Raw genomic sequence first — 144,179 nt, 5'->3', positions numbered from 1 at the left:
TATTCCATTTATATGACATTCTGTGAAAGGCAAAAATATAGGGACAGAGGACAGCTCAGTGGATGCCAGAGGTTGAAGGTGGGAGGATTTGTTTGACTACAGTGGCATTAGCACAAAGGACTATTTCAGGGGAATTCCCAGCAGTCCAATGGTTAGGACTCTGCACTTCCACCACAGGGGAAACAGGTTCAATCCCTGTTTGGGGAACTAAGATCTTGCATGCTGTGCAGCGTGGCCAAAAAAAGAAAGGAATATTTCAGGGAGCTAGAACTGTTCTACACCTAGACTGTGGTGATAGATACACAACTCTAAGGATCTGTCAAAACTCATTAAACTGTATAAAAGTGAATTTTACTGTATATAAATTAAAAAACAAAATTAAAAATCTAAACCAATTATATCAATGCATCACTATATTCACTTATTGCTTTTATTCTCTTTTATCCCTTCACTGTCTAAAGGAAATTATCCTCTTTTTGTAACTCAATACTTTGCATAACACAAAAATTCAAAATATAACTTATCTTGACAAGCATAAACAAAACATGGAATTAATATTGGAAGAAACTAAAAAACTTGAAAATGAAAGCCTCCTATTTATTTATGCCTGTTCAAGAAGACTCTCCATTAATCCAGCTCATTCTTAGAACTATTTTTCTCAGGACCAACGTGGAAACAGCAGGAATAACTGAGGAGCTCTCAGGGGAAACAAAAGCTAAATGAGGGCCTTAGTCTTTCCTCTCAGCAACCATGAGGCTGCAGAAATGCTCTCTTAGAGAATACAGAAGTGCAAATGGAATTCAAATTATTTTCATTTGATGAATTAAAATAATGAAAAATTTTTCAACTCTGTTGTAAATCCTACAGTTAATCAAGGCAAACTAAAGGAGAATTCCTGAGAATGGTTACAGAGGGCTCAAAGTAGAAAGAGTGCTAAGAAGATCTCCCCCAATGGTTACAAATTAGAAGGGAAAGACAATAAAATAACAGTGAGTGTGAAATGAGGCATCATGACGACGTTTTAAATCCCCGAGTTGCATAGCTGCAGCTTACTAGCTATGAACTTGAGGATGCAGCTTAGTTTCGCTAAACCCACATTACTCATCAGAAAATGGGAATAATAATATCTCCTTCATAGGACTGTTGGGAAAACTGTGCCTTGCTTAGCATCACACCTGGCCCCTTTGTAAATATTTTATCATTACCATATGAGAGGTTTCTGAGTTTCTACAACAAAGAAAGAAAGAACACTGGTTTGCTTCCATAAATGAAATAACACTAATACCCACAGATCATGGAGAAGGATCAATCATGAAACAAGAAAAAGACACTAAATTCTACTAGCACCAATTATAAAGGATGTGTTATAGCTCCAATTCTCAAAGCAATCAATGCTTTGGAAACTCCCATCATAGCTCATCAGAAAGATGATAAGGCCCAGAAAGATGTTAGCAAAGTATCTTAACTTCAAGATCTCAATAAATACTCATTTAATCAACTGATTTAAATTGTCTGGCAATGGCCATAGAAATCATATGGATCTCTTGATACACATAATATATGTAGACAAACTATTTAAAAACGTAGTGGCAAAACTATCGTTTCTTAATCTTTTATGGTCAGAAAATGTATAAAGAATAAACACGTAATGAAATCCAGGAGATTTGTCTTTATAGTTTGGTAGCTAATTTGATTTAAATGGTTTTAAAAAGTAGTGAAACTTCTGTATCATAGTTATCTTGTATAGAAAATAAAGAAAATATAACCCTTTTCTTAAAAGAGGAAAAAAAATAAATATCTAGTATCTTAGGAGCCTGAGAAGACAGAGCATATTAATAAATTTTTCTCTCCCTTAACATGACAGAATGAAGTTGAAGGTCATTTTCCTTTGATCATCTCATTTTTGGAAACCTAGATTTTAACTCCAATGTGCAAAGGCACTGGATTACTTCAGCTATTTCATGCTATATCAGCAATTTCCAAAAGCTTAAAAAATAAAAATAAAACTTTGTCCAAAAGATCAAGTTGTAAAAATAATATATACAGTTTCTGATATATCATTCTAATAACAGATTAAATAATTAAAACAGAACAGAAATATATCATATATCAAATGGATGCAAACATTAATTCAGTCATACAGTGACTTTTTAGGTATATGCAAACCCAGGAATTATTTAGACTCATTATTAGAGGAATGATCAAAACAAAAAGTTGAGAAATATATTTTTAAATAATGTGGAAAAGCCCCTATAAGCAATTCAAATTTCAGATACTTTAAGGTTTGTCTTCATTAAAAACACCTACACCTCCTAATGGATAACATTTTTATCTTCTTCATTTCTTTATCTTTAGGGCATGAAACATTACTCTGTGCTGAATAAGTGTTTGTTGAATAAATGAATCTTCACATAGAATATTTTCATTGAAATTAGCAGTTAAATATACTAATTTTCAAGATATAAATATATATTCACTGAAAGCCTTTCTAAAATATTTTATTTCTAAATTTCTGTTATATAATTAAAATGATGGCCAATAAATTTATCTGTTGCTAAAGCCCATGCCATGTCTTCAATTAAAATCTTTCAACCTTTGGACTTCTATGTTCTTTCAATTATACTTTTTCTGTCAACTATGGTTTAAAAAGAGGAAAACAATTCAGACTTTAATTCAATTCTGATTCAATCCAGAATTGATTTTAAAAAGCATTACTAAAGAACAAGGAGAAATATGTCAGGGAAACAGTGACACAGTTAAAATATACCGGGACTGGGACCTAAAATATTGCACCACTTTGCAGGAAAACACTGCTATCCCTTCTGTTTTTTTTTTAATTTCTAATTTCCTCAAAATCACTTGCAGGAAAGTGGTGATGCTGTAGTCAGAGGTTGTCAGGACTTCCGTTCCACCTGCCTAGATGAATCAGGTAGACTGGAATGACCAATAATTCCAGCAACCTATTTCTACACCCTATGCAAATTAATACACCAATCACTAAAAGAGTGCTTCTGTAAGGTCATATAAATGAAAAGCTGAGCAGAGGACACCAGTCAAATACTTGAATGTTGCAGCATGATGTCATTTACACAGCTTCTAATTATGAGGTCCTCTAAGTAGAGTGTCTCCTCTGCAAAATAGCAATGACCTTTCATACAAATATTTTCTCCTGACCATTTTCACACATACTGTTTCTTAGATCAGTAAAATTATTCTAAGTATAGAATGAGGCTTCACAGAGATTCTTATGAATACATATAACTATATACACAAACGTACATATATAGTTAGCCAAATAGGTATAAAAAATGATTTTTCACATAGGACATCATTTTTCTTACATTGCAAATAGCGGTGATTTCACCATCATTCTTAGACGCATAAACATCACAAATACAGATGTAATGATGCCTGCTACCACAATGCTTCAGGAAAAAAAATTAACTCCAAGTGCAATTAAAAATGCATTGTCATAAAATTAGAGTCTTGGACTCTACAAGCATTTAAAACCCTAACAACTTCATTGAGACACAGAGGGCCATTTAAAAAAAAGTACACATTGATTTTTAGTCATTGCATTAAAAATGCACAAGGTTATCCCTAAAATAACATTATCTATACACATTAAAATTCAAATGTGGCAAAGACCTTGTGAAGTGTCAACCAAATTTTACTGTCATGTTTTCATAAATTCTAAAGCTTCTGGGTTCTTCAAAATTTCCACACTGCCCTGAAGAAAAACTGTTCTGTTGGGTATTATCCTCCTGCTGCATTCACCAGTTTTACCATATTTCTAAACAGGAGTTCGATTCTCCTTGGTCAAGAGGTTGCCTATCTGTAGTCAGTGGATCATATTCTCACACCCATACACTACACTGAACAGGGCAAACTGACGCTTGCGTTGCTACCGCGATAACCTAAAGTGCTAATGCTGTAGTTCCTGGCAATGGTAGCACAAAAAGAAGAAAGCTCCTTTAGATACCAAATCACAGATCACAACCAGATGCAGTGCTCCCATGTTTTAATATTACCATACAAACAGAAAACAGGGTTTATTCAGACAGCCAAAGAAATGTGCATCACCCACCCCACATCCTCCCTTGCAGTGTTGGGGAAAACTGTCTCTGCAGACAGAGACAGTCGGGAGAGCAGGAACACATGTTTTCCAGTACTAATGTCTAATACAAGGCTGCAATTGTTGGGTGTAGCTCTATCTGAAAGTTGAGAACTAGTAAGAAACCTCTAGACACGGTTCCTTCTCTCCTGTGGGTGGGAAGTGAATGCTTCCAGCAGTCCCTCTCAAGGTCCTCGGGGGTTAGGGGTGTGGGGTCTGGGGTGCATTTCCCCCCTGAGGGCACCAAGGGCTCCTCCTTAATGGTGTAGCTCCGCAGTGGGTCATGTGACAGCTGGGCGTGTGTGTGCGCGGTGGGGGGATGAGTTTGGGTGGTGAGTTTGCGGGGTGTATATGAGCGTGTGTGTATGCATAAGTTACACATCTGGTTTTGGAAAACGTGTTTTTCTAGGAGAGAGTGTGTGTGTGTGTTTGTGTGTGTGTGTGTGTGTGTGTGTTTCTGTGTCCGTGTGTGAAGCGAGACTGGGAACAGGGCATTCAGAGAATGGTCCTGGACCAGGCGATGCGGCCAAGTATGCCTGTGTCAGTCCCACTCCTCGTCAGCCTCTGCACTGGGGCGACGTCCCCGTCCTTGGGGAAGGCGAGAACAATGGGGTGCGGGCGCCCCTCCCCGCACTTTGTGCACCCACCTGACGAATCCGCGGCGGGTTCGGCGGCGTGGAGGCCCCGCCTTCCGGGGCCGGGGAGGTGGGAGAAGCCATCTTCCTGGTGCTCCGGTTTCTTCCTCCTGTCACGCCCGGGTCCCTCGGGTCTCCTGCGGCTCCTCCGCGCGGGGCCTGCGGCCCGCGGCCCCACACGGGCGGGGAGGTTCCGCAGCCGCCGCGCTCGCGGCCCCGCCCGGCTCCTCCGCCGCAGAGCGCGAGGGGCGGCTGCCCGCTTGGCTCGCCCGGCTGCAGTCCTGGCCGGAGCCCCTCGCCCCTTCCTGCGCCCACCTACCTCCCGGCGGGGAGACTCCGGGCCATGGCGGACCAGGGTCGGGGGCGACCTTGGCCTCGGGGTTGGGCCGGCGGCTGCTCCTTCCCGGCGCCGCGCGCCGCGCGTGTGAATGTGCGAGCGGCGGGGCTTATTCTAGCGGCGCCGGGGGGAAATGAGGCTGCTTCCCTCGCTGCCGCCGCTATCGCCGGGAGAGCGATGAGCTCATGGACAGCTCCCAGAAATATGTCTATATGCACCACTGACTGCCGGAGTTTGGGAGGTGGGTGGGGAGAAGGAGGCTCCTCGACTGGCGCTCCCGCATCACAGGCAGACGTTCCCTCGGGAGGCCCCCGGCCGCTGGGGCGCCGCGTGCAGCTCTTCCCTGCCCATCTCCACACTCATTGGCCTCTTTCCATTCATACCGTGCACACATTGCCTGGTCCCACGCATTCTCCCCTTTCGCATTGAAAGGCACCCACCCAGCCACCCCTAGCCTCCGCAGACACACATTCTTTGTTCCGCCAACCACTCCCTCCTGATTAGGAGGAATTAATTTCTGGAGTGAATGCGGTGTGAAATGCGAACTGCGACTTCAACCCCAAGTCAGATGTGGGCTGGTGAGCGAAGCGACTTCAGCCGTGTGTCTTCCACACGGCTTTGGGCGTTTCCGCCTTCCCCAAGATTGAGCTTCTCCCTTCCCACCTTCTTCACTATGAGAAAGCATCTTTCAGCTACCGTACAGGGTAGTGACGGCCCCCCCGTCCTCACTAAGGCGGAGAACACGTCTTCTGCAGCCCTGTGAAGAACTTAAACGGCAGGACCAGGTTCTGCAGACCTCCATCTGTGCCAGGCCTGGTGGCAGGAGGGGTGAATCCCCACAGGGACCAGCCTTGCGTACATCACTGTTTCTCAGGGATGCAGTTGGAGCTGTCTTTTTTTTTTTTTTTTTTTTTTGCGGTACGCGGGCCTCTCACTGTTGTGGCCTCTCCCGCTGCGGAGCACAGGCTCCGGACGCGCAGGCTCAGTGGCCATGGCTCACCTCACGGGCCCAGTCGCTCCGCGGCATGTGGGATCTTCCCGGACGGGGGTACGAACCCGTGTCCCCTGCATCGGCAGGCGGACTCTCAACCACTGCGCCACCAGGGAAGCCCTGGAGCTGTCATTTTGACTGAGGGCAAACCACTTTCCAAGACTTGATCCTTATCTCCCTTCATTAGCTCAGTTGCCCCATGGAGGTGGGAGTTATGGCTTTTTACAGATAAGATGACCCTCAAGAGATTAATTTGTTCCCTCTCTTATGGATCTCCATATAGACATACTCCCACCTTTGAAAAATGTTTTCCTTTACAGCAGACACCCTCCTCTCCCCTGCAGCTAGTGTTCCAGTCTCAACACCGCTTCTCAGCAAGATCTTCCACAAAGTTTTAATACAGCCAGGTCCTCTCTTCACATTCTTCGTTGAACCCACTCCATTCAGGCTTTTTACCCCACCAGACTTCCTCTTGACAAGGTTCCAAGTGACCCCCATGTTACTACATCTAGTGATCAATTTTCAGTCCTCATTTGTCTCAACTTGTGAACTTCTAAACTTTGAAATGTCAAAGAGTTCAGTTCTGGTTCTCCTTTTCCTCTCCATGTACATCTTCTCTATCTCTGTACTCACTCTGTTGTTGATCTCACAGTTCCATGGCTTTATTTATGTATTTTTAAATATTTATTTATTTATTTATTTTGACTGCACCGGGTCTTAGTTGTGGCACGCAGGATCTTCCTTGTGGCATGTGGACTTCTTAGTTGCAGAATGAGGACTCTTAGTTGCAGCATGCGGGATCTAGTTCACTGACCAGGGATCCAACCCAGGCCCCCTGCATTGGGAGTACGGAGTCTTACCCACTGGACCACCAGGGAAGTCCTGCATCACTTTAAATAGAATCTACTTTCTGATATGCATTTCCAAATGTATGTCTCCATCCGCAGTCTTCCGCCTTAAGTTCAAACTCCTATTTCCAACTGCCTTCGCCTCTACCTGATATCTAGGAGTTGCAAACTTATCACGGGCAAAACTGAGCTCCTTTTTATCTTCCCCTGCCAAAGTCACTGCTCCAATATAGCTTTTGCCACCTTTAAGATGCTCAGGACAAAAACCTCAGAGATAGTCTTAATTCCTTACTTGCTCTCACAATCCACATTTGCTCTAAGAGCAATTCATGCAGAATCCAACCACTTCTGTATTTCCAGTACAATCTGTCTAGTCCAAGCCACCATTATCTTTCACCTGCCTGATAGCAAAAGTCTCTAAGCAGTCTGTATTCTTCCACCCTTGCTCCTTACACGTGGCTTACCAGAGAGCAGCTAGCAGTGCTCAAAGCCCTCCTGTGTCTTCCCTTCTCACTCAGAGTAAGAACCAAGGCTTTTCCATCTTTTGATGTAAGATAAGATCTATGTAACCCATCCTCCATTCCTGCCCACCCCTCTCTAACCTTATTTCCAGGCATCCCCTCACTCACTCACCATGGCCACACTGGCCTTGTTTCCACTTCTTGAACATTCTAGGACCTGGTCTCAGGTCCTTTGTATCTGGACCACTCCTCCCTCAGGTATCTGCATGGATCATTTCCTTACTTCCTTCAAGCCCCTGTGCCAATATCACCTTATCAGTGAGGACTTCCTGATTACCCTGTATTATGGGGTAAATTGTGTCCCCCCAAATGCAGATGTTGAAATCCTAATCCCTAGTACCTGAGAATGTGACCTTTTTTGGAAATAGAGTTATTGCAGATGTAATTAGTTAAGGTGAGGTCATATTGGAGTAGGATGTGTCCCCAGTCCAATATGACTGGTGTCATTATAAAAAGGGAAAATTTGTCCATAGACACACACACAGGGAGAACACAATGTGAACATTAAGGCAGAAATCGGGATGATGCACCTACAAATGGAGGAATGCCAAAGTTTGCCAGCAAACTACCAGACTCTAGGAAAGTAGCATGGAGCAGATTCTCCCTTGCAGCCCTCATCAGGAACCAACCCTGTAGCTATTGATCTCAGACTTCTAGCCTCCAGCGCTGTGAGACAATAGATTTCTGTTGTTTAAGCCACCCACTTTGTGGTACTTCTATAGCACCCCTAGAAAACTAATATATCCTATAAGATAATAACACTCCACCCTTTTTATATCTCTTACCTTGCAGTACATCCCTCCTATGCACTTACTGCTGTCTGACAGAGTTTATATATTTAATTGTTGATTTATTGACACTCGCCTGTCACTGGAAGGTAAGTTCCATGAGATCAGGGAAGTGATTTTGTTCACTGTATTAAACACCTAAGGGAGTTCCTTGGTGGCCTAGTGGTTAGGATTCTGGCTTTCACTGCTGTGACCCGGGTTCAATTCCTGGTTGGGGAACTGAGATCCTGCAAGCCGCGTAGCGTGGCCAAAAAAAAAAAAAAAAGACAAAAACAAACAAACAAACAAAAACCAAGCAAACAATTAACATGTAGAACCTCCAGTACCTTGAACAGTGCCTGACACATTGATGTTCAATAAGTATTTGTTGAATTAATTAAATATTTCTGTCAAGTTTATTTAGAAGACTGGAGAGTCATGATTTGAACTCCAGTTCAAATCTTAAAACCCAAACTCTATACTATAACTCAAACACTATACTATAGTTTCTCAAATGTGTGGATAAGAATTACATTCATATTCAAATATGAAAAACTCGTTATGAAGCTACATCATAAAAACTGTTTTCTTTTTTCCTTTACAAGCATTTCCTCAAGTCAATCAATGTGAAAATTTTTATGGTGGCAGTGTAGTAGGCTTTAAGATGGTGAACTTCCTTTTCAGTTTAAATTCTAGTTAATTAACATTTCTATACTTTAGTTTCCTTATCTGTGAAATGGAAATAATAATAGTACTAACTTTACAGGGTTATTGTGACTATTAAATGAGATAATGTTCATAAACATTATAAACACATAATGTAAACACTCAATAATACAGTTTTACTATTTATTTATGTAATGATAGCTACCTAAAAAATAGGAGGCTGAGTCGGGGGAGGGATAAATTGGGAGTATGGGATTAATAGATACACACTAGTATATGTAAAATAGATAAGCAACAAGGATTTACTATATAGCGCAGGGAACTATGTCCAACATCTTGTAATAACCTATAATGGAAAATAATCTGAAAATATATATATATAACTGAATCACTTTTCTGTACCCCTGAAACTAACACAATATTGTAAATCAGCTATACTTCAATTTAAAAAAAAAGAAAAAGAAAAAATAATAGGAGGCTGAGGATAAAGGTGGTTAAAAAGAAACTATTTCAGAGAATCAGGGGAAACTTAGTGAGGCAAGTTGAGTGACAGTAACTTGGCTATGACTTCCAGCTCTTCTGTATTATGACTGGGCACACAGAAATCCAAATCAGGTTCTTCAGTCTCTAGTGGCCTGGGGTACTTAATTCAAAATTAACAAGAAAGGAATATATCAATAAATAATGTTAAGGTTTAAAGTAGACAGATAGGTAAGGAATAGGTAGATATTGAGGTTGATAGATATGGAGAAATAGATTTATAATGTAATCTTGTGAGTGGGAAAAGAGTCCCATTTTTACTTTCATACATCTTGGTATCACTTGTACCTGCCACAGCAGTGAAGAGTACTCCAGGAAGGTGTTTGTTCCAGTGCATTAAGTAATGGCATTATTCAGTCCCTAGAATATGAGACAAAGTAAAACACATCCCTTTTTTCTTATCCATCTCCTCTATCCATCCATATACACGAATACTCAAAAAAAACCTGCTCCATCCTCCATTCCTAATCTGGATGAAGATTCTCAGCATAAACTGAGTGACTCCAACAAGAAACTGTACTGTCACTCTAGGCCTCTCTACATCTCTCACACTCTATAATAATCTCTCACCAAACCCCGGGAATTCTCATATGGTAATGTCCTGCTTCTTTTTTTCCATATCCATGGCTTTATTCTAGGCTTTCAGCTACACCTAGTGTATTGTAGTTTCTTAATAATGACCCTACAGAGCTTCTTCTATCCTGGAACATCTTGTTACCTTCCTTAAAAAAAATATTCTCTCATTTCAAAAGCCCTGATGGCTTTCCATTGCCCTCAGGATAAAATCTACATCCCTGTGCTTTGACGTAAAAGCCCTTCTTAATATTAATATACTTTTTGTGTTGAGGGAGATTTTTCAAGGATGATACCTATGGGGCTTCCGGGGTGGCGCAGTGGTTGAGAATCTGCCTGCCAATGCAGGGGACACGGGTTTGAGCCCTAGTCTGGGAAGATCCCACATGCCGCAGAGCAACTGGGCCCGTGAGCCAAAACTGAGCCTGCGCATCCGGAGCCTGTGCTCCACAACAAGAGAGGCCGCGATAGTGAGAGGTCCATGCAACACCATGAAGAGTGGCCCCCACTTGCCTCAACTAGAGAAAGCCCTCGCACAGAAACGAAGACCCAACACAGCTAAAAATAATAATTAATTAACTTTAAAAAAGAATGATAGCTATAAAATAATAAATAAGAAAAAGATTGCTGGATTTTTTTTCTACATAAAATTATAAAATTTCTTTATGTTAAAACTCATTTTATTATAATTTGGGTATGAAAATGTATAATACACATAAATGTATGTATTTGTGTGTATGAAAAGAAAAAAATTAACAGTTAAATGACCCCAAACAAAAGCATTTATACAGTTTTTATGGACAGATGGAGTTAATATCCTTAATATGTGGAAAAGACAATCACTTTATAAAAAGGGAGGAGGGGTTTTAGGAAAACTCACAAAAGAATAGTGACTTCCAATGACCAGATGAAAAAAAAATGTTTAGACTTATTAAAATTAAAGGAATGCAAATTCAAATGACAAAATACTATTTTCACTTATAAACTGTCAGAGAAGCGATTTCTAGTAAAGAAAATTCCCCCAGAGCTTCAGAAAGAATATTCAGGCATTGTTGATAGAGCTATAAATTGGTACAAACTCTTTGAAGGGTACTTTGTCACTCTGTACAAAAAAAGCCCTAAAAATATACATAACTTTTTTTTTTTTTTTTTTTTTTGCTGTACGCAGGCCTCTCACTGTTGTGGCCTCTCCCGTTGCAGAGCACAGGCTACGGACGCGCAGACTCAGCGGCCATGGCTCATGGGCCCAGCTGCTCCGCGGCATGTGGGATCCTCCCGGATCAAGGCACGAATCCGTGTCCCCTGCATCGGCAGGCGGATTCTCAGCCACCGCACCACCACGGAAGCCCTATACATAACTTTTTTTTTTTTTATACATAACTTTTGACTTCGAAAATAATCATGAACAAGAGTAAAGATTTTTTTCTACTGCAGCAGTCTTTATAATAGTAAAACAAATAAATAACAACCTGGAAATCACCTAAATATTCTAAAGGAAAAATTGAGTGCATAAATTATATAAATTCTGCATATTGGGATGTATAATGGAATGCTATTCAGGCCATTCACATAATACTTTAGGCAACTATTTCAGGTATAGTTGTTGTCATAATAAAATTGTTTCAAGTTATTAGTTGGTTGGGGTTCTTTCCCTTTAGTGCCTGCCCTTCCCAATCTTTCCACAGCTGGCCTTTGAGCCTGTCTCCTTCTGTTTCTCATTCATGTTCTTTTCCTGCCACTCCTCAGTTCTAAAAGCCAGCCTTGCCTGTGACCGGGGCCTCACACATGCTGGGTTCTCTCTGCCCAGAATGCCCTCACCTCTCTTCTTCATCTGACTAACATCTGTGTACCTTGCAGCACCTAGATCAAGAGAAAGCCATCCTGACTCCCTCAGACCGATTAGAGTTTTGTCCTCTGGGTCCCACAAGCAATTTTTCCTAGTTCTATTTTAATACTTGACATCTGTAAATTGTCTGTCTACACAGTTATCTCCCCAACCAGACTATGAGCTCCCAAGGGTTAAGACTGGGTTTTATTTTTTTTCTGAATTCTCAGTGCCTAGCATAGTTCTTCACATTTAATAAATACTCAGTAAAGCTTGTGATTTAAAAAAGTACAACTTGAAACAGTATTGAATCATAACCTATAACTAGAGATAGCTGATTGCACTGCGGTTCCACCAAACTGTGTGTGTGAAAGAAAGTGTGTGTGTGTGTTTGTATAAATAATTTGGAGAGATCATTGTATCAAATATGAAGCAAAGAAACATAACCACATAATTCTTAACTTACAGTTCTCAGAAGTCTTCTCAAAGGTAGATGCTTTGTTTCCTCTAAGAGATTATAACTTCTTACAGAGTAACAGGAATGTACATATAAAATTTTAAAAAATCAAAATAAATTTATTATCTTGTATTTTCTTAGATTCACAAAACTCCCCAAATAGTATTATATATAATGTAATATATATGTTAATAATATATTTTAAATATGTGTTAATAAGCACTTCAATCAAGCTTCAAAACACACAGGGCCCCCAACCTCTCAAATGTTTCCAATTAGCTCCTGATCTCTATTTCATAACAGAGACTCATTACCCTCATTGCCAGAACACATAGATATTTGTGCAGGTCTAAAAAAGTAAAGGTATGTATTTTGGTGTGACAAACTTGGCTTTGAGTTTGGATTCTGTTTCTTATAATCTGTGACATTAGGCAAGTTACCTCTCCAAACCTCATGGGTTGTTTTGTGTGTGTATGTATGTGTCTAGTGGGGTAGAGGCTCTAAATGCAGTATAAAACACTCATTACTGGGTCTGGGAACTAAATGAGTGAGAAACAATATTGGGTATTATTTTTTCCTTAATCTGAAATTCCCATTAGGATTACTTTTTCATTTGCAGGCTTTTATACCTATCACACATTTGATCTTCACAAATACAACGTGGAGCAGCAAGACCACATTACACCTATGTTACAGTTAAGGAAAATAAGACCCAGAGAAGTTTAGTTCTATGACCCTGGTCACGTGGCTAGTAATCAACATTTTCAGAGCCCTTGTCAAGCACTTTCTGCTGAATTATACTACTGTGGAACTTTATTAAAATTCCCAGGTGTTTTCTAATTCTGACTAAAAAGCACTCTTTTCTTTCCTTTTCTTTTCTGACTCTGGAGCTTGATTTCCCTCCACCTGCTTTTACTCGTTTGCTCAGATGAACTGAAGACCATGAATAACATGAAATAAATGCTTCAGTGTGTAACCAGACTAGATCATGTGAAATGCTGAATTAAATTCCTAGGAAGTTATGGGTCTGCCACTAATGTGCCATTACTCTACCCCTTCTGATGTTTATCACGGGCTGCACTCCCGAGGATCAAATATATGTGATAGCACACTGTAAATGATAAGGGCCATGGCATACAAATGTCAAGGATCATTACCTGCAGCACACCACCTGGCCACAGCATTTGTAATTAGCTTACAGGTATTTCCTCCTCCTCAACCTCCATATATAACTGGAAAAGAAGCTAAGGACCCATCTTACTCATAAGAGAATATAGTTTTAATACAGTATAATTGATACTTGAGCTCGGATTTGTAACCTAAAACCCTAGACCTTGGAACTTCCCTGGTGGCCCAGTGGTTAAGAATCCGCCTGCCGATGCAGGAGTCACAGGTTCGAGCCCTCGTCCGGGAAGATCCCACATGCCGTGGAGCAACTAAGCCCATGTGCCACAACTACTGAGTCCACATGCCACAACTACTGAAACCCATGCACCTAGAGTCCATGCTCCACAACACAGACAAGTCACTGCAGTGAGAAGCCCGCATGCCGCAAGAAGAGCAGCCCCCACTCGCCGCAGCTAGAGAAAGACGCGCACAGCAGCAAAGACCCAACACAGACAAAAATAAATTTATAAAAAAATGTATATATATATAAAAAAATAAAACCCTAGACCTTGCTTTCCACACTATACCCTAGCAAAGGTTTAAAAAGTCTCTCTCCAGCTTCCAGACAAAATTGAGAGGGTAGTAAATCTCTAAAGAGAATTGGGCCCTTTTCCAAATAAACATACTAAACCAATATGCAAAGGTCAAAAACAGTCTTAAAGCTGATCAACTAAAAGGACAGGAGTTTTAGTTACACAAAACAAATCAATAGGCTGAAATTCAGATATTCTATCTTATATAGATCTTGATCCAAGTTCTATTTTCAAATTAAATATAGACTGAGGGCTTCCCTGGTGGCGCAGTGGTTGGGAGTCTGCCTGCTGATGCAGGGGACACGGGTTCGTGCCCCGGTCTGGGAAGATCCCACATGCCATGGAGCAGCTGGGCCCGTGAGCCATGGCCGCTGAGCCTGCGCGTCCGGAGCCTGTGCTCCGCAACGGGAGAGGCCACAACAGTGAGAGGCCCGCGTACCGGAAAAAAAAAAAAAAAAAAAAAAAAAAAATATATATATATATATATATATAGACTGAACGTTAGGAAGGTGACATGAAGACTTCATATTAGGACTGATCTGCTTCTTTTCGATTTTATTTCCTATCTTTTCTCTACATAAATCTTTGTAGAGCTGAATCAGTCTACTCTCTCTTAAATAAGTTCCCACATTTATTTTGGCCTGCTAGCAAAAGTATTATTGGATTTTCCTAAACTTCTGTAACTACCTCATCCTCTGATAATTTATCAGCACTTACTGTCTGTAGCAAGTATATAACTCTTACATATATATAATATTTATGTATAACATTTATTATACAGTTATCTATATTTTATTTATATACTCTATTTCTCAGTAGCTATATCATCAACATCTTGAAGTCAGAGGCTATATCATATGCTTGCTTTTATTCTCAGAAACTAGCACATGTACTACAAATAGTGGGCATGAAATAAGAATGATGATTATTGATGATTTGAAGAAGTTGCCAGAAATAGGGAAAAAATGTTAGAAATGGGCTTTTTCTTACACAGGAACTTTTTTTAAAAAGGATTATTTTTCTCATTTTCAAGCCATTTTTGGCTTCATCAAAATAATAGGGAGCATAGAGAAGCAAGTTTTGAAGAACACATTGGTCTTTAGTTGACAACTTATTGATACCATATTACTTAAAGTTATTCCAGATGTTTTTGACTCTCATATTTACAAGTATCTCAGTACTTCACAAACTTTCATTAAGATTTAAGATAGTTATGAAGCTGTAATCTTTTTTGTAAAATGTTGATTATTAAAGGTAATAGGGGGCTTCCCTGGTGGCGCAGTGGTTGAGAGTCCGCCTGCCAATGCAGGGGACACGGGTTCGTGCCCCGGTCTGGGAAGATCCCACATGCCGCGGAGCGGCTGGGCCCGTGAGCCATGGCCGCTGAGCCTGCGCGTCCGGAGCCTGTGCTCCGCAACGGGAGAGGCCACAACAGTGAGAGGCCCGCGTACCGAAAAAAAAAAAAAAAAAAAAAGGTAATAAATGCTCATGATAAACAACACACAAACATTACAAAACTATATAAAGTGAAAAATGAGTCCTCCATTCCCCATTATTCTAGTCCCATGACCCAGCAGTAAACTACCATAAACTGCTTCTTATTTGTCCTTCCAGAATTCTTAGCACACATATCTGCAGATATAAGTATAATTTAGGGATCGTGTTATACAGCCTACTTTTTTTTCACTTTACAGTATAGTGTGTTTCCATATCAGTACACATAAATCTACTTTGTTTCTTTAACTTTAATATAATACTTGATACCTACAAACAACTTATGTAACAAATATATAATAATTAAAACAAAATATGAGCCTATTTGAGATAATTGTAGATTCACTTGTAGTTGTAAGAAATAATACAGCAAGATCCCCTGTACACATTGCCCAGTCACCCTCCATGGTAACATTTTACAGTTATAGCATAATATCACAACCAGGATATTGACTTTGATACAATCTACCAATTCAGATTTCCCCAGTGTTATATAAGGGGAATCATATAGTATGTTACCTTTTGAGATTAACTTTTTGTTAAATTCCCAGTCAAGTTGTTGCATGCATCAATGGTTCATCCCTTTTATTGCAGAGTGGTCTAAGTTAGAATCTTAATACTATAAGCAGCAAGGTATTATCAGATGCCACAGCATCTTCTATCACAACATGTTTCAAGAAATCAAATCGAAGTGACTCTAAAAGTCAAGGATTGTGTTATGAAATTAATACAGGCCCAGCTTGTTTTCAGGAGTGTAATGGGAACTTTATGAATACGGTCCTGGGTGAGGCCCAGGACAGTCTTTCCAGTAGAAAATGTATAAAGTTCAAAAATACCATTCCATTTGTACGTGTTTTATCATTTGGTAACATGATTTAATTTGAACTTAAGAGACAAAAACAGCAACCTTAGGTTGAAGGAAACCCAGAAGACTTCTGACCTTCTTCTCTACTGGGATATCCTCCAGCTCACCCAGGGCAGAATGCCTGGTACATGAAGAGCCAATGTGAAAATCAGCTATCTGAGTAGGTTAAACGGGTAAGCACCCTTTTATGGACTCGCTCTAGTGTTTGAAACAACTTCCTATTTAAGGACAGGGAGTATCTTAGTGTATTAAGATAATATTGCCCCTTCGGAGCAGTTAGCAAACTGTGAAAGAAAAGGAAGACTGAGGAAAACCACAAATTTAGGACACATTTAACCTCACAATTTCTGAAACAGCTATATAATGTGTTTCAGAAAATGTGAAATAATATGCTGTCAAAAAGCACTGTTCTAAAAGAGGAAACTAGAATAGAAAAAAAATTTACAAATATATAAGAATTCTTCCATAACGGGGCTTCCCTGGTGGCGCAGTGGTTAAGAATCTGCCTGCCAATGCAGAAGACACGGGTTCGAGCCCTGGGCCGGGAAGATCCCACATGCCGCGGAGCAACTAAGCCTGTGCGCCACAAGTACTGAGCCTGAGCTCTAGAGCCTGCAAGCCACAACTATTGAGCCCACGTGCCGCAACTACTGAAGCCAGTATGCCTAGAACCCGTGCTCCGCAACAAGAGAAGCCACTGCAATGAGAAGCCCGCGCACTGCGATAAAGAGTAGGCCCCTGCTCACCGCAACTAGAGAAAGCCCGCGCACAGCAACGGAGACCCAACACAGCCAAAAATAAATAAAATAAAATAAATTTATTAAAAAAAAAAAAGAATTCTTCCATATCGGGGCTTTCCTGGTGGCGCAGTGGTTGGGAATCTGCCTGCCAATGCAGGGGACACAGGTTTTAGCCTTGGTCCAGGAAGATCCCACATGCCGTGGAGCAACTAAGTCCATGCGCCACAACTACTGAGCCTGCGCTTTAGAGCCCGTGAGCCACACTACTGAGGCCGTGCACCGCAACTGCGGAAGCCCGCGTGCCTAGAGCCCGTGCTTCGCAACAAGAGAAGCCACCGCAACGAGAAGCCCGCACACGGCAGCAAGGAGTAGCTCCCGCTCGCCGCAATTAGAGAAAAGCCCGCGTGCAGCAACGAAGACCCAACGCAGCCAAAAACAATAAATAAATAAATAAAATTAAATAAAATAAATAAATTTATTTTTTTTTAAAAAAGAATTTTTCCATATAATAGAATTTTTTTCCTTAGCAATGTTAGTTCTTAGGAGGGAATACAAGCACAGGAAATCAAGTTAGACATAGGTTTATAGATGGGACAATGTGCATTTGACCTTTTATTTTCTTTTTATCAATTAAAATGTGATCTAAGGATCTGTAAATACAAGTAGAATGTTCATAGGCAACTAGGAAAATTTGAATAGCAAATATCATTGGTTTGCAGATGGTACATAAATATGACTGTAAAAATAAATCAGAAAGAACGGGAGAGAAATGGAGAGTAGTTTATTTCACTGACAAAGAAAATAATGTGTGGATCTCCAAACTAAACAATTATTGTCCTATTTCTGCAAAAATGCTTATATGTTAGCTTTTAAGATAAATATCTCTATTTTTTCAATTTGACATGCAAGCAAATTTCAGTTTGTGTCCTTGAAATACTTTCTTCACTTATATGCATGTTTTTTTTTTGCTAGGCCTTTTGGCTTGTGGGATCTTAGTTTCCCTACCAGGGATTGTACCTGGGCCCTTGGCAGTGAAAGCAAGGAGTCCTAACCACTGGTCGGCCAGGGAATTCCCTACATCCTTTTTTTTTTAACAGTGCAAAAGGGGATATGGAGAATAATAATGAAAGACTAGAATGAGGATAAAACAGCCTTTATAGGTCAAGTATTCAGGCCCAGGAAGCATCTCTAACTCAGCATGTCCACAACCACCTTGGCTGCTTCTCTGTGTTCTCACAGTGAAATCCCAGAGATTCAGGGATTATCCCAAATCTCCTTCCTCTTTTTGTCTAATCATCCCCACATCAGATATTAAATTCCCCTTATACCAATTTATTTTGTATCAGTTCCCTTCTCTTTCTTCACAGTTGCCATAATCTCAATTCAGGCTCTCACTGCTTTTTTTTTTCCTGTTTTACTGCAGGGATTTCTTTTTTTTTTTTGCGGTACGCGGGCCTCTCACTGTTGTAACCTCTCCCATTGCAGAGCACAGGCACCGGACGCGCAGGCTCAGCGGCCATGGCTCATGGGCCCAGCCGCTCTCCGGCATGTGGGATCTTCCCGGACCGGGGCACGAACCCGTGTCCCCTGCATCGGCAGGCGGACTCTCAACCACTGCGCCACCAGGGAAGCCCTACTGCAGGGATTTCTTGACTGGTCTCTCCCACTTCAATCCTGTGATCTATCCTGGAATGATCTTTTTAAAACGAATGTTTAATCAGGGGGCACATCTGCTTCCACTTCTTCAAAGGTTCTGCATAGTATTCAGGATAAACTCTAAACTCCTTAGCTCAATGCACAAAGCTCTTCACAATCTGGCCCCTGCCTGTGGCTCTTGCATCATCATCTGCCATTCCTACACACTACACACTGCACACTGCACACATTTTTCACCATCTTGCCTTCAGACATCCTGCCCCCAGTAACTCAAATGCTCTTCCCCTCTTTAAAACACAACTTAAGGTCCTTTTTTGGGTTCTGCTACCCCTACCCCACCATCAGTTTAATTTAAATTCCTCTGTCTTGGGGACTTCCCTGGTGGTCCAGCAGTTAGGACTCTGTGCTCCCAATGCAGGGGGCCTGGGTTCAATCCCTGGCTGGGGAACTAGAGCCTGAATGCTGCAACTAAGACCTGGCACAGCCAAATAGATAAATAAATACATAGTTTTTAAAAAGATAAATAAATTCCTCTGTCTTATGCTCTCATTTTACCTGTGTTACTCCTTCATTCATTCAACAAATATTTGAGTGTCTACCATGTGCCAGGCATTATATTATATTGTCACAATGTGGTGATGATTTATGTCTCTCCTCCCGGCTTGAATGTAAACTCCTTGGATACTGGGTTCAATTTGAATACAGTGTCTAGTTGGTGGATGGGTGGATGGATGGATGGATGGATGGAGATATTTAAGGCTGGCTGACAGTATTCCTTATAAGCAACAAAAATATTTTTATATTAATCATTTTATGTAGAAAAATTTCTAAGACATATTATAACCTCCCTGCCTTCTAAAAAATTACTAAGACTGTTTGACTCTTCTAAATGACTCCTTATTACTATTCTTTGAAGTAGTTTTTTTCTATATTTTCTGTTAGCTTCCTTGCTGACATGAAATCACTTGTCGCTTATTACTGTTGTCCATATGCCACCTGAGTCAGCTCTTCTTCCTCTAATACCATTCTGATCTGTTACAAGTTTGGGAGACACATCATGAAAATTGCTGTAACTGTATGCAAAACACAAGTACATTCAGAATGAGGTCCTGGACACTCTCTTATAAGAATCGTCATGAACTCTAGGGCAGTAGTCTTAATGACAATTATATTTGCCTAACAGAATACTTTCCTTACTTAATGATTCTTTGGGCTCTGGATAGGAATGGTATTAATGTATAAGATTTAGTACCGTTTCAGAAACTAAATCTGGGACTTCCCCAGCAGTCCAGTGGTTAAGACTCTGCTTTCCAATGCAGGGGACACTGGTTCGATCCCTGGTTGGCGAACTAAGGTCCCACATGCCGCAGGATGCAGCCAAAAATTAAAAGAGAAGAAAAGAAATGAACATCTACCAAATAGAAATAAATATCTGAACATATACCAAATTAGGAAATAGTGGTAAGATATGGTATTTTAAAAAGACATACCACAAAATCAATTTGATTTAAATATCTGACACAGTCTATGTTCTCTTCAATATATGGTGAAATGAAAAGAGCATGGACTTTGGAAACAGATAAATTCAGGTCCAAATCTTTGTTCATTCTTTGGATGATTAGCTATTCTCCCTTGATTTCATCTATAAGATCCCTAGGCTGGAAAATGGAGATAAAAACACTCTTCTTACTGAGTTGTTAGCAAATAGATTAAGATAATAACTTAAATAGTCAACAGCAATGTACATTTAAAAATTTGTTGAGAGAGTAGCTCTCATGTTAAGTGGACTTAACAGTAAAATAAAAAAGTTTTTAAAAGATAATATTTAAGAGCAGTTGCCTATTTGGCATTTCCTCTTGCAAAAATGAGTACCTGCAAAATAAGATAGTGGTAACATCAGTAATTAGAAAAAGAAAGCTAAAGTCTCAGCAAAGTGATAGATCATTAATGTTTTACTGGGCAAATCTTGTAAATCCTTGCAAATGTATGCTCTCAGTGCCTCTTTCAAGCAACCTTGTGACCTTTGCTAACTCATGATTACAGCCTTACTCAGCCTCCTGTCAGGAGATCTCCCCTCCTCTACTCGGAGTGGCAACAAGCTCCTCTTCCCCTACAGACCACCAGGCCATTCTTGGAGAGGGTTTTGTTTTATAAACTCTGAAACTGTGCTAAGCACTTCATAACTAATAACATTTAATCACACGAGACAGGTCTTTTTTTAAATGTTATCTTTATTTTTTTAGTGGGGTATAATTGACAACATTGTATTAATTTGAGGTATACCACATGATTTCCATATTTGTATTACTGCAAAATTATCACAAGTCTAGTTAACATCCACCACCATACATAGTTACAAAATTTCTTTTTCTTGTGAGAACTTTTAAGATCTACTTTCTTAGCAACTTTCAAATATGCAATACAGTATTATTAACTATAGTCACCATGCTATCCATTACATCCCCAGGACTTATTTATTTTATAACTGGAACTTTGTACCTTTTGACCTCCCTTTACCCATTTCACCCACCTCCCCACCCTCCAGACCTTACCGTTCTTACACACACTTTACAGCTAGGAAAACTGAGGCAGAAGTTTAAGCCTGAGTTGTTCAACACAGTAGCCACTAGCCCATGTAACATTTGAGCACTTGAAATGTAGCTTGTGTCAATTGAGATGTAGGGGTAAAGCACATATAAGATTTCAAAGACTTAGCACAAATTAAAAGATTGTAAACTACCTCATTAATATTAGTTTACATTAGGGAATTCCCTGGCGGTCCAGTGATTAGGAATCTGCGCTTCCACTGCAGAGGGCATGGGTTCGATCCCTGTTCAGGGAACTAAGATCCTGCAAGCCACATGGTGTGGCCAATAAGTAAGTAAATAAATAAATAAATGTAAAAGTTTACATTGATTGCATGTTAAAGTAACATTTTGTGTATATTGGCATAAGTGAAATACGTTATTAAAGTTGATTTCATTTGTTTCTTTTACTTTCTTTAACATGGCTACTAGAAAATTTTAAATTGCTTATGTGTCTCCTATTATGCTTCTATGGGACAACTCTGGTTTAAGCAAGTTGCCCCAGATCATCCTGGTGGTGTCAGAGGCAGGTTAGAACCAGGTGGTCTGGTCCCAGAGCAAGAGCTCTTCATCGCTGGGCTCTAAATATGCATAAAGCACTTAGTGCTTCTTGGCATATACTGGTAGCACAAATTCAGTGAATGCAGGTTTCCTTCTATGTTCACTAATGATATATCCCTTTTCCTGCACCTCTGCTTCCTTCTAAAGTACTTAATAGATAGTATATGATTTAATTTCTATAATAAGCCTATTAATTGCCTGCTATCATTATCCCCATTTTACAGACAAGGATATTGCAGTTGAGAGAGGTTAAGTCCCTTGGCCAAGATCACAAAGCCAATGAGGAGTTAAACTATCTCAGAATATGTACATTAACAAGGATCATAATATTCAGTCCATCTGAATTGCCTGAGACAACTGTATGGAGCATGCTCTGTGGAACCAGTGTTTCTAGGTAATTGTTAAGACAATCTGCTATCAGGAGGTTGAAATCAAGTTTCAAGTCCCCGGTAGTCATATTCACAGAGACACAACCTCAGAAAAGTATCAAGCAATAACTGCTGCCATATTTCTTCTGTCATAAGCTATACACCATTTTCAATATGAATTAATGTTAACCAATATATTAATTTTTTAAATTTATTTATTTATTTCCCGGTATGTGGGCCTCTCACTGTTGTGGCCTCTCCCGTTGCGGAGCACAGGCTCCGGACGCGCAGGCTCAGCGGCCATGGCTCACGGGCCCAGCCGCTCCTCGGCATGTGGGATCTTCCCAGACCGGGGCACGAACCCGTGTCCCCTGCATCGGCAGGCGGACTCTCAACCACTGCGCCACCAGGGAAGCCCCCATCAATAATCTTTTAACAGTTAGTAATTGTGTTTTAATTTTCAAAAAATTAATTTTGTGTCTAGCAGTAAAAAAAAAAAACAAGAAAATCCCTTGCGTCAATGGAGCTTACATTCTAGCCGGGGGATAGGAGGGGAGATAGATGTTACAAATGAATATGTATTATTTCAGGTGGTTAAAGGGGCTATGAAGAAAAACAAAGCAGAGTAAAGGCACAGAGAATGACAGGAGAGTGATGGATGGAAATGGTGCTATTTTTAGTAGGAGAATCTGGAAAGTCCTCTTTGATATGCTGACATTTACACAGGGGCCTAAATGAAGTGATGCACGCTTTGCAGTTATTCTGGGGAAAGAATTCCAGGCAGAGGGAAAGGCAGGGGCAGAGGACCTAAGGAAGGAGCAAAAAGCTAATACGGCTAGAACGGAGTGAACAAGGGTAGATCATGAGGTTAGAGAGGTGTGGAGTGGGGGCAGATGCAGAGTCTGACAGGCCGCTGTAAGGACTTTTGACTTCATTTTGATTGACACTGAAAGTCATTGGAGGTTTTAGAACAGAAGAGTGAGAAATTCTGAGTCACACTCTTACTGCTTTATGGAGAATAGATTGTAGGCAGCAAAAATGAAAGTAGGGGTGTCCGTTAAGAGGCTATTGCAATTGCCTAGTTGTGCAAGTGTGGTAGCTTAGACTAGGATGGTACCAGTGTAGGTGATGAAAAAGGGCAGATGTGGGTTATTTATGGAGTTAAGGCCGACAAAATCTGGTTGGATGTGAGATGTGGGAAAAAGATAGCAGTTAAACTGGCCTGAATGCATAGGACTTTGTTTTCTTTCATTCATTCATTCACTCGTCCTTTCATAGGCTCTGAACTCTGCCACTTGTCCTGTGCCCAAACCCAAACTCGTGCTCATACAGAGTAACCCCTCTTGCTCTTGGGTTTTTGTTTTGTTTTGTTTTTTATTTATTTTTGGCTGCTTTGGGTCTTCGTGGCTGTGCCCGGGCTTTCTCTAGTTGTGGTGAGCGGGGGCTACTCTTCCTCACGGTGCGCGGGCTTCTCATTGCGGTGGCTTCTCTTGTTGCGGAGCACGGGCTCTAGGTGCATGGGATTCAGTAGTTGTGGCTCGCGGGCTCTAGAGCGCAGGTTCAGTACTTGTGGTGCACAGGCTTAGTTACTCCGCGGCATGTGGGATCTTCCCGGACCAGGGCTCGAACCCGTGTCCCCTGCATTGACAGGCGGATTCTTAACCACTATGCCACCAGGGAAGCCCTCTTGGGTTGTTTTTTGAGTGTTCTTTTTTTTTTTTTAGATAATTTTTCCCTTTTAAAAAAATTTTTTTGAAGAAAATAGGGGGAAAATCAACCTAATTTCATCTCCCTAAATCTAATTTTAATATTTTGTATATTCTTTTCCTAGTACTTTGCAAAATGCTCGCATATTTTTACATAATGACATTATTGGGAATAACCTATCATCTGTATTGCATATTCAACTTTGCGTTTTGTCTACATGGTATTCAAAAGTAGCATTTATAATTGTTGTATAATGCAGAGGATATATATTACTATTTCAGTCACTATTTCACTTACAGTTTCTTCTAATTCTTCCTTATTATAAATAGCCCTGAAGGAACGTTCCTATTTTGGGATTATAATATTAGGTCAAGTTTTCAGATTTGGATTGCTGGGTCAAAAATAATGAATATTTTGTGTAATATATTAAAATTCATTTAAAATTTATCTCTCTATTCAGTATCTGTATAAGACCAAAATTAAGCTGAACTTGGTGAACATAAAAATTTTAAAAAGCTTCTAAATTTTCAGTGAAAGATCCTAATCTTTCTCAAATTGTTTGATTAATATATGAAAAGGAGTTACTTTTAAATTTGTATTACTATGGCTTTTCTGTTTATTTCAAATGTAACACACTTACTTTAAAATTTTTAGAAATGCTGAAAGATAGAAGTAGGAAAAACACTTTACTCATGTCCCATCCTCAAAGTCACTGATAGACTATTAGTGGATGTCCTTCCAGTCTTTTTTTAATGCTTAGATTATTTTTATTTTTTAAAAAACTTATTTGTATTCCTACTATAAATACAATTTCACATTCCAATTTATTCAACATTCTTCCACATAATTAAAGTTTTCATAAATATACTTTTTTTTTTTAGATAATTTTATTTTATTTTTTAACATCTTTATTGGGGTATAATTGCTTTACAATGGTGTGTTAGTTTCTGCTTTACAACAAAGTGAATTAGTTATACATATACATATGTTCCCATATCTCTTCCCTCTTGCGTCTCCCTCCCTCCCACCCTCCCTATCGCACCCCTCCAGGCAGTCACAAAGAACGGAGCTGATATCCCTGTGCTATGCGGCTGCTTCCCACTAGGTATCTACCTTATATTTGGTAGTGTATATATGTCCATGCCTCTCTCTCGCTTTGCATAAATATACTTTTTTTTAAATGTTTATTTATTTATTTATTTTGGCCATGCGGCTTGTGGGATCTTAGTTTCCTGACTAGGGATTGAACCTGGGCCCCAGCAGTGAAAGCACCGAGTCCTAACCACTGGACCACCAGGGAATTCCCATCGCAACATACTTTTTTGTTATTTTATTTAATTTATTTATTTATTTATTTTGCGGTAAACGGGCCTCTCACTGTTGTGGCCTCTCCCGTTGCGGAGCACAGGCTCCGGACGCGCAGGCTCAGTGGCCATGGCTCACGGGCCCAGCCACTCCGCGGCATGTGGGATCCTCCCGGACCAGGGAACGAACTCGTGTCCCCTGCATCGGCAGGTGGACTCTCAACCACTGCGCAACCAGGGAAGCCCCAACATACTTTCTTAATGACTGTAATGTTCTGTGAAATTTACTTGGATATTAGTACGATCTATCTTTGACTATTGTTAACCCAACCATCAGAGTTTAATCAGGTTGACCCATCAAGCTAAGTGGTGGTTTTAGCCCTTCCTTAGCACACCATTAGGGTCCACTGAACACATTTTCCCAAAAGTAGGCTTATAGACGTCTCCATGCTAGACCCTCTACAGATTTTCCTTAACTCTTCACCTATTATTTTTAGTTTCTTTAATTCTATCTTGGTGCTACATCTGTCCTTATATAGCCTTTCCAATTTATATATTGTTTTCCACTTTTAAATATATTGGTAAGTCATCATATATGCATATTTTAAAATGAAATGTAATCTTCATCTCCTTTATTAAAGAAGCAATACCTGTTTACTAAAGAGCATCATAAAATATACAAGGAAAAAAAAGGAAAAAGAAATCCAAGACATGTATTCCAAGCAACAACGTTAATTCCTGGCATATACCGTACTACATCTTTTTTTTTTTTAATGTATGTATATATACCCCTTGCACTTCACCTGCACTTGTCTGTGTTATTTATCATCAACAATGGAGAATAACCTAATTTTTCATCTTGGAGGAATAAAAGCTGCCTCCTTGAGCTGAAGTTTCATATTGTTGTAATGTTTTTCTCAGAGGGATTTAGGAAGCCTCACCTATTCATTTCAGGGAACAGAAAACACAAAGTGAGAGAAGGTTGATGCTGGATATAAAAGAAAGTGGAAAAAATAAGTCAAGGTCAAAGAGGAAGGATGGGTTTCAGAGGCCCTGGATCCTCAGCTGCTGTTGCTTCTCATTTTGCACCTGGCCTCCTGCCAGACACCAGTGCCTGCCCTTAACCCTCCTCCTCCATCCTGCCCTTGAGGAGACACACATTAAGACATGGTAAGCCTAAACTCCCACTCTCCTGTTCTAACTGCATAATGCAAATGCCCATGACATTTAGGCTGGTACTGAGTGATCCCTTAGGGTTCCTAATGATCAGCATTGCTTTAGGCAACCTCCTTGGGTTTGGGCAACATTCTCACCTCAATAAAAGATCAAAGAGGGGCTTCCCTGGTGGCGCAGTGGTTGAGAGTATGCCTGCTGCTGCAGGGGACACGGGTTCATGCCCCAGTCCGGGAAGATCCCACATGCCGCAGAGCGGCTGGGCCCGTGAGCCATGGCCGCTGAGCCTGCGCATCTGGAGCCTGTGCTCTGCAATCGGAGAGGCCAAAACAGTGAGAGGCCCGCGCATCGCAAAAAAAAAAAAAAAAAAAAAAAGATCAAAGAGATCTGTCTTGCCATAGGGATACACAATTTAAAGAGTTTACTTATGTTTAATGTTCCACTAAATAATGAAACTATATATGGACTGTATGCTTGATATTTATATGCTATTTTACAAAATGTTATCATTGGTGCTGGTAAAACGTGGGCTTTGATGTCAGATAAACTTGAAATCTTACTCCTGACTTTGCCACTTATTAATTGTGGGAACTTCATTAAGCAATTTTTACTTCTCTAAAGTTCAATTTGTTTAGACGAATTGAAGCTAATAGTACCCAACTGCAAATTTAAGTGCTAAATGAAATAATATATTCAAAAAGACCAATAGAGTGCCAGGCAGATAGTTTTTTTAAACCTTTATTTCTTAGCACAGCTAGAATGGTGTCTCATGTGTATTCGTTGCAACTGAATTAAATAGATGAGCACGTATATACATGAGTTTAATTCTTTGCCAGCATGACATCTGAGAAGTTTTGCAAGGGAGAGAGAAATCTCCTTGGCCCTTCAATGTCACAAAATGGTGCCCAGCACTGCCACTCACATGTACATACCCCAGGTTATGAAGTCTACTTGGCTCCATGTCAAAGAAGAGAAAGGGGGTGAGAATTTAAGAGTGGCCAGTGGGACACAGATCCAGGAATTTTCTGCTGTGTTGCCATAGAGCCTGCACTACTGAATTGACAGCAGAGCCACACAGGACTTTGCATTAGCCATCAACTTCAGGGACTCTCAATATAAATCTGGTTCAGGCAGAGAATTTAGAAAAGGAAGACGAGAGAAATAATGGTCCTGCCTCATCCTAGAAGAACTTAGCATCCAACAGGAGAGAGAATATGAAATGCTAAGAGTTGGTCAGCATACTTTTATGATGAGTTAGCAATGATGGGTCCCCATCTAATGATGGGTTCATTCTAAGAATAATATTTCTGGAACAATGTAATTTGATACTTTTCTCTTTATTTCTTATTTTACCTCTAGTCACTAAAAGAAGACCTTCATTCTCACATCGCTAACAAAGTTCAGGGTACTACCTTGTTGGTCCTGTCTATAGATAGGGGAAGAGAGAAAATGAGGTGATTTCAGAAAGAAGATATCCCTTGCCCAAAAATATCTTCCTACCCCTGAAATTCTACTTCAGAATCTCCTTGTAAAATGCCTAGCACAGTGCCAGCACATATTTATTAATTGTTCAATATATCATGGCTATTTCTATTACCATATAATATATATATAATATTACATATTATCTTTACTTTTTTTTTTTTTTGGCCATGTTGCGTGGCATGTGGGAATCTTACTTCCCTGACCAGGGATCCAACCTGGGCCCTCTCAGTGGAAGCGCAGATTCCTAACCACTGAGCCACCAGGGAATTCCCTATTTTTACTTTATCTCTACAGTTTTGTAGTCTTGGAAGGGACAGTACTCTAACATGTTTTAGATCACATCATTCTCCTCAAAACCCTCCAGTGGCTTCTCATCTCCCTTAGAATCAAAATAAAAAATTTTTACAGTGACCACCCCCCAAGTCCCTACATCATCTGATCTCCAGCTCCATGTTTACCCTCATATTCTACCACTCTTACCTACTCCGCAGCTGCTCTGCTGGCCTTCTTTTTCTACCTCAATATCCAAGGCACACTCCCACCTCAGCGACTTTGCATTTGATATTCCTGGACTTAAAACCTAGACTCCCCCTATCTCACATCCTTCAGGTTCTTTGCTCAGATATCATCTTCACAATGAGACCAACCCTCCCTGGCTTTATTTTTCTCCATAGATGTGTCAAAATCCAAAATAGCACATATGCATTTATATATTGATTGCTATCTCTGTCCACTTACGCTCTCTCCAGAGCATAAGCTCAACAAGGGCAGATATATATTTTATTGCTGATGCTTAGCCATTAATAGCTACACAATAAATATTTGCTGAAAGAATAAGTGAATAAGTCATATACCTTGCCATTTGAAATGGATTACCTAAGAAAATATTTTCTAAAAGTACAATCATGAGAGGAAGCATGAGAATCAGACGGGACACACATGGAGGTAAAGGGCATGGAACAGGACAGTCTTGGAGGTCTGAAAATAAACTCGTCTACCTGATCATTTTGCAGAAAGCCAAGCCTTTTTGGTGGGCCAGAAACAATATTGCATTAATCCAGGCAATTGAAGAAAACCCAAACCTCATCTCAGAAATTCCACTGTATTAAAACTCTTTTGTGGCCATTTCTCATTCATGTTAATAGATCTCTCCTTTTCCTCTAAGAGCAGTAGAGGAAAAAAAAAATTTACTTCAAGGGCCCAGAAGGGAATGACTTAACTAAATATAGCCACCTCGTACTGTAAGAAATAAAGACTAGGCACCGGTCCGCACGGGGAAGCAGTAGGGACGGAGCCCGGCACCACCTCCTGGTTCTCCCTCCAGGGAAACCAGGAAAACAAGAACTAGCAAGAGCTTGACAAACGCCTGGCTTTGAACTGGAGACCATTCACCTGCTTATTGCTTCATTCCTGGAAATTTCATTGCAACTAAGTAAGGAAAAAAATACCAAGAAAGAAAACAAAGAACAAAATACCCGAGAATTCCTAAAGAACGATACACTAGAAATACATCTACACGTGGAACAACTCCTACAGAACACCTACTGAACGCGGGCAGAAGACCTCAGACCTCCCAAAAGGCAAGAAACCCCCCACGTACCTGGCTGTGTGGATGAAAGGCTCTTGGAGCTGCAACTAGGAGTCAGTGCTGTGCCTCTGAGGTGGGAGAGCCAACTTCAGGACACTGGTCCACAAGAGACCTCTCAGCTCCACGTAATATCAAATGGTGAAAATCTCCCAGAGACCTCCATCTCAAAACCAGCACCCAGCTTCACTCAACTACCAGCAAGCTACAGTGCTGGACATCCTATGCCAAACAACTAGCAAGACAGGAACACAACCCCACCCATTAGCAGAGAGGCTGCCTAAAATCATAATAAGTCCACAGACACCCCAAAACACACGACCAGATGTGGACCTGCCCACCAGAAAGACAAGATCCAGCCTCATCCACCAAACACAGGCACTAGTCCCCTCCACCAGGAAGCCTACACAACCCACTGAACCAACCTTAGCCACTGGGGACAAACACCAAAAACAACGGGAACTACGAACCTGCAGCCTGCAAAAAGAAGACCACAAACACAGTAAGATAAGCAAAATGAGAAGACAAAAACACACAGCAGATGAAGGAGCAAGATAAAAACCCACCAGACCTAACAAATGAAGAGGAAATAGGCAGTCTACCTGAAAAAGAATTCAGAATAATGATAGTAAAGATGATCCAAAATCTTGGAAATAGAATAGACAAAATGCAAGAAACATTTAACAAGGACCTAGAAGAACTAAAGATGAAACAAACAACGATGGACACCGCAATAAATGAAATTAAAAATACTCTAGATGGGATCAATAGCAGAATAACTGAGGCAGAAGAACAGATAAGTGACCTGGAAGATAAAATAGTGGAAATAACTACTGCAGAGCAGAATAAAGAAAAAAGAATGAAAAGAACTGAGGACAGTCTCAGAGACCTCTGGGACAACATCAAACACACCAACATTCAAATTATAGGGGTTCCAGAAGAAGAAGAGAAAAAGAAAGGGACTGAGAAAATATTTGAAGAGATTATAGTTGAAAACTTCCCTAATATGGCAAAGGAAATAGTTAATCAAGTCCAGGAAACACAGAGAGTCCCATACAGGATAAATCCAAGGAGAAACACGCCAAGACACATATTAATCAAACTGTCAAAAATTAAATACAAAGAAAACATATTAAAAGCAGCAAGGGAAAAACAACAAATAACACACAAGGGAAACCCCATAAGGTTAACAGCTGGTCTTTCAGCAGAAATTCTGCAAGCCAGAAGGGAGTGGCAGGACATATTTAAAGTGATGAAGGAGAAAAACCTGCAACCAAGATTACTCTACCCAGCAAGGATCTCATTCAGATTTGATGGAGAAATTAAAACCTTTACAGACAAGCAAAAGCTGAGAGAGTTCAGCATCACCAAACCAGCTTTACAACAAATGCTAAAGAAACTTCTCTAGGCAAGAAACACAAGAGAAGGAAAAGACCTACAATAACGAACCCAAAACAATTAAGGAAATGCAAATAGGAACACACATACCGATAATTACCTTAAATGTAAATGGACTAAATGTTCCCACCAAAAGACACAGATTGGCTGAATGGATACAAAAACAAGACCCATATGTTTGCTGTCTACAAGAGACCCACTTAAGACCTAGAGACACATACAGACTGAAAGTAAGGGGATGGAAAAAGATATTTCATGCAAATGGAAAGCAAAAGAAAGCTGGAGTAGCAATTCTCATATCAGACAAAATAGACTTTAAAATAAAGATTATTACAAGAGACAAAGAAGGACACTACATAATGATAAAGGGATCAATCCAAGAAGAAGATATAACAATTGTAAATATTTATGCACCCAACATAGGAGCACCTCAATACATAAGGCAAATACTAACAGCCATAAAAGGGGAAATCGACAGTAACACATTCATAGTAGGGGACTTTAACACCTCACTTTCACCAATGGACAGATCATCCAAAATAAAAATAAATAAGGAAACACAAGCTTTAAATAATACATTAAACGAGATGGAGTTAATTGATATTTATAGGACATTCCATCCAAAAACAACAGAATACACATTTTTCTCAAGTGCGCATGGAACATTCTCCAGGATAGATCATATCTTGGGTCACAAATCAAGCCTTGGAAAATTTAAGAAATTTGAAATTGTATCAAGTATCTTTTCCGACCACAACGCTATGAGACTAGATATCAATTACAGGAAAAGATCTGTAAAAAATATAAACACATGGAGGCTAAACAATACACTACTTAATAACAAAGTGATCACTGAAGAAATCAAAGAGGAAATCAAAAAATACCTAGAAACAAATGACAATGGAGACACGAAGACCCAAAATCTATGGGATGCAGCAAAAGCAATTCTAAGAGGGCAGTTTATAGCAATACAATCCTACCTTAAGAAACAGAAAACATCTGGAATAAACAACCTAACCTTGAACCTAAAGCAATTAGAGAAAGAAGAAAAAAAAAAAAAAAAAACCAAAGTTAGCAGAAGGAAAGAAATCATAAAAATCAGATCAGAAATAAATGAAAAAGAAATGAAGGAAACGATAGCAAAGATCAATAAAATTAAAAGCTGGTTCTTTGAGAAGATAAACAAAATTGATAAACCATTAGCCAGACTCATCAAGAAAACAAGGGAGAAGACTCAGATCAATAGAATTAGAAATGAAAAAGGAGAAGTAACAACTGACACTGCAGAAATACAAAAGATCATGAGAGATTACTACAAGCAACTCTATGCCAATAAAATGGACAACCTGGAAGAAATGGACAAATTCTTAGAAATGCACAACCTGCCAAGACTGAATCAGGAAGAAACAGAAAAGATGAACAGACCAATCACAAGCACTTGAATTGAAACTGTGATTAAAAATCTTCCAAAAAAAAAAAAATCTTCCAACAAAAAAAGCCCAGGACCAGATGGCTTCACAGGCGAATTCTATCAAACATTTAGAGAAAAGCTAACACCTATCCTTCTCAAACTCTTCCAGAATATAGCAGAGAGAGGAACACTACCAAACTCATTCTACGAGGCCACCATCACCCTGATACCAAAACCAGACAAGGATGTCACAAAGAAAGAAAACTACAGGCCAATATCACTGATGAATATAGATGCAAAAATCCTCAACAAAATACTAGCAAAGAGAATCCAACAGCACATTAAATGGATCATACACCATGATCAAATGGGGTTTATTCCAGAAATGCAAGGATTCTTCAATATATGCAAGTCAATCAATGTGATACACCGTATTAACAAATTGAAGGAGAAAAACCATATGATCATCTCAATAGATGCAGAGAAAGCTTTTGACAAAATTCAACACCCATTTATGATAAAAACCCTGCAGAAAGTAGGCATAGAGGGAACTTTCCTCAACATAATAAAGGCCATATATGACAAACCCACAGCCAACATCATTCTCAATGGTGAAAAACTGAAAGCATTTACACTAAGATCAGGAACAAGACAAGGTTGCCCACTCTCATCACTCTTATTCAACATAGTTTTGGAAGTTGTAGCCACAGCAATCAGAGAAGAAAAGGAAATAAAAGGGATCCAAATCGGAAGAGAAGAAGTAAAGCTGTCACTGTTTGCAGATGACATGGTACTATACATAGAGAATCCTAAAGATGCTACCAGAAAACTACTAGAGCTAATCAATGAATTTGGTAAAGTAGCAGGATACAAAATTAATGCACAGAAATCTGTGGCTTTCTTATACACTAATGATGAAAAATCTGAAATTGAAATTAAGAAAACATTCCCATTTACCATTGCAACAAAAAGAATAAAATATCTATGAAAAAATCTACCTAAGGTGACAAAAGACCTGTATGCAGAAAATTATAAAACACTGATGAAATAAATTAAAGGTGATACAAATAGATGGAGAGATATACCATGTTCTTGGATTGGAAGAATCAACATTGTGAAAATGACTCTACTATCCAAAGCAATCTACAGATTCAATGCAATCCCTATCAAACTACCACTGGCATTTTTCACAGAACTAGAACAAAAAATTTCACAATTTGTATGGAAACACAAAAGACCCCGAATAGCCAAAGCAATCTTGAGAACGAAAAACGGACCTGGAGGAATCAGGCTCCCTGACTTCAGACTATACTACAAAGCTACAGTAATCAAGACAGTATTGTACTTGCACAAAAACAGAAAGATAGATCAATGGAATAGGATAGAAAGCCCAGAGATGAACCCACGCACATATGGTCACCTTATCTTTGATAAAGGAGGCAGGAATGTACAGTGGAGAAAGGACGGCCTCTTCAATAAGTGGTGCTGGGAAAACTGGACAGGTACATGTAAAAGTATGAGGTTAGATCACTCCCTAACACCATACACAAAAATAAGCTCAAAATGGATTAAAGAACCTAAATGTAAGGCCAGAAACTATCAAACTCTTAGAGGAAAACATAGGCAGAACACTCTATGACCTAAATCACAGCAAGATCCTTTTTGACCACCTCCTAGAGAAATGGAAATAAAAACAAAAATAAACAAATGGGACCTAATGAAACTTCAAAGCTTTTGCACAGCAAAGGAAACCATAACCAAGACCAAAAGACAACACTCAGAATGGGAGAAAATATTTGCAAATGAAGCAACTGACAAAGGATTAATCTCCAAAATTTTTAAGCAGCTCATGCAGCTCAATAAAAAAAACAAACAACCCAATCCAAAAATGGGCAGAAGACCTAAATAGACATTTCTCCAAAGAAGATATACAGACTGCCAACACACACATGAAAGAATGCTCAACATCATTAATCATTAGAGAAATGCAAATCAAAACTACAATGAGATATCATCTCACACCAGTCAGAATGGCCATCATCAAAAAATCTAGAAACAATAAATGCTGGAGAGGATGTGGAGAAAAGGGAACCCTCCTGCACTGTTAGTGGGAATGTAAATTGATACAGCCATTGTGGAGAACAGTATGGACGTTCCTTAAAAAACTACAAATAGAACTACCATATGACCCAGCAATCCCACTACTGGGTATATACCCTGAGAAAACCATAGTTCAAAAAGTGTCATGTACCAAAATGTTCATTGCTGCTCTATTTACAGTAGCCCGGCAATGGAAACAACCTGAATGTCCATCATTGGATGAATGGATAAAGAAGATGTGGCACATATATACAATGGGATATTACTCAGCCATAAAAGGAAGCAAAATTGAGTTATTTGTAGTGAGGTGGATGGACCTAGAATTGGTCATACAGAGTGAAGTGAGTCAGAAATAGAAAGACAAATACCATATGCTAACACATATATATGGAACTTAAGGAAAGAAAAAGTGTCATGAAGAACCTAGGGGTAAGACAGGAATAAAGACACAGACCTACTAGAGAATGGACTTGAGGATATGGGGGGGGGGGAAGGGTAAGCTGTGACGAAGCGGGAGAGAGGCATGGACATATATACACTACCAAACGTAAGGTAGATAGCTAGTGGGAAGCAGCCGCATAGCACAGGGATATAGGCTCAGTGCTTTGTGACCGCCTGGAGGGGTGGGATGGGGAGGGTGGGAGGGAGGGAGACGCAAGAGGGAAGAGATATGGGAACATATGTATATGTATAACTGATTCACTTTGTTATAAAGGAGAAACTAACACACCATTGTAAAGCAATTATACTCCAATAAAGATGTTAAAAAAAGAAAGACTAAGTTCTGCCAAAATTAGATCCTATCAACAAGGAACACATTATGTTATTCCTGGTTTCAACCTTGAGATAGGAATGTTTAAGAAACTAAGATTTGCAATTCTCTATTTTCATATAATAATTAGAAATTTAAATGATCTGGTATTTGGACCATCTTTTCCAAGCGCAAACTGGATATTTAAAGGCAGGGGCTACGTGACTCCAGACAAAAATACTCTGTATCATATTGGAAGCCATGTATGCCTTCCCAGCAGCTGCAAGAACATTTGTCATGTGGTGACAGCATTCTTCTCACTTCTGATAGCACGCACACTCTCAAACCAGTACCCAGGGCCTCTTCTAGTCTTTGTGAAGTCAATTTTCAATAACTCTTTCAGATTAGAACAATGTAAGAAAGGTCTTAAGTCCCCTACTACTTTTTTAAACCGTTTCAAAATTAAGAATGAGGTCAGTAGAGACTACATTTCAATGATATGCAGTTTGGGGCCAGAGGTGTAGTGAAACCAAACACTTCTTCGGCCCTGTGCAGGGTCCCACAACTCTAGGGTTAAACATCAGCTTTGGATGCCAACTAAATCAGAGTCATCCAAAACTTGCTCTGGAAAACTTTTAATTATAGCTCTTTCTTTCTTGGCATAGGTAAGTTAGGAAGCAGTGATGGAAAGAAAAACTATTTAGAGGATGGTAGTCTTTTTTACTTAGAGGGTTTAGGGGAAAAAAATTAAGTATAAATGAAGAGGGGTTATGTTGGAAGCAGACAATACGTTACCTCACAAGGGAATACGATGTGGGGTTTAAGCAAGTAGAAGAAGCCAAATGATATTCAAAAATGTATTGTATGGGATAGTAATACACTTCCATGTATAATCATGAGATAATCTCGAGAACAGTGGTCCTAAAGTGTGGTCCCTGGACCAGCTGCATCAGCATCACCTGGGAACTTGTTCAAGATGCAGTGTCAGTCCCACCCCAGACTTACTGAATCAGAAACCCTGCGGGTAGAGTGCAGCAAGCTTACCCAGCCCCCCAAGGATTCTGCTGCACAGTAACGTTTGAGAACCATTGAACTAGTGAATCTCAAGCCCTGGTGCAGTAGTTCTGCAACCTTAATGAACATTAGGATCATCACCTGGTGATAGACCACAGCCTCTAATGCCCTGCCCAGAATAGGCTCTTCATCAATTCTTGTGGGCTTGTGGACAAAAGGAAAGTTGGGAAAGGAGGAATATATTCACATATATCAAAGAAGAAGAACTTATCAACTTCCATCACTCATCTCTCATGTTTTGGGTTTTGTTATACTCAAGGAAATTTACAAAGAGATACAAACTTCTATGTATAATAAATAAGTAACAAGGACATATTGTACAGCACAGGGAAATATGGGCATTAGTTTACAGTGACTTTAAATGGAGTATAGTCTATACAAATATTGACTATGTTGTATATCTGAAACTAAAAAAATATTATAAGTCAACTATACCTCAATTAAAAAAAAACAAATTTACAGAAAATATTAATCTCTAACACCATTTACATTGTATGAAGTACACACAATATTTTACCTGAGTTGAAATCAGTGTATAAACTAGTTTTGAAATATGATTTTAATTTTTTTATTTCTGCTTCATGTTTATCTATTAAGGATTTGAGGCTACCGCTTCTTTTTCACTTGTTTTATGTACACACTTCCATGTATCAGTTTAGCCAATATGCTTTTTATTGTTATGCTTTACAGTCTTTCTGTGTGTTTCCTTTTCAGTGCCTTAAAAATAGAAAATAACTAATTTTGATTTTTACGACAAACAGTGGCAATAGCATTTGAATCTCCTGCAGAAAACAGCATTGAGTGCTAAATTCAACTCCAGTAACAGAGAAACAAAGAATCAGTCCCTGTTCTGTAGAGACAACAGTCAGTGAAGTAATTTAAGGAAATAAGTGAGAAGCACCACAGTACTTAAGTGATTAGAGAACACGCAGTAAAGAAGTGATCAGAATGGGAAGGCTTCCAGAAGAAAGTTAAGTTTTGAATCAGCACTGAGAGGAAGTGATGGATATGATTGGCAGAGAGTGGGAAAGCCATTCCAGATTTAAAGAATGGCCTTTCCAAGGTCCAAAAGAGAGGAACTAGCAAGTCATATGCTGGGTGCTATCTGCCAATTAACTTGGCACAAGAAGAAGGTCATGTTAGGGAATAACAAAAGTTGAGGTTGGAGAGTTGACAGTGAGTCCAGAATGCTAAACTCAGAGATACGGTAACCAGTAAACAGAGAATTCTGATAGATTTACAATGAGGTAGTGATGTGATAAAAACAATTTAAAAAGGTTCACATCCAAAATGAATACTGATATAGAAGTAAAATCCATGGGTTTATATTGTTGGCAATATAAGCCATTTAAAGCAAGAATTGTTGTGAATAAGACACATAATAATTATTTGCACTATTATGTCTTTCTCCTGTTTGTATACTTAATCTGCTTTAACAATTCCCTGCCCTATTCCCCCCAACCCAAGCATCAAACAATGTACAATAATTCTAATGTACATTTGTGCTGGAAAAAAATAACTTCTAATACACCAAATTTCTAGCATGCAAAAGGAGTTCAGGTTTTTTGAACCAATCCTATCACTGTATTTCTTTTTTTTTTCTAACACTGTATTTCTGAACTACATTTCTGAACCTCCACTTGCCTTGAGCTGTAAAGGCTGTACCACTTAACCTTGGTCAAACCAGTGAAGTCTCTGCTTGCTATATCGTTTGCATACAATGTCAGCTTCATTTAAGGCAACTGCATCTAGACTTGAATTTCACCATCTTTAACTGGAGCAGTAACAAGGCTGAAAATAGCTCTTAAAAAATCTTGATATTTTTAAATATGTCAAAGATATTAAATAAAAGGGAAAATGTGATGCTATACTGTCTAGTACTAATCCTGAGTTTTACTGTTCTTTTTAATTTTGATATTCTACATGCATAAGAAGTCATCTATAATTGAGCTCTAATTGTTCACTCTGGGGTCCACATAACTCAAGGATACTGTGGAGAATTTAAATCAAGAGCAGATTTGATGAATAACAAATCAGTGTAGGAATTTTGCCAAGATTTGATAGCCTGGAAGTGATGATGTCAAAGAGAAACTTTTCCAAACCTGTCTAGGACTCTAAGAGCTAGGGAGAGCAAAGTATTGAAAAGCAGAACCTGTAGATTTCATTCAACATGTGTTAAGGGTCAACACTAACTTTTGGCCAAAAGTATAGAGAAATGAGTTTTGCATTTTGGGAGAGTAAGTCATTGGGATGGCGAGAAAAAAAGTGTAAGGATTTCCTACTTGATATAAACCAAAGAAAATCACTGGGTAGTTTCCTCACCAGCAGATGCACATCATTCTTGTATTTTCTTCTATGTTCCCACTATTTCAGTTCCTCTTGTGGTTCTATGGGCCCATCAACTATGGTAGAGTGAGAAAATATGAACATTGACCTTAAATAGCAAACCATACATACTCAGAAAGAAGATAGGGAGAAAATGAGGGAGAGAGTGAAGAAAAGGAAGAAGAGGGAGAGGATTGAGAGTATAACAATGATGTAATTAGTACGGAAAAGTATCCTTAATTGGGAAATGGGAATATGCTCTTCCCTGAGTTTTTTAAAATAAATTTATTTATTTTATTTCTGGCTCAGTTAGTTCCTCACTGCTGTGTGTGGGCTTTCGCTAGTTGTGGGGAGTGGGGGCTACTCTACTGCGGTGTGCGGGCTTCTCATTGCGGTGGTTTCTCTTGTTACGAAGCACAGACTCTAGGTGCATGGGCTTCAGTAGTTGTGGTGCATGGGATCAGTAGTTGTGGCTCATGGAGTCTAGAGTGCAGGCTCAGTAGTTGTGGCACATGGGCTTAGTTGCTCTGCAGCATGTGGGATCTTCCTGGACCAGGGCTCGAACCCGTGTCCCCTGCATTGGCAGGTGGATTCTTAACCACTGTGCCACCAGGGGATCCTGTTCCTTGACATTTTTTTTCCTCTCTTTTTTCCTCACATTCCTCTCTGAGTGTGGGCATGAAGCTACACTTAGCATTTAAAGATTCATTTGTTGAGAGGGCAGACAGCAGAAGCAAGAACTACAATCCCGCAGCCTGTGGAACAAAAACCACATTCACAGAAAGACAGACAAGAATGAAAAGGCAGAGGTCTATGTATCAGATGAAGGAACAAGATAAAACCCCCAAAAAACAACTAAATGAAATGGAGATAGGCAACCTTCCAGAAAAAGATTTCAGAATAATGATAGTGAAGATGATCCAGGACCTTGGATAAAGAATGGAGGCAAAGATCGAGAAGATGCAAGAAATGTTTAACAAAGACCTAGAAGAATTAAAGAACAAACAAACAGAGACAAACAATACAATAACTGAAATGAAAACTATACTAGAAGGAATCAATAGCAGAATAACTGAGGCAGAAGAACGGATAAGTGATCTGGAAGACAGAATGGTGGAATTCACTGCTGCAGAACAGAAGAAAGAAGAAAGAATGAAAAGAAATGAAGACAGCCTAAGAGACCTCTGGGACAATATTAAATGCAACAACATTCGCATTATAGGGGTCCCAGAAGGAGAAGAGAGAGAGAAAGGACCCAAGAAAATATTTGAAGAGATTATAGTCGAAAACTTTCCTAACATGGGAAAGGAAATAGCCACCCAAGTGCAGGAAGTGCAGAGAGTCCCAGGCAGAATAAACCCAAGGAGAAACACGCTGAGACACATAGTAATCAAACTGGCAAAAATTAAAGACAGAGAAATATTATTGAAGGCAGCAAGGGAAAAATGACAAATAACATACAAGAGAACTCCCATAAGGTTAACAGCTGATTTCTCAGCAGAAACTCTACAAGCCAGAAGGGAGTGGCATGATATATTTAAAATGATGAAAGAGAAGAACCTACAACCAAGATTACTCTACCGGGCAAGGATCTGATTCAGATTCCATGGAGAAATCAAAAGCTTTACAGACAAGCAAAAGCTAAGGGAATTCAGCATCACCAAACCAGCTCTACAACAAATGTTAAAGGAACTTCTCTAAGTGGGAAACAAAAGAGAAAAAAAGGACCTACAAAAACAAACCCAAAACAATTAAGAAAATGGTCATAGGAACATACATATCGATAATTACCTTAAACGTGAATGGATTAAATGCTCCAACCAAAAGACACAGGCTCGCTGAATGGATACAAAAACAAGACCATATATATGCTGTCTACAACAGACCCACTTCAAATCTAGGGACACATACAGACTGAAAGAGAGGGGATGGAAAAAGATATTCCAAGCAAATGGAAATCAAAAGAAAGCTGGAATAGCAATACTCATATCAGATAAAATAGACTTTAAAATAAAGAATGTTACAAGAGACAAGGAAGGACACTACATAATGATCAAGGGATCAATCCAAGAAGAAGATATAACAATTATAAATATATATGCTCCCAACATAGGAGCAACTCAATACATAAGGCAATTGCTAACAGCTATAAAAGAGGAAATTGACAGTAACACAATAATAGTGGGGTACTTTAACACCTCAGTTACACCAATGGACAGATCATCCAAATAGAAAATTAATAAGCAAACAGAAGCTTTACATGACACAATAGACCAGATAGATTGAATTGATATTTATAGGACATTCCATCCAAAACCAGCAGATTATACTTTCTTCTCAAGTGCGCACAGAGCATTCTCCAGGATAGATCACATCTTGGGTCACAAATCAAGCCTCGGTAAATTTAAGAAAATTGAATAAATAAATAAATATTCATTTGTCATATGACATGATCCTCATGCTCACTGGTGTCCACCTGAAGGAACAAGGACTGCTTCTAATAGTGGTAGAAAATTGGCTCTGTTGAGTTTCTTTTGTTTTGTGTTGTTTCATTTTGGTTTGTTTGCTTTTGGTCGCACCACGTTGCACGTGGGATCTTAGTTCCCCAACCAGGGATCAAACCCGTGCCCCCTTCAGTGGAAAGTGCTGAGTCCTAACCACTGGCCAGCCAAGGAATTCCCTGTTGAGCTTAAAGAACAAGTTTTTCCACGGAGGCATATTCGTGGGGGATATTTTTCCCTAGGATAAATTTGATTATTAGTGGTGTTTCTCCTTTATTATGTTGATATACATTCTTCTGTACCTAATTTGTTGAGAGTTTTACAGTGAAAGGATGTTGAATCTTGGTAAGTTCTTCTCCTGCATATATTGAGATGACCAGCATATCTTTCTTGATGCTTCCTATGCAGCAGGCACAGATCTAGGCACTGAAGAGATCTGGTTTGAAACCCCAGCTCTGCCATTTACTAGCTGTGCAGCCTTGGACAAGTTTCTTAATTTCTCTGAGCCTCAGTTTCCTCAAAGGTAAAATGTATCTATCTCATAGGATTGTTATGAGTGAATAAATGCATGTGCTTGTAACAGTGCCTGGCACAGTAAGCAGCTGTGAGTATTCTTTTATTGTTAATTAATACAGAAATGTATAATGTAAAAGGTGAAAATCCATACCCATCCCATACTGCATACATAACCAGTGTTAATAGTTTGGTTTATATGTGTCCTATTTTTATACGCATATACAAATTTCACATCTGAATGTATGTGCATAACTGTCTTACACGAGTGGGCTTATTCTGGTCTTGAACTTGTTTTTTCACTTAAATATATTTATTTTATCATCAGAAAGAAATATGTATATATATGTATGTATATATATAGAATTAAATTTACTATACATAAATTAAGCCCCTCCCATACATACTCATAATCAAATTTACACAGGGTACTGACTTCCAGGCTGCCTTGAACCAAGCTGTATAGTTTCTGGTTAGAGAGGATAAATGTGTAATAGAGAATATGGTCCTTTGGTAAGCTGGTAAATCTATTTATTCACTGACAATGATTGACGTCAGCTTTTCTTCTTTAAAAATAATCTAAGAAATCTTGATATATGATATATTAAACCTGAGACTAATGCTAGATCCAACCAAACCAAAATATGTCCATAGAAGCAGAAAACAGTCCTGAGGGCTGATCTTAGGATCAGTGGGGAATGTACGTGAATAGCATAATGTGATCAGAAACGTGCAGACAACTTATTCTTAGAAAAGCAGTGTTTTTAATCAGATTACTAAAACACTGAACACACAATTGGGAAGAAAGAGCATGTCTGAGTATCCATGCTGGCATCGATAGTGAGCAACAGTTCAGCTGGTGCTCAGAAACAGGACAGGCATACTCAGAGCTAAGAAAAATCTATAGTGTCTTAGAAATTTCTGATTAGGTGTTCCTTTCTTCCGGTTTCTCTTATTTCATTTTTTTTTTTTTTTTTTTGCGGTCCGCGGGCCTCTTACTGTTGTGGCCTCTCCCGTTGCGGAGCACAGGCTCTGGACGCGCAGGCTCAGCGGCCATGGCTCACGGGGCCAGCCGCTCCGCGGCATGTGGGATCTTCCCGGACCGGGGCACAAACCCGCGTCCCCTGCATCGGCAGGCGGACTCTCAACCACTGCGCCACCAGGGAAGCCCTCTTATTTCATTTTGAAGATGGAAAGTTAGATTCTTTAAAGTGGTAGGAGAGAGACATGCCCAGATTACTTCAGAATATGACACATATGTCAATTCATCAGGCATTCCAGTCAAGCCTGTGATGAAAGCAGTCCTGTTGGAGAACCACCCAGGAGCTCAGCTTGCTCTGCAGCGACCTATCACCCAAGAGAGAGGATGATGCTGCGTCCAGTGGTACACCGACTGGAGGGACTGGATTCCATCAGGTCAGCACACACGTGTGCCTTTGGCTCCGGTCTAGTCAGTCATGGTCAGAGTAGCGAAGTAGATTCTTGACATGCATGGCACAAACCATATTAACTTTGCAGGAGGGGCAAAAAAGGCTTTCAGAAATATTTAGCAGGCCCTTACTTAGGACTGCATGGCCCAACCTCCTCTGTACTCTACCAGCTACCTGCCATCAACACTTCCAGGAATTTATCCTAAGCATACACAAAAACTTATAATAATCAAAAAATAGAAAACTAAATGTCAAGTAATGATGGATTGATTAATAAATTATGGCAGATGACATAATGGCACACCAGATAGCTATTAAAAATAAGGATGCTATTTGTAAGAGATTTGATGAATGCTTACCATATGCCATGTATGTGCTAGATGGTAGATAATATTACTATCTCTATTTTTCAGATTAAAAAACCTGACCTGAAAGTAATATTTATTGACAGAAAAATCTTTACAGTATACTACTCAGTAAACATAGGAAGTTATGAAACAGTGTAATAATATGTATAGAATTCTGATGACTTCCTTTTCTTCTTTCCATATATATTTTCTAATATTTTTCCTCAGAATTTGTGTTATTTATGTATTTGAATTATAATAACAGGGGAAGAACTTTTTAATAAAAAATTTAAAGTTATTTTCAGTACTTGAGATAATTTAAAAATAAATATATTTTCATTCCTATATTTAGCCTTCCTTCCTTACCCTTTATGAAACATTTTTGCTTTTTTTTTTTAAATCTAGAGAAAGGGCAAATAAAGTTGGTTTCCTTAGTAATAGCAGCTAAAGCTTCCAAACATTCTTTCTTTTTGTTTTTCCCCATTACTTTCTTTTAAAACTGTTTGGATTTCCTGGGTAATAGATATGCATACTAATTATCAGTCTGATTTTATTCTAGGCATTTGAAAATGATGACTGTGAAAATGGCCTGATTCAAAGTTGAAACCAACAATTTTAACAGCTTAAATAAACAATTTTAAGTGGGTCACCATTTCCTCCTAGAATTTTCAGACACTTTCCAATACTACAATTTAAGTTCAAGGGCCAATGTCTTAGTGCACAGATGGCAAGAAGGGTTCTCATATTAAATGTAAGGACTGTATTCAGAGGATTCTTCAACTTTCTATTCATATTTTTTAAATTAAATACAAGTAATGCATGTTTATTAGAATATGGAAACAGGACAGAGAGACATAAAAATTAAAAAGTCTTTGTCATTACTTCAGTTCTTCTTCACCAAAGGTATCACTATTATCAAATTTCCTGTGTATTACTCTAAAATGTGTTTAATGCATATAATAGTACATATATGATACATGCTTTTCTAAAGGAGATATATTCTCTTTAATATGTTTACCCAGATGGGATCATATAATATTATTGGTTTGTAAACATCTTTTCTCCACTTCAATCTTACCTGCTACAGAGCATTCAATTGTATAAATTGTACCATAATGAAAACAACCAGTCTCTTTTTGATGACTTAGGATTTTTCTTTTAGAAACAATCCTGGAATGAGCAAACCAGTGACCTAAAAAGAACATCTAAATGTCTGATTCTGTTTGGATCAAGCACAAAATCAGCTGAAACTAATCTATGCTGAGTCCTCCCTTGGTGAAGGGAGTCGGAGTGACTGGAAGCAGGGGTTTTTCTAGGGTGCTTATCTGTTTCTCGATTTGGGTGCTCTGCTTACCCAAGTGTAGTCCTTTTGTAAAATTTCATTGATCTTTACTAAGCTTTAACATACAGTTTTCAGTATACATGTTACACTTCAATAAGAAGTTGAAAAGAGAGTTATTACTGTAATTGCTATTTATAAGACTTAAACACTGGTGCTTTTTGCAGCACAGCAATTACTTAGGTTACTTTTAAGTTTTAGCTCTGTGCTTTTGCATATTTAAATGACTAAATATATAATAATTACAAATAAATGATTGACATGTGACCTTATACCCTCTTTTCCAAAATACTGCTCTAGCATCACAGCCTCAGTAGCATAGCTATGTGGGAGAAACCCAAGTCCCTGTATTTGGCCTCTTGCTATTATCTAATCGTGGTTCCTATTTGTCCAACAAACTGTAGTATATTTCCACTTAGAATTCTACCCCCAAATTAGCACATACTAAAAAGCTAACAATCACACCTCCACCTCACTGGTCTGCCTCTTGAAAAATCAACTCTCATCTTAACCTTTTTTTTTTTTTTTAAATCAACTGCTGTGTTCCGCCATCCAGCCTAAAATCTCAGGCTTTGGCTCTTCAACTTCCATCAACATTTATATCTGATCAGTCACCAATGATTGTCAGCTCTTCCTCAATAATACCCTTTCCATTTTCACTGAACTCCACTTCTTCATGACAGAGATATTCTAGTGGCTTTCTAATTTAGTTTCACTGATATCTGTTTTTTCCTTCATCACTTCAAAGAGTTACATATTGATGTTGGTTTTATTAGACTGATATTTCATGATATCTTTCCCGTGTTTAGAATCTTCAGTTGCCTACAGGTCATATCCCTGAGTCTGCCATTCAAAAAATTTCTATAGACTGATCCTTATCAACTTATCCCATTCTTTATCTTTTCCTACTTTCTTTTTATCAATGTTTTCAGCTGCTTAGATTCTTTGCTGTGTCCCAAACATGCCAGACAAGTTCCAAATTTATTATTTTTACATATGCTGTTCTCTCAACTTTACTACTATAATAGAATTAGGTAAATATTCAACTAACAACCTTTGCCCTCTCTAAGAAATACTTCCAAACCTGTAATCAATCCTAGTGTGACTATTCAGAAAATCTACTCCTCTGGCCACAACTGATTGATCTAAGAATGCACCTGACCCAGGCTTGGTCTGTCAGAGTCTGTCTTCTGGGAATTGGAAATTTGGAATTGAGAGTTACAAGCCTGGAGAGCACTGCTACTGAGTCAAGTGAACAGTTGAAGTAGGCTCTCTAAAAACTCCTATTGTCAAGAGGTCCAGAGCTGCCCGGGGTCCTCCACTTCTTGAGGCTTTATTATTCATCTATCTCTTCCACAGAGTTCATGTGCCTCCCTTGTATTCTGACAATAATTTTTTTCCTTTGCTTAATTTAATGGAATTATTTTCTGTTTCTTGCAACCAAAAAAAACTGTAAATAATACAATTTCTTTCTCATTCTTGCACACTTATTCTGTAAATATGTTGCTGGGCCCCGTATTGACCTAGTCTTACTCTGATTGACAGGTGAAGAAAATCAACAATCATTGAGTATTTATTTCATGAGCCGGGCAATTTCCAGCACAGCACAAAAGCTCTGGAGTTATTCTTGTGTCCTATGCATGGCCCAGAAGTACCATGAGAACTATTGAGCCAAGTATACAAGAATACCTTTGCAGCTGGAGTGAATTCAAGATTTGTAACTTCATAAATGGAACAGTGGCCTTCTCAGATATATTTCTGGAGATAAATGGTCCCCTCAAACTTCATATTGCATAGCCTTGAGAATTTTGACTCAACACTAAGTGAAAGGGAGAGAACCCTAAATTGACTGAGATTAAGAACATTTGTGGGTGTATCAATTTACATTCCCACCAACAGTGCAGGAGTGTTCCCTTTTCACTACGCTCTTTCCAGCATTTATTGTTTCTAGATTTTTTGATAATAGCCATTCTGACTGGTGTGAGATGATACTTCATTGTAGTCTTGATTTGCATTTCTCTAATAATTAGTGATGTTGAGCATCTTTTCATGTGCCTCTTGACCATCCGTATGTCTTCCTCGGTGAAATGTCTATTTAGATTTTCTACCCATTTTTTAATTGGATTGGTTGTTTTTCTGATATTGAACTCCATGAGCTGTTTATATATTTTGGAGATTAATACTTTGTTGTTTCATTTGCAAATAAGTCAGAAAGAGAAAAACAAATACCATATTGTAACACACATACATGGAATCCAAAAAAAAAAAAAAGGTACTGATGAACCTAGTTGCAGGGCAGGAATAAAGATGTAGACATAGAGAATGGACTTGAGGACACAGGGTGGGAGGGGGAAGCTGGGGCGAAGTGAGAGTAGCATCGACCATATACACTACCGAATGTAAAACAGTTAGCTAGTGGGAAGCAGCAGCATGGCACAGGGAGATCAGCTCTGTGCTTTGCGATGACCTAGAGGGGTGGGACAGGGAGGGTGGGAGGGAGGCTCAAGAAGGAGGGGATATGGGGACATATGTATGCATATGGTTGATTCACTTTGGTGTACAACAGAAACTAACACAGTATTTTGAAGCAATTGTACTCCAATAAAGATCTATTAAAAAAAAAAGAAGAATAGGGCTTCCCTGGTGGCGCAGTGGTTAAGAGTCCGCCTGATGATGCAGGGGACACGGGTTCGTGTCCCGGTCCGGGAGGATCCCACGTGCCGCGGAGTGGCTAGGCCCGTGAGCCATGGCCGCTGAGCCTGCATGTCCCGAGCCTGTGCTCCGCAACGGGAGAGGCCACAACAGTGAGAGGCCCGCGTACCGCAAAAAAAAAAAAAAAAAGAATATTTGTGGGATGTGGCGCTTGAAATAAAGTTATATTTCTTGCACACCTTCGTTTGTGGGCTGATTTCTATTGCAACAGAAATAATGGTTTTGTAATATTTTAGGTAAAGATGTACATTATTATTTTCCATACTCATTGGTTCAGAATGTAATTTATCAATTGAATAATGAATTCACTAGTTAACCCACGAGATATGAAGATTAATTTTTAAATAGCCACCCTATTTTTGTACACTTCACTTTATATTAAAATAAGGATTTGGCAGGGGTTTGTTTGAAAGGTTACTTTATAAGTAATTCCATGAAATAAATGTTCTTTAAGTACAGGAAAATAAACTCCTTAAATCGCAACAATTTTTATTTACTCATGCCACTAAAGACTCTTGGAAATACAAATTCAGATCTATTCTAGTTAAAAGATAACAGAGCAAGAGGCTTATCAAATGGACTCAAGGCACAAAAAAGCCTTTTTTTTTTTCCTGGCATCAGCTAAGCCTATTGTAGGGATATAAGGATGCTGATATTGTCAGTTGATTCTTTCAAATAACTGTTCATTGGTATGAGCTATTATTCTAAATACTACCGTGGATTCCAGTTGCATGGTGGTAAAGTTCTATCAATTCACAATACAGTATATAATATTACCCCTTTACCCCTATCCCTGACCATACAGGATAATACTAATACTAATCTTTCTTTTTGTAAAAATTTTATTTATTTATTTATTTTTGGTTGCATTGGGTCTTCGTTGCTACCCACAGGCTTTCTCTAGTTGCAGTGCACGGGTTTCTTAATGCGGTGGTTTCTCTTGTTGCAGAGCACGGGCTCTAGGAGCGTGAGCTTTGTTAGTTGCGGCACACAGCTCAGTAGTTGTGGCTCCCCGGCTTAGTTGCTCCGCAGCATGTGGGATCTTCCTGGACTACGGCTCGAACCCATGTCCCCTGCATTGACAGGCGGGTTCTTAACCACTGCGCCACCAGGGAAGCCCTAATCTTTTTTATTTTGTCAATCTAATCGACCCATAAAAGGCAGGGTGCCTCATTTTATTTTCCTTTTCATTTTCTTGATTACTAGTGAGTTCATGGGTCTGTTCATTATGTTTATTGGCCATTTATACTTCCTTATCCTCATCCATTTTTCTATTAAGTTTAATCTTTCCTCATTGGTTTGTAGGATTAAAAACACAACACTTTTCTTAAGACCAAGCCTTGTTTACTCAAGACAAAACAAATCTAAAACCTTCCAGAAACATAAATTATATTCCATACCCTTGGAATATAGTTATGATTATAGCTCTAAGTATTTGCTACAGAAAGAATAATAATGAAAAACTAATATTGTCCTATAGTAGTTCAAAATCTCAGGGCGATGAACTACCTTTAGAGATCCCTATTTTAAATCTTGTCCCTGAAGTCTCTACTTAGATGATGATTTGGTCTATATTACAAATCATGCCTCTAGGTTTGGATCACCCCAGACCTGGACTACTTGTGATGATTTATAAGAATGTTAGTTTTTTGTTGTTTCCTTCAGTAGTGGAAGAATATTCTCAAATACAAAATACAAAAAGCTGAACATCCTTGTGCACTGGGCTGCCACGTATGGTGGGCAGATTGTGCACTGCACAAGAACATCAAATCCAAGAACATAGGTTCACATTGTAACCTATGCAAATGCTGCCATCAGTGCATGACTTGTGCCTCAATATGAAAAAGGCAGCCTTGTTTGTGTGGTATCATTAAGAAGGTCAACAGACAAGTGGGGACTAAGTACAAGAGATAGTGTCGACTCTTTCCTAGTGTGACTCCTTTCTAGTCTTTCATTCCAATTGCTTTCCTGTATTATAAACTTCCTAAGGCATTTTCAAAAACGTGTGATTTAAAACCAACAGGGACCTACTGTATAGCACAGGGAACTATATTCAATATCTTGTAATAACCTATAATGGAAAAGAATGTGAAAAAGCATATATATGTATGTACATATAAATCACTTTGCTGTACACCTGAAACTAACACAACATTGTAGATTATACTTCAATTTAAAAAATGGTTAAAAAAAAAGGTGGAAATTTTGGGAAAAAAATTTTAGATGAATAGTATAACTTGGTCACAGCAGCTCTTTTAAATCCAGAGAGAGGTAAGGAAGCAAGATAGCACAGAAATATGTCTTTAAAAAGACCAAGGATGTGGTTATTAGCATGTGGAATTCTCTGGAATCAAGGAAGTCTACTGAGTTCTTGAGAAATTACTACTGCCTAAAAACTCATGAACCTAGACTAAAAAAAAGTGTGATTTATTTTTTAAAGAATGATATTCCTTTTAATTAAGGTTGTACTGGCTGCAGAGAATGGACTCACTCATGCTAACTCAAGAAAGATCTCTGCTTATGTCTCTATCTTCTGGATATCAAAAATCTAAAAATGAGGTAAAGACAGGATTCACAGGCTTCAGCCTGGGAAATCATGTTCTATTAACAGCAGATTAAATGATATGGCGCTGGGAATTCCCTGTCGGTCCAGTGGTTAAGACTCGGTGCTTTCACTGCCACGGGCCTCGGTTCCCTGGTAGGGGAACTAACATCCCACAAATCATGTGGTGTAGACAAAAAAAAAAAAAAAAAAAGATATCACTCTGTAAAAATATAAAATATCTGTAAAATAAATGTTCCATAAACCAAGTTGAAAGGCAAGAGATTGAATGGGAGAAAATATTTACAAGAACGTAGTTGACTGTTTCTGGCAGTGAAAATTTGTACAGTGTTTTTGGACTATTTCAGTCATGCAATGTAAAATATATTTCTGCCCTGGCAATTCCTATTCCAGAAATCTATACTGCAGACACACACACACGTCAACAAATGTGGAGGACACACAGCATTGCTTTTAGTAGTAAAATAAAGCAGATAACTACAAGAAATTGCAGTACATCTCTACTACGAGAGGCAAAGCATTGATTGAAAAGAAGGAAATAAGAAAGGAAGTGGGAAGAGGTCGGGAGAAAAGGAGGTGTTCTAATCATTTAAATATGTGGTCTTTACAGTAGGAGAAACTGAGTTTAAATCCTAGACTGGCTAGCTATTTTGACCTTGGGCAAGTGCTTCAATTTCAGTTTTGAAGTGGTGATAATAGTGGCACCTACTTCACTGAAGTAACACAGTAAACAGGTTAACAAAAGACAATGACCATGGAGGTTTTCTTTGTGACAGTGGTACTGAGCTACTGCAAGGTGCTTAAATAAAATTAGCATCGCAGTTAAGGAAGGAAACCCCACTGACATGCACAAAGACAGGTATGTAGTAGGCACTTAAAAAAAAAAAAGGAACATGAGTACTGAGAATCAGCAACTTGAAAGAGAAAATATCCTTTATGCAACTAAATCAGCATCTGATCTCGGGGAACATCCTGAAGCACACATTCAATTAAACAAATACTTACTAAGCAATTACTAGGTACTAAGTGTTGGATAATGAAGGGAATACACTTACCCAAAGGATCGAAGGTTAGAGACATTGAAAGGTCATGCAGAATTATGACTTTGCTTTCAGGAACCCATCCCATATCTGGAGTAACTTGTCCTGTCACTTATATTGTATCCCAACTTTATGTTGACTTGCCTGTCTTCCCCAAGGCTGTAAATTCCTCAAGGGCAGGGGACCTTCCTTACCTCTTCTTTGTATCTCTAATGTCTATAGTGTCAGTGTCTGATATATAGCAGGGGCTAAATAAGTATTCCTTTAATTAAGTGAATTATAGAATAAATGAGGGCTTCCCTGGTGGCACAGTGGTTGGGAGTCCGCCTGCCGATGCAGGGGACGCGGGTTCGTGCCCGGTCCGGGAGGATCCCACGTGCCGCGGAGTGGCTGGGCCCGTGAGCCATGGCCGCTGAGCCTGCGCGTCCGGAGCCTGTGCTCCGCGACGGGAGAGGCCACAGCAGTGAGAAGCCCGCGTACTGCAAAAAAAAAAAAAAAAAAAAAGAATAAATGGAAGAATGAATGAATAGGGTTTTCTCCTTCTCCACCTTTTTCCCTTTGTCCCTAGGACTTATCTAACCAACTGTGTGATTTTTACTTATTTTTGTTTATTTTCTCTATCTACTGCTGAAACATAAGCACCACGAGGGCAAGAGTGTCTAAACACAGATATTTGTTGAATGATTGCTTCTCTTGTTTTAAAGACTGCCAAGAGGAGAAGTTTTGAAATTTTATCTGATAACCTCTTCGAAGTCACCTTATGACAGTCTCCTTAACTCTACTTATGTCATAAGTCACCTTATGACAGTCTCCTTATGACAGTCTCCTTAACTCAATTCTTGAGACATACACTTTTTTTTTTTTTCATACACCTACTTTTGATTATTCTAGATCAACTGGAGCATTATTTACTCACAATCCTCACAAAAGGGTTTAGCAACTATTAATTGATCATTCTTTTCCTTCACGAGTGTGTATGTTAGCTTTCCTTCATGGGGAGAGAAAAACTAGTGAGTCAGTGGCAACCTGTCAGTATACCTTTTTTTTTTTTTAATAAATTTATTTGTTTGTCTTTACTTCTGGCTGCGTTGGGTCTTTGTTGCTGCGTGCGGGGTTTCTCTAGTTGCGGCGAACAGGGGCTACTCTTCGTTGCAATGCGTGGGCTTCTCATTGTCGTGGCTTCTCTTGTTGCAGAGCACAGGCTCCAGGCACGCAGGCTTCAGCAGTTGTGGTGCGTGGGCTCAGTAGTTGTGGTTTGCGGGCTCTAGAGCACAGACTCAGTAGTTGTGGCGCATGGGCTTAGTTGCTCCACGGCATGTGGGATCTTCCCGGACCAGGGCTTGAACCCGTGTCCCCTGCATTGGCAGGCAGATTCTTAACCACTGCGCCACCAGGGAAGCCCCAGCATACCTATTTTTGGTACTGATAAGCTGTTGCCATCCCAACCAGTGATGCAGCCAATTTCCTCAAATTTCTGGCCCATAGGAGTGAATAGATTCTTGATCCTTTGCTTCCCACAATGCATAGAAGGGACAGCAAAATTAGTCCTTCACTGCTGGACAACGCTGATGGAACTAAAAATGGGTTTATAACCCAAGAAAATGAACCCCAGGGCTGTCCAGAGTACTTTCCTGATACCTGGTGAGAGATTAACATGCCAGTCACATACATGCCCTTCAGGTTCAGTTCTGGGAAGGCCTTCAACATACCATTCTGTGATTTTCCCGAATAAAATGACAGACTTCGGTTATGCCTAAGGCTGATTCCTAGATTTTTTTTTTTCTGTGTTCACAGCATCTGGTACATTTTATTTTGTCTAACCAAAATAAAATGTTTATTAGCTTCATTTATGAAAACAAACTCACTTAACATTTTAATTGGAAACAGTTCATATGGTCTGTTCAGTGGAAGCTCAGATAGGCAAAGTGCAATAAGCAGAATGAAATATCAACATATACGTCTCTGCATAAATCAACATGAAAAAGTATTTAAGATGTTTCAAATGGAAAAAGCAAGCTACAAAATAATAACTACAGTGAGAGTTCTCTGTTAAACATTGTTTCCTAAACTATTTATGTAGTACTATTATTTTTGCAAAAATGTTATTGTTTTTGTAATACAAAACAGCAAAATTAATGATAATGTTTGGAAAAAAATATAATGTTCAAAACACATTTATTTTCTAAATCACTTTGAGGTTAATTTATATCAGATAATTTCAACAAATACAATGTTTAATGAAAAAACTGTGGTATACAGTGTAATTGTCTCTGGACAAACATCTTGTTTACAAATTAAGGAACAAAACTATTTCTTTTAATTAAATGTAGGTTTTAGAAAAACATTCATTACACATTACTACTGTAAAAAAAAAAAAAAAAAAAGAATTCCCTAAGAATAGCTCTAGCATCCAGTGAAATCTTAAGAGGTGAACCAAAATGTTTTTTTTCAATCATATTCAGAAAATCTAATGTGTTTACTTGCTTGTTGAGTCTTTTCGAGTCTGATCTTTTCGGCTTTGGTGATTAACTACAGAGAAAGAAATCAGAAATTAGAATGTACTGGATACGTAAAAAGAGAAAGATAATTATGACTAGAAAAATCTCATAACTATTAGCTTGAATAAAACTTCTTAAAAAGGGGAAGAAGAAAACAAATGAGATAATTAAGCTTACATCAAATCAGTTACAGAGAGAAGTGTCTAGATTATGGCTTATTAAATAGATACTAAACCTTTGAATTACCTAAGATCCTCTCATTTTAGTTCCAGATTACTAAAAAAATTTTCAATTAAAAATAACCATTCCACCAACAAGGACCTACTATACAGCACAGGGAACACTCCTCAATATTCTGTAATAAACGAAATGGGAAAAGAATTTGAAAAAAGAATAGATACATGTATAACTGAATCACTTTGCTCTACACCTGAAAGTAACACAACATTGTTAATCAATTATGCTACAATATAAAATTACAAAAAAAAAAAACATTCCATGCTCGTAATTTTTTTGACATTTTAGGAGGCTTAAGGACCAACATTTGTTGTTTTATAGCCCTTTGGGCTTGAGTATTAATTATCAAGACACTTCTTAAATGATGTGTGGTCTTTAATAATTATATTGTGCTTGAAAATTCATATATTATTTGAATGAGACAGCATATTTTGGGCTGAGTGCTACACAAAGGTTTGCTTACAAATTTAAAAAATATTCCAAATAAGAAACTGCTATTAAGAGTACTTATTAATTACACTCTTACATAAATACTTGAAAATTTTAAAGAAGGCAAATGAAATTATGTGGAATGCAGAAGAACATTTAAAATATCTTTATATTCCAGAAGTTTTCTTGATAAAAAAACTTAAGGTATCTTACTTAGCTTTGGAGGAAATGAAAATTTTATTCTCTTGAAAACACAGATTCTAATGAGTATTCATTAAAAGTTTATTTAAACTGGTGATAAGTGGCCACTGCCAGGAAATCACTTTCAGATTAAACTAAAAGCCTTTTAATCAGTGAAGTGAGTCAAAATGTAAGTGTTTAAAACTGTCACACCGATATGCTCTTCACAGATTTTATGAATTCCACCTATACCTGCTTAATATCTAACCTATCAGTACTTTGTAAAGGAAAGAACATTTTGATAGAAACATTAAAAAATTCAAAAAAAAAACATTAAAACATTCAAATATGTTTTAAAAACTAAAGAGAAATGAGAAAAGCCTTACTGTGTCTCCAGTACCTGTTATCTAATTTTACCAACGTGCTCAAAGCGATAGGGTACAAAGATTTGGTCTGGGTAGAATGAATCAGACCCCTTTTGGCAGATCTTTCCTTCATCTTACTGATCTTTTGTCAGAGGTCTTAATTTAACTTATCTGTACTTGATTTTTATGGGTAAAAATATCATACATAGAAAATAAAATATTTCTACCAATTCTTTTGTCTTTTAATTCTGTGTAAACTGACCAGAGCTCAGGAAAGTTTCCCCAGTAGCCTTCTCCTCCACAATGTGAAAATAAGAACCAGGATTTTTTTTAGTGCTTTTTTTCACTCAATTATGAACCAAGTATAATGTTACTGTGGAAACGGTAGGCTGGCATGTCAGTGAGGTATTTATGCTATACTTTTGGCTGCTAATTTTTTCTAAAATACTTAATTTCCATTACTAACATGCTTGCTTCCAGTACTCCAGCTAGTCTCACAATCTCCTTTCAAGACCTCTGCACTTTCTTCTTTTTTAAAATATTTTTATTTATTTATATTTTTGGCTGTGTCAGTTCTTAGTTGCGGCACGCGGGCTTCTCTCTAGTTGTGGCTTGCGGGTTTTTTTCTCTCTAGTTGTGGCATGCAGGCTCCACAGCGCATGGGCTCTGTAGTCTGTGGTACTCGGGCCCTCTAGTTGAGGCGGCGGGCTCAGTAGTTGTGGCACACCGGCTTAGTTGCCCCATGGCATGTGCGATCTTAGTTCTCCGACCAGGGATCAAACCCTTGTACCCTGCATTGGAAGGCAGATTCTTTACCACTGGACCACCAAGGAAGTCCCAAGGCCTCTGCACTTTCTGTTGCCTCCGACTGGAAAGCTGTGCATCTACATTTTTTTTTTTTTTTTTTTTGCCGTACATGGGCCTCTCACTGTTGTGGCCTCTCCCGTTGCGGAGCACAGGCTCCGGACGCGCAGGCTCAGCGGCCATGGCTCATGGGCCTAGCTGCTCCGCGGCATGTGGGATCTTCCTGGACCAGGGTACGAACCCGTGTCCCCTGCATCGGCAGGCGGACTCTCAACCACTGCGCCACCAGGGAAGCCGTGTGCATCTAAATTTTCCTGACTTGCTTGCTCACTTCCCTAAGGTCTCCTCTACTGTCACCTTTGCAGATAGAACTTCCCAGACAATCTCATCTCATGTATCCCATTATACTTTTGAGTTTTCTGTACAGCACATGTCATCATCTGACTTATTAATATATTACCTCTAAGCCTCAACAAAGAAGGGGACTTTGTTACTCACAACTATATACTCAGTTCCTAGAACAGTGGCTAACACAAACTGGCACCAAAAATATTAATTAAATGAATTAAGAAAGAAGTAAACTAAATTACGGTCTAATCCCCTCTCCTCTGAGAAGCTTCTCTGTGTGGTACCTTTTTTCCATTTCATGTAATGAGCAAACTAGTTATATCCATAGCTTTAGCTAGGAGTCTATACTTTCAGAGGTTTATCACACAAATCATGTGTATGATAAACCTGATGGTGTAAAAGGTAAATGAGAACTCTCCCAATGATAGAACTACTCACTGCTTTCCAACCCAATTTATAAAATTCCCTAAGTCAGTGTTTATTTCCTTGTCTCAAATTTAATTTGTGGAGATGGAATCTTTCTGAAAAATAAACTTTCTGATTTCTAGTTTTAAAAATATATACAATTTAAATGAAATTTCACACCAATTAGAAGGATAAGCATTATTTAACAAAATGATTTCATTTCAGTTGTCAGTTCTGGATTAATGATTTTATTAACATTTAAATACTCTCAAGCAGGCTTTGAAATTAACACCTTATGGACCTGAAAGAGTCCTTAAGAAGGGAGGCCTCCCCATCTCAGCAAATTTAGTCCACATTCACAGAATTAACAAAGACCAGTAGAAAACCTCCTCCTAAATCATCTTAAATTCCAATGAATCCTAGGCTATCTAACGCCGATGAAAAAACTTAATTTTCCAATTAAAAAATAAACAACAAAGAATTTTATAAATAGGACCCTAAAGCAACAAACCTAGAACATAGGAAGTATGACCTTTCAAGTGCTAATCAATCATAAAAGGATGTACGTACATCGTTCCGTATTTTACCGATTTTTACAATATACATTAAAAAATTTATACTAGTAATATTACTATTATTATGTGCACATAATAGGGCACAGTTATTATGTGCCCTATTTTATTCTAAGCACTTTAAGATGTTCTAACCTTTACATGTATAATAATGTTTTAAAAGAATAAACTAGACAGCTTACTAGCAACAATAAATATCTGATAAATTTAGTGTCATTTAAAATAAATTATTGAAAGAGAGGCTTGTTTTAAATTATTTAATGTACTTATTTAAGTTTGTTTCTTTCACTTGTCAGCTAGCCTAGAGAAAAAGGAATAAAGCTTACCGTTGCTACAGGGAATGTTATGCATAGTCTCTCAATCTTATCTGTGGAGGCTCATATTTTTAAAAAGTACAATCTAAATACACTGTGTTTTTTACCATTAAGACAATCTTTAAATAATCATTCACCACAAAGCCATAAATGAAAGCAGCCAGAAATTTAAATTACATCACTATTTTCTTTTTTAAAAAAGATAAACTTATATACCCTTGTGTGGAAAATAATTCTAATTTCGTATATTTCAAAATCTAGAGAAATAAAAAAAAAATGAATTGATTACCTTCTCAGTGCCTCTTTTCTTTTCACGAGGCTGATTAAGTTTGGCCTGCCTATCTACCAAAATCTTCTGCCAATACCTCTGTTCATGGTCACCTTAAAAAAAACAGAACAAAAAACCCCACGAAAATGCTGATCATAAGGATACAGATGAAGAAACATATTCAAGGCTTTATATTGTCAACAACCGAACCGGAATAGTCTCATTTTATTAATGCTACTTTATGCATATTATAGTACCAAAAAAACCCAACAACGTAGTTTCATTAGCCAAACTCAGAAATTATAGAACAATCACCCCACAATAAGAATTGTTGAAAAAGAATGTTCTATAAAGTTTTACCAGAAAGAATCTCTAGTTTCCAGCAGTGTTTCTTTTTAATTTCCGTATATGCATTTATTACCGCTTGAGCATCGTCAGGAGTTTTAAATCTAGCATGGCATTCTGTATCTCCTTCCAGCAAATCAACATAAACAACTTCTGAGATTACTGCCAAAGTATCCTGCGTTAGAGTTTAGAAAGGCTTAAAGTAAATAATAAAAATGTTTCAATATAATTTTAAAATTATTCCAATGGCTGTACTAGAATCTATTATAAAATTGAGCCATATGTCATTTAAAATGAGGAGAAACTATCCTATATCAAACATTTCTTCTAAATATATACAAATGGGGAATTTCCTGGAGGTCCGGTGGTTAGGACTCTGTGCTCTCTCTGCTGAGGGCCCAGGTTCAATCCCTGGTCGGAGAGCTAAGATCCCATAAGCCACACAGTGCGGCCAAAAACCAAAAAAAAAAAACACAAAAAAACAGAAAACGAGAAAGAAAAAAAGCCCCCAAAACGAATGCTCTTAAAAAGTGACTTGGACAAAGCTGAGAACCAATTTAACATCAACTCTAATAATAACTTTCCTTCCTTCAACAGCATCCTTAAAATCTTAACTGGCATGGGAATATTGCATAAGGAAAAGAGATTTGTAGAGCGGAATGTACAAATACAACTCCAAATTCAGAAGAAGGTTTCCAAGTCTGGGTGTAGTTAAAGAGTAAAATTAAAAACAAACAAAATCAAAAAGGGATGAAGGAAGGTGTGTTTGCACTTACCTGTACCAAAACACTTATGACTTAAAATATATGTAACCTTTTTATAACCACTTGTGAAAAACATTTCAAGGAACATACAAAGTAGTTCCCAAGTAGTCTATGGGAATACAGATAGCTCAAGAGCTTTTATTCTCTGATAAAAACACCTAAGCAACCTCTTCTAAACAAGTTGAGTCACACAGCAAGGAAGTTTTACCTATACGGCCTGCTGTGAGGGCAAATTAACAAGATTCCTGCATTCCTAGTCTTTTTTTTTTTTCACAGCAGGTTCTAGAGTGTACGCAATGCAATTATGCAGGAATGTTACACTAATTCTTAATTCATCAACTTCCATTCATAAAGCTAAAGAAATAACTGAAGGTTCCCAACTGGGGGAAAAAAGCCTTACCCACCTCACCTCCTTTAGTTTTAACCCAAAATTTCAAGGCACAACTAATTTAGATTACTTTTATTTATTTATTTTAAAACATTTATTATTTTCTTTGGCCCCGCCATGCAGCTTGTGGGATCTTAGTTCCCCGACTAGGGATTGAACCTGGGCCCTCAGCAGTGAGAGCGCGGAGTCCTAACTAGTGAACTGCCAGAGAATTCCCTAGATTACTTTTAGACATTGGATTTTTAAAGTATGAATTACAAAAAGAACTGAGCAATACCTGGAAATATTTTTTCATAAGAAAAGTTTATAAAGTAGTAAAAACCTGTGCTTATGTACAAGCCAGGGACTATATCTTAATTCATACCAACACTTAAAACACTGCCTATCACAAAATAGGCTCTTAATAAATGTATGCTAATTCAATGAAAAAAAAATTAAGAGAACTGGAGAGAAATATACCTGCTAATTCTTCCCATTTCTCTATCTATTCAGTATTAAATTTAGACACAAAGCAAGAAACTATGGTATGAAGTGATGAAATTTTAATGTGTTCATTGGTAGTAGTTAGAGTTTTATAATTGATTTATCAGACAGATTAGATTCCTACAATTCAAAAGATATTTACTAAATATCCATTATAATGTCAGGCTAATCTCCGGATTTAAAACCCTTCTTAGAATGACAAATTAACCTGGTAATCACATGGGCAAGTCACAGACAGCAGTAACAATCGTAGCTCAGTTTTTGTTCCAGCAAAATGTAAGTAATTACTAACTTGGTTAATGCAGTTATTTTACGATTTTGGTGATCATAAATGAAGAATCTATAATTGACATAATTACCATTTAGATAATAAAAGCTATTTGATAAATATAATTAAACCTATGTCAGTCATTCCAAATAACAAACTTTGTGTAATTTTTCTCTTAAATCTTTTTCAATCTGACTAACCACAGCAGCGTTTACATCCTCAATTTTTTATCCTTCTTATTTGAAAGTCTATACTGTGACCAAACTTGAAATGCAAGCTGGTAATACCAATTTGGGATTGACCAGGTTTAATACTGTAATGAGAATCTAAATTTTGTGTTAGTGACAGCTACAGGATTTTAGGGGATAGGGTTTCAGATGAAGAGTGCTTACAGATGGTTACAATGAGCAACCTTAATGGTTATGCGAGTCAAAAAATGTGACTGCTAAGAGTCTATGCAAAAGCAAAACAATATACTACATGGTGCTGATGTCAGTATAAGAATTTTAAATATATTTGCTACGTTACAGAACATGTTATATAGTTTAAAAAGAAAGCGTCTTACCTAAATGGGTGACAAGGTTTAAAAGTAAATAAAATATGGTACTCCCACTCAAAGGAATATGTGAATAAGAAAGGAATATTGCTGTGCTGGTACAAAATGCTGTAAAAGATAACTTTATAAAGTGAAAAAAGAAGACTAGTACCATATGAATAGCAATTTAAAGTGTAAATTGTGTAGAAATAAAGATTTATTTGCATATGCATGTAAAAGTTTTGGAGCTTTGGAAAATAGTTCACACTTTTCTGTAATTGTTTCAAATTTTTAAAATAATCAGCATGGATTAAAAATACCAAAAATTTTTAAAAATAAAAAACTTAAAGGCTCTTTTCTCCAAAAAAACCCGTGCCTTTCAGGAAAAAAAATTTCTATTCCCAAGAGGATTCATTAACAGACAAAAATAAACTAAGCCCATGGTAAGTGAAAAATATGCATATTATCCCTTTTATTCCGAAATCGTTCTGACTTGTTTTAAGTCACAAAATCTTTTAGGAATCTATTGAAAGCTAAGAGCTCTAATGAAAACAAATTACAAATTCTCTAGTTTGCTCCAAACCAGACAACAGCAGATAATTACAAGTTTATTTTAAAAATTATTTCAAACCAACTCTAATGTTGATTAAATATTTAAAAAAGTTTTAGCACTAAGTATTTTCCTAAAATCTAGTTTCTCTAGGTTTTTCTGAAAACAGAGGAAGTCCCCTAAAAAATGAATACTGGAAAACATTTTACTTTATCTACCCTATTAGTTATAATAACTATAGTATGGTTTCCTTATCCAACTATACAACCACCATTAAGGGTACCAATAAAAATAAGTACAAATTGCTCTTTTCCTATAAATGGATTAAACTATATTCACTGTAAATTTGATCCAGTGAGGAATTTCAGTCTTTAGAATTTGCTTCAAGTCAAACTTAAGGGTTATTATGGAATCAAAACCAGTAATCAGTTTATCACAAGAGAACAAATTCTAATTTGATTTGCTTCATTTTCCACATTCAAAACACCTTCACATGGGGGAGTTTTTTAGAGGAAAGAGAAACAACTATCCTGGGGATACAAAAGCATTACCCTGACTTGTTTCCTGCCAGGTAAAGGCTCAGCGCTAATGATCTTCACAATCACACCACTCACAAACTGTGGTCCTGCTGCATTAACCTTCTCCTGGGGACCACCCTCTTCACTGTCTGCTGTTTGAAAAGAAGAAGACCAGAAATAAATCTCTTACACTTAATAATTTAACCCTTAGGAGGCCCACTTCAGAATAACAATAATGATTTCTCAGCCTGATTTAAATAATTAAATTTACTCATAAAGTCATCATGTTGTAAGTTATACTATTTATTGCAGATCAGCATGAAGTAAAATACAAAAACCTTTATTATTGTAAATGCAAACTTTTACCATTAGAAGAGCACTTGTAAAACCTTAATAAAAAAAAAAGCTCCTTTACAATGAACCAAGTAACAAAGTGCTTTACTAAGTGAAGAAATAAACAGGCATAGGATAATATATAAGAATATTGTATATAAATTACAATTCAAATGTGAAATTTATATTTTCAACTTACAGGAATTTAAAATATATCCTAATATTGAAGATTTCACAAAAATCTTGTTTTAATTTGTTCCTGCTTGTGGTTAATACCAAGGAGTAACATGTCAGGTGAGAAATTATCATCTTTGTTTCTATAAACCTGCTCAACTCAAACTAGGCACTCATTACTAAATTTGATTAATAATGAAAACTGTAGAGAAAACTTATATGATTAAAAAAGATTGTTTAAAATGAACCCTTCAAATATTCTTATGTTAAGAATAAATCACGTCAGGACAACTTGACAAATCAGTAATTTTTCTAATAACAAGCATTGTATAATCAAGTTTTTAAAACTAAAGTTTATCATATAATAACTCAGAAAGTACATTTAGTGTAAGTACAATATAATGATACAAAAACTATCACAGTGATGCTTACTTTTTTCATTTTTCATTTCGGACTTAGTAGGTACTCCATGGTTTGTTTCCATTTCTGACTCTAATTTTATTTGGGATATTGTTTTTTTTAAAGAAGCCATGCTAGCTTTTTGCAGTGCTAAATACTCTTTTTTCAAATCCAGCCATTGGGTCCTATAATGAAAAAACACTGTAGTTTTAAAATAGTGACAATAGATCATTAAATAAAAAGTAAGTATCTAATACAGACATTCAGTGACTTACAATCACTCCTCCTCCCAACCTTTCTTTCTTTAAACACTTACACTCAAATTATTTCCTGAGTTCTAAGTCCATCTGGCAAACAAACAAAGGGGAGTTCCCTTTGCCCCAACATTCAGATTAAATGTTTTATATTTGATGATTCAATTCTTGAGTATGTTTCAAATATCTGAATTGATGAAACTAAAAGTATTGAATTAATTAACTAGTAACATTTACTAGAAAAGTCAGTCAACTTTGGGGAAAAAATGAGAAATTAAAATTTAAAGATTGTTAAACTGCTTCCAATTTGAGAGACAACATTCCTTAGTATTTACTTGAGTCAAAAGGAATTTCTAAGAAGAAAAAAACACCCCATGGAAGCAATTTATTTATTTACATACATTTAACGTGTAAGATGTTTCTTCAAACAGCTAGAGCTCCTCCAGATAGAAACACAATGCCTCGCCTGGCTCTGCAGGAGTACTCATTGTTACCCTAATCTATGCCATCAAACAAGCAGATAGGGGATTTTTTTTTTTTTTTAGAGAGGAGAATATCTGTGGTAATGGTTTTAGCTGTTAACATTGACATCTGTATACTTCAAAAAAAAAAAAAAGTATCCAGACCCACCCAGGACCATACATTCCCTGAGAGCTGATACATTAGAATAACAAAGGGCTCTTGTAATGATTCTCTGAGATAAAAAGGCAAAAGGAATTCAGGAGTTAAGAATAGTATAAATAGAAGTACCCAAAGTCCTTGCCTTTTAACCCTCCAAGAGGAAAACTGGATTCTTTGGAAAGTAATCCAGGAAGGTTAAGAAAAACTCTCTTCTAAAAGGTATGCCATTTGCTTTCTTCTACTTATCTCTTACCCCTTGAGTAGATGGACTCCCTTTAACTTTAACATGGAAGTACTTTCTGTGACTTTTAAAATAGTAAGTGCTTCCATGTTTTAGTAGAAGTGAATCCAAATTATGCCTCCGGATTCGAGATGGCAACCTTTCTAATTTACAGAAGCCAAGGGGATCCCCTTTGCTTTAACATGGGGGTACCTGCTGTGTAAAACAAAAGTAAGTGCTTCCATGTTTCAGTGGAGGTGTCCCCAAACCGACACTTTCAAGGATTCAGATCTATTTTTATAGGATTAAACTGTTGAAACTGGCTACTAGTGAAGCTCTGAAAATAAAATAATGAAAATACAGCATTGCTTGTTAAATTTTGAATAAAGGATAAAAATATATAATCCTTACAATGAAATTTTACTTAATTTAACTTCATATATCTTTGTCGGACAGGTCCAAACTGACGCGTTTGTTCTGATCCCAGATTATTTTCTAAATTTCCTTTACAGGTCAAAGGACATTCATGATTTTTATTTTTCTTCCCAAGACTGGGCTCCCCACCACTTAAACGTGGATGTACTTGCTTTGAAACTAAAAAAGTAAGTGCTTCCATGTTTTAGTGATGGTAAGTCTTCCTTTTTCATTTTAACTTCAAGAAAACTTCAGGAGTACTTAACTGAATGGCCGGTCTATGATACATTAAAGCTGTGCTTCTAAATCTATTAAGGAACACCCTCTACTTTAACATGGAGGCACTTGCTGTGACTTGATAAAAAATAAGTGCTTCCATGTTTTAGTGTGGTGGTTCCTTTTTAAACCCCAATCGTGTTAAAGCAACTTGTCTGCAGATCATGGCTTCAGGCCATTACTGTTGCTAATATGCAACTCTGTTCAATACAAATTGGAATTGCACTTTAGCAATGGTGATGGAGTGTGTCAAATGCCAACAATACAATTTGTACCACTGACTTACTTTGATAGTACTCGTAATGGTATAACCTCTTCTCCCATTTTATGCCTCTCTTTATGTTTTTTCTTATGCTTTCTTTTTGCTTTCAAGAGGGATCCATCTTTTATATCTCCAGTGTCTTTTTCCTCTTCAGTAGAGACTTCTAATTCTAAATTAAAAAATAAAGTCGTGAGTTAAGAAAAAAAGAACCTTATTTATCTAATCGTAAGCTTAAAGTTAGAAATACCTTTGTTTTCTTTACAAACTTCTGAAGCTTTTTTAATGTCTTTCTGAGCCACTTTTTTAAGTTTTGATTTGGGAGTTAGGTAATCTGCATCTTCAGAGCTACTTCTCTTTCTCTTCCCTGTTTTGCCTAAAGGTAAGCTGGATACTTCAGTTCTTTCTCGTTTTTTCTTCTTCTTTGTGGGTGGCTTTTGGGCTTCAGTAACCTCTACTTCAGAGCCCTCAGATGTGGTCCTCGATCTTTTTTTACAGACGCTTTCCTTGCTTGGGTCCATATTTGACTCTTTGGTCTGGATACTGTCTTCTTTCTTCATTCGGCCTTTCTTCTTCTTTTTCTTTTTCTTTTCTTCTGTAACAATTTTATCTTTTTATTATTTATTATTTTACTTCAACTACATCTACTTTAAAAATATTTAATAACTCACCAGCTACTCTAAGGGCAGGAATGGGCTTGTTTTTCACTGTCTTGGGAAATACACCAGGCTTTCTTGGTGCTTCCTCTGGTGGGTTATTAAGAAACTGAAATGAAATAAAATTTTGTTACTATTTAAAACAGTTGGTTATTTTCTTTTCCTTTGTTTTAGGTTCTGGACCTACCTCAATAGCTTTTGCTGCTTGTTCTTTTGTCTCAAATTCCACAAAGGCAAATCCCTTTGGATCTCCAGTAGACTTATAATGTGGTATACTTATATAAACAACATTGCCACATTTCCCAAATACTCTTTCAATCCAGCTGTGATTAACATTTTTGGGAAGTAATTCCTATGATAAATTAGAAGCAATATTAAATAAAATGTTAAATCTTAAAATAAAGTTTTACTTAACTGAATATTAAAATGTTTCTGTTGTTTTTTTGGGGACAACACTTCTGAGCTTTTCCAGAAAAATGGCTCACCACATACACAGTCCGCTCATCCTCATCCTTTGGTCTTTCACCCAGAGGCTTTTTTCTCCTGATTCTGGTGCCTTCTAAATCCAGCTTTAAAACAGTAAATAAGGTTAATACACTAATACAATATAATGTGACATAATAAGTTGTAACAATTCTTACCTCTACAACAGCTGAATTTTTCAGTGCTCTGGCTATTAACTTTCCATCAGTGGTCAATTTTTTCATTTTGTTGAATGACACGAGAAGTGATATATCAACATCTAATGAAAACAAGTTAAAGTGAATAAATATAATTAAAAAGAAAAGATTAAAAATATAAACATTAAAAAGAAAAAGAAAAAGAAAACATTAAAAATATAAACCAGCAGGATAGGGGCTTCCCTGGTGGCGCAGTGGTTGAGTCCGCCTGCCGATGCAGGGGACGCGGGTTCGTGCCCCGGTCCGGGAGGATCCCACATGCCGTGGAGCGGCTGCGCCTGTGAGCCATGGCCGCTGAGCCTGCGCGTCCGGAGCCTGTGCTCCGCAGTGGGAGAGGCCGCAGCGGTGAGAGGCCCGCGTACCGCAAAAAAAAAAAAAATAATAAAAAAATAAACCAGCAGGATAAAATGGTACTTGGGATGAATTAAATCTGCCCCTTAAGTTAGACACAGCCTTACTGGTCACAGTTATACACTCATAACAGAAAATTGATACAACTTCCCTTCAAAACTAGTCAAAGGTGTTCTGAAATGCAGACTAGGTAAAATGCCTTTCTGTCTGAATCCTGCACATACCTCTATGCATTCTCAAATAAACATGCGTGGCAAATGTTCATCTGCTTTGAAGTTGCTAGAGGCCTAGTGAGTCTTTAACTGTAAAAATATAAAGGCTATATAAAAAGTGGCCTACAATAGTTCTCGTAAAATTATACACATTACACAAGCGTAGTGGAGTTGATGCTATATATACACTACATTATAGAATTACATACACTATCTTAGAAGTAGATACACCTCTTAAAACTAGTTCAATTATACACTGAAGCAAACTTACATCCATCTCTAGATTTTTCTATCTGCTCTCGAAGAAATCTATCCTTGTGAAGATTTGCATCTCCAAACCAGAAGTCCACCTGCTTTGCAATATCTGCAAGCACCTGTTTTACCCGAGACCTTTTCTTTTTTTCTACTTCTTTTTTCTTTTCAGTGCTTTCCTCTTCCAGTGCTTTTTCTTGATTTCCACTTCCAGTTTCCATTCCTGTCAACTGGGAAAAGGTAAATATCAACTCAGTACAAGTAATTAGTAATACGGAAAAAATGTTTAGTTTAGCCTTTGACTGAAGGGAAATGGACTTAAATTTGACTGCCAGAGAACAAACTTCAGGGGAACACTTCATTTTTCACCATCAGCTGAGGAAACTTTCATTGGCCTTCTTGAGTGGTTTTTTTTTTTTTTAGTTCTTTCTCGTTCACTTCTCATTTGGCCTTGTTTTTACTTTAAAAATAATTTACCTCCTATGTTATGGAGCACAGCTTCAGGATTTTATGTCTTAAACTGCAGAACCAGATTATCCTAGTATAATTTATGTCTACATTTATATCTCAAAGTATATCATTAGGAACTGAAACATTTTGAAAAACCTCAAAAAAGTTATTTGCATTTTAAAATACAACTTCTAATGAAATAAAAATTGATTCTTGATTTTTAAAAATGTTAATTTGTTTACTAGAAGCAGAATTCAACTGATAAGTCACAGAATCCACCATCTCTTTTTCAGGTGACCTTCCTGTCCCAGTGTTTATTTCTTGGTCAGCAACTTTCAACCCCCTCATTCCTCAAGTCACTGTGCATGCTTCTTTGCTCCCTCCGCTCCAGCCATGCTGCTTTTCTAGCTGCAGCTACAACTCAGCTGGCAAACTGAACTGAGGGAGTTTTGAATCTTGCTATTCTTTCTAAAATTATCCCCTAGATAACATGGCTTGCTTCCTCACTTGCTTAAGTCTTGTTCAAATGTCACCTCAGTGAGATCTCCCATAACCCTATTACTATACATTTGTTTATTCTTTATCCTTCCTAGAATGTAAGATTGATGAAATCAGATTTTTGTCTCTTTTGCTTACTGGTGAATCCCCAGTCCCTGGTACACAGTACTCATTCAAAAATTTGTTGAATGAATTGTGTCATCTTAGTTGAATCACTAAAGGTATGCACACAAAAATGAGTAGATGAGCAAAGGCTTAACATGAGGCCTGGGGTGATGCAGCCTTGCCTAAGAATAATCTCGGTCTCCCATAACATGGTTTTTTGGAAACAGGAGCATTAAGACAAATGGGGAGAGTCATCTGTCTCCTCTGTCGCACTGGGTTGGGCGCTGCTATTAGCTGGTATGCAGTCCTGAAGGCTGTGACCAGAATGACACAGTAGATTGGTGGGCAAAAGGGCTAAAGCTTTTACATATCAAGGTGACCCAAAACACCGTTTGCCTTTATCTGTGGAAGCCATACTTGTCTACTGTAGATGGCAGGCCTGGGGGCAGGGGAAGCAGTGGATTTGAGTAAATGCTGGGGCTAGGACTCCAGATGAGATGAAGATTCTGTCCCCACTGTATCTTCTGCCTTGTATCCTTTAAAGCTCAGTAAACACAGTATTAGATTAAAGCCTATTTGTGTCTCCTGAGTCTGACTGTCAGCTAGAATCTGTCACTGCAGCAGTGATGTTGCAGACAGTGCCAGAAATAGTGTTTCAAAGTGACATCCGGTAAGAGGGTACAAAGCCATTAATGCATTTCACTTCAATCTCCAAGTAAATATGCCAAAGTCAATAGAAGAGTATTCTGGTATTTTTAAAATAGGCTTTTTGACTTTGGTTCTATTGACCAAAGTCAATAGAAGAGTATTCTGGTATTTTTAAAATAGGCTTCCGCTGATTGGCTAAGCACCAAGTTTTTAAATATACAAGTAATGAAGTATTTATTTAGATGATGCTAGCATAACTCATAAAATGGAGGAATATGGGGCTTCCCTGGTGGCGCAGTGGTTGAGAGTCCGCCTGCCGATGCAGGGGACACAGGTTAGTGCCCTGGTCCGGGAGGATCCCACATGCTGTGGAGCGGCTGGGCCTGTGAGCCAGGGCCGCTGAGCCTGAGCGTCCGGAGCCTGTGCTCCGCAACGGGAGAGGCCACAACAGTGAGAGGCCCTCGTAACGCAAAAAAAAAAAAAAAAGGAGGAATATGTCAGAATTAATCATTAGAAAGACAATCAGGTGTCATTCAGTGCTGCATAACCACAGTCCTCACCTCGCACTCCCACTCCAACCCATCCTGTCAGGCTTTCCTTTCCACCTTTCTAATGAAACTGAAAACAATTATCTCCGCTGTCTACCGGACCTCTCAGCAGCATCCGCAGTCGGTAACTCCCTCACTGAAAACGTTTTCTTCCTTTAGCTTCCAGGAGCATTCTTCTCAATTTCCTTTTCCGGACCCTCCTACTCCGCTCTACCTTTACATGCTGCCTAGGATTGCATTCAGTCCTGAGCCCCCTTCTTATCTACACAGACCTCCTTTCAGAGGGTGTCTGGCTTGAAGCTCCTTGGCTCTATGCTGATGTTTCACAAATCTATCTTTTCCCTGACTTTTCCCATTAGCTCCCCATTCCAACATGGAACTGTCCATTTGACCTCTTCACTTGTTTATTTCTTGCGTATCTCAAGCTTAAATTGGCAGAAATTGAACTCTCTAATTTTAACAAACCTATTTTTTGCCTAGTTTTCCCCACCTCAGAAAACACCAGTGACAAAATTGCTGAGAGGGCAAAAACACTGAAATTCTTAATTCTTCTTTCCTCACACCCCATAGCCAATTCATTAGCATTTCTGTTAGCTCTACCTTTTCGAAATACATACTGAATATGAATCTTTCTCATTTCTTCCATCACAACCACCTGTTCCAAGCTATCACGGTGTCTTGCCTGAACTTCTGCAAACACATCCTAACATTTGCTTGCTTCTACTCTTCTTCCATTATCATCAATTTTCCAGATAGCAGCTGGAATAATCATTTAAATATGTACATAAAATGTCAATCTCTTGAACAAAATCCTCCACACGTTTCTTATCACACTCCGAATAGAATCCAAAATCCTTACTGTGGCCTACAGGCCCTATTCCATCTGGCCTGGGGATCTCGCTCTAACTTCATCACTCGCAACTTCTTCTAGGGTGCTCATTCCAACCACAACATACCATCTTTTTGTTCCTTTTTAAACAAGCTAAGGCCATTCCCATCTCAAGGCTCCTGTTGCTCTCTAGCTTCCCTGCCACACCTGCAGGGATTACTTCCTTGTTCATTCAGGTCTCTGCAAATGTCACTTTCTCAAAGAGGCTTTCTCTTTCACCCAATCTAAAATATCCCCTCCCAGACAACCTTAACCCTACTCGCCCCCTTAGTCACCACTTTCTACACTTGTATCCTCTTATCCCTAACTGGAATTATAATTCTATTGCCTGTCTGCCTCACTAGAATAAAACACTATGAAGGTAGAGACTTCAGTTTGATCACAACCTCAGCATTTGTTGAATAGCTAAATAATATATCTAAAAGGATCTAATAAACTGTAAAGTGTTAAGCATTTCAAGTTATTTTGTTAGGGGGTCAAATGTAGGGTATGACTGTCACTACAGCAGGGTCCACGCTAACTTTCCTTCTGAAAAAACTACAAATTATAGAGGGCAGACTACCAGCTCTCCACTTCTTTGCATCGTCAAAGCCACCATCTAAGGAAATAGCGGACAGAACTGCATAAACACAGAAAGTCACAATTCTCCCAGAAATCAGACTTTTCCCATCATTCTCATATCTCAGCCCAGATACTCTCCTTCTTTCCTTCTCCTAAAGAATTTTTTGTGGCTTGGAGAATTAAGTTCAGAAAATCTTGCCTAGTGTGAATAACACTCATCTGCAAACTTTAATCTTAAAAATATATTCTATAGATAATCAAATATACCTTCACTTTAGGGGAAGACATGAATTAAACAGGAAATAACAAGCTATGGTACAAGTTAGCTTCCCTACACAATGGTTGCAGAAGATCAGGAAGTTACATGGCAGTATTTTTGTTACAATTTTGATCTTCATAGTTTACTTTCTCAATGTCCTATGATAACAAATATGTGTGTTGTCATTCCATATATTCCAAATCAAACTTATTATCTTTCTTACCCATGACTGTTCTTCTCACCATCCTCATTTTATTTAAGGATGACATATTCCACTTAGTTAACCAAGCAAGCTATTTACTAGCTGTATGGATTTTGAGCAAGTTACCTCATCTTTCTATGGTCTATAAAATGTGAATAAAAATTATACCTGCATAATAGAGTTGTAAGAATTAATCAAAATAAATAAACCATTTCCCATTGCTGCTATATAGCACACACTCAATAATATGTAAGCATTATTATTTATTATCATTTTATCATTTACCAATCTGTTATTAAGTACTATCAATTCAACCTTTGGAATGGCTCTTATCTCCATCCACTGTTTTCCACAACTACTGTCACAACAGTATGGAACTAGTTTATAAATTGTTCTAGAAGTCATCCATCCTTCACAGAAGCTGTGTAACTTGTCTAAAACACAGATCTAATTTTCTGACTCTGACATTAAAACTTCCAACATTAGAAACTCCTCAGCACCTTCTAGTAACATAATCTGTGGTTTTAAAAAATTGTTAAATGAATGAACTGGTTTCATGGGCTTTAAACAAATAAAAGTTACCGTGTAACAATGTCAGTTACTTTACATACGTTGTTCTAAATCCTCATAATCCCTCTAGGTTCTTTTAACTTCTTTTTACAAAGGCTCAAAGATTAAGTGACTTGGCTAAAGCTAGCTGGGTAAGTAAGCTCAGGTATGCTTGACTCCCACACTGCCTACCTCTTAGTAGACCTTCTTGCAACCTGTTACCATGTGCTCTATGTTCTGACTCAGAAATCCTTAATCTGAAGCCCATGGAATTTGCGAGGGATTTCAAGAATTCTTGTGAATCCCATGAAATTTTCAAAAGATAAATTTTAAAGAAAAGGTGAAATCATGACTCTTCTACATATATAAAATGATCACATGTCAAAGATTTTATTTAAGCAATTAACCAGGGAACTAGCCAAGTGTTAAAAACCAGGAGTTTTTAACTCCTGGTTAAAAGGAATTACTCAAAAACTCCTTTTCAAAGGAGAACTCAAAAATTAGACATGCACAAGTACAAGCAATCAGGAATGTTGAAATGAATTTGTTAAAATAGATTGCAATACTAATCAAGGCAATAATTGCAAGACTGATTTCCATTATTGTTTTCTACAACTTACACAATTGTAAAATAGCTCAATGACGATGAAAGCCAGAGATAACCTTGAACAGTGAGCTAGACAAGACACCACATATATGTGTGTGTGAATATATATATATATATATATATATATATATATACAATGGGCCATTTCAACGTCTTCCACAATTTTTCTTAGAAAAAGTTGTAGCAAAATGTTTTCACATGTACATGCATTTTCCTGGGAGGCTCATCCACAGCTTTAAAATCATGTTTTAAAAGGAAATGGTGTGCCCAAAAGGTTAAGAACCATTGTTCTAGTCACAGCTGACTATTCAGCAGTACCCAAAAACTTTCTTGTCTCTTGGGCCTTCGCTTTAAATGAGTCTTCTCGTCTTCCTTGCCTTATAAACTTCTATACAATTTTCAAGGTCCAGGTTAAATGGTATCTTACTCTTTCTAGCCTTCCACTACCACGTCTCCCGTAATCAACTGCCTCCTCATCTGTTTTCTCTTAAGTAAGTCTATTAACGTACTCGGTACACTATTTAACGCTTATTATTTGTTCTTTCCATAACTGGATTTTCAGCTCTCTGAATGACAAGGACTAAAGTTCTGAGAAAGAAAATGACTTAATTTTAAAATACAAGTCCTCACATTCGGTATCTTTTAGCCAGCAAAACTCGAACCTGTGAAGTAAAGCAATTTCACTTTTGACTACTGCCTCTCTCGGTACCCGTGCTTCCGCACGGACGCCGCCAAACGCTGGACGGCCCCGAACCTTCCAACACCGGACAACACGCGCCCCCAATCACTGAAAATTGGGAACTACAAGGGCTGCCGGAGGACTTTTGCGCGTGCGCACAGAGCACTACGACGAGCAAACTGACGGTTGATGGGAGGGGGCGGGGTGAGGACAGATGATAGAATGGGCTGCATAAAAAAGGACTGAGAGAAATTCAGACCTCACCTAACCTGGGCGACCCTATAGTCCACTTAGAACTTACTCCGTCCAATTCCCAAAATACAGGGCCAGAGACTGCGTCCTTCAGTCCTTCGCGTCTCCCGATCCTTAAAGTCGTAGTTGTTTTCGCGTCATAGGAGGAGCGACACCGTTCTTCCGTACGCCTCGGAAAAGACAGGCCCAGCGACTGTGCGTCTGTCGTTTACGTCACAGGCGTGGGCTGCCTCAGCGTGCGGGGCGGGGCATCGGAGAAGGCGGCCGCTGCGGAGGCTCGCAGACGATGAAGAATTTGATTGGCGGTTTGAAAACGGCGGTTCTCGCCGGGGCGGTGGTGGGCGGGCTAAATATTGGAGCTTGATCTGGTGTGGTCGCGAGCGGATGACGTCACGGGTTTTCGCGGGAGACGTTCGAAAATGGGTTTTGTGCAATAGATGGGTGAAGTGAGCTGTTTCACGGGGTTTCCGGGGAGTAAGGAGGGTTAGGCTGGAGTTTTGAGCGAGAGGTGGTGTCACTGATTTTGGCGCGACTGGACGAAGGAATTTGCTCCGCCAGAAGCGGACCGGTAAGGAAGCCCTGTGGAACCAGGATTGGATCACAGGGTTCTCGGACAACTTGTAAGAACTGGTGTCTCCTCTTCACCGCCTTTCCCAGCCCTTGCTTTGCATTTCCCACATACGTGTGAGAACCAGAGATGGTTTTGCTCTTTGTTTTTGGGACTGACAAAGGGTCAATTCTCCACTGTCATTTGGTTACACAGGATCATGGTAATTAAACTTTGGCAAATGAAATGGGAGCTTCTTTTGGTTATCTGGACTGGATGCTTTCTTAATAAGCTATCGGGTTCGTGACTCTTAAATCTGTGAATCATTTAGGGATTCGAAAGATCCTGCTTGTTCCAAAACAAAAGGACCAAAAACATCTCGTCGTACTTAACAGAAAACATCTCATTTTAGTGATAACACAGAATTTTATACATAAATCTATAACGCAGCACAATAATGTATGTGTGAAGATATGTATATATTTCTGTACTTAAGTATCACAGAACATCTAGGGTCTCCATGCCAAAAACTTATTTGCACATTAAGCTTTCACCCACTAGAGGTGGGTCAACACTTGAATTGTTTTAGAGATATGGATAGATGAATACTTTCAGAAAGCTTTTTATCTTTGCACCTCACTGAAATATATGATGCTTTTCGCTAAAAACGTTTTTCCTGTTTAATGGTAAGAAAGGGGTGTTGACTCACCTTTGAATGTGGGAATTAGGGCTTCTTCTAAATATTTTAAGAGCCAGTTAGTCTTTTTTTTTTCGATGGCTAGTCCTATAAACTAACTTACCACATATATGAGTTTGGACCTCCTCAGTTCCTTTTAAATTTTAAACAAGTAATATTTCTAATTTAGGAAAACAATGGGAAATTTTATTTTGCAATTTGTAAATAGCATATAAGCAATCCTAAATTAGTAAATACTGGATTTCTAATATGTAAATTGTGATGGTAATAATTACTTTTCAGGATTATGAGATGATAAATATTATATGTAAAGTATCTAGTCCCATTCCTGCCTGATGCAGTAGGTGTTCAACAAATAGTCACATAATGTAGTTTTTGTGAATATGAGCACCAGAATTTAGACTACTTAATTTTGAATTCTGAATCTGCCATTTATTTACTTCATTATCTTAGGCAGATTACATACCTATTATGCACTTCAGTTTCCTTTTTTGTAAAATGAATATAAAAAATACTATCTATACCATAAGGTGTGAACATTTAAAGCATTTTAACAGTGTCTAGCATATAATTGCACTGAGTAAATAATAGCTGTTATTAAAGGGGCTTAATGTTAACAACTGCCACATGCCAGGCATTGTTTTGACACCATGTAGTCTTACCTACATATATAGGATGTCTAACCCATTCAGTGGCTAGAAGCAAGTTGCTATAAAAGCAGCAGTGAATGATGTATTTCTCTGGACCTCTCTGTTATCTTCTTGGCATTCATTGGACATCTAGCAATCCCGTGGGCTGCAGGGGAGGGATATCGGATATGGGAGTTATGATTCTGAAACGCAGTGCCTCTGTAGGTCTGGGTCCTGTCCTGTGCACTGTGTTGTGGGGCAAGTATTCACATCTCATTTGCGTACCCCTTGCCACACCCTTTCTCCATTTGGCAGCCAGAGCAATCTTTGTAAAACCCAAGTCACGTTATGTAATCTTATTCTTAAAATCCTGCCTTGGCCTCCTACTGTCTTTATAGAAAGTCCAGACAACTTAGCATAAAACAGAAGGCCCCTTGAATCCTGTTATTGCTCACTTTTTCAGTGTTATCTCTCACAACTCACTGTCTTACACTTGATTGTACTAGAGTTCCTTGATTATGCCTTGCTGTGTCTTCCACAGGCTTTTGGACATGTTGATTCCTATTTGGAAATACCTTCCCTGGCATTTTTCCTTGGTTAATGATTATTTCAGTTTACAGCTTAGATATGTCTTTCAGAGAACCTTGTTTCATGCCCTAGACCGCGTTGGGTGCCCCTCCTGTGCTTATTCCTGCCACATTTTATTGTAATTACCGTTTATTACCCTGCTATACTGAAAATTCCTTGAGACTAGGAATAGTATTTTGTTCAATTTAGTATCTCGGCCTGGCACAATGTCTGGCACGCAGTAAGTACAAATATATGTGATTTATAAATAATATGTAGGTGGCCTGTTTTTATATATATGTATATAGGATGAATTTAATCCAGAATTGCAAATTATAGCTTTATTGAATCCGTCTGGGTTTCAAATTTGAGCATGTATCACTATCACCTGCAGGGCTTGTTAAATTACAGGCCATCCAGCCCCAACCCCAGACTTTATAATTTAATAGGTCAAGACCCAAGAATTTGAATTTCTAACTGGTTCCCATGTGATGCTAATGCTGTTGGCCCAGGGACCTAAGGCAGTGGTTAAAAATAACTTTCCTGGGGTTTCCCTGGTGGCGCAGTGGTTGAGAGTCCGCCTGCCGATGCAGGGGACACAGGTTTGTGCCGCGGTCCGGGAAGATCCCACATAACGCGGAGCGGCTAGGCCCATGAGCCATGGCCGCTGAGCCTGCGCGTCCGGAGCCTGTGCTCCGCAACGGGAGAGGCCACAACAGTGAGAGGCCCGCGTACCGCAAAAAAAAAATAATAATGATAATTTTCTTTGGCATCTCTACTTCTTCAATTCACCCTCTGATTTTAGATTTCCAAATTTGTCCGCAGTAATAATTTTATCCAATAGCGTAGGATAACTACAGTACTCACTGCAATGATATTGGAAAGGTTTTTCCTTGGAGAGGTATTATAATGTATATTTGGTCTTAAATACTGTGTTATATTGACTTTAAAATGTAAAATGAAAAATTTGAAATGCAAGAGGGCCATCTTGTGGTGATCGTAGCAACTCAGAAAGTTTTAAAAATTGAAACTTTTTCTGTAAAGAATCAAGCTTGGGGGGAAGGGAAGAATCATATTTTCTGATACATATTATGGCAGCTGGAAAAATGTTTGCAGCCTACTAATTATTTTATATATTTTACTTGGTTTTGTCTTTACTTGGCAAATTCTTTTTCCACAGTGTAGTGTCACTATTCTATCGTGTCCTCAGTGGCAGATAATTTGATTACACCTGTGGGTTTTTTTTTTTTTTTTTTTTCTTGGCCATGCTTCATGGCTTGTGGGATCTTAGTTCCCTGACCAGGGATTGAACCCGGGCCCTTGTCAGTGAAAGCGTGGAGTCCTAACCAGTGGAGCGTCAGGGAATTCCCTATACCTGTGTTTGCCTTGATAGTTACATAGTCTCAGGACGCTTAGATGCCTCTCTCTGGTCAAGAGTTTGTGGGGGAAAAATTGTATTTGATACTCTGTTCATCAGGGTTGAATATTCTTTGTCATTTTTCATTTTAGGTGATATAAATTTTTGAATGACCACTGATTATTTTCTGGACCTGACTATATAATTTCAGAAGAAACAATGGAAAGCCAAGAATTTATTGTAAGTCTTACCAGTTTTCACTATTTCCTTTTTTCTTCCTTCTTTCCATGTTTCACAAATGTCTTGCCAGATTTAGCAAAAAAACCTAAAATAAATTAAAAAAAACCAAAAACCCAAACCTAAAAGAAGGGCACTCAGTTGAAATTGAATTTCAGATAAACAGTGAATAATTTTTTAGTATTAAGTATGTATGTCCCAAATATTGCCCTATATTGTGTCTGGCAACCCTACACATTGGTTATACAAAGTCCTTTGGAACAAATTCTTTGGAAGTTTGGGACCAGGAAATAATTTCTTTCTCTTGAAGGACTGGCATGACTCTTCTAGATTAGTGGTTCTTAACCTGTTTGGTCTCAGGACCCTTTTATACTCTTAAAAATTATTGAGGACCCCAAAGAATTTTTGATTATGGGCCTTATATCTAGTGCTGTCTTTCATATTAGAAATTATAATGGAAATTTTTAAAATGTTTATTAATTCATTAAAAATAATAAGCCCATTACATTTAACATAGATTACATTTTTAATGAAAAGTTTATGGTCCAATAACAACAGAAACGTATTGTAAAGAGTAGCAATGCTGTGCATTTTTTGCAAATCCCTTTAATATTTGACTTAATAGAAGCTGCTAGATTCTCAGATCTGCTTCTGCGTTCATTCGGAAATTGAATCTTGCAATATTGCATATATATAACCTTGGGAGCTTCTACTAAGTACATGATCAAAGGAGTGAGATTGAGATACATACAACATCATGAAAATAGTTCTGACTTCACAGACCCCTGAAAAAGTCTTGAGGGGGACACCTCCAGGAGTCTCTGTACTCCTGGACTTTGAGAACTGTACAATTTTTTCCATCCCACAAATGACTAGGAAGCTCAAAATAGTTTTTGTTGCTCAGTTAACTTTTCAGTTTCTTCCTTAGGTTTTACCTCTCCTTTCTCCCCTCCCTTGCCTTTTGCTACCAGGTATTTTTTGTTGTTGGTGTTTGTTGTTATTATTATGATATCTGTGCTTTTATTTTGATAAAAGATGTCTTCAATATTTTTTGTAGGTAGGAAGGGTATAAAAATATACACATTTAATACTTGTAAATAGAAACCATTTCTTTCCTTTGTACTTTTGGAAATAAGGTACTATATACTCATCAAAAGATGAAGAAGTCAAAAGTGTGGCAAGATGGAATTCTGAAGATCACTCACTTAGGAAACAAAGTAAGTGCATAGCAGTTGACTATGGAGTCTAAGAGTTGGGTTCTTGCCTTTTGATTGAATATTAAGAAAACTCTGTAGATGATAAAATCTTAGATATGTCCATAAGCTGATGTGATATGAAAATAGAAGTTGTCAAATGATTCCCATACCACAGTGATTCATTTGTGCATTATAAAAGTTCAGTTAATACTATTTAATTGGGCTTCCCTGGTGGCGCAGTGGTTGAGGGTCTGCCTGCCGATGCAGGGGATGCGGGTTCGTGCCCCGGTCCGGGAGGATCCTACATGCCATGGAGTGGCTGGGCCCGTGGGCCATGTCCACTGAGCCTGCGCGCCCGGAGCCTGTGCTCCGCAGCGGGAGAGGCCACAACAGTGAGAGGCCTGCGTACCGCAAAAAAAAAAAAAAAAAACTATTTAATTTCTTCAGATTTTTTTAAAATTAGATTTTCTATGAAACTTTTCAGGAATTTTAGCACACTTTTTTCTTTTGTTTTTTTAAATTTATTTATTTATTTATGGCTGCGTTGGGTCTTTGTTGCTGTGTGTGGGCTTTCTCTAATTGCATTGAGCGGGGGGCTACTCTTCACTGCAGTGTGTGGGCTTCTTACTGCAGTGGCTTCTCTTGTTGTGGAGCATGGGCTCTAGGCGCACGGGCTTCAGTAGTTGTGGTACGTGGGCTCAGTAGTTGTGGCTCACGGGCTCTAGAATGTGCAGACTCAGTAGTTGTGGCACACAGTCTTAGTTGCTCTGTGCCATGTGGGATCTTCCTGGATCAGGGCTTGAACCCATGTCCCCTGCATTGGCGGGCAGATTCTTAACCACTGTGCCACCAGGGAAGTCCTGGCACACTCTTTTTCTTTGCAGGTAATAAGAGTTTAACTATACAGAAAAAACTACTATTAAAATATATTTCTAGGGCTTCCCTGGTGGCGCAGTGGTTGAGAGTCCGCCTGCCGATGCAGGGGACACGGGTTCGTGCCCCGGTCCGGGAAGATCCCACATCCCGCGGAGTGGCTGGGCCCGTGAGCCATGGCCGCTGAGCCTACGCGTCCGGAGCCTGTGCTCCGCAACGGGAGAGGCCACAACAGTGAGAGGCCCGCGTACCGCAAAAAAGAAAAAAACAAAAAACAAACAAACAAAAATATATATATTTCTAACATAATAATGCTCACAGTGTAATGGTACATATAGAGTTGACATACCATTTTAGAAAAGCTGCCAATTTCTGAAATTATGTATAGAATTCTTCTATTTTTGGATTTTCTTTGAATCTGTTATTTTATTATATGATCCTATCAGTCTTGAGAAAATTATTTACTAGGATAATCGTCAACCCTGCTAGATATGGTGATCCTTCCTTGGGTTTCCCACCCTGATTATCTCCATCTGTCAAATTTTCATCTTCTCCTCTTATCAGTTCTTGTGACGTTATTTAACACCCTTGTCTCTTCCATTCTTCACAACACTTCTTCATTTGACTTCTGTGACACCATGCTCTCCTGATGTTGCTTACTGCCCACTTCTGAGTATTTTCTGTGGGCTCATTCTCTTCCCATACTTAAAATTTTTAGTCAGGACTCAGGATTACATGCTCTTATATATAAAGATATATAAATTATCTGTGTCTCTCTCTCTTTGTTACTCCCTCTATGGAGAAGACAGAGATTTATTGTAAGGAATTGGCTTATGTGATCATGGAGGCTGACGAGTCCCACCATCTGTAGTTGGCAAGCTGGAGACCCAGGAGAACTAATAATGTGGTTTTAGTGTTTATGCCAACAGGCTTGAGACGCAGGAAGAGCCAGTATTTCAGTATGAGTCAGAAGGTAGGAAAAAACTGATGTCTCAGCTCAAAGACAGTCAGGCAGGAGGAGTTTTCTCTTACTTGGCTGTTGTGTTCTATATAGGCCCTCCACGGATGGGATGAGGCCCAGCCACAGAGCAATCTGCTGTAGTCATTTATTTTATTGAGGTATAGTTTTGACATTTAAGTTTCAGGTGTACAACTTAATGATTTGATATTTATATACATTGCAGAATGATCATAATAAGTCTACTTACCATCCATCACCATCCATAGTTAGAAAAATTCTTTTTCTTTTCTTTTCCTTGTGATGAGGGCTTTTAAGATTTACTCTCAGCAACTTTCAAATATACAATACAGTGTTACTAACTATAGTCACCATATTGTACATTATATCCCCATGACTTATTTATTTTGTAGTGGATATTTGTATCTTTTGACCCCCTTCACCCATTTGGCCCATCACCCTGTTTTGATTTCTTTAAAAAAAACTTATCAAGTGCTTACTGTGTACCAGGCATAATGCTTTAAATGTATCAACTTACTTAGTCTTTATAAGTCCCGTATTAGTTACGTACTATTTTTATCTTTATTTTATTGATGATGAAGCTAAGGCTCAGAGAGATGAAGCCCATAGATCTCACAGCTAGAAAGTGGAGGAGTCGTTTATTAATTTAGATTTTTTGGCTCCAGAGCCCATGCCCTAACCATTCTATTGTTTCTTTTAATATTACTAATTTAAAAGAAGAACTTTATTATAGATGAGTTGATAACATATAGGACACATTGACAAGATTGTGGCCTCCTGAATGAAGCCAGCAGTTAAAGATCTCCGTATTCTGTCCTTATTCTACATATCTATCACTCTGAAATTATCACTAAGAGAACATTTTTAATGTAGAAAGACTACTTATCATTTTTTAAATTAACATTTGATTTATTAAAACAGAAAAGTAGGAATTCCCTGGTGGTCTAGTGGTTAGGACTCTGCGCTTTCACTCAGGTTCAATCCCTGGTTGGGGAATTAAGATCCCGCAAGCTGTGCGGCGTGGCCAAAGAAAATAAAATAAAAGAGATGGTAGGGAAGGAAATGAGTACTGTTCTTTAAAAACAAAACAAAAAAACAACAAAAAACCAGAAAAGTAAAAGAAAAATTAGTTTTGGCTTAAGCCTTCAATTTCAGCTTACAGATCCTATTCAGTTCATAAACCTAGTTTAGTTTAACTTTTAGTTGAGTCCTAGCTTAATATTTAGTCAACTTAAGTCAAACAGGCTAGATACTTTTAAACTAATCCATTCACTGTCCAATGCTGTTCTGTAAAACTCTGGGGTTTTTTTTTGGGTGGTCTTCCTATTCAGTTAAGGCCAAGTCTTTAAAATCTTATAGTTTGTGTTATGTTAAAAAGACATATGATTGGATTCTGCCTGTCTTTCATGTCTTCTTTTGGCACAAAATCGTAAGTATTAAGGTTATGCTAGTGGTATTATCCAACTTTATCTTCAACTATAGCTTATATTTATTGAGTGTCCATTATATACCTCACACTGATAGGTTACAGGAAAGCAAGATAAATACAAGTTAGTCCCAGAGAGTTTTTCTATGATCCAGGAAAATTAATAATCTCATATCCTAACCCTTGTTCCCAAATCCAAACTGTAAACTGTAAACTATTGTTTACAGTATTTTTCTTGATAGTAATGCCTTTTCTCTATGTATTCAGATCCTTACTGTCAGGGTTATTCATCTTCCATTAACTGAGTCATCATTCAGTAAACATATATTGCTGCTGGGCAGTGGGAAAATTCAAATAAGATGTATGGAAGCAGTGTAGAAGAGCAGTTAATGTCAAATAGACATTAGCCTGAATCCTGCTCTTCACTTACTAGATGTGTAATCTTGGCAAGTTATTTAGTCCCTCAAGGCGTATAGTCTCTTCTTTGTAAAATGGGGAAAATGATACTTCATAAAGTTTTCTTGAGGATTAAATAAGATAACAAACCTCTTAACGAAGTACCTGGCACATTTTAAGCATGCAATAAATAGTAACTGTTATAGTTTTTGTCTTCAAGGGAATTTTATCTAAGTGCCTAAGGATTAGAGTATATACAGAGATATGCTTAAGGGTCTATGAGATTACAAATGAGAGACATCAAAATTGGACTCTGGTTCAGAGAAGTCTTTCCAGATGAAGAGTATTTTTTTGAGTATTTGTTTTGTTTTGTAAACAAAATTGATAGGTCGGAAGGAGGGGAGCTGAAGATTGAAGATTGTGTCATTGCTGTAACGGTGTTGAGGTGTGGAACAGTGTGAAATATTTCTGGGGAATTATAAACAATTGACTCTGGCTGGAATGAAGGTCCCATGTGGGCAAACTGTAGAATACACAGCTAAAGAGGTAGGCAGGAGCCATATCATGAAGGACTTTGTGTGCTCAGCTTGAGGAGCCAGTGAAGAATTAGGAGTAGAAGAATGACATAATCATGTCTCTATTTTAGAAAGATCACTCTGGCAGCAATGTCTAACATACCTTTTAAGTTATGTAGGATGAAAGATTGGATTTCGGAAGACAGTTATAATAAAGAGGCTATAAAATAATGTAGATGAAAAGTGCTGGGGGTCTGACTAAGGAGGCCTTAGCACTGACAATGGAGAGAAAGGATGATTAGAGAGAAATTGTGAAAATATTATAGAATCTTAAGGTCTTGGATATGGAAGGTGAAGAGAATCCAGAATGACTTCAGGTTTCTGTATTATGATTATGGTATTGAGTGAGATAGGATATCTGAAAAAGAAAAGCAAGTTTAGGGGGAACAATGAAGATTTACAGTTTCATTTTGAACATACCAAATTTTCAGTGTCATCAAAACACTCAAGTAATTGGCGATAGGGACCTGGAACTCAGGAAACAGTTTTGGGCTACTGATGCAGATTGGGAGTACTTGGCATTTAGATGATATTTGAAGCTCCTGGAGTGGATTCGTTCATTCATTTATTTAACAAATACTTTTTGAGCACCTGTTAGGAGTTACACACTGTTCTAGCAGGTGCAGCAGGTAACAAAACAGTTAAATCCCTGGCTTTGTGGAAATAACATGGAGGAGACAGACCAGTAAACTAAATGAAGATGTATGTCTAGTGAGTTAGGCAAACAACAAGTAGAGTGAGCAAGGGTAAGAATGAAGATAAAGGGGACTATGTAGGCCTTATTGGCTAATGTAGGGACTTTTGTCTTATTCTTTGGGAGCTGTGGAGACATTTGAGCAGAAGTGTGACATGAATTTTGTGCATAATATGCTCAGGGATGGAGAATAGAATGTAAAGAGTAGAGAAGAAAAGGTAGGAGACCTTAGAAATACCAAAATTTTTAACTGCTTTATTGAGATATAATTCACACATTTTTCATTACACCCATTTAAAGTATACAACTCAATATATTCACAGAGTTTTGCAACTATTACTGCAGTCTAATTTTAGAATATTTTTGTCACCCCCAGGAAGAAATACCATAAAGGCACTACTCAGTCCTAATCTACTTACTGTCTCGACACATTTGTGTATCCTGGACTATTCACATGAATGGAATGATACAATAAGTGGTCTTTTGCGAATGACTTCTTTCATTTAGCATGTTTTCAAGGTTCATCCATGTTGAAGCATGTACCAATACTTTATTCCTTTTTATTGCTGAATAATATTCTACTTTATGGATATATCCCACTTTGTTTATCCATTCATCAATTGATGAACTTTTTTGAGTTGTTCCTACTTTTTGGTATTATGAACAATGCTGCTCTGAACATTTGTATGCAACTTTTTCTGAAAACATGTTTTCATTTCTCTGTACGTATATCGTACTTAGGACTGGAATTGCTGGATCATGTGGTAACTCTGTGTTCAATCTTTTAAGGAACTGCTAACTATTATCCAAAGTGATGGAAACAGCAATGTTTAAGGGGCTAGTAGAGAAGCCGCTATGAAAAATGACTAGAGAGTTAGAGAGACACGAGGAGAAAGCCAGAAAATGACAATCACCTTGGTTTCCTTTTTCTCCCATATCCTGCATGTTCGATAAGTTTTACTCTTTATGCCTCTTATACAATTGTCTTATCCCAGTGCTAATGACTTATTTCAAACTCTAATTATCTCCTTGATCCTTCATATCACACCATTACAATAATCTCTTTACTGATCGTGTTTCCTGTTTTGCCTCCTGTAACTCATTCCAATTCTGTCTTCTCCCTGATTCCATTCCAAGATTCTCCTGGTAGGGAATAAGTTGTTGAATTTATGTGTATGCCTTTGCTCTTTTGCACACACTGAATGGATGCTTAGAAAACATTTGAGATAGATGCACTTTCTAATCCAAGTTTACAAAGTGGGTAATCCTTTCATTACATGATTTACTTATATAACAATTTTTGATTTGCTTTGAAGATGTTTAAGAAAAGTGGAATTGTGTTGTGTCCCTTTTTAACATTTTTAACACTTTTTTTGTCTTAATATAGGCAATTCTATACGATGACAAAGGAGAATGTTTGGAGAGTTTATTTCTTAAGTGCCTTGAGGTATTTTAATTTATCTTATTTTTAAGTTATTGTTAAATCTTAATTCCTTTGTGAATATTGTTAAATAGTATAGTAATGGTACTAATACTAGTAATTATAGCTAGTATTTATTGAACATTTATTATTAGCCAGACTCTGCTAAAAGCTTTTAGGTATTTTTTCATTTAACCTTTATACAACCCTGTGATTTTTTTTTTTTTTTTTTTTTGCGGTACGCAGGCCTCTCACTGTTGTGGCCTCTCCCGTTGCAGAGCACAGGCTTCAGACGCGCAGGCTCAGTGGCCATGGCTCACGGGCCCAGCTGCTCCGCGGCATGTGGGATCTTCCCGGACCGGGGCATGAACCCGTGTCCCCTGCATCAGCGGGCTGACTCTCAACCACTGCACCACCAGGGAAGCCCGGACCCTGTGATTTTTATAGATTAGGAGTATAGTGCTGAAAGTTTAAATAACTTGCCCATGCTTATAGAGTTAAAGTGGTAAGGCTGAGATTTGAACCCAGAAAGTGACTCTAAATCTATTATGTGGTTTTGATAAGCAGAGACCTACAGTGGGATATATTTTGTGAAATTATTCCTATTTAAAATATTTTCTCAAATATTTATTCCATGTTTTCCTCTGTTGGAAAATGGAAGGGAATATTTTAGTGTAAAGATTAAGGATATTAGAATTTGTTTGTTCTTGGTTTATTTCCCACTTTCACATACTTCCTAGCTAACCTAACCTCTCTGTGTTCAGCTTCTCGGCTGTCAAATGTAGACCGGAGACAGCCTACTCAGTTGGTGGGAAAGTTAGAAATAGCTTAGGCAAAGTGCTTAGCAGTTTAGTACAGTGATTTTCAAAGTGCTAAAATGCATACATATTCTTATTATCACTGTGTTGATTTTGGCCATGGTACTTAACCTGTTTTTAAATTTTATGACAGTAGTGGTTGTGGAATTTTTATACTTACCAAAAGAGGGTCTTGGAGAAGCACTGTTTTAGTAGATACTTAGTGATGGTAATGACTGTTGTTATTATTTCATTTAAAATTATTTCATGAGTAAAGATTGAGCACATTATCTGTGATAATACACAGATTTTGTATATTATCAACTAGGTTGATAATCTTGTGTTTATGCTGCAGTCAGAAGTGGTCGCAAGTGCTGTATTTGTTAATTAAAGTGATTAAAAATTCTTTCTTGGGAATATGATTAAGAACTAACAATTAATAATTTGTGATAATTATGAGTATGTATGTAATTCACATTAATTTATAAAGATATATATATAACTGATTAATAACTTTAATTGTTTTTTAATTAATTTTTTTTAGCTGCATTGGGTCTTTGTTGCTGCGCACAGGCTTTTTCTAATTGTGGCGAGCGGGGGCTACTCTTCATTGCGGTGCGCGGGCTTCTCATTGCAGTGGCTTCTCTTGTTGCGAAGCACAGGCTCTAGGTGCGCAGGGTCAGTAGTTGTGGCTCACGGGCTCTAGAGCGCAGGCTCAGTAGTTGTGGCACATGGGCTTACTTGCTCTGCGGCATGTGGGATCTTCCCGGACCAGGGCTCAAATCCGTGTCCCCTGCATTGGCAGGCAGATTCTTAACCACTGCACCACCAGGGAAGTCCCTAATAGCTCTAATTTAAAAATTACATTTAGATTTATGAATTCTAGATGAATTGAGAGGAGGCATCTTTTCCTTGCTTGTCTTTGTATCCTCGGCATGTAACAAAAGTTCTCACATAGGTCCCTAATATGTATTTTTTTTAGTATAAATTTATTTATTTATTTTTCGCTGTGTTGGGTCTTCGTTGCTGCGCACGGGCTTTCTCTAGTTGCGGTGAACGGGGGCTACTCTTTGTTGCGGTGCACGAGCTTCTCGTTGAGGTGGCTTCTCTTGTTGCAGAGCATGGGCTCTAGGAATGAGGGTTTCAGTAGTTGTGGCTCATGGGCTCTAGAGTGCCGGCTCAGTAGTTGTGGCACACGGGCTTAGTTGCTCTGCGGCATATGGGATCTTCCCGGACCAGGGCTTGAACCCGTGTCCGCAGCATGGCCAGGCAGATTCTTAACCACCGCACCACCAGGGAAGTCCCCCTAATATATATTGTTGAATAAACAAATCAGTGAATTTTTTTTGTTGTATTACTTTTTTTTGTTCTTGTTGATAGTTAACTAGTGCATAGTAATCAATAATTTAGTTATTGATTCATTCATTCAACAACTATTTATTGAATATCCATTGTGTCTTTGCTTGTGCTAGAAGCTTATTGGAACACATAGGTAATCAAATAATTAGATGTATATGATCTTGATGTTAATTCTTTAAAATTTAGGTGAAACCTGGAGATGATTTAGAAAGTGATCGATACTTAATCACAGTTGAGGAGGTTAAAGTTACTGGAAGCACAGCTGTCAAACAGGATGTTGTTAAAGAAGCACCAGCATTGAATTCAAAGAGGTTTATATCTTCTGGCCGGTCCCTTGGGTGTCAGCCTGCTGGTTTAAAAAGGAAGTTTGCTGTAAGTTTCTCTGTTGAAAATAATAAATCAATATATATTTATAAAATTGTTTTAAGAAGTAGTGAATTGTGAAACTATTGTACTGTATGATTAAAACAGTGCTTCATAGTATATGCTTAGGTAGGAAGGAAGTAAACCTTAATCTTAATACAAATGAGTTTGTATTTTAGCTTAGCAAACTTTATATCTTAATTATTACCTTGTAAAACATCCACATTCCTTTTTCTTTTTTTTTTTTTAGTCAGTTCATTTTACATTTTCTTTATAGGATATAGAACAGCTAATAATTGTTTAATATTTTTAGGGTTTTCAAGGACCGCGTCAAGTGCCGAAGAAAATGGTTATTACAGAAAATAATGAATCGGCTGTTTCATTTGAAGCTAAGAAGCCTGGTCCTATTTTTCTTCCTCCATTCTACAGCACACCTCCTTTGTTTTCTACATTTGGCAAGAAAGATATAAATAATATACCAACAGACCCTGAGAATATTGTCACTTACAAGAACAGAGAGAGAAATGGCATACCTTTTTCTTCACTTGTCTCTACTTCATCCTTCAAGGTTAACCCAGAAATGCTATGTGAAGAAAATTATTTTTGCTCTCCTGTCAGTTTTGTAAATAAGCATTCAGATTCTTTACTGACCAATGAGCCCATGAAAAGAGATAGTTTGGTATCTCACTGTTCAGGAGTTTCACAAAATATTAGAAGCAAAGCCCAAATATTAGCTCTTCTGAAGTCCAAATCAACTAGTATGTCTAAGGAACTAAATTCTGAGATTACAGGACATTTCCCTCAGATGCAACCACAAGGAAGTTTAAAAATTCCTACTAAACCAAAGTGCTTAATTGAACAAGAAGAGTATGCTGAGGTGAAGAGCACAGAAAGTTTACACTACCAGCATCAATCAGAAAATACCATGAGAAATAAAAGCCGGTGGGCCATGTATTTATCCTCACAGAGTTCGCCTATACATTCCTCTACGGTAGATGGAAATGATATAGAAAAAAAACCCAAGGCCCAAGTTGGTAATTTAAACTTGAAAGACCTTTTGGTGCAAAAAAGGATACAGTTCTTTGAAACAGGTGCTGAAAATGGAAAAAACTATAACGAAGACAAGCCAGTAGATGATAATGATCAGACCTGGGATCAAGAAGGAAAATTAGAAATTCCTTCATTCTGTGATAGCAGCAGCTTACCAGTTACCTGTAGTAACGCAGAAAATGATGGCTTTTTATCAGAATCTGACATTCAAAAAAATAATAAAAGACCTCTTAATCAAAATGACCAGATGGGCATAAAAGGGTCAATTCTCATTAGAAAAAAAGCTCAGGAGATAGATATACGTGGAACACCAGAAAAGGAGTATAAACATCTACAAATTGAATCTTCACTAAGTAACAATTCTGGGATCTCTGATGATAATACGGACATATTTTCTAAAAGTAGTACTAATAATGAACTCCTTAATAATATTCATGAACCTATGAGTAATGTAACACAGCCACTTGTGGAGGTCACATTTAATCTAAAGAATTTTGAAACCAGTGACACTGAGGAGGAATCAGAGGAAAGCAACAGAATTTCCCAGGATTCAGAGGGTTGGGTGAAAGAAACTTTGGTTAATGATGGCAATTCAAGATGTGAGAATATAAGCTGTAAAGAAGTTGGCAGTGAACACTTGCCTCTCTTAACGTCTACTGGGGACAAACTATCAGAGGCATTTCCCATGAAAGAGATTCTGCCATCACAGTTTTGTGATAAAACGTGTGTAGGTTTTGACAGAGGACCTTGGAAAGCTGGAAACACTAGAAAAGAAATAGAGGAGGAGTGGAGTGACACATTAAGCAATTTTGACTCATCCTTAGAGTGGACTGATGATGTATATGCAGAAAATAATGAAGGCAGTAATAAATCTATTAGTGCTTCATTCCCAAATAAATCTGAAAGTATAAACACGAATTTACATATTCCTCATTTTTTAAACATAGCCACTCATCAGAATCCTGAAAAAAACCTATTTTCAGAACAGGCTCAGCCTCGGCCTTTTATTATGGGAAGTGACTTGGACAAAAATTCCAAACAGGTTTTACCATTAACCTCTAGCAGTGACGACAGTATCCAGCTATTAAATGCCAGTCAGATTCACTCTGAAGAATGTATTGCACTTGATAAATCACATACCCAAGTTTCCAATTCTTTGTTTTACCCTTTGGGAAAAAAACATCCTATTTCCAAAGACACAGAATCACATGTTCCTGAATCTGAAGACTTGGGAAGGACTAGAAGTTTACCCCAGGACCATATTGATGTAGAAACTGCTGGAGAAAGCAAACAATACTGGAATAATCCTAGACATTCTTCAGAACTTTCCAGATTAGTAAATAGCATTTCCCTATTAAAATCATTGTCTGAACACAGTACGGCTTTGGAAGGCTTGGAAGTATTGAAAAAGAGGAATACCGCTTTTAAACAACAAGGAACTCGGCAGACCGATGAGCCAGATAGCAATCCTGAAGGTTAGAATGTCATGTCTGTTTTGGATTGTTCTCTTTATAGTTCAAAGGATGAGGAGATATTTGCTCTGGAGGCTACATTAAGAATTACATGGTATTTAAATAGGTAATACATGTACTTGATAAAATCAACTGTAATAGAGGATAATATAGTGAAAAGTAAGTCTCCTTCCTACCACAGCCCTTCAGTCCACTCAGAATTAGCAGTCTTCTTCCAGAGTATTCTTTCAAAAATATGTTATGTGTATATAAGCATATATAGGCACATATAAGCAAATATGTGTGTGTGTTATAATCCATTCCTGTCGTTATACATTTTTGGTCATGTTCTAGGAGATACTTTTTTAAGAAAAACGTCATGAGCTCATATTGATATCTCTAACTCCAGTTCTAAACCACAGGGTTCTTCCTTTCTTCCCTTCATTCCATAATTGTGTTTCTTTATTCTCAGAGTGGAAAGGGTCCTGGTGCCCAGCAGCATCACTATATTTACTTCCTCAATTCTATGGTGTGCACCAAATGGTTTCCAAATTGTTAAACCAATATCACTACTGGCAAAAAAATTTGTAAAGCTTACAAATTCCTTGGAATTCTTCTTTGTTTCCATTTTTTTTTAAACTGGTTGTGTTTTGTTTCTTTGTTTGTGTTTAGAGTATATCCTGAGAGTATAGAGTTGGAGTATTATGTTCCAAAGTTATTGGGTACTTTTTTTTCTTTACCGTGATTATGTTATCATTTGATATATAGTTAAGTTCATCGTCTATATTTCGTATGAGGATATAGTTGATTTATTCTTTAAAAAATTTTTTTTTCTGACTATGTAGAATATTAACTGAGTACAAAAATCAAAACTGTATAAAGACATATACTCAGATTCCTTCCTTATGCCTTCCATCCTATTCCTACCTGCTGTAGGTAACCAATATATCATACTTGTGGTCTGGTTTTTATTTTTTACTTTTTTGCAAAAATAGACACCTCCCGGTATAAATTCTTGTTTCCCTTTATTCAACATAAGATACTGTGCTCTGTATTCTTTAGCACCTTGATTCTTTTCACTTAATAATATATCCTGGAAATCACTACCTATCACTTCATAGGACTCATCCTCATTTTATTTGTTTATAGCTATATAATATTTTACTGTGTGGATGAACCATCATTTTTGCAACCAGTCTCCAGTATTTTGCTATTGCAAATAATGTGACAATAAGTAACTTTATATATCTGTATCTATATAACTGTATGGACTTTTTGCATGTTACTGCAGGTATGTCTTCAGGGCAAATTCCTAGCAGTAAGGTTGTTGGGTAAAGTTGTGTCTTTGTTAGATACTTCAAAATTCTCTTGAAGGAATCATACCATTTCTCATTCCCACCAATAATGTATGAGAGTGCCTGTTTCTCCATAGCATTGCCAGTAGAGTATTTTGCCAAGCTTTTGAATTTTTACCAATCTAATAGATGAGAAATGAGAGTGTATTTTAAATTTGTATTTCTTTCACTACAAGTGAAATTGAGCTTTTCATATGTTTAAGCATCATTTGTATGTCTTTTTTCATGAATAGTCTGCTCTACTCTTTTGTCCAGTCTTTTGATGGTTGTTGGTCTTTTATTCTCTTTTACTTGGAAGAGCTCTTTATGTATTAGAAATAGCAGCCCTTTATCTATGTTGCAGATATTTTCTTTCAGTATGTCATTGATTGGTCTTTTGACTTGGCTTGTGGAACGTTGCCAATAGCATTTTTTTTTAAGAAAAATAATATTATAGGACATAAATATTATGTACACATGAATGTGAATGAACAGTGTACTCAAAAGTTAAAATTGAACTCTTCTTTGAATATCTCAAGGAATCCCTGAGAAAAATAGGAATAAATTATTGTACCTAGTAAAATGTTTCTTTCAAATGTAGTTAAATATGATGACTATTATTACAGTTTATTTTCTTTTTTTAAAAAATAAGTTTATTTATTTATTTTTGGCTGCATCAGGTCTTCGTTGCTGCTTGTGGGCTTTCTCTAACTGTGGCAAGTGGGGGGCTACTCTTCGTTGTGGTGCGCGGGTTTCTCATTGTGGTTTCTTCTGTTGCGGAGTACGGGTTCTAGGCATGCAGGCTTCAGTAGTTGTGGCATGCAGGCTCGGTAGTTGTGGATCACGGGCTCTAGAGCGCAGGCTCAGTAGTTGTGACGCATGGGCTTAGTTGCTCCGTGGCATGTGGGATCTTCCCGGACTGGGGCTGGAACCTGTGTCCCCTGCATTGGCAGGCGGATTCTTAACCATTGTGCCACCAGGGAAGACCCTATTTTTAATTTTAAAAAATTAAAAATAAGAAGAAACCTATTGAAAAATAAATATGGGTAGATGTAGTTATGCAATGTCATATAAGGATATAAATTCCTAATATGAAGGTTTAGAAATTACAGAATTTAGTTTTGGGAAATTTATTCTTTTTTCTCATCAAGTTGGAAAAGAGGCTTACAGTTGATTCTCATTATTTGTGGTGGTTGTGTTCTATAAAGTTACCAAACAGTGGATTAGTGAAAAATAGGCCATTGCTTTTTGGAGAAATGCAGGGTTAGGTTCCTTCAAACCTCTGGTCAGAACATTTTCATCAACTGATCAGTACAAAACCTTGTTTTATGTGTGTTTTCATTTAAAGATTCCTTATTTAATATATATTGGTGATCGATTAACACTGAACTTATGACCAATAGCACTGTAACTAACTCATGCCTGAATGAAACTTACCACATGTTTCCTACATAAGGGACGTCAGAGCCTTCTTGCACTTAGGAACACTAGGCAGCACTATGCTTAGGGAACATTTTAAATAGCAAAGTCACCAATAAAAAGCCCCCAAATATGAAAAATGTACTAAATAGATCACAAGAAGGACACTTGTTTGTAGCATGAGGGCTGGAATTAGAAGGCAGAATGTCGCCTTGTTCTACCTCAGCTGGGAATGTGCATGTCAAGCAACTCACTTTTTGTAGCTCTGCATGTCTGCAGATGACCTCAGAAACACAGTATTGATTTGGGGGTTACAAATAAATTTTAGCAAGTAGGCGGAATCTGTGAATAATGAGGATTGACTGTATTTTCTGACATAAATATATTTCTCTAAAAATGATTAAGTTGGTTTTCTTGAGACAATTTGAGAATTGGAATTTTTTTTTATTGGAATATAGCAAATGACTTCATGGATTTTAATACAGAATTAGAAAAGAATCTGTTTTACCACCATTTTAGAATGTGTGAAAGTGTTAAAAAACATTTTCTCCATTATCTTCAAATTTTTGTGAGATGGCTGGATATATTTTAGAAATGTTAATTTAGAATTTTATTCTTGAGTGAAGGCAGTAAAGGGAAAAATAATTTTCATCCAGTGCCTTTTTAAAATTCCTTTTATAAATAACCTCAAGTTCCAAAATCCACTTATTTTTGTTTCATTTGGTATAGTCTGAATGTTTACAGGAAAATAATGAAACCAAAAGTAACAATTGGCAAAAAGTGAAGTTTGCACTGGATATGGCTATTTTTTTTTAAGTTATTGAATTTTTTTTAAATTAATTATTTTTTGGCTGCGTTGGGTCTTCGTTGCTGTGCGCGGCCTTTTCTCTAGTTGTGGCGAGCGGGGGCTACTCTTTGTTGCAGTGCATGGGCTTCTCATTGCGGTGGCTTCTCCTGTTGCAGAGCACGGGCTCTAGGCGCGCGGGCTTTAGTAGTTGCAGCACGCGGGCTCAGTAGTTGTGGCTCACAGGTTCTAGAGTGCAGGCTCAGTAGTTGTGGCACACGGGCTTAGTTGCTCCATGGCATGTGGGATCTTCCTGGACCAGGGCTTGAACCCGTGTCCCCTGCACTGGCAGGCAGATTCTTATCAACTGCACCACCAGGGAAGCCCCATGGCTATTTTTTTAAACGGTAGTTATCACTAAAATTATAGTCTTATTGGTGACTTTGCAAGAAACTGAGATTATTGAATTTCTTTTAAGGGAAAAATCCCAATTTAAACAGATACCTGATAAGGTGGTTTGGCCTAGCCACCCTGTCCTCCTTTTTCTTTTCCTTTATGCACTTTCCTTTCTTTCTTTTTTTTTCCTTTTTTCCTTTAACATCTTTATTGGAGTATAATTGCTTTACAGTGTTGTGTTAACTTCTGCTGTATAACAGAGTGAATCAGCTATATGCATATGTATATCCCCATATCCCTTCCCTCTTGCGTCTCCCTCCCACCCTCCTTATCCCACCCCTCTAGGTGGTCACAAAGCACCGAGCTGATCTCCCTGTGCTATGCAGCTGCTTCCCACTAGCTATCTACTTTACATTTGGTAGTGTATATATGTCACTGTTACTCTCTCAGTTTGTCCCAGCTTACCCTGCGCCCTCCCCATGTCCTCAAGTCCATTCTCTACATCTGCATCTTTATTTCTGTCCTGCCCCTAGGTTCATCAGAACCATTTTTTTTTCTAGATTCTATATATATGTGTTAGCATACTGTATTTGTTTTTCCCTTTCTGACTTCACTCTGTATGACCAATTCTAGGTCCATCCACCTTACTACAAATAACTCAATTTTGCTTCCTTTTATGGCTGAGTAATATTGCATTGTATATATGTGCCACATCTTCTTTATCCATTCATCTGTTGATGGACACTTAGGTTGCTTCCATGTCCAGGCTGTTGTAAATAGTGCTGCAATGTATATTGTGGTACATGACTCTTTTTGAATTACGGTTTTCTTAGGATATATGCCCAGTAGTGGGATTGCTGGGTCGTATGGTAGTTCTATTTTTAGTTTTTTAAGGAAACTCCATACTGTTCTCCTTAGTGGCTATATGAATTTACATTCCCACCAACAGTACAAGAGGGTTCCTTTTTCTCCGCAACCTCTCCAGCATTTATCGTTTGTAGATTTTTTGATGATGGCCATTCTGACTGGTGTGAGGTGTAACCTCACTGTAGTATTTTTGTTTGTTTGTTTGTTTGTTTTTTTGTGGTACGCGGGCCTCTCACTGTTGTGGCCTCTCCCGTTGCGGAGCACAGGCTCCGGATGCGCAGACTTAGCGGCCATGGCTCACAGGCCCAGCCGCTCCGCGGCATGTGGGATCTTCCTGGACCATGGCGCGAACCCGTATCCCCTGCATCAGTGGCGGACTCTCAACCACTGTGCCACCAGGGAAGCCCTGGATTGGATTGTTTGTGTTTCTGATATTGAACTGTATGAGCTGCTTGTAAATTTTGGAGATTAATCCGTTGTCAGTTGCTTCATTTGCAAATATTTTCTCCCATTCTGAGGGTTGTCTTCATCTTCTTTATTTTTTCCTTTGCTGAGCAAAAGCTTTTAAGTTTCATTAGGTCCCATTTGTTTATTTTTGTATTTATTTCCATTTCTGTAGGAGGTGGGTCAAAAAGGATCCTGTTATGTTTTTTTGTTTTTTGTTTTCTTTGTGGTACGCAGGCCTCTCACCGTTGTGGCCCCTCCCGTTGCAGAGCACAGGCTCCGAACACACGGACTCAGTGGCCATGGCTCACGAGCCCAGTTGCTCCACAGCATGTGGGATCCTCCTGGACTGGGGCACGAACCCGTGTCCCCTGCATCGGCAGGCGGACTCTCAACCACTGCGCCACGAGGGAAGCCCCCCTGTTATGTTTTATGTCATAGAGTGTCCTGCCTACATTTTCCTCTAAGAGTTTTATAGGGTCTGGCCTTACATTTAGGTCTTTAATCCATTTTGAGTTTATTTTTGTGTATGGTGTTAGGGAGTGTTCTAATTTCATTCTTTTACATGTAGCTGTCCAGTTTTCCCAGCACCACTTATTGAAGAGGCAGTCTTTCCTCTACCGTATACTCTTGCCTCCTTTATCAAAGATAAGGTGACCATATGTGTGTGGGTTTATCTGTGGGCTTTCTATCCTGTTCCATTGATCTCTGTTTCTGTTTTGTGTCAGTACCATATTGCCTTGATGACTGTAGCTTTGTAGTATAGTCTGAAGTCTGGGAGCCTGGTTCCTCCAGCTCTGCTTTTCTTAAGATTGCTTTGGCTATTCGGGGTCTTTTGTGTTTCCCTACAAATTGTGAAAATTTTTGTTCTAGTTCTGTAAAAAATGCCATTGGTAGTTTGATAGGGATTGCATTGAATCTGTAGATTGCTTTGGGTAGTATAATCATTTTCACAATGTTGATTCTTCCAATCCAAGAACATGGTATATCTCTCCATCTGTTGGTTTCATCTTTAATTTCTTACATCATTGTCATAGTTTTCTGGATACAGGTCTTTTGTCTCCTTGAGTAGGTTTATCCTAGGTATTTTATTCTTTTTGTTGCAGTGGTAAATGGGAGTGTTTCCTTAAATTCTCTTTCAGATTTTTCATAATTAGTGTATAGGAATGAGAAAGATTTCTGTGCCCTAATTTTGTATCCTGCTACTTTACCAAATTCATTGATTAGCTCTAGTACTTTTCTGGAAGTATCTTTAGGATTCTCTATGTATAGTATCATGTCATCTGCAACAGTGGCAGTTTTACTTCTTCTTTTCCGAACTGGATTCCTTTTATTTTTCTTATCTGATTGCTTTGGCTAAAACTTCCGAAACTATGTTGAATAATAATGGTGAGAGTGGGCAACCTTTTCTTGTTACTGATCTTAGAGGAAATGGTTTCAGTTATTCACCATTGAGAATGATGTTGGCTGTGGGTTTGTCATATATGGCCTTTATTATGTTGAGGTAGGTTCCCTCTGTGCCTAGTTTCTGGAGAGTTTTTATCATAAATGGGTGTTGAATTTTGTCAAAAGCTTTTTCTGCATCTATTGAGATGATCATATGGTTTTTTCCTTCATTTGTTAATATGGTGTATCACGTTGATTGATTTGCATATATTGAAGAATCCTTGCATTTCTGGGATAAACCCCATTTGATCATGGTGTATGATCCTTTTAATGTGCTGTTGGATTCTGTTTGCTAATTTTTTGTTGAGGATTTTTGCATCTGTGTTCATCAGAGATATTGGCGTGTAGTTTTCTATTTTTGTGACATTTTTGTCTGGTTTTGGTATCAGGGTGATGGTGGTGTAGTAGAATGAGTTTGAGAGTGTTCCTCCCTCTGCTATATTTTGGAAGAGTTTGAGAAGGATGGGTGTTAGCTCTTCTCTAAATGTTTGATAGAATTTGCCTGTGAAGCCATCTGGTCCTGGGCTGTTGTTTGTTGGAAGATTTTTATTTATTTATTTATTTATTTTTTGCGGTACGCGGGCATCTCACTGTTGTGGCCTCTCCCGTTGTGGAGCACAGGCTCCAGACGCGCAGGCTCAGCGGCCATGGCTCATGGGCCCAGCTGCTCCGCGGCATGTGGGATCCTTCTGGACCGGGGCACGAACTCGTGTCCTCTGTATCGGCAGGCGGACTCTCAACCACTGCGCCACCACAGAAGCCCCCTGTTGGAAGATTTTTAATCACAGTTTCAATTTCAGTGCTTGTGATTGGTCTATTTATATTTTCAGTTTCTTCCTGGTTCAATCTCAGAAGGTTGTGCTCTTCTAAGAATTTGTCCATTTCTTCCAGGTTTTCCAATTTTTTGGCACATAGTTGCTTGTAGTAATCTCTCACCATCCTTTGTATTTCTGCAGTGTCAGTTACTTCTCCTTTTTCATTTCCAATTCTGTTGATTTGAGTCTTCTCACATTTTTTCGTGATGAGTCTGGCTAATGGTTTATCAATTTTGTTTATCTTCTCAAAGAACAAGCTTTTAGTTTCATTGATCTTTGATGTTTCCTTCATTTCTTTTTCATCTGTTTCTAATCTGATCTTTATGATTTCTTTCCTTCTGCTAACTTTGGGTTTTTTTTGTTCTTTCTCTAATTGCGTTAAGTATAAGGTTAGGTTGTTTATTTGAGTATTTTCTTGTTTCTTGAGGTAGGATTGTATTGCTATAAACTTCCCCCTTAGAACTGCTTTTGCTGCATACCATAGCTTTTGGGTTTTTGTGTTTTCATTGTCATTTGTTTCTAGATATTTTCTGATTTCCTCTTTGATTTCTTCAGTGATCTCTTGGTTATTTAGTAGTGTATTGTTTAGCCTCCACGTGTTTGTATTTTTTACAGTTTTTTTCCTGTAATTGATATCTAGTCTCATAGCGATGTGGTTGGGAAAGATACGTAATATGATTTCAGTTTTCTTAAATTTAGTAAGGCTTGATTTGTGACCCAGAATATGGTCTGTCCTGGAGAATGTTCCGTGAGCACTTGATAAGAAAGTGTATTCTGTTGTTTTTGGATGGAATGTCCTATAAATATCAATTACGTCCATCTTGTTTAATGTGTCATTTAAAGCTTGTGTTTCCTTATTTATTTTCATTTTGGATGATTTGTCCATTCGTGAAAGTGAGGTGTGAAAGTCCCCTACTATTATTGTGTCACAGTCGATTTCCCCTTTTATGGCTGTTAGCATTTGCCTTGTGTATCGAGGTGCTCCTATGTTGGGTGCATATATATTTACAATTGTTATATCTTCTTGGATTGATCTCTTGATCATTGTGTAATGTCCTTCCTTGTGTCTTATAACATTCTTTATTTTAAAGTCTATTTTATCTGATATGAGTATTGCTACTCCAGCTTTCTTTTGATTCCCATTTGCATGGAATATCTTTTTCCATCCCCTCACTTTCAGTCTGTATGTGTCCCTAGGTCTGAAGTAGGTCTCTTGTAGACAGCATATATACAGGTCTTGTTTTTGTATCCATTCAGCCAATCTGTGTCTTTTGGTTGGAGCATTTAATTCATTTACATTTAAGGTAATTATTGATATATATGTTCCTATTACCATTTTCTTAATTGTTTTGGGTTTGTTTTTGTAGATCTTTTCCCTCTCTTGTATTTCCTGCCTAGAGAAGTTCCTTTAGCATTTGTTGTAAAGCTGGTTTGGTGGTGCTGAATTCTAATAACTTTTGCTTATTTGTAAAGGTTTTAATTTCTCCATTGAATCTGAAAGAGATCCTTGCTGGGTAGAGTAATCTTGGTTGTAGGTTTTTCCCTTTCATCACTTTAAATATGTCCTGCTACTCCCTTCTGGCTTGCAGAGTTTCTGCTGAAAGATCAGCTGTTAATCTTATGGGGATTCCCTGTATGTTATTTGTTGCTTTTCCCTTGCTGCTTTTAGTATTTTTTTTTTTTTTTTGTGGTATGTGGGCCTCTCACTGTTGTGGCCTCTCCCGTTGCGGAGCACAGGCTCCGGACGCACAGGCTCAGCAGCCATGGCCCACGGGCACAGCCGCTTCGCGGCATGTGGGATCTTCCCGGACTGGGACATGAACCCGCGTCCCCTGCATCGGCAGGCGGACTCTCAACCACTGCGCCACCAGGGAAGCCCAGTATTTTTTCTTTGTATTTAATTTTTGATAGTTTCATTAATATGTGTCTCGGTGTGTTTCTCTTTGGGTGTATCCTGTGGGTGGTACTCTCTGCTTCCTGGACTTGATTGACTATTTCCTTTCCCATGTTAGGGAAGTTTTCGACTAATCTCCAAATATTTTCTCAGACCTTTCTCAGAACGCTGAGTTTCCCCCATCCTCCTTTCCATTCTGTAGGCTTGCCAGCTTTTTCTGTCTCAGAGTCTTTACACTTGTTCTGCCTTTCACCTGAACACCTTTACCCCTGCATAGCTAGTTTTTTCTTGTCTTCAGGTTTCAGCATAAATGTTACTTCCTGTGAGAGATCTCTTCAGGTCATCCTGCTAACGTTACTCTCTCTCATTTCACCCTGTGTTATGAAACCCTTTTGTATCACAATCTGAATTTATTTATCTTCTGTGTCCCTTTCTTTTCAAGGGATCTTGTTTGTTTTGTTCACTGCTGTTTCCCCAGTGCCTGGCATACTGTATTTTGGAAATAATTGTTATATTCCTTGTTTCACTCAGTTTTAGAAATAAGTTTTTAAAAATTTTAGAGCACTACTATATTTATGATGACTAAGATAATTGGATTTTGTCCATTCTAGCTAGGAAACCATTGACTGCAGTAGTTTCACAAGCTATACCAAAGTCTCCTCATCTGAACCAGGATCCTCAACAGGTACATATTTTTCTGTCAGTGTATTTATTATTTTGATATAGAATGTTCTATAATTTGTAATGATACTATAGAAATACAGGAGTCTGAAGCTATGTTGGTTCATGACCTCTACTGTATCTTAGTGATTTTTTTTATTGCATTGCTTGGCCAAAAGAAACCTAGCAGTTCCTTTTATTTAGTTAGTAGTATTAAAAACTTAGTAATTTGGTAAGCATTTTGTCCTTTTTTTCCAGTGTTATTGAGATATAATTGACCATATAACATTGTATTAGTTTAAGATGTACAACATAATGATTTGATATATGCATATATTGTGAAATGGTTATGATAAGCGTTTTATTTTTAAATAAACACAGTTACTAATGGAATGCGTGCACTTGTTGGGCACTGTGCAACTTCTCAAAGCTTGGAATAGATTCAGTTTCTGGGTCCACATTGATTTTTGTATGGCAATTGATTTTTATCATAGCCATTTCCTAAAACCCAGCTTCACAAAGATATGATGTCACTGACAGAAATGACGTGAAATCTGATGTTGAAACTGAGCTACCTTGAGTTTGCAGTTTGTTCCGTTTCTGACAGATGTCTAATGACACTGTGTTTCCCTCAAATTTAAAATATCTTGTGGAGCCTCTGTTGAGTTCACTGTGGCACCCCAAAGTACCTTGTTACACCAGTTTGGGAACCATGGAAATAATATAAAAAATAATAGTACTAATTAGGATGAAATGAAATTCTACAATAAGTTATCTAGATTAGTGTTTCTCAGTGAAGATGCTTTTAGCACTTTTGAAGAGACAGTTCTTTCCTTGTTTCATTTACCCCCAGTTTGTATCATATTCTATTTTCCATGTTACTGTTTTTTTAATAATATCAATTTTTTTCCTCCTTTTTTTTTAAATACAGAAAAAGGTAAAGAAAAAATAAAACTTACCATACCACCTGGAGATAATTACTATTAACATTTCCAGCATTTTTGGCCTAATTTAAAAAATATGGTTAGATTGATGGGTACAAATAGTTTTATATCCTTTCTCCTTAATATCATATTGTATTCTCTTACATTATTAAGAACACTTACACATACCTTTTAAAGGTAACTTATCATTCCATCTCGTGGATATCCTATGCTTTGGACAAACAGTTCCCTATTTTGGACATTTAGATCATTTCCAGCATTTTGCTTTTGTAAATAAAACTTTAGTAGATGTTTTTGCACATAAATTATTGTTTACGTTTAGTTATTTCCTTAGATTTGATTCTTAGAAATGGAACTGATAATTTGAGAGGCCAAGAACAACTTTCTTAGATTGTTGATATAAGTCAAATCAAAATATCTTAATGTTTTACAATATGAATATTTGTTTCATTTCATATTTACCAGTACTGAGATCTTTTAAAATTCTTCCTAAGTGAAATAGTATTTAATCAACACTTAGTTTTTATTTCTTTGATTATTAGTAATGGTGACCTTATATTTCTTATATCTAAAAAAATCTATATTTTATTTTCTAAGTTACTATTACCTTTTGGCTTATCTTATATTAATGTTCTATTCCTAAGATGATAAAAGAAAATGAAGTTGAACCAAGTAAATCACTTCAGTCTTTGCAGGTGAGTTAACTTTTAAAATGTAACATAGCCAGAAATTGTATTCGTATATATAGGTATGGCATGTAATTATACGTTTGTATTCTATATTGCCAGTTTTCAAATTTATTTGTAATTAGTTACCCTTTTATACTCATTTAGATGCGCCTACTGTCTTGTATAAGTGTCCTGTGTAGTCAGTAGAATTTGGGTAAATAACAAATATTTTATCATAAAGCTAATTTTTCAAACTTGCAAGCATTACCTAATCCAAGAATTGTCATTGACAATTACAACTGCATCTGCAGGCTCTGTTGCCTAGAACAGTACAAAATAAAACAAAATCCATTGTGGTGACTCAATCATTTTTCACCCTTATATTAAAAGATCAAGTATAAAATAATGAACAGTCAGCAGCTGCTTACAAATGATCACATTCTTACTGGGTTTTTTTCACTTAAAAAAAATACGGTTTAGGGCTTCCCTGGTGGTGCAGTGGTTGAGAGTCCGCCTGCTGATGCAGGGGACACGGGTTCGTGCCCCGGTCTGGGAGGATCCCACATGCCGTGGAGCGGCTGGGCCTGTGAGCCATGGCCGCTGAGCCTGCGCGTCCGGAGCCTCTGCTCCGCAGCAGGAGAGGCCACAACGGTGAGAGGCCCGCGTACCGCAAAAAAAAAAAAAAAACGTTTTAAACTTTTTCAAGTATAATTATCACAAAGTATAAATTGCAAATTAACACTATCACTGTTTTTCCCTCCAGGATGAGTTGCCATTTAAATAAATGTCATATATTTTTAAAGCAAAATATTTTATAATCTCACAATAATGAAAAAGGTCTTAGAATCTTTTGCAAAAAAAAAAATTAAATCTTTTTAGCATTAATATCAAAGTACATTTGTGTTTTTATAATAGCTTTCTTGCTACAACTCTCTGAATCAAACTCTTCATACACACCTAGTGATAGAAGGAACTTTCAAAACTTAAAATTAGGGTGCTCTTAATATTTAATGCCATCTTCACCTTATTTCTGTAAGTGTGATTAGTCACACAAAGCAAAGGAGCTAGAAGATACAATATGCTAACTAATTTTTTAAACTCACTATATTCAAAAATGCTAGTTCTAAAATATGAGTTGAATGTTTTTAAGAGCTACCTGATTGGCAGTTGTGCTTATGTATATTGTTATAAAAGGAAAGTGACTATTATTTGAATAAATACACTATTTTACCTCTTTTAGTGGCAAATTTTTTCTCCATATTTGTTAAACATAAAGAAATTACTTCTACAGTTGAGTTCATTTTCTGAGTCTGTAGTTCATATTAGAAATTATGGCTATTTTATATAGTTACTTGATGAACTAAAAATGACTAGTTGCTGTTGTCTGTATCTTGTGTTTTATGGTGGCTAGAAGATGATTCTCTCTTTAAATAAACTACTACACTTCTTTAATTTTACACTAATTTTTGAATTAAATAATCTGCATTAACATAAATATTAGTATGGGATTTATAACATACCCAGCAGTGTTAAAAAAGAATTCAATTAAAAGTTTAGAATTCCAATTTTCTAATATGCTGAGTTTTTAAATTAACTAGTATAGTACTTTCTCTGCTAGAGCACTCCTTTGCCGGGGGTTGCTTATTGTATGTATGTATATAGAGAAGCAAGATGGAGATGACAAGTATCATCATTTTGAAAGGGCAGACTTAACTTTAAGTTTGAGGAATATTTTCCCATCAAACTCATAAACACCTAAAAAACTATTTTAGCTAACATACTTATTGATATTTTATCCTAGTTCTTTTCCTTGGGCAGTGAAGAAGAGACTGCTTTTCTAGCTGTTATTCCTAAACAAATGGAGAGAGAAACCTGTGACCCCAAGGTAAAATTTGTGAAGAATTGATTTTCTAAGCCACAGTGTTTTCCTGCTGTTTTTTTACACAACTATCAGAGTTTTCATAAGCAGAAGATTAGTGAGCAAAATGAATTAACCTGGTTTTAAGAACAAGAGACACTAATGACTCGTACCCCTTTTTTTGGTCTTGAGCCCTCTATCTGTTACTAAGGAGCTAATAATGCATTATGTATGCATAGGATATCCTAGGGATTGGGCACAAAGATATGTAAAGTACAGTTAATGAATGTTCTGTGTAGAACAAAGTGAAGATGTTTATAACTTTTAATTCATTATAGTTTACTCCACCACTTTTACTTCAGGCTGAAGGGATAGAAGTATATATAGCCCAAGCTCTGAGTAATGCTACCCACTCCACAGCAAAAATTGATAGAGACAACAGCATATAAATGGTTGGGTTTTGTAAATAGTGATTCTATTCTTAAAACTCAACAGATCTCTGGAAAGGATCTACATAGCATCAAAGAAAGCAAGGCCCCTGTTTGCTTGTAGAGAATTTGTATTCCACATGAAACAAAGCAGAAATATACAGTCTTTAAAGGTTTAGACTTTTTTTTATTGATATATGTTATGTTTTAAAATTCAGAATAATGTTTTCAAGAAAACTCTTGTTTCAGAGGCAATTTAGTTCCTTTCAAATGTGTGATTTAGAATCCTCATTTTTAAATAAGAGAATATTCAGATTATGTATTTTTGTCATTCTGTTAATTTATCAGTTAGAAATAAATTCATTCTTTATGTACATTCCTTTGACTCTACGTACTCTTATTTTTCCACATTCTGAGTAGGCTTTGTCACCCTGCACAGAGTAAAAATCCTAGAACCCTCAATGGGGCAGCAGAGAAAGCCATCTGAAGTCTGAAAGCAGACCAAGTCTCTGAGGGGGTGAAAGCACCCCTCTGAGGTACATGTCTGTCTTGGTACTCTTAGGCCTTTGTTCTCAGAGCTATAGGATCAGATCATCTGGGAAGCTGGGAACCCAGCATCCCTCTTGCTAATAGCCTGATAGTTTACAAAACCCTTAAGGAAAATGCTTCCTCTGTTCCTTCTCTCTTCCCTTCCTATTATCATGTGTTTATTGATTGCCTCCTGTATTCCAAGCATGGTATTAAATGCAGGTGATATCCTGATGAAGCAGAAGTGTCTTTGCCCTCAAGGAGCTTGCAGTACAGTTAGTATACAGATAAGAAGAAACTTCATTGTAGTGTAATGTGATGTCTATAATGGAAAGTTGTGGGGAATTCCCTGGCAGTCCAGTGGTTAGGACCTCACGCTTTCACTGCAAAGGGCCCGGGTTTGATCCCTGGTCAGGGAACTAAGGCTCCACAAGCCATGCAGTGTGGCCAAAACAAAAATAAAAAACCAAAAATGTTGTGTAATGTATAGTGGAAGCATAGAGGAAGGAGCACCTGTGTCTTTCTGGCTTAATCAACCCATTATCATTACACTCCTTGTGTTTGTAAAAAAAAAAAAAAATCATACTTATTAATGTTGACCTTGAATGCAGTTAAATCACTGCACTTTATTTATTTTTTAATGTTTTATTTATTTTTATTTATTTATCTTTGACTGTGTTGCTGTGCGCGGGCTTTCCTCTAGTTGCCACTAGCAGAGGCTGCTCTTCGCTGTGGTGCTCTGGCTTCTCATTGCAGTGGCTTCTCTTATTGCAGAGCATGGGCTCTAGGTGCGTGGGCTTCTGTAGTTGTGGCACGCAGGCTCAGTAGTTGTGGCTCGTGGGCTTTAGTGCACAGGCTCAGTAGTTGTGGCACATGGGCTTAGTTGCTCCGCGGCATGTGGGATTTTCCCGGACCAGGACTGAAACCCATGTCCTCTGCATTGGCAGGCAGATTCTTAATCACTGTGCCACCAGAGAAGCCCCAGTCACTGCACTTTAAATTAGTCTACCCTTAACATATTTTAGGATAATAGGAATATTTCCTGGTTTTCAGTATTAGTCTCTTAGTAATTATTTACATTAACTAATATTCAATAGAAAGCCGAATTATGCATTATTTTCTTTGTATGTGTGTATTGTAAATATGTATACATATGTAATACTCATTTTTAATAATTTACTATAGCCTGTTGAATTTCAAGGGCATCAAGTGAAAGGATCAGCTGCTAGTGCTGTGATAGTGAGAGGACACAGCTCACAGCTTGAATGCAGTCAGTTTCCAGATAGCATTGTGTATGAAAACTGCACGACAAACAGTTGTTTTTTGACACCAGAGTTGCCTAGCACTTGTATGCAGATTGACTTCTTTCAGGTAAAAAAAAAAATATATATATATATATTTAATTTATTTAATTTATTTATTTTTGGCTGCATTGGGTCTTCAGTTGCTACGCATGGGCTTTCTCTAGTTGCAGCGAGTGGGGGCTACTGTTCGTTGCAGTGCGTGGGCTTCTCATTGTGGTGGCTTCCCTTGTTGCAGAGCATGAGCTCTAGGCACGCGGGTTTCAGTAGTTGTGGCACGTGGGCTCAGTAGCTGTGACTCACGGGCTGTAGAGCGCAGGCTCAGTAGTTGTGGCACATGGGCTCAGTTGTTCCGTGGCATGTGGGATCTTCCCGGACCAGGGCTCGAACCTGTGTCCCCTGCACTGGCAGGTGGATTCTTAACCACTGCACCACCAGGGAAGCCCTTAAAAATATTTTTATAGCTGCATCTTGCCAAATCATTTTCTTTATGTCAATACTAAATTTTGTAAAGAGAGTATATTTAAATCTTTGTACAGTTGTAAGTTAAAAAAAAGTTTAGTAAATTGACAAGAAATATCATATCTTAAATCAAACTAAATAAGACAAAAATATTTGAAAGATTTACTGCCTTTTTAGGATCAGGAATTTAAAGGATTACTTTTCACTTCAGACAATAGTAGAAATTTATGACAAGAACAGATAGGCAGATTACATATAGAAAATATATTTAACAGCTAGCAGATTTTTTTTCCTTCTAATATCCACCCCTCTCCCCACTAAGTAGGACACCAAGTACCTCTCATTGCTACCCAAATAGAAAAGGTTATGGAGAAAGGATGTATGCATATATTTGAAACAGTAACTGTTAAAGAGACTTTTTTAAACTTTTCCCTTTTTTATTAAAGCATAATGCACATACAAAATAAGTGCACAGACTGCAAGTGCTCAGCCCAGTAATTACCACAAAGTGAACACACCCATGTAACCTCCACCCTTAAGAAATAGAGCATTACCAGCATCTCAGAAGTACCCCTTCTGCCCCCTTTCAATCACTACCCCTTCCATTCTCCCCAAAGATAACCACCATTTTGACTTATAATACCATATATTAGTTTTGCTTTTAAAACTTTAAATAGAGTAATACACAGTGTTTTTTTGGTGTGTCTGCCTTCTTTTGTTCAACATTGCAGTTTTGAAATTCATCCATGTTGTTGCTTGTCGCTGTAGTTTATTCATTTTCGTTGCTGGTGTAGGATTCCATTGTGTAAATACACCCCAATACATTCTTCAGTTGTTTAGGTCGTTTGCCTTTGGAGGTTATCACAGATAATACTGCTGTGAATAATCATGTACTGTCATGAATGTGTATACACATGACAGCTTCTGTTATTTACACTACCTAGAAGTGTGATTATTGAGTCACTAGATATGCATGTCTTTACTTTTGGTAGATAATGCCAAACTGCTTTCCAAAATGGTTATTAGAGTTTATATTTTCTATCAGGAATGTATGAGAGTCCCCATCACTCTACATCTTCATTAACACTTGGTGCTGACAGTTTTTTGTTTTGAATTTTAGCTATTCTGGTGGGTATGTAGTGTTATTTCATTGTGGTTTTAATTTGCATTTTCCTGCCTAATAATGAGGTTAGGACCTTTTTGTATATTATTAGCCTTCTCTGTATCCTCTCTCATGAAGTGTTTGTTAAGCTTTCTTCCTCAGTTTTCAATTGGCGTGCTTATCTTCCCTGACTCTGACTTATCTTACATTCTTAATGATGCCTTTGATGAATGGAAGTTTATAATTTTCAATACAATACAATTTATCTGTTGTTTCCTTTCTGATTATTGCTTTTTTGTCTTATTTTAGAAGTCTTTCTCTACCCTAAGGTCATAAAGATACTCTCATGTTATCTTGTAGAAGCTTTATTATTTTGCCTTTCACATTTTGATCTGTAATTCACCTATAATTGATTTTTTTTTTTTTTTTTTTTTTTGCGGTTTGCGGGCCTCTCCCTGTTGTGGCCTCTTCCGTTGCGGAGCACAGGCTGTGGACGTGCAGGCTCAGCGGCCATGGCTCACGGGCCCAGCCACTCCGCAGCATGTGGGATCTTTCTGGACCAGGGCACGAACCCGTGTCCCCTGCATCGGCAGGCGGACTCCTAACCACTGCACCACCAGGGAAGCCCTTCACTTGGATTTTTAATGTTATATTTAGTGGAATATTCTTTTATATTTATTTGAGCATAATATTTTATTGTATATCGTACTGTTTTGTTTTCTTGTCTTTCTGTGAACACAATACTTTTTATTAACGTTTTTAAATTTTTTAATTTAATTTTTTTATACAGCAGGTTCTTATTAGTCATCAATTTTATATACATCAGTGTGTACATGTCAATCCCAATCGCCCAGTTCATCCCACCCCAGCCCCCCCATGGCATTCCCCTCTTGGTGTCCATACGTTTGTTCTCTACAACTGTGTCTCAACTTCTGCCCTGCAAACTGGTTCATCTGTACCATTTTTCTAGGTTCCACGTATATGTGTTAATATACAATATTTGTTTTTCTCTTTCTGGCTTACTTCACTCTGTATGACAGTCTGTAGATCCATCCACGTCTCAACAAATGATCCAATTTCGTTCCTTTTTATGGCTCAGTAATATTCCATTGCATATATATACCACATCTTCTTTATCCATTCATCTGTCGATGGGCATTTAGGTTGCTTCCATGTCCTGGCTATTGTAAATAGTGCTGCAACGAACATTGGGGTGCATGTGTCTTTTTAAACTATGATTTTCTCTGGATATAAGCCCAGTAGTGGGATTGCTGGATCATATGGTAATTCTATTTTTAGTTTTTTAAGGAACTTCCATACTGTTCTCCATAGTGGCTGTATCAATTTTCATTCCCACCAACAGTGCAAGAGGGTTCCCTCTACTCCACACCCTCTCCAGCATTTGTTCTTTGTAGATTTTCTGATGATGCCCATTCTAACTGGTGTGAGGTGATAACCTCATTGTAGTTTTGATTTGCATTTCTCTAATAATTAGTGATGTTGAGCAGCTTTTCATGTGCTTCGTGCCCATCTGTATGTCTTCTTTGGAGAAATGTCTATTTAGGTCTTCTGCCCATTTTTAGATTGGGTTGTTTGTTTTTTTAATATTGAGCTGCCTGAGCTGTTTATATATTTTGGATATTAATCCTTTGTTGATTCGTTTTCAAATATTTTCTCCCATTCTGAGGGTTGTCTTTTCATCTTGTTTATGGTTTCCTTTGCTGTGCAAAAGCTTTGAAGTTTCATTAGGTCCCATTTGTTTATTTTTGTTTTTATTTCCATTACTCTAGGAGGTGGATCAAAAAAGATCCTGCTGTAATTTATGTCAAAGAGTGTTCTTCCTATGTTTTCTTCTAAGAGTTTTATAGGGCCCGGTCTTACATTTAGGTCTCGAATCCATTTTGAGTTTATTTTTGTGTATGGTGTTAGGGAGTGTTCTAATTTCATTCTTTTACATGTTGCTGTCCAGTTTTCCCAGCACCACTTACTGAAGAGACTGTCTTTTCTCCATTGTATATCCTTGCTTACTTTGTCATACATTAGTTGACCACAGGTGCATGGGTTTATCTCTGGTCTTTCTATCTTGTTCCATTGATCTATGTTTCTGTTTTTGTGCCAGTACCATATTGTCTTGATTACTGTAGCTTTGTAGTATAGTCTGATGTCAGGGAGTCTGATTCCTCCAGCTCTGTTTTTTTCCTTCAAGACTGCTTTGGCTCTTTGGAGTCTTTTGTGTCTCCATACAAATTTTAAGATTTTTTGTTCTAGCTCTGTAAAAATGCCATTGGTAATTTGATAGGGATTGCATTGAATCTGTAGATTGCTTTGGGTAGTATAGTCATTTTCACAATATTGATTCTTCCAATCCAAGAACATGGTATATCTCTCCATCTGTTGGTATCATCTTTAATTTCTTACATCAGTGTCTTACAGTTTTCTGCATACAGGTCTTTTGTCTCCCTAGGTAGGTTTATTCATAGGTATTTTATTCTTTTTGTTGCAATGGTAAATGGGAGTGTTTCCTTAATTTCTCTTTCAGATTTTTCATCATTAGTGTATAGGAATGCAAGAGATTTCTGTGCATTCATTTTGTATCCTGCAACTTTACCAGATTCATTGATTAGCTCTAGTAGTTTTCTGGTGGCATCTTTAGGATTCTCTATGTATAGTATCATGTCATCTGGAAACAGTGACAGTTTTACTTCTTCTTTTCCAATTTGTATTCCTTTTATTTCTTTTTCTTCTGTGATTGCCGTGGCTAGGACTTCCAAAACTATGTTGAATACTGGTGGTGAGAGTGGACATCCTTGTCTTTTTCCTGATCGTAGAGGAAATGCTTTCAGTTTTTCACCATTGAGAATGATGTTTGCTATGGGTTTGTCATATATGACCTTTATTATGTTGAGGTAGGTTCCCTCTATGCCCACTTTCTGGAGAGTTTTTATCATAAATGGTGTTGAATTTTGTCAAAAGCTTTTTCTGCATCTATTGAGATGGTCATAATGGTTTTTATTCTTCAGTTTGTTAATATGGTATATCACATTGATTGATTTCCGTCTATTGAACAATCCTCATATCCCTGGGATAAATCCCACTTAATCATGGTGTATGATGCTTTTAATGTGCTGTTGGCTTCTGTTTGCTAGTACTTTGTTGAGGATTTTTGCATCTATATTCATCAGTGATATTGGTCTGTAATTTTCTTTATTTGTAGTATCTTTGTCTGGTTTTGGTATCAGGGTGATGGTGGCCTCATAGAATGAGTTTGGGAGTGTTCCTTCCTCTGCAATTTTTGGAAGAGTTTGAGAAGGATGGGTGTTAGCTCTTCTCTAAATGTTTTATAGAATTTACCTGTGAAGTCATCTGGTCTTGGACTTTGGTTTGTTGGAAGATTTTTAATCACAGTTTCAATTTCATTCCTTGTGATTGGTCTGTTCATATTTTCTATTTCTTCCTGGTTCAGTCTTTGAAGCTTATACCTTTCTAAGAATTTGTCCATTTCTTCCAGATTTTCCATTTTATTGGCATAGAGTTGCTTGTAGTAGTCTCTTCGGATGCTTTGCATTTCTGTGGTGTCTGTTGTAACTTCTCCTTTTTCCTTTCTAATTTTATTGATTTGAGTCCTCTCCCTCTTTTTCTTGATGAGTCTGGCTAATGGTTTATCAATTTTGTTTATCTTCTCAAAGAACCAGCTTTTAGTTTTATTGATCTTTACTATTGTTTTTTTTTTGTTTCTATTTCATTTATTTCTGCTCTCATCTTTATGATTTCTTTCCTTCTGCTAACTTTCGGTTTTGTTTGTTCTTCTTTCTCTAGTTCCTTTAGGTGTAAGGTTAGATTGTTTACTTGCGATTTTTCTTGTTTCTTGAGGTAGGCTTGTATAGCTATAAACTTCCCTCTTAGAACTGCTTTTGCTTCCTCCAATAGGTTTTGGATCATTGTGTTTTCATTGTCATTTGTCTCTAGGTATTTTTTGATTTCCTCTTTTATTTCTTCAGTGACCTCTTGATTATTTAGTAACGTATTGTTTAGCCTCCATGTGTTTGTGTCTTTTACGTTTTTTTCCCTGTTATTCATTTCCAATGTCAAAGTGTTGGGGTCAAAAAAGAAGCTTGATATGATTTCAATTTTCTTAATTTTACTGAGGCTTGATTTATGACCCAAGATGTGATCTATCCTGGAGAATGTTCCGTGCAAACCTGAGAAGAAAGTGTAATCTGCTGATTCTGGTTGGAATGTCCTATAAATATCAATTCAATCTATCTGGTCTATTGTGTCATTTAAAGCTTGCGTTTCCTTATTAATTTTCTGTTTAGATGATCTGTCCATGTAAGTGAGGTGTTAAAGTACCCCACTATTATTGTGTTACTGTCAATTTCCTCTTTTAGAGCTGTTAACAGTTGCCTTATATATTGAGGTGCTCCTCTGTTGGGTGCATATATATTTATAATTGTTATATCTTCTTCTTGGATTGATCCCATGATCATTGTGTAGTGTCCTTCCTTGTCTCATAACATTCTTTATTTTAATGTCTATTTTATCCGATATGAGTATTGCTACTCCAGATTTCTTTTGGTTCCCATTTGCATGGAATATCTTTTTCCATTCCCTCACTTTCAGTCTGAATGTGTCCCTAGGTCTGAAGTGGGTCTGTTGTAGACAGCATATATATGGGTCTTGTTTTTGTATCCATTCAGCAAGCCTGTGTCTTTTGGTTGGAGCACTTAATCCATTCACGTGTAAGGTAATTATTGATATGTATGTTCCTATTACCATTTTCTTAATTGTTTTGGATTTGTTTTTGTAGGCCCTTTTCTTCTCTTGTGTTTCCCACTTAGAGAACTTCCTTTAGCATTTGTTGTAAAGCTGGTTTGGTGGTGCTGAATTCTCTTAGCTTTGGTTGTCTGTAAAGCTGTTGATTTCTCCATCAAATCTGAATGAGATCCTTGCCAGGTAGAGTAATCTTGGTTGTAGGTTCTTACCTTTCATCACTTTAAGTATATTATGCCACTCCCTTCTGGCTTGTAGAGTTTCTGCTGAGAAATCAGCTGTTAACCTTATGGGAGTTCCCTTGTATGTTATTTGTTGTTTTTCCCTTGCTGCTTTCAAGAATTTTTCTTTGTCTTTAATTTTTGCCAGTTTGATTACTATGTGTCTCGGCTTGTTTCTCCTTGGGTTTATCCTGTATTGGACTCGCTGCGCTTCCTGGGCTTGGGTGGCTATTTCCTTTCGCATGTGAGGGAAGTTTTCGACTATAATCTCTTCAAATATTTTCTCGGGTCCTTTCTCTCTCTTTTCTCCTTCTAGGACCTATATAATGCGAATGTTGTTGTGTTTAATGTTGTCCCAGAGGTCTCTTAGGCTGTCATCATTTCTTTTCATTCTTTTTTATTCTGTTCCGCAGAAGTGAATTCCACCATTCTGTCTTCCAGTTCACTTATCCATTCTTCTGCCTGAGTTATTCTGCTATTGATTCCTTCTAGTGTAGTTTTCATTTCAGTTATTGTATTGTGCATCTCTGTTTGTTTGTTCTTTAATTCTTCTAGGTCTTTGTTAAACATTTCTTGCATCTTCTTGATCTTTGCCTCCATTCTTTGTCCGAGGTCCTGGATCATCTTCCCTATCATTTTTCTGAATTCTTTTTCTGGAAGGTTGCCTATCTCCACTTCATTTAGTTGTTTTTCTGGGGTTTTATCTTATTCATTTATCTGGTACATAGCCCTCTGCCTTTTCATCTTGTTCATCTTTCTGTGAATGTGGGTTTTGTTCCACAGGCTGCAGGATTGTAGTTCTTCTTGCTTCTGCTGTCTGCCCTCTGGTGGATGAGGGTAACTAAGAGATTTGTGCAAGTTTCCTGATGGGAGGGTCTGGTGGTGGGTAGAGCTGACTGTTGCTCTGGTGGGCAGAGCTCAATAAAACTTTAATCTGCTTGACTGCTGATGGGTGGGGCTGGGTTCCATCCCTGTTGGTTGTTTGGCCTGAGGCAACCCAACCCTGGAGCCTACCCGGGCTCTTTGGTGGGGCTAATGGCGGACTCTGGGAGGGCTCACACCAAGGAGTACTTCCCAGAACTTCTGCTGCCAGTGTCCTTGTCCCCACGGTGAGCCACAGCCACCACCCGCCTCTGCAGGAGACCCTCCAACACTAGCAGGTAGGTCTGGTTCAGTCTCCCCTGGGGTCACTGCTCCTTCCCCTGGGTCCCGATGTGCACACTACTTTGTATGTGCCCTCCAAGAGTGGAGTCTCTGTTTCCCCCAGTCCTGTCGAAGTCCTGCAATCAAATCCCACTACCCTCAAAGTCTGATTCTCTAGGAATTCCTCCTCCTGTTGCCGGACCCCCAGGTTGGGAAGCCTGACGTGGGCCTCAGAACCTTCACTCCAGTGGGTGGACTTCTGTGGTATAAGTGTTCTCCAGTCTGTGAGTCACCCACCCAGCAGTTATGGAATTTGATTTTACTGTGATTGTGCCCCTCCTACCATCTCATTGTGGCGTCTCCTTTGTCTTTGGATGTGGGGTATCGTTTTCGGTGAGTTCCCGTGTCTTCCTGTCTATGATTGTCCAGCAGCTAGTTGTGATTCTGGTGTTCTCACAAGAGGGAGTGAGAACACGTCCTTCTACTCCGCCATCTTGGTTCAGGGCCACAAATTTCGCTTCGTCCTTAATTTTCTCCCACCAAAAGTATCAGCTTTTGTGAAGGCACCATCAGTGGCTGCTTGTTTGTTGTATTTCCAGTGCCTCACTCTGTGCCTGACAAATAGAAGCTATCCATGAATACCTTTTTTTGTTTTTAATTGGAGTATAGTTGCTTTACAATGTTGTGTTAGTTTCTGCTCTTTATTAATCTTTATTTTTGGCTTTATTGGGTCTCCCTTGCTGCACGTGGGCTTTCTCTAGTTGCGGTCAGTGGGGCCTACTCTTCGTTGCGATGCCCAGGCTTCTCGTTGTGGCTTCTCTTTGCAGAGCATGGGCTCTAGGCGCCGGGCTTCAGTAGTTGTGGCACACGGGCTCTGTAGTTGTGGCTCGTGGGCTTCAACAGTTGTGGCTCGTGAGCTCTAGAGTGCAGGCTCAGTAGTTGTGACTCACAGGCTTAGTTGCTCCACGGCATGTGTGATCTTCCCAGACCAGGGCTCAAACCCATGTCCCCTGCGTTAGCAGGTGGATTCCTAACCACTGTGTCACCAGGGAAGTCCCCACAGTACATTTTTTTCAATGCTAAATCCTAGTGTGATCTTTCTGAAGGCATTTAAACCGTAGAATTGCTTAATATATCTAATGTTAACAATGCACAAAGTCATATTTAAGTCATCATTATTTGAATAGTATTACTACTTTGCTTATAGTTGCACTTGCACAGGCAAGGACAACTATGTCACAGATGTTGCCTGTGCTATTAGAGATGTAAAAATGTCATTTTTGAGGTGCATCCCTATTTCAAAGTTGTTAAGATGTAAGAAACTTGAGTCATAAGAATTGATGAAATATAATGTACCCTGCTTTTCCGGAATGGAACTGGCTTTATAACATATTTCTTTCTGTTTGTCTGTGTCTCAAGTTATAACTATAAACTATATGTGTAGAGAGAGATAGGTAAAGATATGGATATGCACACACACTTTTTTCTGAACTGATAAGTAGATCTCTATTTTCTAGTTCCCAGATGAAGAAAACTTTCCAAAAGGAGGTACTAGCTTTAATATTGAAGAGAATTTTCAAGTGACAGCTGAGTCTAATATGGACTCAGTTGAAAATGATTGTAAGTAAATTATAAATAAAATGTAACATTAAGAAGTTATTTGACATTGAACAAACTATGTAAAGATCCATGCTTTTTTTTCCCCCCACAGCAATTTTAGATTTCCCTCTTAAAGATTCAGAACATTTATATAATTATTTGGATTATAATTTTAAATCAACAGAGAGGACTTCGTGGGAAGCAAATAAGGTATAATGTAAACAAAGGTTTTTTTGTTGGTTTTGTTGCCTGCACCCTGCGGCCCATGGGATCTTCGTTCCCTGACCAAGGATTGAACCCAGACCCCAGCAGTGAAAGTGCTGAGTCCTAACCATTGGCCCACCAGGGAATTCCCTAAACAAAGTTTTAACAGTTGTGAGTAAAAAATTTTTGTGGTCTTATAAGAAATGACTCTACTAAAAACTAAAATGATAAAATTCTTAAGACTAGATGATTTTTTTAACATGATCAAGAAAGTTTATGAACAGCCAACCATGATTATTTTAGTAATGAAACAGCACAGAATAATTTTTGTTAGAATAAATAACAAAATGTGGATTACTGCTATCTTCTTTGTTATTCAGATGTTTTATTTTTTGCAATGTGACATGAAATGCGAGGCATACATAATTAGAAAGGAAAAAATAGAATTAGATGAATCAATTAAAAATGAGGGCTTCCCTGGTGGCGCAGTGGTTGAGAGTCTGCCTGCTGATTCAGGGGACATGGGTTCGTGCCCTGGTCCGGGAGGATTCCACATGCCGCGAAGCGGCTGGGCCCATGAGCCATGGCCGCTGAGCCTGCGCGTCCGGAGCTCCACAGCGGGAGAGGTCACAACAGTGAGAGGCCCGCGTGCCACAAAAAAAAGAAAAAAAAAAAAGAGAGAGGTTTAAAAATAATTTTGTAAAGGAGCTGAAGATAAGATAAACTTGAAAAGTTAATAGCTATCTTAAACCAAGTAGAAAGTATACCAGAAAAAGAGTCCCAAGAGTAGTAACAAATGATATGCAATGAAGTGCCTAGGCATGATCTTAATTGGAAATGTGTGGAACATGTGTGAAATGAGCAATGAAATTTTACTGTGAAATATAAAATTTATGAATAAATAGGAATTCAGCAGTGTTTACTGAATGTCTTCTATAGGTCAGGAACTTGTAAGACTTGGATATAGAGTGTTGGACAAAACAGGAATGATCTCTGATTTTAAAGGCCAGCAGGGGAGAGAGATGTTACTCAAGAGAACAAACAAACTGAGATAAGTGCTGTACAGAAAAGTTGTGAAGATACTCTGAAATTATAGGGGAATCTACTTTATAGATGATTAGGAAGGCTTCTCCAGCTGTGGCAGCAGTAGGGGGAAGAACATACCACGTACAGAAACAGCAAGTGTAAATACCCTGCGATTGAAAAGCGTTGGGTGGGTTCAAGAATGTGAAAGGAGATCAAAGTAGCTGGATTGTGGAAAGTGACAGGGAAAGTGGTAATTAAATGAAATTGGGAAAGGGAGCAGGACCAGACATACAAAGCCTTGCAGGTCAGGTTAAGAACTTTGATATTGCTCTGTGTTCCCCGGGGAAATCACTGAAGGGTTTTCAGCAGAACACCCATTACATTTACATTTTTAAGAGATCTTGCTGGCTGCTGGGTGGAAGATGCATGTGATGGGCACTGTGGTGGAAGCCAGGGAACCAGTCAAGAGGAGCCGTAGACGATAGTGACTTGAAATAGAGATTGTGGCAGTGAAAGTGTAGAGCAGTTGATAAATAGATTTAAGATAAATTTTTGAGTTAGAAGCATGGATGTTGCTGGATTGGATGTAGAGAGTAGGATGAAGGAAGGGCAGGAGAAAGACTCCTGGCTATTTTGACTTAACAGCGTGGACTGAGGTGGGCTTTACTGAGTGGAGTAAGATGCAGGACTCAATTAGTTGGCTAGGGTTGCTGTAAGAAAATACCACAGGATAAGTGGCTTAAACAACAGAAATTTATTTTGTAACAGTTCTGGAAGGTAGAAGTTCAAGATCAAGTTTCTGGTGAGAACTCTATTCCTGGCTTACAGATGGCTACTTTTCACTATGCCCTCTCACTATGTCCTCACATGTCCTTCCTTGGTATGTGCACATGGAGAGAGAGAGAGCAAGAGAGAGCACAGCGAGTGAGAACTCTCTTGTTATAAGGATGCTAATTCTGTCAGATTAGGGCACCACTCTCATGACCTCATTTAGCCTTTATTACCTCTTAAAGGCCCTGTCTCCAAATACAGTCACACTGGGGGACAGGGAAAGGAAGAAAGCAATAATAAAAGGTGTTGAGTCCAGCTGGGAACCCTCTAAGAGACCTATAAAACAAAACTCAGAATTGTCCTCCCAAAGAATGAGGAAAGTAAGGTATTTATGCACCAATTCCCACCCCTCTTTGGCTGAAGATTACTCCTGGGCATATTAACCACCTGGCACTTCTGGTCTGCCCTACCTGCTGTCCCAGCGCGCTCCCCCAGCCGCTGTCCTCAGGCAGAATGATGCAGATGCTAGAGGTAGGAAGCCTGGGACAGGGAGGGGAGCAATTCCCCAACTGTAGATGACCTCATAGATGGGCCAAGGAGACATGGCCAGGACAGCAGCAGCGTCTGCTACAGTGGTTAATGGTGGAAAGTTTAGGAAGTTTTCAGTGGGCTGTGCTTCCTGCCATGTGGAGGAATCTGGTCTACAGGGAAAGAGAGAGAAGCAGACTTTCAGAGAAAGATACGGAGTTAGTGACAGCAGTGGAAGCCCTAATTCCAGCTGCCTGTGAGGCCCAAGCCCCAGTTTTGTCTGTTCAATTAGTATTAGATTTTTAGGGTGATTAATTTCTGGAAGCAGCAACAAAATTAAATACTGTTCTAAGGAGAATAACATAGAGAATAATATGACTGTTCAGATGTGGAATATATCAAAAAAGTCCTCCTAGACCTGAGGACCTAAGAGAAAGCTGTCCTTGGGTTTTCAGGAAGTTTTACCTTCACAGCTCCAAACATAAGATCTGATTAAGCCCGAGACCCTTAGACTGGAAACTGATCTTCACAACCAAATCCCCATAACCCAGATCAATCCAAATCAGAATCTGACCCATTTCAAGTAAATCCAACAGGTTTTATGTTCTGTATTTCACTTTCTATTATTCTTGTTTATTTTAGTGAGTTTATTCTGTCCTGCCCCTTTTGGAGGAAGCTTTGCCCCACTATAGCTCTACACAATGTGCTTGAAAGCGTTATTTTTACAATAGTTATTAGAATTCATTCAAACTATAGGGGAAAAGATTTTGATCTGTAGTTTTGTCTCTTCTTTCTGGATAGGTGACATCACCAGAACAAAAGATCTCCACATTAAGCCCTGTTTCTACTTTACCTTTGAACTCAAGAGATGAAGACTTCATGCTGGAATTCTCTGAGGAGTCCCAGAAAGCAAGAACTTTACCTGGTGATTTTCACTTTCTCAACTTAGACAGTTGCTACCATATGGCTCTAATCTGTCTGTCCATGTAAAGTGAAGTTTTTTATTTGAGAGATTGTTACTAAACTAAAAATAATCTTGAAACCAGATTCAATGTCTTATGCCCTCAAACCTTCCCACACCCTCTCTCCCTTTTGACTTTTTCTATTGGAGACGGCTCTTATTTTCAAATACAATACTCCCAGCTTTCTAGTTCCTTCTTATTTCTTCTCTCATCTTCTCATCGCAGACCTCTAAAAGTGTCTTCTACCATTGCCAACACTTCTCACAGTTGTAACTCCAGAGCCCGGCCCCTCTACAGCCCCTTCCCCTCTCAGGGAAAGGATTCATTGTGAATGTCTGGTCATGGTTGACCTTAGCATAACCTCTTAGTTCCCCTCTTTTGCTTTGGGATCCTGGCATATCAGGGAACTCTTCAGTTGCTGCTACCTCAATTGCATTCTCAGGCCTCTGTGTTTTCATACATTCTGACTCTTCCCTGTGAGTAATTTCCTGCTTCTTGATAAGTATAATACATTCTGTAGGATCCCTTTCGCTAACTTTTCTTTTTCTCTCTCTTTTCTTGTAATCTCATCCATGTATCTTCCCTTGATTCTGAAGTTATGTTGGGTGAGGGGTGAAGTTGTAGATAATTTTTTGGTCCTGGGTGGATGATATAAAAATAAAAACTAATGTGTCCGGGTAGCTGGGTTGAAGAAGGTTTAGTAGGTGTGGTTGATAGAGGAAACAAGGTAGGAAAGAGTCAGTATGGGAGCTGTGGGTATCTAAAACAGGTGAGGTGACAATGGCCTATAGATGATTTACACAGTTATACCATGACTCTTTTACTATTTAATGAGGTTTTAACTTTTCTGTCAGTGTTGCTTGATCAGCTTGTTAGAATTACAAGGTAACAGTTTATAAAAAAATATCATTGACTCACCTGCTGTTCTACTACCTTCCCAAGTGACCTCCAGAGTTTATTCCCAACAAAATAGAAACTCTATCAAGAAGGTACATTATTATAAAATAGGAAACCGTAGCATTTCAGAGAAAAACTTTAAGCTTATATAGTTCCCATGCAGTATTATTCATTATTTATTCAACAAATATTACTGCTTTTTACATTTTCAGGAATATATCAATTACTAACAATGCTGACAGAAGGAATTATAAAACTCAGCCAAAATCTGCCATAACATGAGTTTACCAGAGTTGAACTCTTATCACATAACAATATATCAAAATAAAGCTAAAAGTCTTCTTTACCCTGAAGGTCAACATATTAGTCTGTGAATGTAATAAATACATAAAGGAAGTTGCAACACATCGATAAGTAAACCTTGAACTTCAGTCTCTGGAGAATATAAAGTTGAGAACAAAAAACTAGTTCTGGGTTCTTGTCTTAACTCTGCCAATTGGTAGTCATGTTACCTCTAGGCCTTGTTGGCAATCTTATCTATAAAATGAGAATGATGAATCCCTTCTCGGCTATAAAATACTTTGAAAACTTCAGTGTTATGTAAATATAATGTAGTAATTGGTGGGGCGGTGGTGAGTGGAAATCCTTAGCTAAGAGGGAAAAGAAAAAGAGAAGGATTTCAAGTTTATTAACCTTGGAAAAGTTTCTTTATTTTTTGGAGACTAAAACCATTAAAGTTTTTTAAAGGAAATGTGATATTTTTGTTTGTTTTGGTACAAGGCATGTTGGTACTTTTTGCTTTTTTGTATGGATACCCACCGTTTTCTAGAGATTGGGTGATGTCCGTAATACATTTTTATTTAACTAGCTTTTTTTTTCTTTAGTAATGAAAAAATCGAGTTCTCTGGAGGATAAGAACCTTCAAAGGCTTTCATTAGTAAGTGGAACCCGAGTTCCACTTATTACTTTGCCACCTGCCAGTGGTCCACCTGATGTAGATTCTTGTTCATATGTGATCGACTGTGACAGGCAAGAGTCTTCTGGTTCTCCCATATTCAACTTTTGTGAAGAGTCAGAAGTTCCTTCTTTTAGCTTTGGGTCAGAGGACCAGAGCGAAACTTCTATCTCTAAAGAATCTAAGGAAGTGACTCCGAGGGACGTTTCACTTTTTGATAATATATCTCCTCAAAGCAAGTGGCTGAAATATCAAAACATACTCCAGTGCAACTTGACTACTCCAAACACAGTTGATCAGAAAGTAACAGATGGCTTCTTTGCTGAGGCTATTTCTGGGATGCATTTTAGTGACACGGGTGAAGGACAGAGTGGTGCTGTGAATGAAAGTTCTGTAGACTCTGTGCGTTTGCAAATCATGAAACACATGCTTCAGCAACAGCAGCAGGATTTTAGCAGTCAAGATTTGGTTTCCAGAAAGAAAGCGTTTTCTTTGAATTTAAAGCAGACTTCTAAGACTGAGGAAATTCAAAATGTGTTAAGAGAGTATGCCTGCTACAACTGCAGTGTAACAGATTTTCAGGTGAGGAAATGTACCAGTGTTTTGCATCTTTTTTCCAGTAGTTGTTATCTGAATTTCAACAAAAGAATTACCAAAATCATGTAGGTGCAATGATTTTCGTTTCGGAGCCAATGGCTTTGTTATTTTGGTTTTTTTTTAGAGTTTTCCAAAACTCTTGCTACACTCACATTTTCTTTGATTTAAGATCTTTCCTAGAGTTTGTGAACGTTAAATGAAATTATATATTTGAAAGTGTCTGGTGCAGTATCTGGCACATAATAGATACTTAATAAATTATAGCTCTGTTTCTACCATCACTTCCACTACTACTGTTACCATGATTGTTTTCATTTTTCACTCTCAGCTCAGTTTTGCTGATCAGATCATTATTAGGGTAAAGATACATCTTATTATACATTGGTTACAAACAATTCTTACTATAGTTGTAACCAGAAATAGAGATACATAATGATTCACTCACATCAGTTAAGTTTTTCCTAGCAAAAATATTTAAAAACTTATTAAGGGGCAGACAAGAAAAGTTAGTCTTATTTATCATTAAAAGTGCCATGGCGTAGCCTTTCTTGCTATACTTAGTTTCTCATTAAAAATTAGAAAATGGTTTTCATGGATTCTGGAAATCAAAAGAAAAATTTGTTTATTTCCTTTAACATATCTATGGAATTTGCTTATTAGTAACAGTATTTTTCTGGAGTTGTTATAATAACTTGAATTATTCCATTTCAGGAGATAAATGACTCCGAGCTATGCTTCCCAAGTGGGCAGAAAATAAAATCTGCATATCTTCCCCAAAGGCAAATTCACATACCAGCTGTTTTTCAGTCTCCTGCTCATTATAAGCAGATTTTTACATCTTGTCTCATAGGTATGACTTATCTTTTTATTTTATTATGATTGATTGCTACTTAATGTAAATAGTTTACCTGTAAGAAAGTGTATCTTTTATGAATTTTTACATTAAATTGTCTACTTGAGATTTGTTATTTTCTATATATTTAATCCAGTTTTTGACAGCAAGTTGTATTTTAATTTCAGATCAAAATTGAGTTTTGAGTGGGAAATGACAGCATTATCTTTTTCAAGGTGTAGTTTAAAAAAATTTTTTAACTGGAAGTGTTACAGTTAAATTGGTTTTGTTAAATTAAGTAGGAAATTTTAAGTATGGTGCATAGTTTGCTTTGTTCAAGAGTAAAACTGGACTTTTAAAAAATGGATGTTAGTATTAGGTTATAGTTTACTCTGTCAAAAGGCTATTTTCAAATTTAGCTAATACATATCTGATACAAATGTGAAATTGTTTTGTATTTAATTTTCATCTGTACCTATGTATTTTTTAAAATTATCTTGAAAAATTTTTTTGTAGAACATTTAAATATATTGCTGTTTGGGTTGGCACAAAGGTTGCACAGAGCTCTTTCAAAAGTTGACATATCATTTTACACATCATCAAACAGAGACAAACTGAGAAATGTAGAAAATAATGTGCCAACCTGCCATCATCGTCAGCCTGCAAAACTTGTCATGGTTAAAAAGGAAGGTCCAAATAAGGTATTGTTCCCTCTTCCCCTCCTTTCATGAGACAAGTAAGTCTCATAAAAGGCTTAGGTACCTATTGCTTTACAACAAGCTTAAAGAGTAAGTCTTGACTGGGAGCCTTCTGCTTGAGACATTAGTAACTAACATATAGTAAACTCTCAATACATTCTTCCTGAAAGATGATTTGCATTCGACGATACAAAAATATGAGTTAAAATCAACCTTCAAGTTGCTTAGGAACTTGTTGCACAGTAGTGGATGGAGAGAGATATATAAAAGGAAATTTTATATAATACTGTAATTGATAAAGTAGGAGGGATATGCCCAAATTACAGTGAGCACTGAGAAGGGAATATGTCCCAACTTGAGGGCTTAAAGAATGCAGAGATGAGCCTGAAGGAAGTAAAGGTTAAAGCTGGTCTACTATGTGATCCCTAGTATGAGTAACGTAACTGATAAGGCCAGGGGAATAGAAAAGCATATTGATTTAATTTATACTGCTGATAACATTATTATGGAAGAAGTTAAGTTAGTAAAATGTTTGTAATATTGACCGATGGTTTGTACTCGTAAGACTGTGCTTTCACTCATAATAATACAACTTTCCTCCATTGCTTGCATATTCCACTTCATCATTAGTTGAGTATGTAAATTTGGTTTTAAATTTAGTTTTCAAAAGCAAGAATTCATAAAAGTATTATAACCATAGAATAAAATATTATAGAGCCACTAAAAGTGTTTTTTTTTTTCTTTTTAAGATTATTTGATGACATGGTTGTCATGCTCATAGTATGTTGTTGGGTATAAGAGTTAGGTTATAGACTAGAAAATGTGTTGTTATCTGAGTTTTATTAAAACAATATACATGTGTGTATCCTTGTGTGTGTGTGTGCATGCTTGCACTTACGTGAGTGAGAAGAAAGTCTGGAAAGAAATGCACGAGGGGCTTCCCTGGTGGCGCAGTGGTTGGGAGTCTGCCTGCCAATGCAGGGGACGCGGGTTCGAGCCCTGGTCCGGGAGGATTCCCACATGCTGCGGAGCAGCTAGGCCTGTGCACCACAACTGCTGAGCCTGCGCTCCAGAGCCCGCGAGCCACAACTCCTGAAGCCCGGGCGCCTAGAGCCGGTGCTCCGCAACAAGAGAGGCCACCGCAATGAGGGGCCCGCACACTGCAGCGAAGAGTAGCCCCCACTCACTGCAGATGGAGAGAGTCTGCGCACAGTGACAGAGACCCAATGCAGCCAAAAATAAATAAATTTTAAAAAAAAAGAGTAAATGTTAAAAAAAAAAAAGAAATGCACGAGATGTTCCCTATAGTTGTTTTGGGGCAGCTTTTAGGTTTTCTATAGTGAACATGTTAAGTCAGATATCAATAAATATTATTTTTCAAATAAGGTTGAGATTTCAGAATAGTGTAATTTTTGATAAAAAGTAAAAAATGAAAAGTAGGTGGTTTTAAGTTTTAATTTATTGTTTAAATTAATAAAAAGATTAAGTTGTATAGCGGCTAATTTATTGGAGTACATTAATGCCAAGCAGTCTTTATAAAAGTCTTGACAAACATAGTACAAAAACAGTAAAAAATAAATAAATAAATAAAAACATTATTTTTCTCACTAAAGTTTCAATATCTTTTTCCCCTTAGGGTCGTCTCTTTTATACCTGCGATGGACCCAGAGCTGACCGATGTAAATTTTTCAAGTGGCTTGAAGAAGTGACCCCAGGATATTTAACACAGGAAAAATCTCTACCTAGCATGGTTTTAAATGATATAAAAAGTATTGGCTTGTACTTAAGAAGTCAAAAGATACCCCTCTATGAGGAATGCCAGCTTTTGGTGAGGTATGTTTTATGGTGCCAAGTAATTGCCTCTAATTATATCAGAAAATAGTAACCTCACAGAATTATGATCAGTTTTCAAAGAGACTGAGATAGGAAGAATGTCTAAAAGATAGAGTACCTCATTTTTTATGACTATAAAATGGCAATAATTCCCTAAAGCTATTTTTGGCCCCCTCTAAACATTGAGCAGTGTCAGCAATATCAGGATTACTGGCGGGAATGCCATTTTTCTAAGCATTTTTACATATAATCATAATTCTAAGGGAAACCCTATCAAACAAATCACAAGAATAATTTTTATCAGCACAGGATAATACATATTGGTCATTCACAAGCCTGAACTACATAGTTTATAGGATGATAGAATGCTACTTTTTGGAAACATGTCTTACAAAAGTTGGATTACCCAAAAAGTAAATATAATGAACATTTGCATGGTAATTTAATAATAACAGCATTTATTGGGAGTTTGTACATGCCAGGCACTCTTCTAAGCACTTTGCATGTATTATTTCATTTAATCATCATAATTTATAAGAAATGGTAATATGATAATTTATTATTCCATTTTTACAGTTATAGAAACTGAAGTACCCTGTCTTTTAGATACTATTCCTATCTCAATCTCTTTTAAAACTAATGATGTTTCTGTGAGGCTTGCTATTTTCTTCCTTTGACACAATGTATTTTTATTGTGTATATATGTATGAAAGTATATAAACATACACATCCCTGGTTCTTGCCTCTTCATACTGTATTTTAAAGATTTAAAAAAAAAATTTGTATCTTCAAACTTCCAGTTATAAAATAAATAAGTCCTGCAGATGTAATGTATAGCATGATGACTATAGTTAATATTACTTTACTGTATATTTGAAAATTGGTGAGAGAGTAAGAGCTCATTACAAGAAAAAATTTTTATTTGAAAAAAATTTTATACACGCAATGAGTTCTTCAGTGCTTTTTTAAAAAATTCAATTTATTTAAAAATAAAAACTTCATCCATTTTCTTCACAAGAAAAAAACTTTGTGTGGCAATGGATGTTAACCAGACTTATGCTGATAATTTCACAGTATATACATTTATCAAATCATTATGTTGTACACCTGAAACTAATATAATGTTGTATGTCAGTTATATCTCAAAAAAAAATCATACCTTAATATTCAAATTCACTTTTGTCTTTTACTCATTTTGCAGAAAAGGGTTTGATTTTCAAAGAAAACAGTATGGTAAACTAAAGAAGTTTACTACTGTAGATCCTGAATTTTATAATGAACCTAAGAGCAAACTTTATCTTAAGCTGAGTCGGAAGGAAAGTTCTTCGACTTACAGCAAAGGTAAGTTGATCTGATTATGTTGTGGCTGCGTCAAGCCTTGTATCTCAGTTACATACAGCCCTGTAAATTCTTTATATTAAAGAGATTTTTAAGAGTACAGTTTCATAGTACATATTGTGAATTATTGTATAATAAATTAGACCATTTCTAAAAAGCATATTTTATTTTATTCCCCCCACCCCTAAAAAGCATATTTTAAATTTTAGTTTTTTTAAAAGCTTTATTATAGGCTACCAAAAACTGTTTAATTTTGGTTAAAGAGTCACACCAAGCTCTTGGCATCATAAGTGTACTGAATGAACTGTATCCTGAACCTAATATAAAAAATAAGCTGAAAATGTAATGAGTTTAGTGATACTTCTGTCATTGCTGCACAATATGACAACCTTGGACCCCAAATTTTGTATATTTGGAAATAAAATCCTTAAAAATTTTTTTCTTTTTTTGGCTGCGTTTGGTCTTTGTTGCTGCGCACGGGCTTTCTCTAGTTGAGAGTGAGCAGGGGCTAGTCTTCATTGCAGTGCACGGGCTTCTCATTGTGGTGGCTTCTCTTGTTGCGGAGCACGGGCTTTAGGTGCGCAGGCTCCAGTAGTTGTGGTGCTCGGGCTTAGTTGCTCTGCAGCATGTGGGATCTTCCTGAACCGGGGCTCAAACCCTTGTCCCCTGCCTTGGCAGGCAGATTCTTAACCACCACGCCACCAGGGAAGTCCCTAAGTTGGGTTAATTTTTATCTTTGTTTTCATGACCTACACTTGTCATTGATCCTAACCTAGCTTGCTTTTGTTATTTGATTAGTTATTTTAAATGATATAAGAAACTTTGAATCAACAAAGCAAAGCTAAATCTAGTACCTTATAGCTACCTACATTTAAAAAAAAATACATTTATTTATTTATGGCTGCATTGGGTCTTAGTTGCAGTGCATGGGCTTCTCACTGCGGTGGCTTCTCTTGTTGCGGAGCACAGGCTCTAGGCGCATGGACTCAGTAGTTGTGGCAGACAGGCTTAAGTTGCTCCGCAGCATATGGGATCTTCCTGGACCAGGGCTTGAACCTGTGTCCCCTGCATTGGCAGGTGGATTCTTAACCACTGTGCCACCAGGGAAGGCCGGAATGTAGTTTTCTTTAAACAACAAGTTTTTTCCTTCATACTCATAATGGGTCAAATAATATGTGATTAAGTTATATAATTATAATAGCAAATACAACTAGTATAAATAAGTTTTAGAACAAATGCAGTTGACTCTTTGTAAACTCCACTGATGGTAGAAATAGTGCATAGATATTCTGGAAAGCAGTCTACTAGCTATGAGTGCTCAGTGTACTATGGAGAAGAAAGGAGAACGTTAATTAATCTGGAACATATGTTAAGTGGAAGTCTGTTAAGAGAACTTGTATTCTATCCATGGATTGCCAACTTTATTTGAGCATAGAAACCTTTACATGGTGGAGCATCTTTTTAGACTAATATTCTACCTTGGGAAAATCAAATGTAGCTATAAGAGAAAAATGAGTTAGATGTTATCTTTGCTTTATTTACAGCTTTTTTTTTAAATTATAAAGTAACTTTAAAAACATTAAACTAATTGAGTTAAAAACATGGGAATGAAATGTTATGTGTTTGGGTCTCTGGGTGGAATCTTGTTGGTGATAATAACCAAGTTTGTTTTTTTGAGAAATAATGTAGGACTAAGCATCAAAGAAATCCAAGGTAGCTTTGGGTGGAGCATAGTTCTGAATCCTTTAAAAGTGTTTGTCTTTTCAGATGATCTTTGGGTGGTTTCAAAAACCCTGGACTTTGAATTGGATACTTTTATTGCATGTAGTACTTTCTTTGGTCCATCATCTATCAATGAGGTAGAGCTACTACCTTTGAAAGGTTATTTCCCTTCGAATTGGCCCACTAACAGTAAGTATTATTATGCCCATATTAATTTGTATTAAAAAAGAATGAAAGACATGTGATGCACTGTGAGCAAGAATGCTAACTTTGTGTGGGATTGATTAAAGCCAACAAAAAGCATCCACCTCTACTTCCTATTATTGTGTACAGTATTCTTGAAATGTGTATGAAAGTTGAATATCTAAATATTTCTGCAGCTCAAGTCCTAGAGGGCTAACAATATAATAAAATCTTGACCCCTCACTTAAGTATTTTGTTAAAGTTGAATTTTACATGGTATATACCCGATTTCTAAAAATATAAATATTAAACATATAAATAAGAATTTCCTTAAATAATTTCTTATATCAAGTTCCAGTTCTTCATTTATTTAATCCTCTTGGTTTATTATTCTAGTAGTATACATTTAGTAAACAAATCATTTATTTTTACATTGAGAAGGTCTTGTAGATTTTGCAAGAGATTTCGTGAGCAGTTGAGCAGGAGGGTATGTTTTTCATTTGAGGCTATTTTATCATCTGCCTTGAGAAATTCTCAATAAGACAGTAGGCTATGAGCCTTACTTTTCTTTTAATAAAGGAAGCTTTAGTAAGCTGAATCCCTATCCAGTTCTATGAATCTGTATACTTCTCTACACATTTTGATCTCTGGAGTAATTTCTGATGGTTGAATTTGGTCCATATCTAATTAAGACACAGCATTTAATGACCCATTTCATAGACATTTTTAACTTGATTTTTTTTCTTTTAGAACTGAATAAACCTAGTCAATCAGCTTGAGTTCAATAAGAGCCTAATTAAGTGAACATTTGTCATTTTTTGAATGCATATTTTCATATTTGTTGCAGTTGTTTCCTCACCAATAAAAGCATTCTAATTTTCTGCTTTCCATATATTCCTATAAAATAATTGAGGAAGAAATGCAAGAAAATGTTAACAAATTCCATAAACACTACTGTACAATGTATGCTGATTAAATCAAACTGGCTGTTAAGCAGTGTCACCACACCCTAACTCAAAACAGTTATTCTTATTCATTAACTGACATATGGAAGTCCAAATTTGATCTTAAGTTATGCAATTTATAAAGTATGAATGAGCAGGTAGTATAGTAGTTTAATGGATAAAAGGACCTCTGCATGTACTTAAGCGTTTATTTTATGTTGTGTGATTAATTCAGTAGCTGAACTCTGAGTTATGTGTACATTTAATAGATTTTTTTTAATGGTTCATTTCATTTACATTAATGTTAATTTTCTGCATTCTGTCTACAGCAGTGGTCCATGCATTATTGGTTTGTAATGCTAGCACAGAGCTGACCACTTTGAAAAATATTCAGGATAACTTTAATCCAGCTACTCTACCTCTAACACAGTACCTGTTAACAATGTAAGTCATTATTTACCTTTGGGTCATTGGTATTAAAAAATGATGACTAATTATAAATATGAAAATGTAATAAAAGTACATTACATAAATTTTTGCCAACAAAGTGTTAATTTTCTTTCAGTGATTATGAGGTTACTGTTTTGTCAGTGGTTCAAAAGAGAAAGGGGAATACACATCATTTCCACCCATTCATCTATCTGTTTATTTATTTATTGTGGTAGAGTCTAGTAAGGGTTACTGCAAATCTTTTTCCTTTGTCAAGGAATAATTTCCTAAGGGTCTTTTGAGTGTTTTTATTTATTTATTTATCTGTACTTTTATGCTACAAATTATTTAACATTTAAAACATTTAAAATTATGTAACATTTTACAGCTTGAATCCAGTATATATATTGATACTAATTTTATTCTTGACATAACCTATATCTCATTTTTAATTTCTCAAGCACCATGCCCCTTTTTTAAAAATTGGGAGCGACATTATATTGAATTCATTAAAATGATAGAAAAAGTCTAGTTTCTAATTTGTAATATTATGATCTAACTTGTGGTATTTCATTTTTTTTCACCATAATAAAGTCCTAGGTAAGAAAAATAAATATCCTTATCCATTATGTCATTTATCTACTTTGAAAGGAATGCATTTTTTAAAAAATTTATTTATTTATTTTATTTTTGGCTGCTTTGGGTCTTCATTGCTGTGTGCGGGCTTTCTCTAGTTGCGTGAGCGGGGCCTACTCTTTGTTGCGGTGTGTGGGCATCTCATCGCAGTGGCTTCTCATTGCAGAGCATGGGCTCTAGGCACGCGGGCTTCAGTGGTTGTGGCTCACGGGCTCAGTGGTTGTGGCTCGCGGGCTCTAGCGCGCAGGCTCAGTAGTTGTGGCACACGGGCTTAGTTGCTCCGCGGCATGTGGGATCTTCCCAGACCAGGGCTCGAACCCTTGTCCCCTGCATTGGCAGGTGGATTCTTAACCACTGCGCCACCAGCAAAGCCCAGGAATTCAGTCTTAATAGAAATAAAACCAGTTTATTGCAGTTTTACCTTAAACGGAGGCTATATTAATTACCTAAGTCGGTTTTGTTTAATAGAACATGGGCTTTAAGTCAGTATATGACTTATTAGCTGTGTGCTTTGGGGGAAAAATGTTAATATTTCTGTACCTCTATTTGGGATAATTAACTACTTAGTACTGTTGTGAAGACTGCACCAAGTAACATGTAAAATGCTTAGTATAATGCCAGCACATAGTAGGTTTTCAACAAATGTTAATTCTCTTCCACCCTCCTCCAAATTGGGGTATATGTTTATTTGTGTCTCCAAAAAAATGTTAGCTGTGATGCTTATAAAGTGAAGGCTAAGTTATGACTAGGTCTACTCACCTATTTCAAAAGCCTCTCATTTAAAAAAATTTTCATTTGCTTAGGTCTTCATCAACTACAATGAGCAACAAGAGAGTCAATAAGAGAAAATTTATCCCACCAGCCTTCTCGAATATCAGCACAAAATTTGAACTACTCAGTATAGGAGCAACATTGCAGTTAGCTAGTGAGTTAATTCAGGCACACAAGTTAAACACGGATCAAGCTACAGCTCTAATTCAGATAGCTCAAATGATGGCATCACATGAAAGTGGTGAAGAAGTGAAGGAACTGGGAATTCATACCCTCCCTATCACGATCATACATGGTAAGAAGCAAGAAAACGGTTCTAGTAAATACATTGTCATACAAGCTTTTGTAACTCAATCTGCTCGCTTGTAATTTCCTAGTCAGACAAGATTCCAGAATAACTCTACATTTTTCAAATCTGGACCCACTTTAGTAAACTATTAGATGAGAGCAGAACTGACCACCCTAAAAGGGAGAATAGGCAGCATATCTGATGAATGGGTAACATTATACTCTCATTATCAAAGTATCCAGATTTGATCTAGACATCTACGTGTTGCTCTCTATTAATTCCTAGTCAGCTCACCCTTCATCCTTCATAGTAGCTATTCCAAACCTTCATCCTTCCCATAATACCATCCTTGCCCCTGCCCCACTCTCTCTCTCTGAAATTGATTTTGCTTCTAAAATAGGAAATGGAGGTCATAACAGAAACTCGTTTCAATGTCCTGCCTTCCTTTTCCAACTTACCTAAGTATGGACCTATTCTTACTCTTCTGGTTCTGTCTCAGTGAAGGAGCTTTACTTTCTCCTCTTCAGAGCTACTACTTTTATCTGGAATCTGTTCCCTCTTTAACTCATTTCCTCTCACAGACCTTTTCCCTGAAGCTGATCCTACTTTTCGTCCTATTTTGAGGATTTGCTTCACATCCACTCTGTTGACCAAGCTAGACACTTGGGAGTCATCCTAGATTATTTTTCTCCCTAGATTAAGTGACTTTCTCTTAACACTCCTCCATCTCTCTGTTTCTGTCCCCTCATCAGATCAGTCACTGAGATGTCCCTTCTTGTTTGTACCCACTTTTCATAGATTCTCTCCTCGCCAGCTCATTTGCACCTCCTCAATCCAAGCCTTCATCATGCCTCCGTATAGCTTAGTTGGTGAGACTACCCTGTAAAATGGGGTTTGATAATAGCATCTGTCTCATAGGTTTGGAGGATTAAATGAGTTAACATAAATAAAGGGCTTAAGGTGGTGGTGTCTGGCTCATGGGAGGCACTTAGTAAAGTTGGCATGTATTATTGTTATGATCACCTCACACTGCTTTCTAATTGACCTACCTTTAGTTTTACCCTTCTTCATATTTTCCCTCAAGTAGTTTTTCTAAAAAAAAAATCTGATTTAGTTCCATTGCTTAAAATCCTTCGTTGATTTCCCCTGGTCTTTAAGATAAAATTCAAACTTTTAGCCATAGCAAGCAGAACTCTTGTGATTTATCCCCTTGCCTACCTTGTCAGACAGCCTCATCTCTTGCCTATTTGCTATAGGCTGTATGGAAATACTTGTCAGCTGTGTGCTTTGTCATGCCTCTGCCTAGAATGACCCTCTCTTTAACAGGATATCTTATCCTGGAAGATTTAGTTCTGTTACTCTTTTTATTTTTAGGAAGCATTCCCAACTCCACCAAAGCAAAGAGAGATGTTCTTTCTCTGATACCAACAGTGTTACTTACCATATTGTTTTATCATTGTTCTTTGCTTGTCTATCTTCCTAAGTAGATGATGGTCTCATTAAATATGGAGGTCTTTTGAATAATTATCTATGTATTTATCCCTTGTCCTAATTAAGCACATAGTTAGCACTCAGTTAATATTTTTTAATAAATTACTTAAATGAAGGAGAGAGGGAGATGGATGAAATATTTCTTGTGCTTTTCAGAAATTTATTTATGATATTGCCTTTATTTTTTTCCCTTTCAAAATAATTAGGTGTTTTTGGAGCAGGAAAGAGTTATTTGCTGGCGGTGGTGATTTTGTTTTTTGTGCAGCTATTTGAAAAGAGTGAAGCTCTTACCGTTGGAAATGCAAGACCATGGAAAGTTTTGATTTCTTCTTCTACTAATGTAGCTGTTGACAGAGTACTAATTGGGTAGGTATCACAGGTATATTTCAGTACCTAATGTTTTAGGTTATTGTTGAGAGAGGTAGATCACCATAGGCCCTGAGTGTCCATGCACATTTTTCCTGGGTATGCCAGACATGCAAGGCCTTTATCTCTGACTCAAGAACCAGCATCCATGAAGCAGTAACAGGCTAACTTATTAGTTGCTCGTGTAAAAATTTGAGTCCAGCCCAGAATGTGTATTGTTGGGGGAGGAAACTACCGTGCAAGGCCCTGACCACTCTTACTCAGCACATTTCGTAGGGTTGTGTCTGCAGTGAGCAACCTTGACTGATGAGGTAGTATCTCCCTCCCCGACAAAGAGCAGGGTTACTTACTGCTTGTTATAAAAATAGTGGATTCCCAAGCTCAGTGTTCCTTTCCTACAACTCAATCCACTGCAGTGCAGGCGTCCATTTGGATTCTCTGTGTCTCCTCATAGGACAAGGGGACCAAGGGAAACCACAGTAGATATGTTGGTGCTTATGCTGCTTCCTGTGCCATAAGTAAAAGTCCTTTGTCTCTGACCCAGGAGCTTTGGGTTGTTACCTTGGAAGTAGGCTAAAATTGCAAAACCAAGTCATGGGTCATTCTCTTATCCACCTGCCTATATGAACAAATAATGGTAAAATAGCTGAACAGTTTGATTAAATTATGTTTTTGGTTTCAATAAGAGGGATCTACCTTTAGTTTTACCTTTATCCCATCCCTGTACCAAAATTGTCAGGTTTTGTATTTGATTTTATCCTACTTACAGACTAATAAGTTAGCCTGTTGCTGTTTCATGGAAGGCAATAGCACAATCTGTTTTACAGGTGTAAAATTTTTGTGTAAATTTTATTAAAAATTGGGACTTCCTTGGTGGTCCAGTGGTTAAGACTTGGCGCTTCCACTGCATGGGGCGGGTTTGATCCCTGGTTGGGGAACTAAGATTCTTCATGCCGCAGTGTGGCCAAAAAAAAAAGCAAAGAAAGTATTACGTAATGTTTTACCAATATTCCAATGTTTAATGATCTGAATTTCACACAAATGATAAAGTTTGATTAGGAGAAATAATCCGTTATTTGTAAGTGTAGACTTTTTAAAAATTAACTTTTATAATTATATAAGTTAATGCTTATGGCAGAAAATATGCAAGACAGTACAGAGAATATTTTATTATATTTCTTTACAGACTTTTAATACATATACACACACTCATTTTGTTTTCCAAACTTAGGATTCAACAGTATATATTGTTTTGGGTCCTGCTTTTTTTTTTTTTTTTTTTTTGCGGTACGCGGGCCTCTCACTGTTGTGGCCTCTCCTGTTGCGGAGCACAGGCTCCGGACACGCAGGCTCAGTGGTTATAGCTCACGGGCCCAGATGCTCTGCGGCATGTGGGATCTTCCCGGACCGGGGCACGAACCTGTGTCCCCTGCATCGGCAGGCGGACTCTCAACCACTGCACCACCAGGGAAGCCCTGTCCTGCTTTTTTTTACTCAGTGATTATTTCTCTATGGTATTAAAGCTTAGAAACCAAAATTTTTCATAGCTCTATTAAATGCAATGATTTTCTTATACGATAAGCAATTTTTGATCAGTAAGTTCTTACCAGATTTTTGCCATTATAAATAATATTGCAACCAAGTTCCTTAAACATAAATCTTGGTATCCATTTCTTATTCTTTCCTGAAGAAAACGTCCTAGGCCTAGAATAAAAGATATGAACATTTTTAAGCTTCTTAATATACTTTGCAAGATTGCCCTCCAGGAAGGTTCTACCTGTGTGTACTCTTTCTTCTGAGTAATCGAAAACAGTGGCTGAGGACATTTTCTGATTCAAGATAATGACAAGTTACCTGGAGACTAAACAGCAAAGAACTTCAGATTGCTTAGCCTAAGATTAAAATTTAACTGTAAACTGTTAGAAAAGAAAAATCAAGAAGCTAGAAGAGTAAGTACTAACTACTGAAAAGTAACAGAAAACACATAGAAGAGATTCTTTAGGGCTTCCTTGGTGACGCAGTGGTTGAGAGTCCGCCTGCCGATGCAGGGGACACGGGTTCGTGCCCCGGTCCGGGAGGATCCCACATGCCGCGGAGCGGCTAGGCCCGTGAGCCATGGCCACTGAGCCTGTGCGTCCGGAGCCTGTGCTCCGCAATGGGAGAGGCCACAACAGTGAGAGGCCTGAGTACCGCAAAAAAAAAAAAAAAAAAAACTACAAAAAAACAAAGTTGCTCCTAAAGACATAATAATATGGAAAGCAATAGCTACCATATATTTAGCATCGAGATTTAGTAGAAAGAGTGTTAGCTTCTTAACATACCTTATCTTATTTAATACTCATTACAGCTCTGCACAATATCTTATGTTAGAGATGAGGAACTGAAACTCAAGTCAGGTATTTTGCTGAGGCCACATAGCTAAGAAGTAGACTCCCAACCACTGCGCCACCAGGGAAGCCCTGTTTTTTTGTAGTTTTTGTTTTTCTTTTTGGCCACGCGGCTTTTGGGATCTTAGTTCCCTGACCAGGGATTGAACCTGGGCCACAGCAGTGAGCCAAATCCTAATCACAGGACCACCAGGGAATTCCCAGGGCAATGTTACTTGTGATAAATTCTAACATAAATATTTTATGAACGTTTCATGAGCCCTCAACATAAGATGATACATATTTTTGGGCTTCCCTGGTGGTGCAGTGGTTAGGAATCCGCCTACCAATACAAGGGATACAGGTTCGAGCCCTGGTCCGGGAAGATTCCACATGCTGTGGAGCAAATGGGCCCGTGGGCCACAACTACTGAGCTGGTGCTCTGGATCCCACGAGCCATAACTACTGAGCCCATGTGCCACAACTGCTGAAGCCCGCACGCCTAAAGCCCGTGCTCCGCTATGGGCGAGGCCACCACAGTGAGAGGCCCACGCACTGCGGCAAGGAGTGGCCCCTGCTCGCCGCAGCTGAGGAGGGCCCGTGCACAGCAATGAAGACCCAATGCAGCCAAAAATAAATAAATAAAGTTAAAATAAAAGAAAATAAAGGCATGCTTTAAAAAAAAAGATAATACATTTTTTAAAATTCTCTGAAACACATTTTATAAAAAAGTCTTTCAACTACATTATATTTACTTTGAGGTTAGCCATTTCATATTGAACTACATAATATAAAATATACTGTTATGCAAAGTTAATTTTAATAATGTAAATATTATGTGAAACTTTTAGATTCCATTTTCTAAATAATCAGAATCTATTTTACCCTGTTTTCTTTAAAGGCTTCTTAGTCTTGGATTTGAAAAGTTTGTCAGGGTTGGGAGTGTCAGGAAGATTGCCAAGCCAGTTTTACCTTACAGGTAAGAACGCTAAATTCCAAAAGTCACAGAATGTTCACAGAAGTATAATTTTATATAAGTCTTACCTTAAATCTGGTTTCTGAAGAAGACTAGAGAAAGCTGTATCTTTTTCTTGGTGTTAATTTAGGAAATCTGTATTTTACTTTTTTGTGATGCTGTGAAAATGGAATCAAAGGGTATTCTTTTATGTAATTCCTTTTTAAGTTTGCATGCTGGCTCAGAAAATGAAAATGAACAATTAAAAGAACTACATGCACTCATGAAGGAAGACCTGACTCCTGTGGAAAGAGTCTATGTGAGGAAAAGTATTGAGCAGCATAAACTGGGGACCAATAAAACCTTGCTGAAGCAGGTGAGGGGAAACAGCTTCAGTTTGTTTATTTATTTAATTTATATATACGATTCAGATCCCTTTTATTCCTGTTGATAGGAGTATTATTTCTATTTATTTCCCTTAAATAAAACAAATGACTGTGATAGCTCAGATTCAACTGAAGTGTGCCTGTCTATCCAGTGCACGTTTTATTGCAAAGCGTTCTTCAAATTTGTGAACACATCCAACTCTCCGTGACAGAGTCATCTTTTCTCTTTCTCCCTATGTGCATATCTTTTTATAGGCTTAAGGGGAAAGTGAAGAGGTGGGAATAGATTCCTGGGAAGTTAAACGAAACTTGGCTTTTTTCTAGGAGAAACAGAGGAAGAGAAAGTCTGACACTCGGCAAAACATCCAAGTTCATTTTTATCTTTGGTGCTTTCCTAGAAACCAAACCAATCCTTTCAGGGTCTGTCTGAAATCTATCCTAAGAATCTAGGAGGATCAGACACTTAATCCCAGGTGTTGGGAACCAACACTGGACACATAGGGTCTCCGGCTGCAACAAGTAGCATCATCTCCTTCATCAAGTTCTGATCCAGGCCAGTCTGGGTGTCAGCTGGGAGGAGAGTAAGAAGTCATTTAGTAGCTTTCTCCTGTGAAAGGAGAGCCTGGGGGGAAGAAAAGGGAGTGGAGGAAAAGAGGGTTGTTGGCTTGTTGGACAATGTGGACATGGGTCCACTTTTTCTGCGAGAGATTTGGGACAGTCAACCTGTTTGGGACCCTGTTTTGGTCAGCTATTGCTGAAATCATGTTGCTTAACAAACAAAATCTCAATAATTTAAGACAACAAACTTAACAACTCTACAGGTCATTTGGTGTGGGTCAAGCCTCTCGTTCTGAGAACAGTTGTCTGTGGCATGATGCCCCTCTCCTGACAGACAGCAGAAGTGCAAGAGGGCAGGCAAGATCATACAAATACGTGTAATCTTCTGTTCCCAGCACGTCAGCTAACATTCCATTGCTATAAAAGGTCATATGGCCAAGCCCGACATCAGGGGGCAGGGAAGTATACTCCACCTACTTCTCTGGTGGGAGACACTGCAGAGGCACGCAGCAAAGGGTGTGGATGAGTAATACTGTCACGGGGAAGGAGGGAATTGTAAATAATAATCAATCTACAACAAGTTTGGGTTCTAGAAGTCCTCGGAAGCCTTCAGACCAGCCTTTTATTATCTGAGTTATAGACTTACCTTTCTTCCCTTCTCCCCAACCAAATCCAGAGGGGCTTAGTTTGACTACATTCAATTAATGCAAATTAGTCATTTATGTAAACTACTTACCATTTTACATCCTTATCCAGCACATTGATATGTAAGAATAATTATTAATGGTTTCTTTGATACCTTTCTAAGTGAAAGCCTGGTTTACTATAAACTATTGCTCATTGGTATCACCTGTTCATAAATAAAACTCTTAGAGGAATTTCCGTTTCTTACGTGGGAATAATGAAAATGTAAAGTGGCCTATGATTTCTGATTGCCAGTGATTAAATTAGGACCTGCTCATTTCTGATTTTAGCCTGTAAGTTCTTTGGTAAATATATTCTCTTAATTTGTTTAATAGTTGTTAATGAATAACATTCTTACTGTAATAAAGGTCCGAGTAGTTGGAGTTACCTGTGCAGCCTGCCCATTCCCATGCATGAATGATCTTAAATTTCCTGTGGCTGTCCTGGATGAGTGTAGTCAAATCACAGAACCGGCTTCCCTCCTTCCCATTGCAAGGTAACCTAAAAGTTCTTTTCCAAAGATGCTCAGATGTTACAATTATTTCAAACATTTCCTCGGTTCAAACTCTTCCCAGACTTCTGTGAAAATTCCTAGCAACGCAAGTACTAAACTGATTTTTTGAAAGAATCCAGAGGGAAATTTAAGGGGGGGTTAATGTATCAAAATTTTGTTAGATCACCGTTGAGGCAGTTGGATCACTACTTGGATCACAGTTTAGACATTCTTAAAGCCTTGAAAGTTCAAGTGCTAGGATTCTACTAGAACGTTGCAGGCTTCTCAACCAGACTAAAGGTGCCTCTTTAGTCATAGTTTAAGAACCTAACTCTACTGAAGAATGTTCTTTAGTTCCTTACCTTGATATAATTCCAGTGTTTAGGTTACGAAAATATTTTTTAGATTATGAAAGTAGATAAAGAAAAATAAGCTGAAAATGAAAATTTGTCTACTAAAATTTAGGAAACTATGAAATCTTCTAAGCTGTCTCAGCCAACTGAAACACTGTGCTTTCAAAGCATCTCTTATTGAGGAATCCTAAAGGTAGTGGAAGGAGTACTAGACCAGACTCAGTAGGCTTCAGTCCTAGGCCTTGTTCTGTCCCCCTTGTTGTTTCGTTTTCTTCCTTTTTTATAGTAAATATTTAATCTTCTGATTTCCAGTTTGTAAGTGTTGAAAACGCACAAGAAAGATTTTACTTCACAAGTACTTTTATGTTAATATATTTTGATTCAATATATATGGCAATAAATCTCCACACGTCATAACCAAAAGTATGTTTTCTTCCCCTTAAAAAATGGGGATGTAACATTAACAACCACTGTAAAATAAAGCACACAGTTATTTTGGTGAATTTACAGTTCTTTTTTCCCAGGTGTAAGGATGAGGGAGTAGGGCATCAACTGTCACGATCTGCCCGGGACTTGGGAGGTTCCGGCATCATGGGGTCTTCAGTGTTTAAACTGGGACAGTCCTGGGCAAACCAGAATGAGTTGGTCACCCTACTCAGGAGCCAGGGATGGAGAAAGTAAGGCCCTGCATGAGAGGGTGGAGGGTTAATACTGTGGAGCACCTACTGTCTACTAAACACATTACATACTTTATTAAGTCCTTACAACGGCCATGCATGGTATTATTATATCAAGATTACTGATAAGAATAGTGAAGCTGTAGAGATTAAATAACTTGCTGTGTCCACACAATATAACAGAGCTAAAATTTGGATATAGGTTTTTCTTCAAAACTTGGACTTTTTCCCACTATATTCTATTCCTATTTAGAAAGACGTTTTACCCCTGAGAGCCTAATTTGCTTCATCTCTAAAACAAGAGTTCAAGGCAGATGACTTCTAAGAATGTTTCTAAGTTTATAGGGTCTAAAAATCATTGTTTCTCAAAGTGTGTTCTGTGAAATACTAAGTCCTTGCTGAGGCAGGGGACACTTACTAGGTTTTATGTGGAAAAAAGTAAAGTTATGTAAAGGATTCTTTTTTTTTTTTTTTTTGCGGTACGCGGGCCTCTCACCGCTGTGGCCTCCCCCGCTGTGGAGCACAGGCTCCGGATGCGCAGGCTCAGGGGCCATGGCTCACGGGCCCAGCCGCTCCGCGGCATGTGGGATCCTCCCGGACCGGGGCACGAACCCGTGTCCCCTGCATCGGCAGGCGGACTCTCAAGCACTGCGCCACCAGGGAAGCCCAAGGATTCTTTACTGTACAACTTTTTAAAGCCTTTTAATACACTTATTATCACTGTTAAGCCTTGTTAGTTCTGAGAACATGTCATGGTATTCAAATTCTTTGAAATACATTTTAGAAAATAGTGCAGTAAATGATGTTAATGCATGTTTCTCTCATTGCTTAGATTAATTTTTAGAATTCTGTTTTTAGGTTTGAGTGTGAAAAGCTGATTCTTGTTGGAGATCCCAAACAGCTCCCTCCTACTATTCAGGGTTCTGATGCAGCTCATGAAAATGGATTGGAACAAACGCTTTTTGATCGACTTTGCTTAATGGTACTACTGCTAAATTCATACAGAACTATCATTTATTGATTATACACTGTGTAGGTTGATAGAAAGTGAAAATATTAGAAGAACAAGTCCTTGCCCTAAAATTATTTTAATTGGAATTGTTTAGAAAGTACTCATCTTAAAGATAAGTTGAACCCTAATAATTTAAGAATGAAATGAATCTTTTCCCTGTGTACTTTCATAGTGGGTAGTAAGTATATTGATTTTGCTGTAAAATAAAAAAAAATCTATATGTCTGTGTTATCCATGTCCCCTACTGTAGAGCTGTTCTAGAGCTCTACTTCACATTTTTTTTAATTTAAAAATTATTAATATAGTCTTAAGTTGAGGTGACATTCACGTACGTGAAATTAACCATTTTATAATTGCTGTCATTTGGAGGCTCATTCTTCCATTTTTTTTACTGGGATGGATGCAGATTTGGGGGGCCTGGGTTTATACATTTTGGAAGTTCACTTTCAATGATGCAAAAATTAAAATTCAAAAGTGAATATATATTTAAATGTGGAAAGCAATCATAACAATAAATTTTACAAATCATCCCCCCCAAAAAATTAACCATTTTAAATGAATAATTCAGTGGCATTTTAGTACATCCACAGTGCTGTGCAACCACTACCTCTGTCTAGTTCCAAAACACTTTCATCCCCTCAAAATAAAACTGTACCCATTTAGCAGTTACTCTCTATTCCCTCCCTCCAGCCCCTGGCAAGCACCAGTCTGCTTTCAGTCTGTATGGATTTATCTTTTCTGTATTTCATATCATACGGTCTTACAATTTTCGTATCATACAGCTTGAAATCATACAATATGTGACCTTTTGTGTCTGGCTTCTTTCACTTAGCACGACATTTTTGAGGTTTATCCACACTGGCGGCATGTAACAGTACTTTTACTTTTTTTTTTTTTAAGTACATTTACAATGTAGTGCAACCATTACCCCATCCTTTTCCAGAACTGTTTCATCAACCCAACAGAAACTTTGTACCTATTAAACAATAATTCCTCATTCCCCTCTCCCCTGAGCCCCTGGTGACCGCTATTCTACTTTTGGTCTCTATATTTGCTTCATGTAAGTAGAATCATACAATATTTTCCCTTTTGTGTCTGGCTTTATTTACTGAGCATAATGTTTTCACAGTTTGTCCATGTTTTAGTATACGTCAGAATTTTATTCCTTGTTAAGGCTAAATAATAGTCCATCGTTTTATGTGTACACCACACTTTATTTATCCACTCGTCTGTTGATGGACATTGGGGTTGTTTCCGCCCTTCAGCTATCGTGAATAATGCTGTTAGGAAAATTGGTATCAATTATCTGTTCAAGTCTCTGCTTTCAGTTCTTTTGAGTATACACCCAGAAGTGCAACTGCTGGATCTGATGGTAATTCTATATTTAACTTTTGAGAAACTGCCAAACTCTTTTCCATCGCTGCTGCTCCATTTTACATTCCCAACAGCAATGTACAAGGGTTCTAATTTCTCCACATCTTCACCAACACTTGTTATTTTTCATTTTTTAAAATAACAGCTATCTTAATGGGTATAAAATGGTATCTCATTGTGGTTTCCCTAATGTCTAATCATGTTGAGCATCTTTTCATGCACTTATCTTTGGAAAAATGCCTATTCAAGCCCTTTGCCTATTTTTGAATTGGGTTGTTGTGTTGTTGAGTTGTAGGAGTTCTTTATATACTTTGGATATTAATCCCTTAGCAGATATATGATTTGCAAATATTTTCTTCCATTTGGTGGGTTGTCTTTTCACATATTTATGCCCTAAAAGAGTATTGGGGATTGATTTTTTTCCTCACATATTTCTCCCCCATAGAAGATCCTTTGTCCATGTGATCATTAATCCTGCATTTTATTACGTATTATTAGAGTGCCTTGTAACTATTCAAAATGTTCAAACAATATTACAGAACATTTTGCAAATAAAGAACATACTCAAGGAAAGCCCTGAAGTAGATGGGAGTTGGTTTATGATGTATTAAGAAAATCGGAAACTTCTTTGAAGATTCAGAATGAAAAATGCCTTGTACCTAAGGATAGTTAATGAGTTATCAACAACAGTTTCTAATTTTTTTTAAGATTTATTTTCAATTTAGTGTTAGGCCAATTCCATATAGATTATGAAAGCATGATGTTAGGTACCATACTTTTTAGATAGTCTAAGATTTGTTTATATTTTATAATTTTCTGGTATAAAAAGTTTACTATAAAAATATTTTTAATAAATTCAAAAAAATTCTTTTTATTCATTTTATCATGGTTGTAATTTACTAAGATCACAATATGGCAGTATTTTTAAACTTTAAAATATTATTGTGGATTTTTTTTCCACTAAGAAAAAAAATGCTGTTTTAATTCTTTATTTTTCTGCACTTAAATTTCTTAGGGTCACAAACCAGTTCTATTGAGAACCCAGTACCGTTGTCACCCTACAATCAGTGCTATTGCTAATGATCTGTTTTATGAAGGAAACCTCATGAATGGTGTTTCAGAAACAGAGAGGAGCCCTTTACTGGAATGGCTCCCAACCCTGTGTTTCTATAATGTTAAAGGACTGGAACAGGTAAATGACATTAGTGTTGATAAGAGTCAACACAGTTTAGTTTCCTGTTTTAATTTTATTGTTGTTGTTTGCATGCTTTTCATGGTCTTTCTGTAGTGTTTCTGGGAAATGTCATTTAGGTTCTGTTTCTTATTCCAGACTGAAAGAAATAACAGCTTTCATAATGTGGCAGAAGCTGCTTTCACGCTCAAGCTGATCCAATCACTGATTGCAAGTGGAATAGTGGGCTCTATGATTGGGGTGATAACATTATACAAATCCCAGATGTACAAGGTTTGTATTACCTATTATGATATTTATCATTATTAAATATAATTTCATATTATAATATTTTATATTACATTTGTAGTAGTTTGGTTTGTGTTGGTTTGGTGCTAGAAAAACTTTGGGGACTGTAGTTACTATATTAAAACAGCATTCAGACTTCTGTCTAGTCTGGCTTTTTTTCTGTATAATTAAATGTAAACCTAACAAGGTTTAATTAAATTCAGTTTACAGCTGTTGGGGCAAAAATGCAAATAAACAAATTAGAGGGAAGGAAATATGGTATATGCTTTGTGTTTTGGGACAGATGGGATTGAATCTGTTTTCCAAAATGTTCTTTCATTATTATTACATTTTATCAGTAAATCAGAGATAGATACCGGATATTAATCTACACACAAGCCAGTTACTTCTAACTAGTTTTCATTTATATTTATTTATTTTTAGTATTTTTCATCTGTTTTATTTAGTTTATCAGCTCTAAATTAGCATATCTAAATAAGTTTCCTAGCAAAAGACAAATCATCACTTTGATTTTGTTTCATAACTTACATTATCATTAGTTATTTATCATTTCAGAAATCAGCCAAATCTCTGTGAGTAATAAAAAAGAAAATGAAAATTACCCACTATTAAATGATGACAGCTGCTGTGGGTAGGTTGAGAGGCGTAGGTTCTTCATGACGTCTGCACCACATGAGCCTTGTCTTCTTTCCTCCACAGCTCTGTCATTTACTCAGTGCTGTGGACTTCGACCATCCTGATATGAAAGCTGTGCAGGTGTCCACAGTAGATGCTTTTCAGGGAGCTGAAAAGGAGATCATTATTCTGTCCTGCGTAAGGACCAGACAAGTAGGATTTATTGATTTAGAAAAAAGAATGAATGTTGCATTGACCAGAGGAAGGAGGCATTTGTTGATTGTAGGAAATTTAGCCTGTCTGAGGAAAAATCGACTATGGGGACGTGTGATCCAACACTGTGAAGGTAAAATAAAAATGTATTTAATTCAAGCATTTTGAATTAAAACTGACTTTTGGGTTAGTGCTTGGGGTGGTTCAGGTAGGAACAGCTCTGAATTTGCCACTATGGGAGATGAGTGAAATGGTAATATGGAAACTACTGTAAAGTATAGTTGTCTCATGTTTTGTATCTTTCTAAGGGAGGGAAGATGGATTGCAACACGCAAGCCAGTATGAACCACAGCTGAACCATCTCCTTAAAGATTATTTTGAAAAACAAGCAGAAGAAAAACAAAAGAAAAAGAGAGAAAAAGATAAATCTAAAGATAAATCTTATTTGCAGAAAGACATGATATAGTTTGTATTTATATAATTTCAAATTCATTTTACACTATACATTTGTATATTTTTATTACCCCAAACCCATTATTGAAATAAAAAAGATATTTAAACAAAAGTAAATAAACATATGTAAAATTTTGCTCTTCAGAAAAAGTATAGTTACTTATATTAAGATAGGCAGATGTTGAAAGTAATATATAATCTCACTAATAAAAATAATTTTTTTCTAAAAATTATGGCTTCTGTTTGCTAAAGAAATGAATTTTACAAGGAGCAGGAAAAAGCCTTTATGGGGAATACCAATGTTACTTCAAAAATAAGTGAATATCTCAAAAGCTCATCTGTTAAAACATGTCTACACAGTTATACCAACACACTCCTTTCTGAGCTACAGCTCTAGCTGAATCTTTTAAAAATAATTATAATGCCCTGTCATTTTATAAGTAAAAACATATTCACAATAAAACTTTCAAGCAGTACAAAAGAAAGAAGAGAAATGAACTAAAAGTTCATTCCTGAAGACAGCAGTGCTCAAAACTGGCCATGACCCTGGTATAGTAGGTGCTCAATAAGTATCTGTGGGATGAATGAATGAATGGATGGATGAAAGACTCCCTTTGGCTCATTTCATTCTATAGTCTTTTTCCTGTGCATTTACTTGCATAGTAGTTATTGGTATATATAGTATATAATGGATTTTAAAATATTATAAAAAGAATGCATTCCCCTTATAGAAAATCTGCAAAATACAGAAGAGTATACAATAGAAAATAAA

At 37.7% G+C, this 144,179-nt stretch overlaps 2 protein-coding genes across 4 annotated transcripts; one reads left to right on the top strand and one right to left on the bottom strand.

The window, feature by feature from the left end:
- Positions 1 to 53,159: 53,159 nt before the first annotated feature.
- Positions 53,160 to 72,770, bottom strand: LARP7 (La ribonucleoprotein 7, transcriptional regulator). 3 transcript variants are annotated; one of them, XM_060148617.1, is made up of 13 exons: positions 72,633 to 72,770; positions 66,393 to 66,603; positions 65,520 to 65,620; positions 65,364 to 65,447; positions 65,066 to 65,230; positions 64,894 to 64,987; positions 64,473 to 64,814; positions 64,250 to 64,394; positions 62,212 to 62,363; positions 61,306 to 61,424; positions 57,782 to 57,941; positions 57,443 to 57,534; positions 53,160 to 53,530 (listed from the first exon to the last, which is right to left on the bottom strand). In XM_060148617.1, exons 2-13 carry the CDS (start codon positions 66,592 to 66,594, stop codon positions 53,450 to 53,452), a joined length of 1,737 nt encoding a protein of 578 aa, XP_060004600.1. In that variant the 5' UTR covers positions 66,595 to 66,603; positions 72,633 to 72,770; the 3' UTR covers positions 53,160 to 53,449. The 3 variants fall into 3 exon arrangements, with proteins under 3 accessions (XP_060004600.1, XP_060004599.1, XP_060004597.1); XM_060148616.1 differs by having other exon boundaries at positions 64,473 to 64,817; positions 72,633 to 72,769; XM_060148614.1 differs by having other exon boundaries at positions 64,473 to 64,817; positions 65,364 to 65,620.
- A 319-nt stretch (positions 72,771 to 73,089) lies between these two features.
- ZGRF1 (zinc finger GRF-type containing 1) lies at positions 73,090 to 143,496 on the top strand. Its single transcript, XM_060147408.1, has 28 exons — positions 73,090 to 73,188; positions 76,570 to 76,657; positions 77,791 to 77,871; positions 84,181 to 84,240; positions 86,556 to 86,741; positions 87,046 to 89,257; positions 99,244 to 99,317; positions 100,881 to 100,931; positions 102,706 to 102,789; positions 104,904 to 105,089; positions 117,647 to 117,797; positions 119,589 to 120,241; positions 120,968 to 121,106; positions 121,605 to 121,789; positions 123,423 to 123,619; positions 124,821 to 124,960; positions 126,725 to 126,868; positions 128,136 to 128,250; positions 129,675 to 129,937; positions 131,629 to 131,788; positions 135,056 to 135,133; positions 135,338 to 135,485; positions 137,106 to 137,233; positions 139,119 to 139,242; positions 141,662 to 141,838; positions 141,977 to 142,111; positions 142,826 to 143,087; positions 143,263 to 143,496. The coding sequence occupies exons 2-28, from the start codon at positions 76,637 to 76,639 to the stop codon at positions 143,418 to 143,420; spliced, it is 6,312 nt and encodes a 2,103-aa protein (XP_060003391.1). The 5' UTR covers positions 73,090 to 73,188; positions 76,570 to 76,636; the 3' UTR covers positions 143,421 to 143,496.
- Positions 143,497 to 144,179: the final 683 nt, after the last annotated feature.

Source organism: Lagenorhynchus albirostris, chromosome 4, assembly GCF_949774975.1.
Source record: "Lagenorhynchus albirostris chromosome 4, mLagAlb1.1, whole genome shotgun sequence".
NCBI classification, from domain to species: Eukaryota; Metazoa; Chordata; class Mammalia; order Artiodactyla; family Delphinidae; genus Lagenorhynchus; species Lagenorhynchus albirostris.
Note: the sequence above shows the minus strand (reverse complement) of the source record. Positions and strands in the feature narration are given on the sequence as shown.

Excerpts from the sequence above, each read along its gene's own strand:
- LARP7 (XM_060148614.1), bottom strand. The coding sequence starts at position 66,594 with ATGGAAACTGGAAGTGGAAATCAAGAAAAAGCACTGGAAGAGGAAAGC. Across the intron at positions 62,364-64,249 it reads CCATTACGAGTACTATCAAA|GACCCAATGGCTGGATTTGA; the intron begins GTAAGTCAGTGG and ends TTTTCATTATAG. Across the intron at positions 57,942-61,305 it reads CTGGCAGGAAACAAGTCAGG|GATACTTTGGCAGTAATCTC; the intron begins GTAATGCTTTTG and ends ACTCTAACGCAG.
- ZGRF1 (XM_060147408.1), top strand. The coding sequence starts at position 76,637 with ATGGAAAGCCAAGAATTTATT. Across the intron at positions 84,241-86,555 it reads TATTTCTTAAGTGCCTTGAG|GTGAAACCTGGAGATGATTT; the intron begins GTATTTTAATTT and ends TTTAAAATTTAG. Across the intron at positions 99,318-100,880 it reads TGAACCAGGATCCTCAACAG|ATGATAAAAGAAAATGAAGT; the intron begins GTACATATTTTT and ends TCTATTCCTAAG.